Source organism: Rhamphochromis sp. 'chilingali' (genome assembly GCF_963969265.1).
Source record: "Rhamphochromis sp. 'chilingali' genome assembly, chromosome: 11".
Taxonomy (NCBI): Eukaryota; Metazoa; Chordata; class Actinopteri; order Cichliformes; family Cichlidae; genus Rhamphochromis; species Rhamphochromis sp. 'chilingali'.
Genome location: NC_137938.1, coordinates 34,829,256 through 34,951,151, shown reverse-complemented (window position 1 = coordinate 34,951,151; position 121,896 = coordinate 34,829,256). Strand labels below are relative to the sequence as shown.

At 40.3% G+C, this 121,896-nt stretch overlaps 2 protein-coding genes and 1 long non-coding RNA gene across 3 annotated transcripts; 2 read left to right on the top strand and 1 right to left on the bottom strand.

Annotated features, from left to right (window-relative positions):
- Positions 1-6,188: 6,188 nt before the first annotated feature.
- Positions 6,189-11,410, bottom strand: LOC308405113. The gene is made up of 5 exons (XR_013973273.1): positions 11,160-11,410; positions 8,879-8,930; positions 7,867-8,022; positions 7,528-7,633; positions 6,189-7,331 (listed from the first exon to the last, which is right to left on the bottom strand). It is a non-coding gene; the product is annotated as an uncharacterized lncRNA (long non-coding RNA).
- Positions 11,411-11,781: 371 nt separating this feature from the next.
- Positions 11,782-17,373, top strand: LOC308406060 (cysteine-rich venom protein; the record flags this gene model as incomplete). Its single annotated transcript, XM_080896862.1, has 8 exons — positions 11,782-11,848; positions 12,184-12,252; positions 13,098-13,198; positions 13,962-14,052; positions 14,947-15,089; positions 16,657-16,745; positions 17,062-17,144; positions 17,237-17,373. The coding sequence occupies 8 exons, from the start codon at positions 11,782-11,784 to the stop codon at positions 17,371-17,373; spliced, it is 780 nt and encodes a 259-aa protein (XP_080752988.1).
- A 4,713-nt stretch (positions 17,374-22,086) lies between these two features.
- On the top strand, positions 22,087-68,143 carry plcl2 (phospholipase C like 2). Its single transcript, XM_080896091.1, has 7 exons — positions 22,087-22,419; positions 22,822-23,295; positions 47,239-49,719; positions 51,171-51,374; positions 55,779-55,854; positions 62,393-62,502; positions 64,020-68,143. Exons 2-7 carry the CDS (start codon positions 23,044-23,046, stop codon positions 64,221-64,223), a joined length of 3,327 nt encoding a protein of 1,108 aa, XP_080752217.1. The 5' UTR covers positions 22,087-22,419; positions 22,822-23,043; the 3' UTR covers positions 64,224-68,143.
- Positions 68,144-121,896: the final 53,753 nt, after the last annotated feature.

Below are 121,896 nucleotides of genomic sequence, written 5' to 3'. Positions count from 1 at the left end.
CAAAACAAAGACAGTGCAACACCAAACCAAACAGAACAGTACAGACACAAGACCGTGCAGACACAACAGTGCAATAGAAATATGCAAAAGAAAAAGACTGAGCATTGTGCAAAAAGTAACTTGGTGTCAGAAGGTATGTGTGTGTGTGTGTGTGTGTGTCAGTCCAGTCACTGAGTGTTCAGCAGTCTGAACGTTATAAATCAGAACTTGCCATTTAAATTTCACTTTGAAAAGCCTGCATCCAAACAAAACTCGGATTACAGTTATCTGACCTTAATGAATGTACCAGATCTGAAGAAGTGGGATCCTGTTTACCACTGTTCTTTATGTTTTATTGCTGGCTGCAGAATTCCCTGTATGCTTCTGTCTCTGTGCTTGGAGATTTCATCTTGCATCACTTTGGTCAGTTGCTGTCGTGGTTAAATCTACTATATAAATTAACTTGACCTTCCACTGATTGAGTTTTAAATATAAAATAGACTGCAAAGCATGCAAACTTAAATTCAGTACATAAGATGAACACATGAGTTTTAAAGTTAATAGTTGGTATGAACTCCTGTCTTCTTCAACACAACCTGAAACAAGAAAGCTTACAAGAAAGCTTAGGCAAGGTCTAGGAATTTTTTGGTATTGCATGGTGATTAAAAATTTGATGTAAATTTTCTGCCATGATATGGTAAATGGTAAATGGCCTGCATTTGTATAGCACTTTTCTAGTCCATAGGACCCCAAAGCGCTTTACACTACATTCAGTCATTCACCCATTCACACACACATTCACACACTGGCGATAGCAAGCTACATATGCTAAGTTATGGGCTAAAAGCTCCCAAATGTACTGAGAGTAGTAGGCAAAGTAGTAGTAGAAAGTAAAAATGAGCTCCTTAAAGGAGTAATATACCATCTAGTTTTATGCAAAGGTGAGTAAATGTGCTATATTCATATAATGATAGAATTTGTAGATTATAAATGTTAATCAAATCTAAATTCAAATTCTAATGAATGTGCTTAGCTTGAATCTTTTATGTAGGACACAAACAGTGAAAGGTTTTTATATATATATATATATATATATATATATATATATATATATATATATATATATATATATATATATATATATATAGATATATATATATTTTCTGTTATCTAAATTGTAGACGGACTTTTCCAGGAAACAGGAAAATGAGTACAGTGAGGAGTGAAAGTGAGATCTGGTATGTGGGAGAACAGATTGTATTCTAGAGGCTCAGCATGAGGAACAGATTCACAACTCACAAATAGTTCTTTTTTTTCTAATGTGACCTTCAGTAGATTTTCTTAGTGTACAGGCTGTGATCAGCTGACCTGCTGCTCTTTGTGGCTCTACACAACTTAATTGAACAAGATGTCAGCAGTGTCAGGAGCTATCTTGGCTGACTTGCATTTGCTAAACTAACAGTATATCGTATATTGTCTTTATACTAGACTGTATACAGTTGGCATAAAGGTGGAATTTAGTGACTTAATCTAAGCATAATCATCTTAAATGCAAATTAGTCTACACATGATGTAACTGAACACTGACCATAGCCCCTGTGCACCAGTCCAACATACTGCTTTACTATAAATTCACCACAGGACAGCAAGCTAACCTCTTTATCCCAAACAAACTACAGAGTAGTTTCATGCAACATTTAAATGACAGAAATTTAGTATACTTTGTTCTGCAGGATGTTTCACAATATGAAAATACATAATTTATCAAAACACATCACACACTGATCCAATCTGTGATTAAAAAAACGCATTGCATGTACTCTTTAAATCTGCAGTATATCAAGTGTGTCTGAGCACTAACCTTTAAATATAATCTCTCCTCTTCCTCTTCCTCTCCTCTCCTGTCCTGTCTTTCTTTTTCTTTCTCCATCTCTTTTTGAATTTAGCTCTAACTCCTTTCTCTCCCTGTGAAATGCAGCAGCTGGACCTTTAGCTAGCAACACACTGTGCGACAAATGCACACAAACATTGACGAGCTAATACAAATACTGCATTTGAAATTACTTGACAGCTAAAAAAAAAAAATTGTGTAAAAAAGGGAGTAAAAGTAAAAAGTTATCAGAAAAAATAAAGGTAGTAAAGTGCAGATGCCTGAAAACTTAATACAGTAATAAAGTAATTGTACTTCGTTACTTACCTCCTCTGACCGTCAGTCTGAGCATGGGCTGGGTTTTTGTCTTGTTTTGTTTTTGTCATATCTGTATAAATGCACGTGTAACACAGTCAGTAGTATGGCCTTTGTTCTCACAATATTTTACATATGTTTGCCCCCAGAGTCAGAACAGTATTTTGGGAAAAGCCTGTAAATTATGCTGCCACTTATTCCACAGAAGAACCTGAAATCATTAGAACTGCCTCCTGTGCCGACAGTTTAAGTCAGTTTTAAAGGCACAAAAATGCTCTCTCTGTCAGAGTGATTGCTCTTGATGTGCATTTGTTCTTGATATATTATTGCACATAATCTGGGGGCTGTGTTCACCTGCTTGTACAGTGTGTCAGTTGTATTTCTGGGATTGTGTCTGTAGTCATTAAATATCTTCTGCCCTTTAGCTCAATAAAACTGTTAGCTCGATAAGTAAAGGATTTTGTGTCAATAGTGTAATTGTTCTTTTTGTATGCTTTTTCACAGCTATGTTTACAGACTGTTTTGCCATACACTTGACCTAATTTGTCAAAAGAGACAGCACACCAGCAACACACGTACAGACAAGCTTGACTCAAATTTGACCTTTTGTTTAATATAGATATGCAGACAACAATTTCATTTTCTTTGACTGCAAGACTCCTGAAGCCATATCATAAGACAAATGTACTAAATGACTAAATTATAACATGGTTTATGTGCTAAAGTATTGAAATGCTTAAGATTAGTGAAAAGGCATTAGCACTCTCACCAGAGATCTTTTTCAAAAACAAACATATTCATGTACATGGATGAAGCCTGCAGTAAGATATTCAGTCAGTGCACTGTGGGCTGTTGTAAGATATGTCAAAAATGTACAAATGTACATGTTACATGTTTTTCTTTTTTTTTTCTTACATGTTGGCTGTGCAGACTTTTCTGCAGAGTGAAAGCATTCAGCAGCCCTTTTTCTCCTTCTAAAATCAAGAAAGACTTGAGCCTTTCTTGCACATTTCCACAGAGCCACACCTCATTAGGCTGTCAGTTTTCTGCCCAGGGTGTCCATCTGCAGCTGCTTCTGTTCTGTAATGGCTACTATTACTTTAAATGGTGTGCTTTTATTCTTACTTCATGAGAAGACCGTATGTTTCAAGGATATATGCATTTCTGGATGTACACAATGCCAGTGGTACAGGAAGAACTACTCCCATTCAATCCATCATTGTATGAATACTTATCACCACTGACAGCAGAGAGCAAACTGAGTGAAGTTTGTATTTCTGACTGAACAATTGCTTTACAGTTTGTATAACTGGGTATCCATACGTCACATATCTCACTCTTTAAAGATAGCTTACATCATTGTTTGAACTTGCAGCAAACTTGATTTCATTACTTAAAGCGTAAAGCCACGTTGGTGTCACAGCTTTCAGAAGGGCACTGCTGAATTTTAGTCAGTCCACCACTTTGGTTCACACTGAAAAACATTAGAAACTATTAGATGTTAAATTAATTCACATTAATTCATGCTTTATACATTTACATCAGGTGGATTATCACAAAATGTATAAAAACCCACAGGACCGTGAAGGTAAAGAAGAATGATTTTGGCTTTTCCTTTCGAATCACCATGGAGTTGACATTTTGTATTTTTCAGTGAAAAATCTGGGTAGCTATTATGGAATCCTATGAAATGTAGTGGGGACCATCATTATATTAAATTACATTCATCCGGAAGACCCATTTGTCAAAAGTGACTTCAATAAGTGCACTCAAACTCAAAAGAACAAGAACTACATGTAATTGAAAAGTTAGAGAGCTATGTTGCTATAAGTGGGGTTTTTTTTGTTTTTTTTTTTAAGACCCTTTGTCTTCTTGTCTGTGTGAAATGTGTGGACAAGTCCTTAAGATGCTGCAGTGCCAGTGCCTCTTTACTGCTAATGCAGTGCCAGTTTTATCAAGAACTAGTTCCACACATCTCCACAGAAATAAAAGACTGGTGACTGTGCCGAAAAGCAAGTCGCTGCAAAACAACCGGGCTCAAAGGCAGTATTATACTGTGGGAGGTTCTACTTTTTTTTTTTCATCAAACAAAACATCTGTTATATAAGGCTATGTAACATTCAGTTTTCAAACCTGTCAAAATGACCTGTTTCTTAAAAGGTATCCAAAAGTTGGTACAAAATAAACAGTGATTTGAACTGATTATCTCAGGGCTCTAGCACCATCACCACACCAAACGGATGATTTACAGGACTGTAATGATGCTAAACACCCACATTTTCAGATTGTAGCACGTCAGCATTTATTAAACTAAAAATTTAATAAATGAGAGCAGCTTTTCTTGTGGAACACAAAAACACACCAGGACCAGGACTTATCCTGAATTGGATAAGTAGTTACAAAAATCAGTGAATGATTGGCTTATTTGATGTATATGCACATTTTAAACATCCTCCTTCCTTTTATTTAACTTCTATTTATCATAAAGTAAACCTCATAAGATTAATTATTACTTTTGCATGAGGAAAACATGCACAGACACCAGGGGAAGCCAGATGTTTAGCAGTAAGCTGTCATGCCACCTTAACCTTAATACATCTCATTGTCTTACATGCATATTCTCTTACTCAACTTAGGGTTGCAGGTGGCTGGATTTTATTCCATCTGACAATGGGGAAGGTTCACTCAGGAGGTTAACTGCTGATTCTAAAAGGCTGTAGGTGTGAATGTAAGTATGAATGATTGTCCGTCCAGGGTGTACCTTGGACAGGCTATTGACTTTAATAATGATAGGTTGCTAAAGACTGAAATAAAATCAACTAGAAAAATACATCCTGCCTGTCTTAATTAATCCCCTTAGGATGCTAACATCGTGTAGCATTTATGATGATATTAAAAGTCAAAAGGCCACTTGTTCTACCATACAGGACCTTGAATTTGGTAGGTTTGTCTTCTACCCATGCAACAGCCACTTAGTTTTACCCAATTGTTTAAAAAGCCTATTTTCTCTTACGCATTACACTTCATTTTGAAAAGTGCTCCCAGTTTCAGTGATAAAAGTAACCAGTGTTACTGAGTCCAGCAATTCGTTGTTCTGCATAACAAAGAGAAAAGTAATGCATTAAGCATAAGGGTGATAGCAGCATAATGCTTTTTGTACAGTCAAACATGCAATGAAGAACTGACAAAAAAGATTGTGCTATGCTGTAAGAAATGTTGCTCCAAGATAACATTTCTACTTTGCCTATGTATAGTCCCTAACAGTGTAAACAACAGTGTAAGCTACTCATTTCACACAGTTTATTTGCAGACAAACTGCAAAAAAAATTCTTGATTTCATCCCCAGAAAAATATTAGGAGAAAAAAAAAAAACATAATTAAAGAACTTTGCATGTTTCTGCATTTGCAAATGCTTTTTCTGTTTGACAAACTGATCTCATCTTAAATTGATTAGTGTAGCTTTTTAAACTTACTTACTTTTAGTTTAGAGAGGATTTTTTCAAACCCTCTCTAAACTAAAAGTACAAAAAGCAGTCTTTGTCACTTGTAGTTTTGGGTTAAAATAATATCATTGTGAATTGTACAACTGAATTTGCCTTAATGATCTGCTGGTTCCCACTCCTGCATGCCGTTGTGAATTAATCTTTTAATGTATTGCATTTTGTGCAAGTGCAAGTTATGCACTGAAAAAAATGTTTTGTTCAATTTACTCAATTTTTTTATGACAAGTGGTTGCACGAAATAAATTTGTTTGAATCCAGAAATATTTTTTAAGTACACTGAATTTAATTTAAGCGAGTAAAACCAACATATATTTTTAAGCTACTTTAACTTAACTGTTGTGGATACGTCTTAGTCAAATATTATTAGTAAGTCCAACTAAGGTCGTGTTAAATGTACCAGAATAATTTGTTTCCTTTACACTTATGTCCCAAACTTATATTCAAATCAAATTGTTAATTTCTCTCTATTTCAATTAAGTTAAGTTTACTTAAAAAATATTGCTTACCCTGATTTGTAGTTTTTAAAAACGTCAATAATGAAAACTACAACATTCTTTCACATCATTTATTAATGCAAAATTTGTTGCAAACAGAATAAGAATCCACATCTCTAAGGGAAATTGCTGCAATTTGTATAATACAAATTACAAAACTTTTGCCTATGAACTAGTAGCTTTAAAAAGCTGTATTCAAACAAAACAGAAACAACAGACAAGAGAAATGTTAACCAATGTTTCTCTTCCTCTAAAAAAGAAAAAAAAAACAAACTCCTTACATAAAAGAATAAAACACTACCAGCAGTATAATGTATCACAATTAGAAACTGATGCATCCACAAACTAACCAGTTTCAGACTTGCTGTTCTGCGATCCATATTTAGAAATTGCATTTTAATAAGGTAATTAGACTTAAAATTAAACTTGTGTTTTCCTTACTGCTTATTGACCACTGTCTTTCCATTCTAGTCCTTCCTTGAAGATTCTGAATGTTTTACATATTTTCTGACCTAACATACTCGCTTCAAAACAATTAATAGTCTTTAAAGTGTTACCAGTGTGCTGCAGTGTGGTAATCATGAATGGTTTTTTTTGTTTTTTTTATCCGGTTGAGTTAACACTGATTATACGCAGGGCAGCAGCTATAACTGAATAATTACAAAGTTGCTCTTCAAGCTACTCAAATGTACCACGCGTGAAACATTCATTATTGAAAGTTAAAATGTTCAATCGAAACATAACACAGAACAAATGATGGTTGTACAAGAGTTTCACTCCTATTCACAAGAGCACCAGTCATTGGTAATTTACATAACAGCATTCTCTTGATGTGTTATTTTAGAAATCTTCCTATCCAGTAGCAATTTTGTTCTTCAGCCCAAAGACTTTGGGGGAGAGCTTTTCACCATCGAATCCCATCAACACTTTCTAAATGAATTCATAATAGTCCTTCAATTCCTTGGGGAAGGCTAGGTTTAGTGCATAGATTACTCCAAGCATCAATGCACAAGCTTGGGCCAGAGATCCAATGTTGTCCATGACTATCTCCCCTTCAACAAATATTCCAATGTCATCATAATGTCCATTTTGTCCATCCTCCCTGTTGATGACATAAATGCCCATGGTGTGCTTCTTCAGGTCTCTCTGGATATCATCTCCTTCAATGTCCTAAACATTTAATAAAAAGGCAAAAGAAAAAACAATTAACTCTACAATTAAATTCCAATCTAGTCGTTTGTGTGTGTGTGTGTGTGTGTGTGTGTGTGTGTGTGTGTGTGTGTGTGTGTGTGTGTGTGTGTGTGTGTAATACACACACACACACAGATATCTATCTAAAAAGTGTGTGTATAGATGACTTGCTTACAATGACTTAAAAAGAACTCCCGAATAAGGCTTCCGTCCTCTTCACCAAGGTAGAGGCAAAGTGCCCTGAGAACTGCTTCCCTTTTCACTTTAACATCACTTTCAGCCTGTTTAAAGAGAGTTGCTGATTAAACCAATTTGGAAAAAAGAACAATGTCTGACATTCGCAATAAGTAAATTTTATCATATGTCAGTTCAAACATAGTAAATAAAATTTATATATGAAATTTCAAAATTTAGATTGCTTGGCTGGTCACCTAAAACGGCTTATTGGACTCACCAGTGACCTGCCACTTAAGACAAAAGAAATCCAAATAGAATTTGCAATATTCAGATTTACCTCTTGCATGATCTGCAAGTGGTGGGCAAGTTTCTGCCCAGAAACACCGCCCTTCTTCTGGAAAACTGTCATCAACTGAGGTGTAATTCTGTCTAACTGTGCCGCGAAGGTCATCTCCAGTTGAAGTGTTGTAATACACTGGAATTCAGCATTTACCTGTATCACACACACACACACACACACACACACACACACACACACACACACACACACACACACACACACAAAAAAAAGAAGACTGGTGCTTAATCATTGGTATGATTATTTTGTTATTTCTTCATTAAATGCTACAATGCAATTGCCATCACTTCATAAAGCATGATTATCATATGGGTTAGTATACAGTGCATGAAGGATGTTACTACTGTTAATCAAAGAAGAAATGAATGGCATCAGTCCATTTAACGGGTTTAAAGGGTTTTAAAAAGCAGATATTTGTCTGTTTCAGGTGGTTGGCAACACATTTTCCTGTGCTCTTTGTCCACTGGTGGGAGTGTCTCACCTGTGAGGTCAGCGGGGCAGAACTCTGCCATCAGCAACAGAGAGCAGAGAAAATTTAGATGTGCAACTAAAAACATGCTTGCCATGTAAGCCCCAAACATCTCTGAAATTGCTCTGCAAACTTCAGAGTACTTATACTTCAGGAGTCCTGTGGGTACCGTAAAGACTCATGTATGCAAACAAACCACATTTTTTTTTGCAATCTGATCCTTTTTCTCTTGGCTGTTTCCTTCAGGGATCACCACAGTGAATGATCCACCTCCATCTAACCCTATGCTCTGCATCCTCTTAACTCACAAGAACTAAATTCCTGTTTTTCATTTTACTTTCGCAAGTTTTTTTTTTCTTTTGTCCTGGATAAAAGAAATTTAATCATATATATTAATTGATATTAATTAATATCAATATTAATAATCACAAGAACCCTTAAGATGAGATAGATAAACTTGTCCCTGCAATACTGTGACAAATACTGTTGTGATAAATATGTAAGGAATTTGCATGTACTTACCAAAATAACACCATCTTCTTGAATAAACAGTAACACATAAGGGGAAGAAAATCTGCCAGAAAAGGAAGACAAATAAAAAAAAATAAACTTTAGAAAGACAAACAATTACCGTTTCCAAGCCATTAGTGCATTACTTCATGATACTCCCTTGTAACAAAACAAATCTTACTTGTGCCTCTGTGCAAACTACAGATGGCACGATACCACTTTTTTATGTCCGATACCGATATCATAAATTTGATTATCTGCCGATATGAATCCGATAGTGTATTTTATAATAAATAAAACTGTTTTTATAAATATTTTGCTGCATTTTGTATAAGTTCATACTCAGTTTTAAAAACAAAACATTAAAGCTATTCTGTTATACCTGTATGCAAAAAATACACTGCACCCAAAATATTTTATACTTCAGCAATACTGATCAACCTAAAAAACTTACACCATCCTCCTTATTCAGGTATTCTAAACAGTACATAGAAATATTAAACTAACTAATAGGACTGCCAACTCCCAGCAAAAATATTAGGAAACCACCCCGCACCCTTCGCCTGATAATGCTTAATTGACGTAATCTACTTTAATGCACAGAAATCAATTATTTTTCTATAATAATTTGATTCAACATTTTTCTTCAATACAGTTGCAGACAGCGCAGACAGCGTACCTTCCCAAAGGAAAAAGTGCTATATGTACTACTATTACTAGGGCATATATTAGACTTAATATTTACTACATACAATAATGGATCTCTATACATTTAACCAGATCACCACTTTGGTAGTAAGATTTAGAATAATTATTTATTAAAAGCTAGACATTTTAAATGAGAATAAGAAAGAAAATTATGTCTTTGTGTCTCCCTTTCCCTGTTAATGCCCTACCTGGCCCCCTGGCAAAACTTTGCTAGATCCGCCCCTGCACAGTTACCAGATGTCAGCTACATAGAAAAGGATCCTGGTGTTATTTGTCTCTCATAAACAGTTCATAACTTCCCTTCAACTCATTCATGTGACCTAAAATGTAAACCTGTTTCTTCATTACCTGTTCAGCTCTAATGATTAAGTAAAAACTTCTCCTGGTTTCACCTTCATGTTTCCTTCTCACCACATATCCAAACTATCATGACCAGCAGCTATTACGGCTGTGGCTCCAGAAAACATAAGCGGATACTAGAAGTAATATTAAAAAAATTCTAGCAACAGCTTATCAAGCTTAAACGTGCTGCTGTTGTTTATCTGCCGTTTTCCTCTTTCTAGCGCAAACTGGGTGACTAACAAATGAGAGAGACTAGCGACAGAAAAGCCGATCACCTGATAATCGATCAGTTTCATGATTGAAGTAGCAACAGGAGAGGGAGGGGGGAGAATGAGGGAAGAAGTTTTAGCTGTTCAGCATGAAGACACCGAATAACTCCAGCTTTGTGTCTTTTTTCATTCTAGCTGAAGTATAAAACAAATCGCTTCCTTTCCCCCACAATACAAAACTCCGACAGCCAGTCCAGCTGTGGCTCCATACATCGGTTGTTAAGCTCAACATGGAAATACTATGCAAACATAAAGAGATGAACTTACACACTTGCTTTACTTCTGTGTTAGTTTTCTCTGAGATTAAATGCAGCGGTTTGGAAGCACGTAGCGAGGCTTTAAATGCTAAACCAGACCGCTGACAGGTCTTGCACTCAACAGCTCTATCAAGTGAAGCAACTTCTTTTCTGAGTTAATTTCAGTTCTGACAAACATCACTCTCAGTGCCTTTTGATCTCACATTTTTGGCAACCACTGAGTTATTCTCCTCCACAGTTTACAACCATTATTTTTTTCTGCACAAAAGACGTTGTGCAACGCCAATCCTACTTATTTCCTACTGCACCCTGACTGTGCAGGTGCGTTCAGAAGCCCCCTCCCCCGCCCGACTATTCCTTAATGCCAATGTTGTGGCGGGAGGGACGATTTCTCCACTTAAAACTGCAGGCGACTGTACAGTGAACTTTACAGCTAACTACAGAGAAATTGCCTCGTTCCATAATTTGTTAGTACAAAGTGTGCCACAAGAACTAAGCTAAAAACATATGACATTTTAACGCATCAATACAATTACTCTTTTAATAGAGCAGTAGCTAATAGAGCACATAGCTAGCTTAAGTCAAATTCATGACAAAGTTCAGAGGTGTACAACTACTTAGACTTCTTTCTCCATGTGCACACGTCTTAAAGAGTCAACATGCTTTGACTGAGGTAAAAAAAAATAAAACAAAAACGACCGTAAAAAGTTTACTTACCGAAGCTAGACCACCTTTATATGAAGTTGTGCGATTAACTTGAGCCCGCTTGCAGCACACAAAGAGTCCGCTTCTTCAGTCCGCGTGCAAAATGGTGGCCTGTCCTAACGCATGCGCAAAATGGCCCAGCAGGAGGCTATGAAAAACATACTTAAGCATTTTGAGCTACATTTAATTAACTAAAATTAATTGGATTAAAACGCAGGGAATGTATTCTGGAGTTACTCGAATTATATATGTAGACAGGAATTACTCATTTGAATTGAAAAGATATACCAAAATATAATATGCTATATTTAAAAGGAGACAATATCACTTTTTTCAGTGTGGGCACCTCTTTAGCCCACCCAAGCTGTACAGCTTTAATCCTTTTTTATATAAAAGCATACAACTTTATCTTCTAATCCATCAGTATCAGTATTCCTTATTTGCTTTGACCTCAGAAACCGTTCCACTCTATGCTGTGTAAACACAGGCCAATACATCAGGTAGTCACTAAACCCTCGGGCTTAACAATTCCCCATTTACTCGCAGTCAGGTGTACTCTTATGAAGAAAGGGCCCCTTTAATGCAATGTGACAGACTTGTCTTTGTACAATATCCACTGTACTGAGCACTTGACATGGATCTATATAAGGAGGCAGAGGAAAGTGCCAACTCACCTCATCGTCCTGAGGACTTAGGAGCAGGTATGTAAGATCTAAGCATTTTTATAGTTTCTGTTATATATCATATAACCAAAGCTATAGCATAGATAGATAGATAGATAGATAGATAGATAGATAGATAGATAGATAGATAGATAGATAGATAGATAGATAGATAGATAGATAGATAGATAGATAGATAGATAGATAGATAGATAGATAAACACTCAGATTTGTTTTGGAAGAAATATCTTACTTATTTCATGGATGAATGGCAAGCTACAAAAACTACACAGAAATTAAAAATGGCAACAATGTTTAAAAGCATCATGGATAAAAAGAAAAAAATGATTTTTGTTTTGTTTTCTTGTTCTCAGAGAAAATGCTAGCATTCCTCATTTACATCGTGGCAGTGCATCAGGTGCACTCAGCATGTGTTTTGGTGAGTAGAAGTGCAAAGCTTTCTTCTCTACTACACAGTAATGTCACCTATGTTATCATATGCTGCAAGAATTTTGCATGGGCTGAAAAGTGTATATTTTAGAATTTAAAACCTCTTTTTTGTTCTGTGAGTCCTCAGCAGAGTTTAGACTAAAATATTCTTTATTTTCATTCACTTGGTACTGTTGAATTAAGTTTTTCATGCAAGACAAATGATGCACAAGGATACAGTTCTCCACTATTAGTCATATTTTGGGGGACAACTGGGACTCAAAGGTTTTATAGTGTTAATTGTCTATAAACTTCCCTGACAGAGCAGTGAATGAAACTGATAAAAAAGAAACAAATAACAGCATTAAAATAGCTACAACAAGTAGAATTAGCATTTTTAGTCTGTTTCATTTATGAGAAATTAACTTGAATTTTCTTTTCATTTTCAAATGCTACCTTCCATGGTGTGTCCACAGCCAGGTAAGCGCTGTGAAAAATGCATTAGGCATGTTTGCAAAAGTATTTTATTTTAATCATCATCTGAAACTGTGCCAGTAAGTCTCCCAGTAAGATTAATGCATTTGGCCCAGTTCTCTCTGTATACTCTTTTTGTATGTCGAGTCATTTTAGAGCAATTAAACCAGGATATGTTTGTGAGTCATATCATGGATATTAAACCACGGGAGTAAATACCACTCCTTATTATGTCTGTAATCCGGTGTTTACACATTGACTTTTAATGTCTGTGTGTGTGTGTGTCTGTGTGTGTGTGTGTGTGTGTGTGTGTGTGTGTGTGTGTGTGTGTGTGTGTGTGTGTGTGTGTGTGTGTGTGTGTGCGCGCGCGCACGCGCTCCTGCAGGCGTTTGCCCACAAAATGCAATGGTTCAGGCTGAGATCGTAGACGTGCACAATGCGTTCAGGAGAGCGGTTCAGCCTTCGGCGTCTGACATGCTGATAATGGTCAGTCGTGCTTTCAACTCTAACAGTAAATGTGGCTCCACAAGTGTTTACTCACAATCCTCAGCATTTGTTTTCCCTCCTTCCCTGTAGGAGGGAGAAAAATGATAAAGTGGGAGAGGTTTACTGCACCTCACCCACAGTCCTGTAAATCATAAAAGCCGGACTGTATAGTTTAATGATAAGGGGGTGACTCAATCCTAACTTCCAGTTTTTATCCAGTTCTTTCCAGTTCTATTCAAGCAACTCGGATTGTATGCAAATGTATTGAAGCTGTTTGACATATTCAAATACATTAGACAATTTTATTTCATGGATAGATTTAATCAGTCTAAAATATGATTTATATATTAATCACATGTGATGTTTCTTTTATTAAAGCATATTCAGTGTAGGAAATCAAGCCAGAAGTTCTGAAAGCAGGAGAATAAAGCTGTTTCATGTCCTTGCCAAACGAGCTGGGTGCAGAGGTGTGAGGCTTTAGCAGAGAAGTAAAAAGAAAAATTGCACGTTTGCGTTGGAACTTTTGGTAGAATAGCAAACTGGCTTGTGTCAAATAGCAAGGGCACTTCAGTTAAAGCCATTTCATATTTGAAGCATTAGAATAGGATGTATTTTCTAACTTTGCATTCTTAGTTCACCAATTTTTCCAGGCACAAATGGGCTGCTTTTCAGCACAAATCTAACCAGAGAATGACTTTTTTTTCTTAGGGATTGTTGGTGTATGTTCAAAATATAATGGTTTTTTTTTCTTTTTCTTTTATAGAGCTATAGTGAGGAGGTAGCAGCCAGTGCTCAGGCTTGGGTTGATCAGTGTACTCTGGATCATGGAGCACCCAGCACCCGCCTGCTCAATGGTATATGTCTCTTCCCTTTATTCCTTCTGTTTCTTTCTTTCTTTTTCTTTGTTACCTTGCACCACATCTCCATATCTGAATCTGGCTCAATTTAAAGGTTCCCTCTGAACTGAGCAAACCTGTGATTGATGGTCAGAATCACAGTGAACTTTATCTTATCTTCAGTCTTAATACCTTCTTTTAATAACAAATTACACAGAGTAGAATATATTATCTACGAGGAGATAATGATCTATAGGCTTTTAATGAACCCTGTTTTACTAAAAATTAAATCTACTGTCATGGTCCTGGGTCGGTGACCCAGCGCTTTGAGTTTATGATTATTATTTTCTAGTTTATTCTGATTTTGTATTAGTTCTTGGGGTTTGGTTGTCGTGTTTATTTTCCCTACCTGTGTCTCCCTCTGTGCTCTGTACGGGTCCCTGAGTTTTGTGTTGTAAAACAGTCTGTGTGTTTCCTGTTTTACTTTGTAGGTCTGTGTCTCGTTATGCCCATTAGTTCCAGCTGTGTCCCCTCCTGTGTGCCTTTTCCTGATTACCTGGTGTGCGTATTTATAGTTTGTGCCTGCCTGTGCTTCTTGTCGCGTCGTCTGTGTTTCTCTGTGAATCTTCTGTGTACTCAGCATTATTCCGTGTTTCACCGTGTCTCTCTGCTCCTCGCCCCGTGTCCTCCTTTTGTGTTAGTTTTCCCAGTTTAGGTTTATGTTTCGGTTCTGCCCGCTTCTTGGTTATTACTCACTTGCACCTCCACCTCTGGCTGCTATTTGGATCCTCCTTCTCACCTCCACACGACTGCCGCCCCAGCCGTGACATCTACTGTGACATGAAAACGAAAGCCTGCATTTGTAGATCCTAATAAATAATCAGTGCTGCCATGTTTCCCACTGTCAAAAAGGATATCACTTGGGCGAGAATCTGTTCTATTCATCTTCTCTTAAGTCGTGGACTGATGTCATCAATGCGTGGCATAGTGAGGTAGAACACTACAATTACCCCACTGGATCCACCAATGGAAAATCTATTGGTCACTATACACAGGTAACAACAGCTTATACAGAAAGGTTTCTGCTTTCTTTTACCTGTTTGATAGCTGCTTCTTTTTATTAACCCATTAAAGCCAAGTGCATCATAATTTGATTACATGACTCTTTGTGAGTTTTTAAGACTTCTTCATCATCAGTGTGATTTATTTCCTCCCCAAAAAACTGAAATAAGTTGCATGGTACATCGAAAGGAATAAATTGCAAAAAGAATGGCTGATGTAGCAAATATGATACAAATTAAAACTCATATATGCAAATTAATATCACGTATTTTTATTCACCAGACGCTTCCGTAAACACAACATTTTTAATGAGACCTTTTTTGGCAATGGATTAGTGATTGAGACTTTAATGGGTTAACTGTGGATCAAATGACAAATGAAACGACTTTGTTCATTTCATACAGCTTTTCAGCATCTTTGGGGTTGTTGTTTTCTCCATTTATTACTGTCTTGCTTCAGTCTTACAGATCTTTGCTCAGCAAAACATTCACACAATAACAAAGTGAATACATACCCAAAAGAGCGTGAATCTTAAGCTTGCAGTGATCAGGTGGCCAAACAACACAACTCCAACTGAGTGAACATATTATTCTTGAACTGAACTAATATAAGCTTATCTAAGAAAAGTTACTCCCGAAAGTACATCACAGAGCATTTTAACACCAGGGATGCCTTTTGTTCTCAAGTAGCCTCAGTTCTTGGTAGCTGCTTAATGATTTTGATCTACACTGACAATAGTATGCGGTAATAATATAGTGATATCTGCAGCTTTGTCAGAAAGACATTTATATTGTGAATCACCCACTAAGGTCGACACATTAATAAAGTCTGTCCGACACGTTTGCTGTTTGCCATGAAGCATTATCATGCTGCAAGAAACATTTTTGCACCACTTTGAGTAAACTACAGACAGTTATGATGAAAATCCCAAAGGTCAGCCCTTTCAGAAATGACGCACTTAACTACTGCCTAATGACTGGCTGATCGAAGCGCTACATGAGAACTCTGGCTCACATTATGCAAAATACATGAATTAAGTAGAAAGTGCAGACAGTGATAAGAGAAGTCCAAATGATTAAGTACAAAAATTCCTTCTAGTTTTATCGTTGTTGAATAAAAGTATAATGTTGCTATCTGAGCTGCAGGATGCTTTTGATGTCATGACGAAGGACTCTGTTTGTGTCTTTCTCATTACTAAGTATTCATTTTATGGTGGATTGTATGTTCAAGACGAGTAGCCCTTCCTGCTTTCAAAAAGAGAATCCAAACCTATTTAGAAAAATGAAATTTTTATATTTCAAAAAGCAGTTGTTTAATCACTTTTAAACAGGCACTGCGTTTTTAGGAAGATAAATTTGTCTCTTTTAACTAAAACAAATGTAGTGCTTTAAATACAAATTAACTTGCAGAGTGTAGTGCCCAAATGTTTCCAGGCAGTCAAGAATTAGCAATGTTAAAACAGGACAAACATAAATGACTTATGTTCATATTTGAGCAGTCAGTAGCTATTTCAACACTGGAGTATCTCTAAAACCAACGGCTTTATGTTTTTCTCATCAGGTCATATGGAACAGCTCATACAAAGTTGGCTGTGGAGCAACGCTGTGCCCTAACAACATCTATTACTATGGCTGCCATTATTATCGCGCGTAGGTGACACCTTTCACACCCGTAAAGCCTACAGTGGCTTTATTTTACATGTCACTTTGTTAGCAATCTTAACAGCAATGGAAATAAATTGAAGTTTGAGGGTGGAGCACACTTTGTATCTTTATCTTTATTTCAGACATATACAGAAAAAACGATATATGCAAGTACACATACTTGCATTTACATGTACAAATATCAATATATATGTAAATACAGACATATGTGCTCAGACAAAACGAAAAATAGAGTCTAAATTACATGAAATTACAATTATTAAGCCTGAAATAATTGTAATAAACTGTTTTTATTTAACAGAGGAAACTTCAGGCGATGGGCGCCTTACACACCGGGCTCTCCATGTGGCTCCTGTCCTAACAACTGTGTGGACAAACTCTGCAGTAAGTAAATGTGGTGTTTAATTACTGGGCAGGTAAAATGTGTTGCTGATAATGAAGACAATGAGCTAATCATTGCTTTACTTTATTTTTAGACAACCCCTGTCCATATATAGACCATTACATCAACTGTCCAATCTTGAAAAACACCACTGGATGCAGTAATGAGCTGGTGAAGGCTTGGTGCCCTGCTTCATGCACATGCACCACCGAGATCATTCCAATAGGCTAAAGGCTAAACTGTTGAGTCTGCAAACTGAGCTTCAGCCCAGTACTGTTCACATGTTCTTTGTTGGCTCTCTGTCTGTAACATGAGATAAGATACCAATGACATATGAAAGAGAACATGGAAAATAAATAAATACAGACAAATCTGTTCTATTGTCTGGAGACATTTCTTTAACACTTCACCTTTAATCAAAGACACTTTGCAGATTGTGGACAGACAGTCATAATGAATCGCAGTATTTTGTCGGAACAAACATTAAATAAAGTGTTATTGTTAATCCAATGATGCTGGCAGCACCAGATGGTGCATTTAAATATTGACTCAGCACATACTGATACAATAAGTATTAGTACATTAAAAATAGCATATTCTGCATATGCTGAAGTTCAACTGTCTTTAAATGACTGAATATGAACAGTCTTCAGTAAATTGATCCCATATGTAACAGTCATCAGAGCTTTATTATATTTACATACACATATTTATTGAGTTTACATTAATATGCAATATGCTCATGCCTTCACATTCATTTTTATTGTAAAATGTAATGAAAGTCAGCAGAGAATTTCCCACGGTTAAAGATGACACTGCAATATCAAGAAGTTTAAAAAGCTGCAAAAATGACATTTTTCTCATTAACTAGTGATGACCTAAAACAAACAATTAAACAAACAATCAATAAAGCAAAGAAACTAAATGAAATACTGAACACACACTCAATAATAAGGATACAGTAAAAATCAATTTCCAAATGTATGAATAAATATTAATTAAAAAAATACTGAATGTACCCGACTGTTTTGTTTCTTATACTAAGGAGAAAATTGGTTAAAAACAAATAGTTAACTACAAATAGTAGCTCTTGTCAAGGGGACAACGGTAGCATCTTACATGGTACCACAGAGAACTGTTTGGAGGCACCACCAAAAAAGCTTTAAGCCGAACCACAGCCGAAGGAAAATCACCGACAACTAAACTGTTTTACACACTTGTGCAAAAAGACCACGTTGAAAAAGGAAAATGCTCTTTTATATTTAAAACATAACAGCATGGGTAGACGTTTTGTTTTTATTATTATTATAAGTGTTTTGTAATGCAAACGCGAATGGTCACAGGACAAGTCAGAACAAACTTTGCCCTGCACAAAAAAAGACAGTGTACCATTATAAGTCAGCAGATGTCTCTGTTGTACAACTCACCCCACCTCCTGCTTTTGTATTTCACAACACTCGCTTTGGCTGCTTTCATCTGAGGCAGTGGACTATGAACAAAGCCTACTAAACCATTTAAAATAACATTAAGCCTCATCACTCACTCTGTGTGTCTTTTTGTAAAGGAGGGTATGAATTTAGGCTCTATGAATTACATTTAAGGTCTGTGTTGACTATGCATGACTAATATTTTAAATCGCTTAATCATCCCTCCTAAAACCCGATTACTTTCTTTCAAAGAGTAGTTACTGTGAGAATATTTTCACAAGAAATCTGACGCAATAGTGCAATGAGACTGTTATGTAGTAAGAGCCGTTACTTCACCTTTCAGATTAGTACATCTTCCGAGCACCGTCCGTATAAATACAAGGAAATTAGACATAATGTGAGCTGTTTTTGATTCATCATAAATACCACTCAGATGGACAACAACAACATTAGTCATTCAGAACATGTCCTACAGTCATGCAGAGAAAGCAGTTTATATTTCAAAGCATTAATCTGTTTACTTTCAAAAGTAAGTGTAGAGTCAACCCTGCCAGGTCATTGTTAGAAAACAGCATTCCCTGCTGTAGAAAGGCTTTCCATGGAACGTTGTCTTTGCTCTTCCTAAAAGCAGCTTGACAATATTTTGGTTATCCATCTATTTCCTGTATCTTCAAGGACTTCCTGTATGTGAAACTGATGAATAAAACTGTGAGATTAATGACATTTGCCCAAGAATCTTTTGTGTGCACTTGCTTCTTGCTGCTGTTGACTTTTATTTTGTTTCGTGTTGTTTACTTTCTTTTTATGCATTATTCACAGATGATGCTTGAAAAGAAGATAACATGATACAGAAATATATAATAAAATTAAAGAAAAAGAAAGCAGAACTACACCAGCAAGACTTATTTATGTTTTTTGGTGGGGTTTTTTGTATTATCCTTGTTAAATGTTGTAGGTAGAATGAATGGTGACTGGAACAGTATAACTACAGGGCTTATTTTCTCACTTGATAAGTGAAAATGAGCTCTAACTGTTAAACCACATTATCAAAATTGCATTTTCTCATTGCTCTGACATGACCTAAGCGACACAGCAGGTGTAAGCATGAAAAATGCATTTGACCCCAAAACACCTCTACAATTCACACTGAGCCCCTTCCCAGATGGTTGGACCTACTCTAGCACATAGTTCCCCGGGTATGACATAACACGAAACACTTGCCCAATGAAGGTGGCCGTTGTGCTATTACAATAATCAGCTACGTTCACTCACAAGGGAGTTTCTGTGAAAGTGAGGAAAACCAACTTTACATTGTCTTAATTCCCTGTGACGAAAATGAAAACACAAATGCACTGTGTCATCCACATTCCATGTAAGACACAAATTATTCGACATAATGATTATCGTGGCTGAAACGATGATAAAAGTTCTGTTCCAATCATCCAAATGTTACCATAAAAAGAGGATTTGGGTTGGTTTGCACTGCATGCATGGTATGTTGTGTCTCCTTGGAATACGTTGTAACCTTTATTTTAGCTCAGACAGATAGGTAACATCCAACATTTATATCCATTTATGGCTGAAAAGTTTATACAAACCTGGAATTGAAATGCTGTTCAGTCACCCTTAGTTTACTCTCTGTATGTTCTTGGTGACTTTGTGGTGCTGTTGGTTTTGTGGCCTTTTTGCACGTACTTTTGTTTTGACTTATGTGACATAAGTCAGCAAGAAAACACTTAAACTATGTGAGAGTAATGTGAAAGGCATGTGGGTATTTTACAGTGTGTGGCACGCAGCCTTGTTTGCTATGTAGAAAAGTGAAAGTAATTGATGTGTGTGTGTGGGTCTAATATTTCCTGGTAGTCTACAGGGGGAGGAGGTGGAGGTGGTCAACAAGTACAAGTACAAGTACCTCGGGCTGTGGGTGGACAATAAACTGGACTGGTCATGCAACACAGAGCACCTGTATAAAAAAGCCCAAAGCCGACTGTACTTCCTCAGGAGGCTGAGGTCTTTTAACATCTGCAGGAAGCTCCTGAGGATGTTTTACCAGTCGGTGGTTGCTGGAGTACTTTTCTATGCTGTGGTGTGCTGGGGGAGCAGCACAGCAAAGAGGGACTCATCCAGGCTGGAGAAACTGATCAGGAAGGCTAGCTCTGTGGTCGGCATGAAGCTGGACACTCTGGTGACAGTGGCAGAGAAAAGGACATTAAAGAAACTGATGGACATTATGAACAATGCTGGGCATCCTCTGCACACGGCCATAAACAATCAGAAGAGTCTGTTCAGTGACAGGTTGCTTCTCCCCAAGACAAGAACTAACAGACTTAAAAACTCCTTTGTCCCACACGCCATCAAACTGTTTAACTCCTCTCTGGAGGGGAGAGGGAGGGGAAACAGGAGGACAAAGGAGGGGGGAACAACTAAGCTGTAGTGCCTCTGCACCTCACTGTACAATACCTTGTGCAATACTTTTTGTAAATAGTCAACAGTGCAATAGACTCAATACTTGAAATGTGCAATTCACTTGTATTTTTATTTTTTATTCCTATTTATTCTATTTATCCCCTTTGTATATTTTATTTATATTTGTCTCTGTATTTATGTGTGTGTGTGTGTGTGTGTGTGTGTGTGTGTGTGTGTGTGTGTGTGTGTGTGTGTGTGTGTGTGTGTGTGTGTGTGTGTATATATATATAACAATTCTGTAACTGTAACTTCGGTCGTTGCTGTGCTTTTTGGAAGTCGAATTTCCCAGAGGAACCCACCCGAGGGATTAATAAAGTTCTATCTTATCTCTTATCTCTTACAGCACGGATTTCTAACTTATTTTAGTCAAAGTGCAACCTAATTTCAGCTTAAGTGGGTAAACTCAGTAAAAACATTCTGTAATTGTTTATATTTAATCATTTAATAAGTAAATGTTATTACACGTCCAAATATTCTCTTCTGGACATGAAGTAAAACTTTGAGAACTATTCAGCTCAGCCACAGGTAAGGTTTTTAAAAATTTTGCTCACATTTTTAAAAACCTTAAAAACCATTAAAAACCACATTTCTATAACTTTAAAACAAGGGGTATTACTTCGTACTTAATCATTTTTCTTATTTCCTGAGAGTAATTTATAACACTAATGATGAGCAGGTGAGGTCTTTTGAGATAAATAAGTGTGATTTCGTTGGCTGTACATGTACATTATATTTTACAGATCACACCGTAAAGTAATAAAACATTGAAAACATATTTGACACCTTTAAGAATTAAATCACTGGACTAGATCTATAAATACGTTCTGTATCTTTCAGTTTCAGCACCACCACAAAAGGACCGGTGGTACATGTTATTGATTAACAGGAGTAATTAAGGTTTATTCTGCAATTTTTACACTTTGCCAAACCATCAAGTGGACCAAACGGGACCCTGTGGCGGACCGGTACGAGCCCGCAGGCCGTATGTTTGGCAGCCCTTGTCTATGGGTTTGATTGACAGCTCGGCCTGTTTCTCCTGCTGCGCGTTCACGAGACATACACAACTTTGTTCCATGGAGACTACTGTATGCGCGTGATTTAACGGGAAATCAACGTTTTCGTTTCTTTCTCATTTTTCTTTTAAGAAAACGTAATAACCGCTGAAGTCTGACCTGAAAAAAAATTCAGGGGAAGCATTTCTCTCCTTCCTTTTTAGGGTTTTAGTTGGCTGGGAAAACTAACTTCAAACAGCTAGCAGGCGAGTGGAGTTAGCTGTAGCTAAGCTAAGCGCTGCTCGGCACACAGTAGTGAAAGACAGCCAAGGGTGCTGTGCTCAAAGAAGACGGGTCATTCATGGATAGTGTGGGACCAGGCGCTTTAAAAGGCAAGTACACAAAACCGACGAGCGTCACATGAAGCTAATCGTGACTTTAGTGGAGACGTTAATTGACCTGATAAGTTTCTGTTAACGTTATTTACCTTAACGACCACCGGTACGCTGGTGTGGGGGGGTTGTTATTATTGTTATTACAGTTAAATGGACCGTAATGGAGTCGCTGTGTGTGCGTACTTGTGCAGAAATGCACAAGAAAGCATGCACATAAATGGGGAAAAACCGGCTGTATTTGCTGCATTTGTGATGACAGCCTGTAGTGATTGCAAGTTAACATCCGCTTTCAGCGCACTGCTGAACGCCTTCTGTACAAAAGCTGCCACTGTTCACGTTGCTGTTGTTACTACTGTCATGCTGCCTAATTATGCTAATCGCTGTGGTTTCTCTCCACAGAGCACAATGCACGGAGAAAACCCCTCTCTCTGTAGGAACCTGTCAGCTATCTGCACCGAGAGATGATACGGCGTGATTTGGTGTAAATGTTACATCGAGGCAATAGGCCAGGCAGGAAATTGGGAGTACGGCTGAAACATACGGCTTTGTTACCCAGCAGCTCGTCAGCTTGTGTGTGTGTGTGAGAGAGAAAGGGAGCGTGTGTGTGTGCTCGAAGTGCCTATGGCGGAGTTTGAAGAGGACGGCAGCCTGCCTCCATTGAATCCCGACGATACTGCCGTGCCCAGCGACAACGCAGCTGGTAAGACGCATTGCGAAGTGTCGGTCTTGAATGGAGACTGTGGGATATCTGAAAATATGGTCGGCTCGGGATCCCTCGTCGCACCTGGCAGCCAAACCGGGGTGGACAACGCCAACACCTCTGCCGGTCTGGACACCAAATCTGAAATACCACGCAGGAGCAGCATTATCAAGGTAAACACTGAAGTTCAAGCCTCTGTGTTATACCATTCATTCTGGTGAGCCAGTGTGTTGCACATCTACGCAGGACACTGGATGTTGGAAGTTACTGTGCAGTCTCTTCTGTGTACATCTTTGGTTTTGTGCACCATGATTGCTGTGAAATTTTCACACAATATGAGCCAGTAATAGGAAGCACATCCTGTACTTTAAATATAATGTCTATAGCAGAGTGTATGTTGACTTTAGCTTGTATGTCAAGAAATTCTGGCTACTAAAGCACTTGTGCCTGAAGAGCCACGATACAGTTACCAGAAGGGAAGAAACAGACGTTTAGGTGAAGCATGTGGTTCAAAGTAATATGCTGTCTGTGCTAATTTAGGAGGGAAAACTAATGTGTGCAATAACAGAGATTAAATTGGAGAACAACAAATACCCGTAAATGAAAGCTGACTGAGGTAAAGTGGGGATGAGAGAGTGGAAGGGTAATGATAGTAGCTGGTGCTCTTAATAAAATGTTATGCACGACTAAAAATGTTTTATGTTTCCCTAGTGCTGTCTGATTATGGCAGATCAGACAGATTATTGTAATCATAGTAGTTACTCAGTGTCACTTACTGACTTTGGGAGCATCTTTCATTGCTTGAGGTTAAAAACATGTCTTTATAACAATGAACTATCTTGAACTTACTTCAACCAAACATGCCTCAGCTTGGCAGCTAGTGAATTTGGGCTTGCACCAAAGCGCTTCCAAACTTACCTGAAAATCACTAATTACTAATCCTGTTTTATTTTTCAGTACATCTGGTGGTACACAGCAACAACAACAAAAAAGTTGATAGTTAATTGACTGAACCTCATTTTCCAAAATATAAACAAATCGTTTTGCCTCAGTCTGCTGAGGCTGTCAATCAGAGAGGTCTTTTGTGTGTGACTGCTTTAACATTACGAATCATAAAACAGTCAGCTCCTCCAGTGTTGTCAGGATGCATGTCGAGCTACGCCTGACAAGAAGAACATTCCTGCATTGTTTGCGTGGCTTGTTGTAATCAAAAAGTTCTGCACTTCCACTCGTAGAAAACAAAAACCATACCCGATTTGAATTTCTTCATTCTATTCTTTATAGTCGTCTACTTGCGCACCTCTGGTCCACTTCCAACTACCAGCGCTGCCACCGTTTCCAACTGGAAGGAGTTGTAGAGCAGAAAATACCAAAGCCAATCTTCTCAAGCTGTGCAAAGAGCGGCTTGAGAAGGCTGGGTTTGCATTTTCAACCACTTCTCACATTTTATCTGTAAATTCATTTGTAAAGCAACCACTGAATTGTCTGATTAGAAATGATCTGCAACTTATGCACCATAAATCAAATTCATCATGCTGAATTTCTGTGTATGATCGACATGTTTTTGAACCCCCCACCCCCGCCAAAAAAAGAGAAACGTCACTGTTTCCTTAAGGCATGTTTTTTTGCCAGAAAAATCCTGCACCTATGCACCAATTTTAAGATTAGTCCTGCACACTGTTATCATAGTATTTATAATGTAGAAGGTAACACGAGAAAATGCTGCTGGGAGAGAGCCATGTGGTCAGCGAGAGTCTGCGAGCAAGACTTAACATGTTCCAGGTGCTGATTCTGAATACTAATATGGCTGCTGAAATGCACAAGTGTGCATGTTTCTGCGAGGTATGCAAATACTAAACATTTGACACATACAGAGGTCTAATCTGCTGGTTCGTAATTTGATTTTGGTTCTCAGTCTAAAGCTTTGTCTTTTGGTTTAGTCACCTCATGGGTGTAGATGTTGTGAATATTGCTTAAGGGTATCAAAGATGATGACACTTCCTCACGTTGCACATTATGTCGAAAGCCCCAAGACATTTTCTTTAGCTAATGTCAGCAGCTCTGTAATGTAAATTTCCCCACTGCTACTGTCGTTGTCACAATGTGAGTCACAAGACTGCACTGGAGATGCTGTCTAGACTGAACAAACTGCTCACTACTCTGTTCTTCACATTATTTATACTTTCTGCCTGGTAAACGTTAACCTAGCAGAGACTCAAAATGGCTCCCAAAAGATCTCAGAAATGTGTGCCTTTTTAATTAAAATGCGTGTTTACGTTTGGCTTCTAGAGGTCAGTAAATTAGCTGTTAGACCAGGGATTTTATTTCCTCAGGGGCCTGCCAGATTTAAAATGCATGAGCCATGTGAGGAATTTATTCAGAGGCACCTATCAGAGAGCAGCGTGCTTTTGAGTGAAGTCTGTGTCCTAATTATGCATTAACACAAAATGAGCACCCAGTTTTCGATCTGTGATGTTATACCTGAGGAAAGTTCCTCTGCTCTGGATGCAGGGCAGGGTTCAGGTGCTCACATTTTTGCCAACAGGTTCAGCAAGGAGGCAAATTCTTGGAAAATTGCAGCTGCTGAGCTTTGATGTTACCTGATGATTGACGGGGATAATATCGACATCAATCAATGGTGCAAAATTCCAAGTAATCTCTCACTATGCAAGAGTCCGTCTTAGTTCCCGAGAGATCTGAAGGCACGTGTTAAGAAATGCCCTGAATTCAGACACGTTTATTTAAATGTAATAGATATGAAAAGATTTCTGACTTTTTCTCTAAGATATTTTTGATTGAACTGAGAACATTTTGTCCAAGGAGAGGCAGAGATCGATGCTCTTCATGCAACTGTCCAATTTTAGTTAACTGGTCCAGCGATTTCCACATGATGGTGCAGTGCCAGGCTATCCATGCAGATGAGAAATCCTTCTTAAATGCTCAATGACCTAAATTCAATAACATATCAGATTGTATAACAGTAGCCTTCATGACAAAGCATAATGAAATATGTGAAATGTACCTCAGGTAGTTTGAAATGGTTTTGTGGCATTTCCTTCGCAACACAGTACGCAGATGGATAAATATCTAGTGAATCACAGCAGAGACAACTTACGACAAGTTGGAGACAAAACATATGTTACGGTAGGCCGCCATTAGGAGAAGTCAGTTGGGTAAAAAGATTTGTGTTCATACAGGAAGTGAAAATATTAATCAGCAATGGGTTAAAAAAAATTAAGAGAAAACCCCCACTAACAATAAAGCTAACTAAAGTGGAATTTATCTTCCAAATTTCCCCTTTTTAAAGCTGAAATTATTTAAAAAAACAATTTAAGTTGCATACGTAAATGTGTCTGTGAATGGAAAATAAAACTGCAACATGCTAATCATTCACTGTTCCACTTGCGTGATGACTAAACTCTCTCTGAATATCCTGAGGAATACATCCAGTAAATCAAGAATGCAGCAAGCTGTGCCCTTGACTACAAGGAAATCCTTTCTTGCAGGTATTTGTTTTTGTTCCTGATAGGTATGACTGATCAAGTAATGCACTGAGATGTTGGTGGCGAAGGAGTAGGCCAGCGTTTACGAGACGGCTTGTTTCACACAATCACTTCTTGTTAAACTCTTTCTCTGAAGCGATGGGAGGATGTGGTTGGAACATCACCCACCATGGTGTCATAGTAACAGCTTGTAGTACCTCTGTGCTTAACAACTTGACTTCTAGAAAGGTTTCTGTGTCACATAATTAGTGTGGGTGTGTATACATGTGTGTGGTTAAGAGTTACAAGCCAGTGCACATTTAAAGCTGCATGGTTGGGGCCGTTCTTCCTAAATTACATACTGAGTCAAGCCAAAGTCCTTGGGTGACAAAATTACACCATTTGTTGAGCTTTTAATTTGGTGGTTGCTGAATAATGCTATACTCCACCCCAAATCTACGCTCAGACTGTCGCTCATCATCCCAGTGACAGAAAACTTTCATGTGCCAGGACCTCTATGGCAGCGGTCCCCAACCTTTTTTGCGCCACGGACCGGTTTATGCCCGACATTATTTTCACGGACTGGCCTTTAAGGTGTCGCGGATAAATACAACAAAATAAAACTAGTACCGGTACCGAAAAAAAAGAAGATTTATTCATAACACACGTGAAAAGACCCAGGAAAACCGAGTTAACGATAAAAACGATAACAAAATAACGCTGAAAACCGATAAAAACCCTGAAAACCATACATTTCACACCTGAGCCTCAACTCTCGCGGCCCGGTACCAAACGACTCACGGACCGGTACCGGTCCGAGGCCCGGGGGTTGGGGACCGCTGCTCTAGAGAACCGGAGAGGGTTTGTGGAACCCTCGGAAGGTCTGTGATGGATTCGTTGACTAGACCAGGAGTCGGCAACCTTTAAGTTTATTGGACTAACAAAATTCCGTGTGGAGCCACAAAATATGTCTGAATCTTGTAATAAAAATAGAATGTTACCAAACCTGACTACTGTTCAGTGGGCTGTTTATGATTGTTGGTACCTCAACTTAGCATTGTCATTTTTATAGTTTTGTTCATTTAACTTTTTGCCTGTAGATGAATTGGGGGTTGCAGGCTGGCAGAGTTGTATGTGGGTTCAGAGTTACGAGTTCACAAGCTCTGAACTAAATTTTTCAACTCTGATACCATTAGTTAAACTGATCTTGCCTGTTTTTCATAATGCCAGTTAACATCTGCGTCTCAGATGTTATCCAGCTCCCTGTTACTAATCAGGGCTGCAGCATCCCTTACACTGTGATGAGAAGTTGCAAACAGTTCAGGTAAAAAGTAAGACGGATGACAGTCCTGCTAATGGTGCAGTTTTGCAGTGTGTTGCTCTAGAAAGACAGTAGTCATGTTTAAAATGATTGTTTTTTTTCTTCTTTTTTTTTTTTTTTAAATGGATAAAAGTTAAGACGTATGAAGCTAGATGGTAGGACCTTATTTTACATAATGTTGACAAAAGCTGATGCATCAATGAATTTATTGGTTAATCTGAACTAACACATTTTGTCATCAAAGTCAGAGAGTAGCACAAACTAACCCATTGAGGAACCTATAGATAAACATGTCTCATTTTTAGCAAAGTAAATTCCTGTTTTTTCCAGTGGAGCCTCATGCTGATGCAGGGAAAATATTCTACATATATTGTATACTTAAACTATATTATTTATTTCTTGTAGACCGCTTAAATTGGTTTTGCTGCCGTCCATGTCAACGCTCGATCATGCCTTCAGTTTCTGTGCAGGTCGGTGCTTCTTTCTGCTTGGGGCTGGCTTTCTACCTGGTAAGATCAGTGGATCTGTGCCTCACACAGCCCCAGAGTGGAAGGAAGAAAAAACTATCACAGACTGAAACGAGGTAGTTTACCCAGTCAAGGGTAAACTACCATTGTTCTACCACAAGTCTGTTCTAATACAGTTGTTAAAAATGGCAGCAATTGTTTAATAAAGAAACCAACTGTTTAAATATTATCTAGATATTTACCAGAGTTTTGTTTGTGACATTTCGCATAGTTGCTTTTGTTGAAAATACTGAAACATAAAATGTCAATATGAATTTGGTCTGTAAAGCCTAGCCGTAGCTGAACGCAATGGAAAAACATGAAAAGTCACTCGTGCAGTGGAAAATAATGCAGCAGGAGAGATTAGAGTTATTTTTAGGTTATAGGTTTTCTTAATAATTGGAAACAGTTTTTACTGTTATGATTTCATTGTCCGGTGGCCACATCCTCTTTATGAAAGATGAAGTTTCTTTTTATAGTGATGTTTCAAACCCTCTGAAGGTTTGAAGGGATTTGAGAAAAGAAACACTTTCAGATAAAATGTACTTACTTGTAGCTACATGTAATACTTGTAGTTATGTGTCTTTGTGCTATAAAAAACCTAAATAACTTGGAAAATGAAGCCAGTGAACCTTTTTTTTAAAGGTTAAAAATCCAGTAATCTGTAGCTGTCCTGGTTTACATATTGAAGTGGACGCAGTGACGTGGTGGTAGGTTTCATCTTTAAACGATTGCGACATAAAATCCACAATAGTGGTTTATATATAACAAAGAGTGAGGAGACCCTCAATGACACCAAAACAAAATGTTTGAGGGCATTTCATCTGCATTTTTTCCCCCTTTTTATTGGGCTTGAGTGCTGTAAAAACATTTAGGCACTGGTTCTTGTGATTGTAGTGAAAACACTCTGTATACCTGGTTTGGAAGGTTGTGTCTTCACAGATGTATGCGCACATTCAGTAACAACTCTTCTTTGACAGCTTGAAATTTAAAACAAAAAGTTTATTTCTGCTGCTCCCAGTTTATCTACTGGGATATGGCTACTACTTTGACCAGTCCATTTTCTTTTTTTTTTTCTTTTCTTTTTTAAGCATTCACCTGTGAAGCTTTTGGGTGGCAGTGCATCTCGTAGCTACACTTTTCTTACCCCTATGTCCCACCTCAGATCCTTTCGATTAAGTTGAATCACTCCATTACTTTGCTTTATAAACAACAGTTTTTTTCACAGCTCTGGTATGAGAAGAACACAAACTGTGATGTCCTTCTGTTAAAAGGGAAAACAATATGGCATTAATTATGGCGGACCAGCCGTGCTGTGAGTCCAAACAAGTTACGTCATGGTGATCTTCATCATTGTATCAGATTGCTGACTTAGTTTCAGTGGCAACTCATACAGCGGTGCTTTTCCATTTTTAAAGATCTACATTTACACAAACACTTTACATTACGTCGATGCAGAACACTGAATGTTTTCTAGCAGTGGTTGGGTGTGTAAAAGCAGACTGTTTGGAGAGAGTTTCCTCCTTATAGTGATGAGCACAGACTGTATATAAAAGATGAATGTAGCCACTGTGATGTCACCCATCAGTTTTGGTCTCTGCCATGTTGGTTTTTGGAGGCAAAAGGTAACATATTTGACCATGAGCTCAACATAATAGCTAAGGTTAGGTACCATAAAGCAGCAGTCCCCGAGCCCCAGGCCACGAGTCGCTTGGTATCGGGCGAGAGTTGAAGGTCAGGTGTGAAATGTATGGTTTTCAGGGTTTTTATCGTTATTTTTTTTTTTAATCGTTTTTATCGTTAACTCTGTTTCCCTGGGTCTTTTCCCGTGTGTTATGAATAAATCTTCTTTTTTGGGTACCAGTACTGGTTTTATTTTGTTGTATTTATCCGCAACACCTTAAAGGCATAAACCGGTCCGTAGCACAAAAAAGGTTGGGGACCGCTAGCATAAAGATAAGAGATAAGATAAGATAAAACTTTATTAATCCCTCGGGTGGGTTCCTCTGGGAAATTCGGTTTCCAAAAGCACAGCACCGACAGAAGTTACAGTTACAGAATATACACACACACACACACACACACACACACACACACACACACACACACACACACACACACATATATATATATATATATATATATATATATATATATATATATATATATATATATATATATATATATATATATATATATATATATATATATATATAAATACAGAGACATATATAAATAAAATATACGAAGGGGATAAATAGAATAAATAGGAATAAAATAAAAATACAAGTGAAGTGTACAGATGTAATGCACACACATAAATATCAGCTAATTAGTATTAAGTACCAGACTATTAAAATACTAGAATTTCACTTCACAAAACTGAAACACAACTTGTTGGATAATACTGGTGTTATCACACGCTATTTAACAAATAATACTAGCACTCTCCTGCTGTTTCTTCTCAGCTCCTGGTATGCAATGCACATGCTACATTATGCACACCTTTTAAGATTTCAAGATCAGGTTTTATACAACTTGAAGACTGAGGCATCATTCAATGTCAGTCTTAGCTGGTAAATTCTCTGAATACTTGGCTTGTAGTGTTGTGAAAGTATTTCCTTGAGTCGAATATCGATAGATATAGATTAAGGATGCTCTTATTATACCTGCTGTAACATACTGCAGTCATCAGTGTTTACCATGTTTATTAATAGCTTTTGAGCACTGGTGTTTCCCTTCTACACTCTAATTAACTGTGCTATATAATTACTGTTGAATGCACAGCCATACATTCTTCCATGTGAGTACTCACACTGGAATGTGTAAGTGTACAGTCACTGCTTGTCCTATTTTAAACGCCCAGAGAGAAATAAGTATGAAAATTAATTAGGGAAATGCAGTGTGAAAAAGAGTCTCAACAAACTTACTAGTCCCCGAGCAAGATACCAAGTGATATAATCCTTAAATTCTGTAGTTTAGAAAAAAAAGAAAGACAAAAGGTCTGAAGTCTTGTTTAGGGCATGATTGAGTAAAGCGGGTGGCGAAACGCTTTCCTTTTTAAATATGATGTTGCAAGTGGTGGTGTTATTGCTGTTGCATTGTCACTTTAATTATGCATGCTACTATGTACTACTGAAATGTTACGACAGACGGGCCCATCATCATTTAGCCTGAATCTGCCAAGAAGAGATTTTTCTCAAATGGAATCTGAATTTATTCTTCTTCTTCAAAAAGTTACTTGAATAATGTGGTGTGCGTGCTGGAGTCTTATCCATTTGTCTGAACTAGTGCCGCTGGCAGCTGATTGTATAATTTATTGATGGTTTTTTGACAGCTGTCCTTGATGTCCTGCTGTTCGTCACACATCTAGCCGTTGTGTTTACGTATGCAAGGCAACTTGCAGAAGCACTAACCGGAATCACTGCCTATTAATTTACCAGGTCGGGTGTCACTGATTTGCACAAATGCTGTTTGCTTCACCAAGTTATTTCAGGGGTAGCTCAAAAAACTTGGCATCAAATACATTTCTACCACATTAACGGCAGAAGTCCTTCTATGCCCTTGTAATGGATGGCATTAATTTTATACTTTAATATGCAGTCAAGCATATTTTTCACAAACACATTTACACAGGATGATAGGTAGTCCTGTGAAAATTAAGTACACCCCATGGCTCAGTAGCTTGTATAACCACGTTTGGCAGAACTAAACTGAAGTTTTGTGGACATTTGTTAATGCACAGCTCTCTTCATTTCAGTTGAGATGAGGTCTGGACTTGGCTCACATGCAACCTAAAGGCAAGCTAAGCTGTGCTGCTATGTTCTTTTTAGAGAGAAATACTTTCTCCTGGCAAAGGAGCCATATTTTCTGTCAGTCTTTTTCTAACTGTAACTGTTATTAACCTTAACATTTTACATGCATGCATGTGGCCTGTAGAGGCCCGAAGAGCTCTTGAGTTTGAACGTTCTGACCTTGAGGTGAATTTGCTCTGAGGTCTTCTTCTAGGAAGATTTTGGCAGCGTGTTAAAACACACCAGAATGCCCCAGACCAACAAACTGCCAAAACCCCTGGTCACTCTTGCTGTTGACTGATTGTATTTGATTAGCTGCACCTGGCTGCTACTTGGCTTCTTAATTTCTATGGAAGCGTAAGACGGCGCTTTTCATTAAAAAACAAAACAAAAAAAACACTTGCTATCTGAATTAACAGGACATCTTAAAATCCTAAAAGAGCTTATGTTGACTTTAAAGCTTGATTTCATTGTTAATGATGGCTCACATGATTTTTTTTTTTTTTTTGTAAATGTAGTTTTCTCTTGAAATATTGGGATATACTTGTGCCTTTGTCTCTTGAGTCAACATCATTGGACACCACGTAGACTCTGTGGATGAATTTTGAGTGAATTACCCCTAAGTGTAGGGCTGGGCCATATTATACCGTTCACGGTAATACCGGTATAATGTTAGGCAACGATAGGAAAATGAAATATCGCGATAGAATGGGAGTAAAACGCGCGTGCGCAGTGCCTTTGTTTTCATACGCACATGGCCGATTGTTGAGTGAAACAGATGAACCAGAATTGGTTTGTAAAAATGGTGCAACTTCCGTGATGTGGAACTGGTTTGGTGTTTGTCCGTCAGATACACAACAAAGCACATTTTTTGTCGGACTAAGATGCTCTTAAATCTGGGAGTAATCTGGGTCCTAAACTCCGTATGCTTCAGGTCAAACAACACTGCAGCATCACTTAGAGTTAAAAACTGTCTAAATTCTTTCATCTTTAATAAAACGATCAGCATTGCTGCTTTACCAGGTGTAACTATAAAGTTTAACTTCCAGGCATCCATGAAAACAAAAGTTATTACATTTAACGGAGTTAGAAGTTAGCAGGAAGCTAGCGGAAGTTAGCTCGCTAGTTTCGCTAGTTACCTAAGCATGATATAGCATGTTCTGACTGAGAGATTTCTGAAAAAATTCAAACGTACAGCTCTGCTATCACTTCCAACATAAATGAAGACAGGAAACTAAACAGCAGTGACGTTTGTAGGGTTACTGAAGTTGGGCTAGCTGGTATATAATGATGTGCTACGTGATCGCTAGCGACACAGCTATGTTAGCATAACATAAACAGTGAAGCTGGAGGACGAACACTAACACTTTTCCACTTATAAAAGTTAACGTGAAGGTTCTTCATGGTTAGAGACAAATGCAATCGCATGGCAGGATGCTGTAAACGGACCAAACTTCAGTCAGGAGAACAACTGAGATAATCCATCCACAATACGAGGTTAGTCATTAATATACTGCAACAACATGGGAATAGAGCAGCTGCCAGAGAATTCAACATTAATGAAACAATGGTACAGAAGTGGAGGAAGCAAGAAGAATGAGTTTAATAAAGTTTGATTTATCTGACTGCTTTGTTTCGCTTAATGTGCCTTATAATCCTGTGCACCTTATGGTCCGAAAAATACGTACTGCACACTGCAGTTTAATGTTGCAAAGCACCTCTTTTTAACTTCAGTGGATATTATACATGGTTATGCTCAGGATATGTCAGCCCATTTCTACTGGAAATGCCTTTTGGTTAAACTTTCAGCAAGGAATTTGCATTTGCACTGTTACATTTTTATAAAGCTTTAATGTACATAAAAACCAGCTTCTTAAGTGAAAATAAATGGAAGGTTGTCTTTTTGCGCTAGTAATGTTGTGGAGTTGTATTTTGTCTCGCATCAATTATATCGTTGGTTATATCGTTATTGCAAATTTTCAAATATATATCGTGATAAATATTTTTGGCCATATCGCCCTGCTCTACCTAAGTGTATTAAGGGTTTGCTCTTTATTGCTTATGAAATCAAGGTTTCAGGGCATTAGAGGCTTTCTGGGATTTTAACATGTCTTGTTCATTCAGAAAAAATGGAGTAATAAAATTTGAGTTTTGGAATTTTTGAGATAATTGTTTCATTAATTCAGGAAAACAAGGCTGCTTTTGTCAAGTGAAAGCACTGTCTCTGTAATATATTAATTTAATTTCAAATGATTCAATAATGAAAAAAATCCTCAGATAAATTGATTATGAATACCGTTTTTGCAGCACTGCTATAGACTTCATGCTTTATTTTCTGTTGTCCCATTAGTTCTTTTAACGTGGATCGCTTTGGGTAACTGTAACTTCTACACAGTAAATATTTAATACTCACATAAAAATAAACTGTGAGAAGATATTAATGTGTATATTATCTCCAGCTCTGTTTACACTGAGTCTTCTGTTATTGTAATTAGATCACATTTAGTGTTTATGTTGACTTTATAAACTGGGAAGCTTTGTGTGATTAAAATCACAAACTAATATCCTGACTGCAGGGACCTTTAACAGCTGTTCTCTGGGAGTGTTTATCAATAACATTGTTCTTGAGTTCTGATCACTTTCACTTTGAGTTATGTTACTGATGTTAGTATGACAATAACATTAATAGAAAAGTAGTGCATTAATATGTTGGATTGATTCTGCATATTAACCTTTTGTAGTCCTTTTAGAAATGAAACAAAGTTAGTCAGGTCTCTGTTTTTCTCAGTGCCTTCTGTTCAGCCTTAAGAGAGTCCACGGATGAATCAGTTCAGCTGTTGTGATGGTAATACGACTCCTGAAGGTGGAAATATGATGCAGTCTCCAGCTAACGGATGGTGTCAATTTTGCTTGCATCGCGCTGCCTCATCATGGACGCCTTATCAGATGCTGAGAATGTGCCACTGCTTTTCAGTCTTTTTTTTTTTTTTATACTGAACTCTGACATGACAGTTTTGCTTCATATTGCCTGGTGGAGTTCTTACCAAAATGTGAAATGCAGTGTTGACCTGCCATCAATAATGCGAGAATTTCTCGATGTTTCACAGTTTTACAGTCTACTTGGAGCTGTAACATTGCAAGACTTGTCTATAAGTGGTGTAAAGAGCCAAACAAAATTGCCAGTTTTTCAATCTAAAATCATAGTTAATCCCAGGCTTCACTGCACGTCTTTGCCCTGCTTTGCTTCGCCACATTTCCTGCTTCCTCTTCTGCTTGACCATCTCAGATTTGCCACAAAATGTATGGTCAAAAGTTTGGATATATAATGATATGTTGATAATGATAATATGGATAATTAATAATGATTGCTGTGAATTTTTAGCTTCATATATCAAATACTTTTAAAGATTTATTTATTCATTTTTTTTAAACGACCTGTCAACCCACTTCCAACATTTTTGTTGAGCTAGTTTTACTTGCTGCTATGCTGGACCTGACATGCAGTTCTGCAGTTGTGAATGGTTGTGTTGAAGTTATTCTACAGCTGGAGGAACTGACTGGAGAGTTCCTCACAGAGTATATAATGATATATTTATGGAGCCTCGTGTGGAGCTTCTTGTGAATTTTTCCCCTACAGCCAATACTATCACAGATAAAATTGCAGTGAACCCTCTGAAGGCTTACCTACCCAAACCTGACATATCCTGCAGAAAAGTCTAACTTTACGTTGTTTTTTATATTTGTCGGTTAAAATGTGTTTGTTTGTTTTTTCTTTTTGTCTTTTTCCCCAATTGCCAAGACTTCGGAGAACAAACAAACGGGTTGTCTGTGGTACTTAAAACAAAAAGGGGTACCGAGAAGGTCTGACATCCAACTTTGGCACCTAAAGGTTCAACGCAAATGCACTCATTTGCTCGCTAACTTTGTCTTACCTGCAATAAAATTTGCAGCAGATTAACTGAGTATTCTAGCAGACTTGTCGGTCTCCATGTACAATGTTTTCCCTGCATAGAAAAATATATGGTGCCTTCCAAAAAGGCCAAGTAATGACGGAGAAAAATCAGCTGCATGGTCGACTGAACAGTTAGTTAGTTACTTACAGTTAGTACAGTTAGTTACTAGTTCAGTTGTTCTTGGATGCCGTCTTAGCTTTTTAAAACAAACATCATGGACACTACTTGGCTAACAACTTGTCATTTCCAAGCTGTTGTCCAGTGAGCATTGCCTTCTCCTTTCTGACTATAGTGGGGACCTTAATTGACAAAATGAATTTTATGTTGTATAGAGTGAGACTTCAAACTTGTTATTGAGGCAACAAATGCGATTGGAAAATATTTAATTAATCAATTAATTTAATTTAGGGTGTCTTTTTTTCCCCAGTGTCTTCCTCGTGTGTCCTGTTCATCTAATCCACACTTAACCCATCCAGGAATCCAAAGGTCATAAACAAACAAAAACTAAATGTGATATTTATAAAGCAGCTATTCTATAGATGGTCACTGATATATGTTTTTAGAGCATTAATAACTAGGGATGGGTATCGTTTAGGTTTTATCCGATACCAGTACCAAACTGGTACTTTTGAAACTGTGCCGGTGCTTAAACGGTGCTCGAACCGGTGCTCGAACCGGTGCTTAAAGAATGGAGAACACAAAATTGGTCCAAAAACCTCTCATGTTCAGCTGTTTTTTTTGTAAAAAGACAACAATGTTAGCCTTTTCTGCAGCTATAGGGGATTTATGGCATCACGCTTGGCTGGAAGCAGTGCTTAAACAATGGAAAAAACATAAACTTTGTCCAAAAACCTCTCATGTTTAGCTGTTTTCCACTTCCTCTTTGGTCATTTTAGCCTTTTTGGCCAGGGTGAAGGGAGTATCTGCCATCAAACAAGAAGACAGCCGCATGTAACTACGACGGTGTTTGCTAGTTCACCTTGCATGCATTAATTTAATAACATGGTTAGCCTACTCAACGTAAATTATACACGAACAACATTAAGCTACTGACCCAGAGAAGAACGGCTGCTGCTGCCGTCATCATCTGTCATCATTTCTGCTACACTGGCAGGGCTAGGGGCCAGGACTCTACTTTTCGGGTTTTTGGGGGATGTTGCTAACTCCGGGTCCGATAACAGGCACCACACCCGCAGTAGATGTTCTTGATGTGAGGTCTCACAGCAAGCTATCAAATACGGTGCATTTCTCGGCTTTTAACAAAATGCTATACGTCGCCAGGTGTTTCATCAGATTCGAGGTGTTACCTCCTTTGCACAGTATCACCTTAAAGCACTTGTTGCAGGCTGCTGAGTTTGCATCTTTTGCTGTGAAGTACAGCCAGAATTTGACCGCTTCGCCTTGGGCGTTTTTAATCTGTAGCTCTGCTCTAAAAGAACATATGTACCTGGGCCCGCCTACTATCCTCGGAAAGGTAAAATGATTGGCTAGAATCCAAAGTGTATGACATCTTAGGGAAAAAAGCACCGAAATAAAGCACCGAAATGTGCGCTGCTTTTTGGTCTGGTTACTACCGTTTATGTCAGATGGCACCGGATACCGGTACCCATCCCTATTAATAACAGGGCTAGACTAGAGCTTTTTTTATAATATACTCTGGAATCATTATTTTAGTTGCAATCTGCCTATTGCAGTCAGAGGTTCAGGTTTCTTTTTGTGGCAATGAAAAATGTGTGTCAGTAAAGAAAATCAGTGTGGGCATCTCTTAACAGTTTAGGTTTTGCTTTGGAGTATTTGTCAAACCACCAGACTGGTTGTAGAAAAGATAATATGTGGGCATGTGGGCTGTTCTTCTGTCTTTATGTTACGTATGTGGGAGTGGTTTGATGTTATTGCTGCCTAATGTCTGAGGTGACCGACTGATGACTGTTTGTTTATTGGTCTCTGAATAAGACCCACTGAATTTGCAGGCAAATTAGCTTAACGTGGGAGAATATAGCATTGATCTGGTGTAAGCAGAGCCTTTTAACTGCTCTTCCAGTGAGATTGTTGTGCTTAAAGTAAGCGCAACAGTCCTAATCAGCTACTTGAATTAATTCAGTCAGATGTATAAAGTGACTCAGGGAAAACTGCAGAAAACACATGCATAAATGTTATGCATAGAACATTTTATATTAACCATAAATGAGACAATAACACAATACATTAAATGAATACAGAACATGAATGTCAGATGGCACCCTGACAATGAAAATTTAAAGCAGGTGTTTGAGCAACGTATGAATTCTTTTTTTTACTAGAAACAACTGCAATAAAATGGTAATAAATTCAGAATCATGTTGGAATGAAGGAAGCAACTGAACTTTCTAAAATTCACTAAGTCAGCAGACCGCATGTGGTGTTTATGTGTGCGTTCTTTGGAGTGGTTGCTGAGTCAGACAAAGTAAGGAGATGGGGAAGGAGCAGTTTGAGATGGGATCAGAGATTATTTATTTAACAAAGTAGAATCTCAGAAAGCAATATGTTATAACCCAAGATTTTACTCGTGAGGTCTAATGAGGTAGTCATACTTCTGCATCAAATCTACACTGTGAGTGAGCCATAACCACAAGCCCGACATCTGCAACTGCACACTACATCGATGCAACCTGCAGTGACTGTACCTTCAGGTACCTTTGTTTCCTCCTATGCATTTATGGCTACTTCTTCTTGCCACCATTTTTCATATTGACTGGAAGCAACTGAGATCTTGAAGCTTAGGTGATTGCATTGTAACAGTATCACATTTTTACATTTATAAACATTGTGAATTTGAAATGTAAATTAAAGAAACTTATGATTTTGCAATAAACAATACAGTGTAAAGGAGTAGCAAATGGCCCAGTCTTTATATTTGCCAAATAGAGGAGATCTGGAGGAAGGGTGAAAGGTCCACTTCTATGAAGGAATGTTTCTGAGCATGTGTCACTCCCACGCTCAGCTCCAGTTTATTTTTCCATCACTGGTCCTGTTGACTGTTTTACCAGAATTATTTTAGATCCTAGATTGTCAAATATGATAAACATGAGGTGTAAAGCTCTGTATTGAGTTTCCTTTGTGGCGTAAAGGGTGTTTGGAGGTGAAATTCTTTTCAAGGCAAGAGACATAACTTCTCTGCGGAAATCTGGAGAAGCCTCAAAGATGAAACCCTGAGTCATTATTTCCTTATGAGAATTAACCCGGCCTTCTCTTCCCTCCATAGGGTACTGATTGCCCTTTTGACTGTAAGCCATTATGTTGTTAACTCTCTGAAAGGAGGTCCAAATTCTAGTGAATTCCAGTTTACCACTGTAGAAAGGAAAAGAAATGCTGTGTTGTGGAAAGGGGGTCTTTGACCCTTTTTATTCGGAGTAGCATGAAAGGCCGCACGCAGTGTTCATGGATTAAAGAAATGTCCTACATATTGATGGAAAATATTGTGGTGACCTTGGAATGAGATCTATTACTGGTAATGAATCAAAACTCAATTATGTTTGGTTGATGGCTGACATTTCTCTCAAGGTCCAATAAATTCATACCAGCTATAAAGATAACAAGAAACCAGTTGCAGAAGGTTACATGGTCATGGGTAAAGGCTTAGAAAAAGGGCATTTGATGATAAGAAGAAGAAGAAATCTATTGCTTCTCGTTTCAAACAGCTCATATCTACAGGGCAGGTATCATTTACAGTATGATTTTCACTGGTTTAAATTCATTACTAGCTTATTGTCATCACTTTGATGAGCAATTAGGAAATTGACTAATTACTCAGTCTTGCATTTTTTTTCTTCCTTATCTCGTTTTGAAAAGAGCCATAACAAATTAACTTTTTGTGAGGGCCTTACAGGAAATTGAACAGAAGTTACCCCTGTGTTATGTCCTAGCGCTTGTTGTGTAATTCAATTGATTGCGCAGGCTGCCCTCACAATGTCACGAAAGATTGATCAGGGTATGAGATAAGGTGATCAGTATGCCCATTTAGGCATATTTGTTACTGTTGTTTTTAATGTTATTGCACTGCAGATAATGCTATCAACGGCTCTTTACAGTTCACACAGTTTAATAAAATGTGACAGCTTTTGTCTAAAACTTAGTAAAGAATCAACCCTGTGGAATATTAACTTTCTGTACTATTAATAAGTAAAGATTCTTATTAATATCACAGAATTAACAGATTCATTTATTGTAACTGTGACTAATGTCTCAATCTAATATTGAGAAGATGATAGGCTCGCTCTCTGCCTGGAGAGCTGATGATGTAAAGCCTGGAACAGCTCCATAGAGAACAGTTGGAAGAAAATGGTGGTAAGCAATTAACTCAGCCCACCCAAGGCAATTTTTTCCTTGTTAATTGTATCCTCTTCTTTTTCAGTGCTGAAAATGTTGCCATAAAAAGACTTAAGTGTCAAATTTGAGGAAACATTTTAACTGTGTGGATTTTGTTGCACATTTTGGTTGATTGTCAGGAGAGCAAGTCCTTTGGATTGTGGGCTGTAGAACATTACATTGTAACAAGATGAATATGCTTTTCACTTCACCTAACAGCTGTTTCTGATTGGTGTAGTTTGTGTTTAGCAGATAAGAAGGGTCTCTGCTACAGTGGGTGAATCTACATTATATGGACAAAAGTGAGGCTACACCTGTTAATCACTGAATTCATATGTTTCTTTCAGTCCCATTGCCACTGGTGTATAAAATCAAACACCGCCAAGTTCCAATGAGGAATGAGGAGTTGCAGTGCTCTGCTTGCTCATTAACTGCGGAGTTTCCTAACCTCCTCTGGTATTAACATCAGCATAAAAACTGTGCACTGGGAGCTTGATGGCGATGGGTTATCATGGCCAACAGGCACCGCCAAACATTTGACAGAGTGATGTAAGTCGCGCAGCCACTAGACACTTGAAAAGTGGAAACATGTTGTGTGAATTGACAAATCATGCAGTCTGCATTTGGTGAATGTTAGAAAAACATCATCTGCCTTACTGCAGCATTCCAAGTGTAAAGCTTGGAGCAGGAGGGATAGTGGTATGAGGTTGTTTTTCTGGGTTTGTGCTGGCCCTTTTGGTTCCAGTGAAGAGAGATCTTAATGCTTCAGTTTACCAGGACATTTTTGGACATTCCAGCATGACCCTGCATGTGTACAAAAACAAGGTTCACAAAACAATGGTTAGATGACTTTGGTATTTGGGAGAATGTGAGTAGCCCGCACAGTGCCCTGAACCCAACCCAAAATGTGCTGTCATAAAAGCCTATGTATGTTTATTTTGTGCAAGTGGCTGTATGTACCAAAACAGTCCTAAACGGTATCCAAATTCACTTTTTGACTCAGCAGCCAAGCAGACTAGTAGATGGAAAAAGTCCATTGGCCAAAAATATTTTTAATACTTTAAAATTATAAATTGCTTTTTGATGTTGCATATTGATTAGCCGCACTACATGTTATGACCTACACAGTATCCTGTGTTGAGATGCACCCACTGGATTGGCTGGTGACTAGAATTGGTGGGTTTTCAGCTGATTGGCCAGGACCAGCTGATGAGTATAACTGACTCTAAAGATCCACTGCCATGTGCCAATGACCCGTCCACATCGCTGTAATCGTAAAAATCAGGATGCACAGCAGCTGCTAATGTGCTAGAGCGGCATCTGTCCTTTACTTGTTTTCACAGCTCTGCCAATCCCTATATAAACTTAGTATGCTCAGAAGTCTTTTCTCTCATTGTGTGGCAGCAGTTTGGTAATGTTAACTGTTCAACATTTATTAAATCCAAGGCTGAGCTGATCTGCTCAGCTCACAGTAGATCTTTCATGCACTGAATCTACAGCAGTCACCCTCCTTTGGATGCTTTGAGCCCTGGTGTAGGGATGTGAGCTTAAACAAAATTTAAATCCATTTATAATTGCAGCATCCAACAACTATGAAGAAGAAGACAATTGAGATAAAACAATTTTCAAATTTAGTTTTTTTTGTAATCATGTGTTGTTTTGCTGCATCTTTTTATCTTTCTTTGACAGCTATGTGCCTTTGCTCTTCGTTAAACCTCAAACACATCCCCCTACAGGATGTGGCAGGTTTAGATCAGCTTTGATTACAAAGAGTAGTAAAAACCAGTTCAGCCCTTCGCACACACTTTGTTTTCGAGAAGCCCGGCAAGGACAAGCAAATAAAAAATGCCAGTTTTCCTTAAAAGTTCAACAAATGCACGATTGTGTCAAACACCCAGCTATGGTGTTAATTAATCTTGATCTCAGAACATGCCAATATAATTGCAAGTAGATATTTTTTCCATAATTGATCAGCCCCATCATATTCCTTGATTTGACTGGCTAGTAATCATGTCTTGGCTGGAGAAGCCATAAAGATGGAATAAAAGATGGAAATAAAATGTGTGTCAGATTGTGACCTAAATAAGTCGAGGGCATAACCAGAGTGCCCGTTAACAGGGTAGAGATTCTTAGTATAGTTCATTATGACTGTTTTGGTTAGCTTCTCACATGCTAGGTGGTGGACACCCTGTCCTGATTTACTCACACTTTGTGGGAGTTAAACATTACCCCTCTTGTATCCTAGGAAGGTCTGTTCTCTAACCCTGACCTTTTTCCTAATCATCTAACTTAAACTCTACTTAGTCTAAGAGATATCATTTGCCAATCTATAACTGTAGCAAATTAATATGTGATAGAAAATAGGTAATTCGCTATTTTAAATGAAAAGATATGCTTGGTTGGTGGATTTTAGATTTTCTTCTTCCACTAATCTCCTTGTCTGGTGAGTCAATCTTGGACAATGGCATGGATTATTATTTGCCCCTAAAAGAGTAGATAGTACAGTTATTGCAGGCTGCCATCTTTTGAGCAAACTGACAAAAAAGGCCACAGCTGATCAATCCGCTCCATGTCAGTTAGATTACACAACACAAAACCTCTTAGAGATTAAGAAATGGATGGTTGAAATACCCAACCAAAAAGTTCTTATTTTGAACCACTGCACAGAAAAACAAACAGAAGACAAACACCTGCATAAATGAAAGTTGAATCTGTTAAACTGTATGGGAAAGATACAGCAGGTTGGCCTTTTTAAATACATATTCCTTTTTTATTTCAGCATGGAAAACTCGTGTGAAAAACAAGTTTTAGTCACAAGTTTCATTTATATCCACTCAGGAAATGGCAGAGCTGTTAGATTTATCTTGTGTTACCTCTTTCACACTTCATGTGACCAACAGACTCTTACCATATGGTACATAAAAACAGCTGGGTCTGCACCAGGTCTGAACTCCCCTGGGATTTGACAGCAGTGCAGCTGGAGAACAAAAAGTCCCTATTTGCTAATTTTAATAAAACCGAATTCTCATTACTAGAAGATTGTGGTTGTTTGTTGTTGTATAGTGTATTAGTGAGCTAATATCAGTTTAACTGCAATATAATATCTCATGTTTCTTTTTCTTAGTTAAAATAATTTTTTACGTAATAAAACCCAGTGTATTGTTTTGTTTTTGGTGTTTGTGCACTTTGGTTTACGTTGCGTGCACAAGCAGGAACAAGTCTGTTCCAGTCGTCCAACAAGTTTTTAGCATTGCCCCCAGGTGGTAACAATGAGTTACATCAGGTAGTTTGTCAGGAAGCTCTGCAGCTCTTGTAGTCCCTTAGCGCTGCACAAGTCTTAGCTCAGCTAAAATATGCAAATATTTTTGTATTCAATATTTCTTTCTCTTGCTTTTACTGTTATCTGGTTATCTGGAAGCTGGCAAACAACTGAAACTGAAGAACGCATTTCGAGCTGCCAGGCACGAGAAGATTGTATAGAGGGGCGAGATTAGATGTTGCTATGCAAGCAGAGGACACATGGAAATCTGAAGACGACTACTAACAAAAATGTTAGTAGTTTTTTGGACCTCTGGACTAGACCTCATTTTATGTTTGGACAAAGTCTGCCACGTAACAAATCAGCCACAACTATTTGGGAATGCTTTGTGAAAGGAGGGCGATCTTCAAAAAACAGTTCCTCTTGAATTTCTTATTTATTTATTTGCAAGAAATGGGTAATTTTTCCTCATTGTTTATATTTGTTGCATATCTAAAGCGATATACCCTGATATGGCCATATCTGAGCGAGGCCAATATCAGCTGTCCAGTACATCAGTTTGGCTTTGTGTAAAGGTATATATATAATATACTGTTTTCTTTCTAAGACCCCTAACAGTTGAGACACTGTAGGAATTCTTGTTGACGACTGTGATTTTATAAATTAGCAGTAAATAAGGGCCATGCACCATCACAAAGGGGCACATTTGTGGCTGCTTGTTACATTTGTACTCAGATGAAATTCATTTCATTCACTTAATTTTTGTTACTGTATATTTAAGCCTGTCCTGGCACCGAGCTAAAAGGTGATTTATGCTGCAGTGAGACTGAGGTGATGGTTGTTGTGGAGGATTTAGGTAGAACAGTAGAGCAAAGAGTAATGGGTCCCATGTGATGTCTTCAGTTGCACAGACAGTTCATAACTGCTCGCTGAGCCAGAAAAAAAATGCAGTTTTCCGTCCGTTAGGGAATTCAGACTCCTATGGGATCTTTGAGCAGTTGGACATATGCAGTCTTACTTGGTTCTCTCCCCCACTATCTTGCTGTCGACACACACACACACACACACACACACACACACACACACACACACACACACACACACACACACACACACAGATATCGAACATACACTGAAACCATACATACAGGCTTAGAATTAACTTCTCTTTTCAGGGTGTCTGATGGTAATACCCAGGGTATTATCTTAGCATTGTGAAGCACAAACTAAACGTTTAATATCTCATTTGCGTTCTACTGTCGTGCCCTAACAATGCAGCACGGGTTTCCTTCTCTCAACAAAATTAATAAAGTAATAAAAGTAAAAAAACGAAACCATCTGTAATAAACATAATGAAATGAGGATCAATGCAGAATATTTCTCAAAACCGGAACCTCCATTGTCCTGCTGTGTATTGTTCTGTTGCAGAGGATTCAAAGAAGGGATGACTAATAGCGTGGCACGGTCATGTATTTTGGATGCTTACCCAAGAAAATAATGTTTCTGTGTTTGCTTACAGTCCTTGTTACCACACAGTGATGTTAAACAGACTGAGCGGGGGTTAGATAAGGTTGATAAGTACTGAATACAGCTTGTACTTACTGGTGCTATAATGTCTTGCTCATGATATATATTTACACCCATACTTTTCTAACATATGGTCCTGTGGAACTTTTCTACTCTAATGAAGTTACAGCCCTTAATTTTTGACCACGGATCCCAAATAAAGGTCCTTTAAATCTGACTAAAAGTCAGCAGGGAAAGAAAGATCACCATCTTTCTTGTAACTGCTAACATTACGGGGAAATTGTAGCTAGCTTGATCTGGTGCTGTGCTTTGACTTGGCAAAGAAACAGATGAACAGAGATAAGTGATGGAGATTAATATGTACCCTATAAAACAAATAAATGTAGCTATAAATAGCCCATCTGATCATGATCATGTTGTCTTTTGAAAACCATGTAAGGCTAAATGAAGCTGCACTTGCAGCTTGCAGTATTGTGGATCACCTGACTGAAAAAAAGACTGTTGCATAACAGTTTTTTTTTCTAAGGAAACATTAAATGGTAAGACAAGGGTGCTTTGGCAATCTATACCTATTGTAGTGCACTGGGTGTGTGCACTACAATAGGTACACACTGGGTGTGTGCAGTATTTTTATCTCCTTATACTGACTGTATTATGGTTACTGCCTACTGATGACTATCCTAAAATCCACCTTTTTGTCCAGATCAGAAGGATTATGTAAGGAATTCCCATTTTAGGTTAGGGCAAGAACTGACCTTAAGCAACAGACTGCAAAATAAGGTCCATCCATGATCATTACAGGGGCACAAGATAAGAGTCAGTGTCTGTTTTTTTTATACTCCAACACACAGATGCTGATGAATCAATTTGGAAAAAAAATTACATTATATAATTGTTTCGGTCTGTGTTTCATCTCAGAAGCGCCTACTGACAGATTTGCTTGATCATTTCTGTTATGTAAGATGTTTGTTACTACGCTTGGTTGTATAGATGGTTTTTATGTTAGAGAAGATTTTGTTTCAGCCTTCCATCCTCATCATTCCAGCTACTTAGACATCTTAATTGTACAAACTAATAAACAATCTCACTGAGAGTGGGCTGTCGGCAGCAGGGAGAACTATCAGGAGTGTCCATTGCTTTTGCTGCATCTTGACCTCTATATACATGATGTAATAATGAGTAGCCAATCCCTTTGTGCCTCTAAAAACAATAGCATTTCACTCATTCAGTCGTTAGATTAAAAGAAAATAAAGGTTGATGTTTCTACTGGAATGTATTGCAACGTAGTCTAGTTACATCATATAGCTGAACAATGCTGCCACAGGATGATTAATAAGGGTGTGGGTTTTTCTAAAATTGTGAAATGACTTCAATAATGTCAAGTGTAAAATGCTGTTGTACTGAAGGGAACTGCTGCGATGGAAAGAGCAGGGTTCACTGAAAATGTCAGACGTGTGACTGCTGTAGATGACTGGATTTGTGTGGGTGATGCTCTCCTAAGGGAGATTCCTTGTTGTATCTGTATAATACACAGCGACAGGTGCCTTAAGTCAACCAACAAGGTTGCTGCTGTTGGACCAAGAAGGAGGACTATCTGGGCAAACAGTATGTCAGAGTGGGCAGCATGCTGGGTGCTGTATTTAGATTTTTCTTGAGTTGGAAAGAAATAAAAAATGTGGAGATTGTGCTACAGGTCTGCTAGAGAGATTGATGACTCTAAAATTAACCTGGGGGAAAAAACAAAATAGTGATCCACACGGAACAGTACTTTTTTAGTATATGATTTAAGTAAGCCTAGACTGGCTTACCCCTTTAAAGTTAAACCTTGATTATAACTGCATACTGTCATATTTTCATTGTTGTTGTTGTTTCCTGTACTTTAAATGAAAAGATTTCTATTGATACACAGTGTTTTTCCTTTTCTCTGCAGGATGGAAAACAGCGGAAGGAAAGAAAGAAGACTGTCTCATTCAGCAGCATGCCCACTGAGAAGAAGATTAGTAGCGCAAGTGATTGCATCAGTGCCATGGTTGATGGGTCTGAGCTCAAAAAAGTGCGATCCAATTCGCGCATTTACCATCGCTACTTTCTCCTTGACGCCGACATGCAGTCTTTGAGATGGGAGCCTTCAAAGAAGGAAGTAGACAAGGCTAAAATCGATGTAAAATCTATCAAAGAGGTTCGGACAGGCAAAAACACAGATACTTTTAGAACTAATGGAACCTATGATCAGATTTCGGAGGACTGTGCTTTCTCTGTCATTTTTGGGGAGAACTATGAGTCCCTAGACTTGGTGGCGAACACTGCAGATGTAGCCAACACGTGGGTCACAGGGCTGAGGTACCTGATATCCTATGGGAAACATACCTTAAATATGATTGAGAGCAGTCAGAACAACATGCGCTCATCGTGGTTAGGTGAGCTTTTTGATGAGGAGGATACTACAAACAGCAAGCAACTTTCTATATGCACTGCTGTACAGTTAGTCAAAAAGTTGAATCCGGGACTCAAAAATGTGAAAATAGAACTGAAATTCAAGGAGCTGCATAAAGTTAAGGACAAATCAGGTTCGGATGTGGCAAAAGAGGAGTTCATTGAAGTCTTTCACGATCTTTGTACCAGACCAGAAATATATTTTCTCTTTGTTCAGTTTTCCAGTAATAAAGAATTTCTTGATACCAAGGACTTAATGATATTTCTGGAGGCAGAACAGGGAATGGCACAAGTCAGCGAAGAGACCAGCTTTGACGTAATTCAGAAATATGAGCCATCGAAAGAGGGCCAGCTCAAAGGTTGGCTGTCTTTGGACGGGTTCTCTAACTATCTTATGTCCTCAGAGTGCCATATATTTGACCCTGAACATAAATCAGTCTGCCAAGACGTGAACCAACCCTTGTCCCACTACTACATCAATGCATCACACAACACCTACCTGATAGAAGATCAGTTCAGAGGCCCCTCTGATGTGACAGGCTATATCCGTGCTCTCAAGATGGGCTGCCGCAGTGTAGAGCTGGATGTGTGGGACGGACCTGATAATGAACCTGTAATTTACACTGGTCACACAATGACCTCACAGATAGTTTTTCGCAGTGTCATTGACGTCATTAACAAATATGCCTTTGTTGCCTCTGAGTTTCCATTGATACTGTGCTTAGAAAACCACTGTTCCTTGAAGCAACAGAGAGTCATGTTCCAGCACCTAAAGAAAATCCTTGGAGACAAGCTCCACCTAGATCCTCCAAAACCTGAGGACTGTTACCTTCCATCTCCTAATGAACTGAAGGGGAAGATCCTACTGAAGGGTAAGAAGTTGGGCACAAATTGCACTGCTTCAGAAGGTGAGGTGACAGATGAGGATGAAGGGGCAGAGATGTCTCAAAGGATGAGCATTGAGACTGCTGAACAACAAACAGTTGCACTCAAGAAATTTCAGCTGTCCAAGGAGCTCTCTGATCTGGTGACTTTGTGCAAGTCTGTGGAGTTCAAAGACTTTCCAACATCTTTCCAAAAACAGAAGCATTGGGAGCTGTGCTCTTTCAATGAAGTCTTTGCCAGTCGCTGTGCCAGTGAATTCCCAGGTGACTTTGTTAACTATAACAAGAAGTTCCTAGCACGGGTTTACCCTAGTCCCATGCGGATTGACTCCAGCAACATGAATCCACAAGATTTCTGGAAGTGTGGCTGTCAGATTGTAGCAATGAACTACCAGACTCCTGGCCTGATGATGGATTTAAACATTGGCTGGTTCCGTCAGAATGGGAACTGTGGTTATGTGCTGCGTCCAGCGATCATGAGGGAGCAGGTTTCATATTTCAGTGCCAACACTAAAGATTCAGTGCCTGGTGTTTCTCCACAGCTCTTGCACATCAAGATTATCAGTGGACAAAACTTTCCAAAACCCAAAGGCTCAGGTGCCAAAGGAGACGTAGTAGATCCCTACGTGTATGTCGAAATACACGGCATTCCCGCCGACTGCGCTGAGCAAAGGACTAAAACGGTCAACCAAAACGGGGACAACCCTCTGTTTGACGAGAGCTTCGAGTTTCAGATAAACCTCCCCGAACTTGCAATGGTGCGCTTTGTGGTGCTGGATGACGACTATATTGGCGATGAGTTTATCGGTCAATACACAATCCCGTTTGAGTGTCTGCAGCCAGGTTTCCGCCATGTTCCGCTGCAGTCTCTGACAGGGGAAGTGCTGCCACATACCTTATTGTTTGTTCATGTGGCAATAACCAATCGAAGAGGAGGCGGCAAACCTCACAAAAGGGGGCTGTCTGTACGAAAAGGCAAGAGGAGTAGAGAGTATGCAAGCATGAGGGTGCTATTGATCAAAGCTCTGGATGATGTCTTCAAAACAGCCATTCAGCCACTGAGAGAGGCAACAGACCTCAGAGAAAACATGCAGGTAAGGCATGAAGTATTGATTTTTTTTTTTTTCCCACCCTTTTTTTGATTAACTAGAGTGGGTCTGAATTAACAGTGTCATCCAAGATATATTTTGTACTGCATGGATATGCATGGAAAGTTTATGTCTGAACACATCTGAACAGTAGACTGAACACAATCTATTAATTATAACTAGATTTAATACAAGACATCTAAAGTAATTTAAAACAGCGGTCCCCAACCTTTATTGCGCCACGGACCGGTTTATGCCCGACAATATTTTCACGGACCGGCCTTTAAGGTGTCGCGGATAAATACAACAAAATAAAACTAGTACCGGTACCGAAAAAAAGAAGATTTATTCATAACACAGGTGAAAAGACCCAGGAAAACCGAGTTAACGATAAAAACGAAAACAAAATAACGCTGAAAACCGATAAAAACCCTGAAAACCATACATTTCACACCTGAGCCTCTACTCTCGCGGCCCGGTACCAAATTACTCACGGACCGGTACCGGTCCGAGGCCCGGGGGTTGGGGACCGTTGATTTAAAAGACTTCATCTTTGGAAAGGAAACACAAAAACCACCACCCTGGACTGAATTAGATTTGACCAAGTCCTTATGTGTGTCAAGGAATGGAGAGAAACGAGCAAACATAATGGTGAGATCCATGTTTTAACGATCCATGTTATAGAAGTTATTCATAACTTCTATTGTGTAAACTGGACCACATTTTTTAATGGTACCAGTGATGGAAAAACAATATAAAGCTGTTTGTTTTAACTGCTTAGCTTTAACCCACAGTGTTTAATGGACTCCAGTCCAGACAGACTTACTGTGATCCCTCTTTTCAGAAAAAGAGGCATTTATGTCATTGTTCAAGCTTTCAAAGAAATGCAAAGGGCTGCATAGGAAATACACTGCTCGAGTGTCTCTGCACTGTGGATGGTCTCAGGTTGTGTTTCTTCAGGCGTTGTATTAGGTTTTATTTTGGTAGCGTTGTTTATATTGCGGTCGTTGTGTGATAACAAGCCACTGGCCTTGTGATTATAACACATCTTGGCCCTCCTGCCAGTTTTTCCCTCTGCTTGTTTATGTAGGATTTAAATTTGGCCTTTCACAGAAAGGTTAGGGTGTTTGTGTCTCTGTGTGTGTCTGTGTGTCTTTGTGAACCTGGTGTCAGTCCAAAAGGATTGAGTGTTTATGAGTGGCTTATAAGAGCCAAAATGAAAGTTCCCACAGGTAATGAATGAGCTTCCAGGCGTTTCCTTTGAGAAAGTGCTGTTCTGTGCGGTTGTGGGGCAGATGAAGGGCATATTTTCGAAAGCTGGAATATTAGGTTCCTTTCCTTTTAGACTTTTTGTAATGCTTATGCCATTTGATGCATGTTTTGCTTGGCATGCCAGTGTAAACCAGCATAAGTTCATGCAAGCCAGACTGTAATTACGCTTTCTCCATTCTCTGCAGAATGCCATAGCGTCCTTTAAAGAGCTGTGCGGCCTTTCAGCGGTGGCTAACCTGAAGCAGTGCATCTTGGCCCTTTCCCCTCGACTGACTGGGCCTGACAATAACCCCCTTCTGGTGTTCAACCTCAATGAGCAGTACCCCAACTTAGAGCCTCAAGGCCTGCTACCAGAGGTCCTAAAGAAAGTCGTTACCACATATGACATGGTGAGCAGTTTTTTGCATGATTCATTTACTTTATTTACACAGTAGTAACTCTAGTGAATATCAAAAATGACAGTAAATAAAAAGAGGAGAGAGACATTCAATTCCATGACCTGAAATAATGTCTAGAAACAAAGTAGCAGATATAATTTAATCTCTTGTCGTCTGGATCTAAGTGTGTTCTGTCTTTGTTGTCCAAACTCGTGGTTCTTTTGCAGTGCATAGAAAAGAAAACTTAATTTGTATTTGGCAGCAACCCATTCCACTCATGCATGCTTTTGCCATCAACAGGAAGGGATGATCTAACAAGGCAAACCAACGCCAATCAGATCAATACCTGGGCTTACTGACCTAATGGGGACACACAGAGATGGTTAGGTAACAGGGCTGAAGTTCTGTTAAGTAATAAAATCAATGTTTACAAGTTATGCAACATGCCATTGAGGCTATTCCCAGCTACACCATTAACCTTAAAACACGATGTTCTCTGACACTGATTCTTGGCACAACATGAACAAGGAGGCAAAAGCACAGCAACAAGAGAAACAATTTTGTCTCTGATTTGAAAACTTAATAAACACATAGATTAGGTATGAACATTCAAGAAAAGAAAGTCCAAAATCTTTTTTTAAACCAGGCTGTAAATATGATTTTTACTGCTGGAAAGATGGACGTGTTAATACAACACTGGCTTACCTACTAGTCCCATGTGGCCATTAGAGAAACTACAGTTCTTGGCTCTTTTGTCTTTAGGTTCAACTCTGGATTCAAAGAATACACCTGTGCATTTGCATTATTTGTTATCCAAATGATACATTATGCATTAAACTAAAAAAATGGAAATGGCAAAAGCTTCATACCTTGCAACTCAAGGACGAACATAGGAAAAGGACTCTGATGCAGACCGATTAAGGTGACCCCTCTGCTCTATTCAGACATGAGAACGGAAAGCTAGGTAATTGGCCCTGATGGAAGGAGCGCCAGGAAAATTGAGTTGGAGAGGAAGAAAGAAGAAAATGGCGGGTGTTTGGGGACTAAAATCAAATAAATTAAGATCAAGGGCTTAAGTGGTGTGAAGCTGCAGGCCTTGATCATCAGCAGAGTGCCAGAAGTGATGGCAAGCAGAAAGGTGTGGCGGCAAAAGATGAGCTGACAAGTGCATACGCGTAAGAAAAAGAGGGAGTGCAACCTTAAAATAATGTTAAATAATGTATGGATAAGTACAATTAGAAATTCTGGTAGTGTGTCAAAATCCACCGCAGGGAGTAGCCAGGCTTTCAGCTCCTGATTGGCAAAAATAGAATGTGGGTCTCAATGCTGCCCATTTGTGTGCTAAGAGAAAAAGCTGGAGAGACTCGGTAGTATGCCAGCTCGAGCTCTTAGGTAATATGGTCCGATTTCTGTTTGTACTCACAACAGATTAACTAAGGGCACAGAGTGTGGATGGAGAAAATACAAAGTCTTTGAAACACTGAACCGAGGGGACTTCAAAACCCATATGTTAGGCTTTTATTGGGGAATAAACTTTGTTCTAGAATGGTTCTGCTAAGATGTCTGTTATCTGCAGTTCAACCACATACATCAAACAAGACTCATTAACACAATATTTTTAATAACATTAAAGTTGTTGTTCACAATATATATTCTCTTTTTAGTTTTAGTTTGCAGAAATGTATCATTGAACTAACGTCACCTTGAAAATAAAAGACCATTTGTGTCTTTGTTAATGTGGGTGGTAATAATAATAATAACAACAACGGCCATAACATTTAGAGGATGCAGTTTAGTGTGCAAATAGGGAGCAGTCCACCCACTTACCTTACTAGAATATGCCTTTAAAGACGCTTGATTTGCTGTGTCTGCCACCAAGACAGTAATTTCTTTACCCATCAGGAAAGTAATCACAGTGTGTGAGGCAGCTCTAAGTGCCGCAACTGCAGCTGCAGAGTGAGACAAACAGCCACAGTCACTTAGTCATGACTGCCTGTAGAAGAACATGGTGAGTCACCATATGGGTTTGTGCAACGGTGTCTGTCCCCCATACTGAGCACAGTATCAGGCAATGACTCTGCATAGTCATGCTTCGGGGGGAAAAAGGCTGCACGTTCATATTTATCTTCAGAAAACGTCTGCTGTGTTCTCACTTATTTTCTTAGAGTGCGTTAGAAAGAATAGCAGCTCAGGCCGTGACAAGTCTGTCGACATGCTCATAAAGGATAAGGCTGGCATTATTTCATATTTTCCTTATTAACACATCTGAAAAGACCAAAACGGTAGGAACAAACAAAGCTCTCTAATTTCATGGATTATACACCCTCGATTCCTTTCCTTGTATCCTTCCCGTGCATCTTAGTCCCTCCTACCAGAGATGCGAGGAGAGAATAATCGAGGCAACGGGGATTCAACAAAATGAGACATCCTCGCCTCTCAGCCATCAAAGCTGGCACAGCAGCAACATAAATTTTGTTGTAGTCCAGCTACTGCTGTATTTTATTGATTCAGATATGTGATCACATGATGCAATTCACACCATGGTGCAATGTGACAAGGTAGGCTATCATGCAGGCGATTAACCAAATTGCAAATAACTGAAACAGCATGCGAGTGCAAAGATCTAGTTGTTTGTGGTGTCGTCGTGTCACCTGTGTTTGTATAGGTCAGCTGCGTGCCACGCCTTTTACATTCTGATGGTAAAATCGCTTCTGTGCATCCTCGAGTATTACTCCTCTCTCCTCTGTCCTTGAGAAGTATGTTAGAAATGAAGGCATCCTTCAATGTGGTGTCCAGTGATGGATTTTGGAGTCACAGGCAGGAGGACAGAGAAGATTGCGAGGCACCAAATAGAGAAATGAGAAAAGCCTAATGTGCTTCTGGAAGGAAGATATATGGTAGTAAAATGTACCATAGTTTTGATTTTGTTTAAAGAGACAGCTTTATTAAATACAAACCAGACCTGTCGCACTTTTTCAAATTCTCCCTACGTATCTTTTGTAACTCGGCAACAAAGTTCAGTTGCGGATAGAAATTTTGATGCCTGCTAAGTAACGTATGGTCGGCGTATGCTGAACATGACACGCGAAGCAGACACAAACAGAATACGTAATATTGCATTGCAGGATGATGATGAGATGAAGATAATATACATGAAAATCCAAAGAACTGTTAATCATCAGTGTATGTGTGATAATATTCGTGCAAAGTTTTGTTCAGATTAAGCACCAGTTAAGGACGAGGTGGGACTGCGTCATTACAGTAAGACTGTCAGAGCAGTGAAGTACAGCCTCTGTTGGATTAAGTACTATATATTTTCCCCTCTATCGCTCTCTATACGGGCCTCCCTGATTTCCCTCTTCTCTGGGATCTGGCTGGCAGGCTCCAAAGATTGATGTTGGGGCCACAGTGATGCTTGTTTTTGGCTTTGTCTCTCCGATCTCTGCAATAAAACATTGTTCATCATTCCTTAATTTCCATCTTGGCAGCTGAGCCGGGCCGCCTGGCTTCGCAGCACAACCTCTATATGCTTAAGTCACACCGGGAGTGAACAAGTCAATTACGACCGTGCCGCACCAGTAACCTACAGGCACTTAATTGAAATCAAAAGTGCAGTAACATTAGGGTATAAATAGCATCCCCATCAGATGAAAAAAATGAAGCTATTACTAAAATAATTGTGGCAAAAGATCCAGATGGTCTTCCAGGCACCCTGTTTACTCCATGCTTATTTACCCCCGTCTCTGACAGCCTACATATGCACCATTAACCTCCTGAAACAACATGCTGCTGCCGTCTTCCTTGTGTTAAAAAAATGTTTTCGTTATTTCTTTATTTTTTTTGTTTACTGTTAGGAAGAAGCAGCGCTGGCATTTAATATGTAAATGGATTGCCACAAGAGTTTCAACAGTCTGCAGGTCAGCAGAGTTTGTGCACTCAATTAGAGGTGCGCATAAGACCAGAGGAGCTAAACTTAGCATCTGTCGCAGCTGCAGCTTCACAGAGAACACAGTAATGGTGTTGCTGCTTGAGAATGACTGACATGTTTTTAATTGAAATGACCTTAATTATCAGCACTTCCTTTGAAAAAAATACTTTCCAACCAAAGTCAGATTTGCACATATATATTTTTCTCATTTAAAACAGGACACTGGTGGTGTTTCAGGGAAGAAAAGTAACTTTTAATAAACAACCTAATTGCTTGTGTCTCCTACCCTCTAATTTTGGCTTTCAAAAATGCAATTTAGCAGCCTGGCCCACTCACATCCCCTGTAATAACAACTTGTTTTCTAAGCACTCCCTGGATAGAAACTGCCTGCTAGCAGACAGACTGCTTCCTGCTTTGTTGTGGGATGCTAGTTTTGCTGATGTGGAAACTAAAGGCAAATGTGAGCAAATATGTTTGTGTGCTTTCAGGTAATCCAGACCAGCAAGACGCTGCTAGAGAGCTCAGAGGGGGTGTACGAGAGAATCCTACAAACCCAAAAAGCAGGTAAGATACAGTCACACAGGAGAGGAGGAAAACCCTTAAAAGGCAGAATTTCCTGACACCACTAATCAGCATCTGAGTGTTTGCCTGTGGCCGCATGTCTCCTCTGAAGCCACAGAAGTGACGTGGGATCAGTCAATATGAATTAATTAGAATTTTCTTATTTGCATAAGTGGAATTACCATTTGATTCATGTTCATTAATGTGATCCAGTCACTGTTTCTCTTTGAAAAGCTGCCATTCAAATAGAGGTGTTTAATTCACACCTGTAAGAGCCTCTGTCCTGTATTCTAATTACATGGTTCGAGACTGAGTGACGAGTGAAATGGGGGAAGACTGTGTGAAGTTAATAGATGGCAATCTATCCACACACACGCCATTCAGTACCAGTTAGAGCTCCATGCCTTTATGGAGCCTTGGCCTGCCAGCCGATTGTAACATTTTGACTTTGTGTCAATAAGGGAAAAGCAAATCCATTCAAGTTTGGTCATCCTCATAGGTCACTGGATTTAAGATGCAGCACACAGATGGGCTCTGGAGGCACCGTTTCTTCTTGAGTCTGTGTTAATGATTGAAGAGGACTGCCTTTTATTTTAGGGCCGTTCTTGTTTCATGAAGCAGCTACAGCAGTGAACCAAAAATATGGGTAAAACCTCTTAATTTTGAAGCTAATGTGATTCATATTGTAGCACTTTCTCGCAATGAATCCTGTCTAAGTAGTCTAGAGGGCTAATTTAACATTGAGCAAGCCTGCTGGAAACGCTTAGTGAGAATGGAAGGGCGCAGAGATGGACCATCATTACCACAGCTCAGCTTTATTGGCTTTCAGATGGGTGACTTATAAAATATTCATTGTCTATTGTCTTGCTGCATCAGAGAGGATGACGACTGTGCCTTTTTAAGCAATGTGAATCAAAGGCATTTTGGTGTTTTTCGTTTCAACCACCTTCCAGACCTTAACAATTACCAGCCAGTGGCTTTGGGCTAAAGATGTACTTGAACTTACTGACATCAGAAAGATCCCCCAAAGCCTTTGAATTTTTATTTAGAGCATTTTCTGTTTGGCTCCAAATTGGACTGTAGCATGCACAATTCAGAACAGCTTCTGTCCTAAATGCATGACCTGTTTGTGTCCCTCAGCCATAATAACACCCTGTGATCTGTACGGCCTTCATTGTACACATCAAAAGGCGTCCTTTTTTTTTCCTCTCTTTTGGCTTTTCTTTGTCTGCAGTTTGCAAATTTAGACTATGACGTTACTGTTACCGGCTTACCACAGTGAGATTACATGTGCCAGCTGTTGTGTTGCTTATCTTCCATGTAAAGTAGTTAAAAAGATAAAAGCCTGAAAAAGATGCCTGCCAGGCATTATTAGATCATTTTTACCTCACAAAATTGCATTTCATTATCAGTTCTGTTGTGTTCCGGGGCAGATGCTTGATCTTGATTTGTTACTGATTTAGAGGAGATTTAAAAAGTGGCTATTATCATATAATTGAATATGCTAGTATGCCTGCGCAGGTTACCAAACTGAGTTTTGAATTAACCACATTTTAGTGGTAAAGAACAGCGCATCACTCTTGTTGAGCTCTCACCTCTTTAGTGCAGCCTGGCTCATAGCAGATAACTAGCTATTATGATCCAGTTAAATTGTAAAGTGTTGTAGGCAGACACAGACTGAGTGTGGCATGTGAACAGTTCACTAGTCGATTAAATGTTATACGCTACAGTCAGTTAAACTCTTTAATTAAAGCTGGCACACCTCCACCTCCAGAATACCTTTAAAAAAAAAAAAAGGACCCTCAGAGTTGTTTGAGGGTGGAAAACTGTCTACAGTGGTCGACTGTAAACATGTTTTGGAGATTTTTTACGTGGGACTGTACAGATCAAAGATGCTTTTGTTTCCTTGCATTTTACAAATTTAGAGCATGACAAGAATTGACTGCTTTTCAAAGCCAGCCTCAAGTGGCCAAATCAAATCAAATCAAATCACTTTTATTGTCACATCACATGTGCAGGCACACTGGCACAGCACATGCGAGTGAAATTCTTGTGTGCGAGCCCCACAAGCAACAGAGATGTGCAAACACAATAACACAAACGAGCAAAATACAAGAATGGCCAACCTGAAACTAATAAATATATGTACAATATATAATAGTGTATGCATTTCTGGATGTGTATACTAAATATTTTCCTACGTGTGTGTGTGTGTGTGTGTGTGTGTGTGTGTGTGTGTGTGTGTGTGTGTGTATACACATTTTTACAAATTAAATAGTAAAAAAAATAATAATAATAATAATAAAATATATAAAATATACAGAGTTGAATATGTGCAAAACAAGTGGCATTTATATACAGTGTGGAGTGCATAATGTTGAAGTTCCAGTAGTGAAGCTGAGGTGTCTATGACGTGTTCAGCAGTCTGATGGCCTGGTGGAAGAAGCTGTCTCTCAGTCTGCTGGTACGGGACCGGATGCTGCAGAACCTCCTTCCTGATGGAAGCAGTCTGAACAGTTTATGGCTGGGGTGACTGGAGTCCTTGATGATCCTCCCCGCTTTCCTCAGGCAGCGCTTCCTGTAGATGTCTTGGAGGGAGGGAAGCTCACCTCCAATTATCCGTTCAGAGCACCGCACTACTCGCTGGAGAGCTTTGCAGTTGTAGGCGGTGCTGTTGCCATACCAGGTGGTGATGCATCCAGTGAGGATGCTCTCAATGGCACAGTGATAGAAGGTCCTGAGGATGCGGGGGCTCATGCCGAATCTTTTCAGTCTCCTGACAAAGAAGAGGCGCTGCTGCGCCTTCTTCACTGTTTTGTTTGTGTGTACTGACCACGTAAGATCCTCAGCCAGATGTACTCCAAGGAACCGGAAGCTGCTCACTCTCTCCACAGCAGCGCCGTTGATGGTGATGGGGGTGTGTACTTCTCTGCACCTCCGGAAGTCCACTATCAACTCCTTTGTCTTTGCGACGTTGAGGGTGAGATGGTTGTCTTGACACCAGTGGGTCAGGGCGCTGACCTCCTCCCTGTAAGCCGAGCAGATGAAGTCCCTGACCAGCTTCTCGAAGCATTTGCTTACGATGGGGGTCAGGGCACTAGGGGAACTGGAGGTATTGGCGCTGTTTTGGCTTCAGAAGTTGCTCCTCGGTCCGACCTGACAAATGCAGCCAATGCGAGCGTTTCCTGGTTCAGCTGCGTTGAACTGCATGGCCTGTGTGGAATACATTTCGACCAATAGAAACGCAGAACGACATGAAACAGCATATATTACACGTGAAAACCATGAGCTGCCTCAAAAATGTAGGCAGGGTGCAGCGGCCAACCTCCTGTATGGAAGGACATATTAGGACACTTTAAATGAAACCATAGTCCAACAAACGAGTAAGACGGGAGTAAAAATTTAAGAAGACAAGCATTTTTTTATTTTTATTTCAAAAGCTTCCAGAGAAGCATGATGGGGACTTAAATCTCAAAGCATATTTATATATGATTATCCAAAATCAACTGGAGAAAATTAAACAACCAACAATTGCAAACTAGGACACAACAGATGGCAAACTGATGAACTTGAACATTGATTTATTTTCCATCCCAAACTGACATAATTCTATCCCAGCGGTGCATGCAGCATGGTTTTGTGCATCTGTTGAGTAGAAACTGGGTCAGTATAAACCCAATTCCCCCTTTACAGAAAGCAGAATGTTTCAGCAGGAGCAGCTATTAAAGCTGTGAATAATCCATCACATCAGCTCAGACGAAGGAGGAGAGAGAGAGAAAAAAATGGACGTAGGTGGTGTCGGCGAACTCAGTCAGGTGTTTGCAGCTCAAACAGGGATGTCACCTCTCTCACCCGATACTCACTTAGGTTCCAATTAACATTTGGGGGAGCTGGATGGCCAAAGCTGCTGCAGACTAACATGATCAGCACAGAAGATGTTCTTTTAAATGCCAAGTTCAAAATTACAGTATTCAGTGCAAAGTGGAGCCACTGTGACATTTGGCAGAATACAAAGCAAAGAGCCAAAGTTTATTTTACAAGATAACATGACAGATTCTCAAAAATCAAATTGTCTAAAACAATCTTGTCCCTTTAAGCTTTCTTTAATCCGTTTGTAGAGCAGTGGATATTTTAAGGATATAATAACCATTACTTTGATTCTTTTCATTTTCTGGCTAATTATCTGCTTGTCAGCTTTTCTACTTTATGATGTAGATTTCTGAACATTTATACATAGAGTCAACAGTTTATCATCACTCCAGTTATACATACAGACACACGACTGTATACAAGTACAGTTGTGTGAGTTCTTAGCCAAAAGGCTTAATTTCAGCAATATTAAACAAACAGAAAAAAGTGCAATTGACCAAGAAGCTGTTGTATTGTTGCAGCATCTCTGGGGACTGGCCCATTGTGGTAAAGAATGAGTTGAGATTTACTGATCAATATACACTTTATCCTCACCCGTGGCCACGAGCTGGGAGTAGTGTACTCTGAAAGGGGTATGGGCACAGACACAGGCCGAAGAGCTCAGTGAGGGGGGGCTCAGAGCAGAGCCACTGCTCCTCCACACTGAAAGATGTAGTTCACGCCTCCCGGACACCACCTATGCAATGCGTTTCTGGCACGTCCTACCTAGAGCACTCCAGGACATCCTGGAGGCTCTGTGTCTCTTGGCAGGCTTGGGAACGTCTCAGTGTCCTGTGAAAGTGCTGTTGGATATAGTGGGAAGAGGGAGGTCAGGTGTCTCTGCTTAGACTGCTGCCCCTGTGACCCAGACCTGGATAATTGCTTAATCTGGATTTGTACTCCATGTCTGATAAAATTAGGTTTTAGTGGCATGTGTGGTATAAGTAGATATGATCCTGTCTTGCTGAAAGAATTATGAATTTAACCTATTGAAAAATTCAGGTCATGCTGCAATCCTTCACATTACGCCTCAGCCTTCTCGAAGCGGGCTTTACTGTACAGTTGCAGTCTTGCAGCATTACCTCAGAGATTAGAGTCTCAAATGCTTTGCTAAGAACGAGCTTTCCCCTTTCTTGCCTGCCAGACTCCATAAAACGTTGCTAGGCAACCTTCAGTGTAAGTTAAGTGTGTGTGTGCACCTTCTTCAGCACCGTCATGGTTCATGTGCGCAGCAGCAACAGCTCTGTAGTTACAGTAGTGACCTGGAATTAAACAGATGTCATTTCACATTCGATTATAGCAAAAAATGGTGGGGAAAATACAAAAAAACAACTTGGGAGCGGTGACGTGACATCTGCTACAAATATGATAAATGTGTCACAACTAACTGAGTCCCGTCAGCTTCCTGAGGTTGTATTCATGCCAGAAGTCTGGTGACAGACGCAAATCCTCAGTTGAGTGGCTCCAAAACAGCCCAGCACCACACACCTATAATGGAGATTTCACACAAATGGGGTTGGGGGGGGGGGGTTGTTGTCTCTCGCTCTCTCTCTCTCTCTCTCTCTCTCGTGCACACCATGTTTCCATGGCAACAGCACTGACAGGAACTACGACTGGCTCAAGCTGTTATCAGAGATTCAAGCGGAAATGTATGTGGAGTTTCCAGTGCAGAGATGTTACGCAGTCATGGAGTCTCTGCTCTGTCTGCCTTTGGTTTATGGTTCTCAGGCTGAAGTTTCCTGTTGCTGCCCTGCAAAGCAAAGTCAACTTTAAACATGTCCTTAGTCGGACTCAGTCATGCAGAGGAAGGAGGGGGAAAAATAGGAGAGGAGGGAAGAGGTGGGAAAGCTCCTCAGGAGACAAATCCCTCCTCTGTTGGAGGCCGTGATGCTAATCCACAGTGAAAGAGCGTCGTGTCCGTCTCCCACTCTCTCTGTTTCTGGGTCTCTTTTATCCCGCCTCACTGTTTCCTTCTCCTCATCTGTACTCCTGTCCCTTAGCATCCCTGTATTAGGAGGGTTTACCCAGGATTTGCACACTAGTCACTGCATGATATAGATTTCCCATTGATGATGCTGAAGAGAGGCATAAAACAGTCCCTCGCTGACAGGGACATCCCAGTGAAAATCTATGTATAAACACTGTGTGGATTCTAATAAAACAAAGCAGTCCCAAGAAAAGTCGGATACATTTTCCTTCCGCGGTCAATGAAAAGCTGAAAAACAGAGCACATTTTCCACCACGTCTGCTTTCCACACGACTTAATATTTTCATGGCAGGCGCTTGAGTTTGTGCTACAGGACAATCTCACCTGCTTTCCAGACCTGGTATGTATGTAACTGTGGCCACTGCGATCCATTATCACCTCGTATGCGTGCAGTGAGGAGACAGTAATGCTCTCCCACCTCCGGAGAGTCTCTGTACTTCCGCAGACTGAAGTTTTCTGCTGCTGGAGAAATGTGAATGTCGACAGTACATGCCAGGGTCTTTGCTTGCATGCGTTTCCTCACAGTGACAACAAGCCTAGCAAGCCTCGCATATCCCAGACTCCACTCTCGCAGCAGCTGTTCTTCTTTCCTAAACAAACACCGCACTGACTCGACACTCATTCTCGTCTGTTTCTCTCTCGCAGCTATGGAATTTCACGAGAACCTCCACGACCTGGCTGTGAAGGAAGGCTTGAAAGGCAGAAAGCTGCACAAGGCTGTGGAGAGCTTCACGTGGAACATCACCATTCTGAAGGTGAGATTTTCAGTCACATCACTTATAAGTCAAGCCAGTTTTATTAATGGAGGCCAATGCCACCACGTTGCTTAGAGGAGCTTTGCATAATAACCTTTATTTATCATACAATGGGCCCTGCTCGCTTCATCCTCTCACTTCGCTGTAAGCTACATTTCTTCTGATCCTTTTTGACATCATGACATTAGTTGGGAAAAAAAAAAGTGCCTTTCAGCAAGTGTTTAGAGGAGTCTTGAGATTTTCAGGACACAGGGATTGCTTGTATACGCTCAGCTTACTTAACCTTTATCCTGCTACAATGGCATGTAGACTGTATACAAACGAAACAAAGGAAAGGAATAAATAGATACACTACAGTGAGCTGCATGATTTATGGCTAAAAGCACCGAGTGTGTTCCCTGCCACAGCACCAGGACCAGAGCTGATCACTGTTAATCAATAAGGTGTTACAGTGCAGATCAAGTTTTGATCATAGTCAGCCTGACAAGTTGAACTAAAGTGCACGTTGATGACTGCAGCATCAGCTACTCTGACATTTAAAGGAAGTGACGACAGAGAAACGCTGCTGGGAGGAAATCTGATTGTTGGTCAGGAAAATGATCTAGTCGGCCGTAAATGCTGCTTTAACAGTGACGTGTTCCACAATGATAAAGGCTCTCACGTATAAAAGAAACCTCATGTAACTTGTGTTTTAACCAACTTAAAATGAACTATTTAAGCCTGCTGTGGACTTTCAGTGTTAGAACTGCACAGATGTTCAGGTAATGTTGAAGCAGTGAATACATGTTTAAGAAAAATAAAGTTACAGGTAGAACTAGGTGTGAAAAACATTTCAAATTTCATTAAAAACTCAACTGTATGTTGTGCTTATAAAACCAACTGCAGTGAAATTAAAGTATACAGGAGACGTGTTCAGCTCTGCGACCTGTTCAGGGTCTGACTCTCACCCAATGACAGCTGGGATAAGCTCCACCCTCTCTGTGACCTTGAATTAGACAAGCGTTTAAAAAGATGGACGGATGGATGATTCGTTACGTTTGTCACTACACAGCAGAGGCACGAGGACACTTTGTGGGACGTTAGTGAAACTGGAATGTTTATGGACTGTGAGTCAGTGACCTTCACAAAGCATTTGTAATAAACTTTTCGGAGCCAATAACATCTTAAATCTGACACTGACACAACTCTACAACACATTAATCTAAACACAGAGGTAAGAGCGATCAGCTCTGCAGCTTCCTCCCTGAGCCTGGTTCAACTAGAGGTCTTTAACCCCACTGTTCCCAAGTGCTGTTCATAGAGAATAGAAAATATATGCTAATAATATACCATCAAATATTTGGGGTGCTCTTTGATATTGTATGGTTTTCTTTATTTTACAGTGTAACACCCCTTGAGATGTTTGTGTAGTGAATTAGCGTTGCACAAATTAAACTGAAAGAAGTTTTACAAGCTACAGTTTTTCCTGACACCCAATTTGCTGCTGTCTGACTCTGTGATCTGTGTTTACCTCTCAGGGCCAGGCGGATCTACTGAAGCATGCCCGAAGCGAAGTCCAGGAGAACCTCAAGCAGATCCACTATGCCGCGCTCACCTGTAAACTGACTAAAGGTAGCGCGGTGAGCGGTTCCTTCGGCTCTGAGTCCAAGAGCAGATGCAGCCTTGAGGCCATCCCGGAGAAGGCCATCGCGGAGGAGGAGCTGACGGACGAGGACAACTAGACGCGCAGACCTGACGCCCACCTTCAGACCTCCACTCTGTTCTTGCCTCCTGAGCTCAAAACCCAAAGCTTTGCTCCTTCACCAGTCTGTGTCTTTACCCAGACATCACTGCTCCGTGCACGCTAGTGTTTCTTCACATTCCATCACAAACATTCCTGCATCCCAAGCGCAGCTTTAACCTCTCTAACTTCTGCCATCAGTAAAACGCTGCTTTTCCAGGCACGAGCTCAGTTCACCACACGGCTTCACTGCAAGTTAATTCAAGTCTAGATAACTGGCAAATTACTAATGGAGCATTTGCTGCACATGTGCCACCAAACCTTCCCAGTCATCAAGCTCAGATCTCTACATCCTCCACGCCACTGCACAAGTTTGCTGCCATTCGTCTAACCCCAACTCTTCTCCTGACTGAACCAGGAGAGATGAGTGAACTACCAGCCACCAGACTGTTTAAGACATTCAGCTGTTTGGAGACAGTGCACTTCTACTCAGCAGAACAGGTGTTAAGAAACGATATGAAGGAAAAAAAGCCGCGGATTGTTGTAAGAGATTTCCTAAAGCACAATTTTCTGGATTTACTGTATGAATGTAACGGGACAGGAGGAACAACAAGCCGACGGGAGAAGTCAATAAATGGTAGACGAACACATGTGAATGGGAGTAAAGAGCTGTTTACAATACTGAACTTGTCCATGTTTTTGTCTGCCAAAACAGTATACTGTGTGTATATATGGAGTTTTCTGTTACCTTTTTTTCTGCAGAGTGCATCATTTTATTATTGTACACTTGGAAATACAAGATTTATTTTATAAAAGATATATGAATATGTCTGTGGAAATACAAAGTTTTATTTGTCTGTGGACATCTGGTAACGAGGTTTATCACGAGGAAAAGTGACCCGAGTTTTCCCGGTGGAGTGCGCCAACACGTCGAGACAGAAGGACGAATAAGAGAATGTATTCATACAGTTTCTTTGGTGCAAACAACAACAAAGTCTCAAAATTCAGAACCAGCAACTGCACGGAAGAAACCGGTGACTGGACGTTAATGCACTCAACAGCTCGCAGTTTTAATCACATTAGCGTTTCATTGGGGAATATATGGGGCTTTTATTTTTGGAGCATGCTCCTCCCACACGAGAGTGCTGAAACCTGTAATAAATATTAAAAAGATTAGATTTCTTCCAAGAAAAAAAAAAAAAAAAAGCCAAACCAATTCCACAGATATTCAAAATAAACCAAATGAGAAATCTGTTCTGGCTGTGGAAAAAAAAGAAAACTCATCAGTCTGTTTTCTTGTAATTACTTGGTTTTGCTGAGCAGAATCATTGAATAGATCCTACAGGGACTCATCTCAAGGTTTCAAACACTGCCGCTCTCTAAGACACAGCTGAAGACACGCGTACAAGTTGACCTTTGGCCTCAGTGTCTTGGTGCAAAGGTCACAGCGATATTAAATGGACACAGTAGTACTCTTCAAAATTACAAATAGGTAATTTTGAAAAAGGTTTTGAAAACAACACCAAATAAAAATAATTAACAAAAGAACTGAATTAAATAGAACAAATTATTGACCCCCCCAAAAAAGTGCTGGATGAGCCTTCATCTTATTGCATCTACCATTTTTAACAGACTGAAACAACCACAAGTCAAAACCAGTGTTCAACAAACAGTGATAATCATCAACCATTACACAGTCCATAACAGCCGTCTTCATGACAATCACTGTAATGAAATCTATACGGACAAAGGTGACCTACATGCTTGAAATCACTAACCTCATGTGTTGGGAGCTTGTGAGACAGGACCTCACATTGTAGACTGGGTGCAGCCCCGTGACTTTGTCGCTGGTTAGTAAAATCCTGTTATGAAGCCGAGCGCTTTCCCCATTTGTTTAAGACAACCCAAAGCTAGCGATTGATCCCATCGTCATTAGAAGCGTTTACGTTATTAAGAAAGCGAAGAAGTCTGGGGTATTTTACCAGAGATTCCCCTACCATCAGAGGTTTTTTGTACCCAGAGTCATTGCTCCCCTGCTGGCCATGAAAGAACACAAGTTTAAAGCACATTAGCTTCGCCAAATCCATCTTTTATACTTTCCATGTTTGAGATGCTGAGATAAACTCAAGTGCCTGGGAGGTCTGGGTAGGAGAGAGTTATGTTTGGCCAAGGTGCAGGGAAGCCATTGTGAGTACACGTTAAGTCACAAGTTTTAGTTGCGTTCATTCAATACTAAATACTGACTGGCTATATTTAGAAAGCCCTGCACACTGAAAATGTAACCTGTGCATTTATTTGTAACACCATGTCCTCCACAAACCTTTAGTTGAAACCTGTCTTGCTATTGCAGTACTGCGGTGCACCATGGCAGAGGTGCCACAGGACTCCTTGTGTGTCTGAGACGTTAGCAGCTTTGATAAGAATGGCAGTATTTGACACCACGGGTATGAGAACATGCTGCACTCACTTTGTATGGGAAGAAACAAAAGGCTATGGATTCAGTTTACGCCACAAAGATGTTTCCCTGAAATGCCTCATTTTGCAGTTACCACAGCTCCACTTATCCACTTTTAAGTTCTCACCTGACGAAAAACTGTATCATACAGCTCAAGCAGATTCTGTCTGTGATTAACAGCACTTTGACAACCCTTTGTAAGAATATAAACTCAGGGCTGAAGAGATGGTAGAGAAGGACACCGACTTCAAAGTAATAAAAGCTTCATATCCATTCCTGGTGACAGAGCAGCAGTCGATCCACAGTTACCCTTTGATTAAACTGTGCCTCGCTACTGCTAACTAAAAGCAAGTGCAAGCAGGGACTGAGAAAAGGGCATTGTCTTTGAACATGACTTTACTGTGACGTTGCTCCATTGACACGCCGGCTTGCCTTTCATTTGTCCCTCCAATATTATCTCTATTTATAATCTCACAATAGTAAAGTAGATATTTTTAATTACTGGACAAAGGCGGCCTGAAATAATAAGTATATATAAAATAATTAACCCTAGAAAATGATGTAAAATGCACTTGACATTTCAGAGCCTTTAAAAGGAGGCCGGTTATGCTTGTCTTTTATGTATACACATTAAAAATAGTGGATGTTCATATTTAACATGGCCAGTTTCAAATATGGAGATCAGCCTTTGTGTGAGTGACCTCTGTGGGCCTCCTGTTATCCAACTGTGAGAGCGGATATCCCTAACGTGGTCACCTGAGGCGCACAGAAGCCTCACCCACCTATTTAAATGATTTGTTCATGAGGGGTAGCCAATGAAGAGAATCTGGTTAAGGTCAGACAGATGAGGGACAGTGCTGAGGATTATTCTGAAAGCTACTCTACACGAGTCCAACAATAATCTATTGGACCACAGAAGGTCTCGTTTTGAAAATTTTCAAAACAAGTATCTGATTTGTTGCCTTATGGGGAGAGCTTAATGATCTGAGGAGAGTACAAATTAAGTCAGTGCGACTTTGACGCTGGTGTTGCGATTTAGGAAGAGATAAAGCTGAAACCTTAAAAAGTTTAACTGTGTGACTCTGCTCACCAGCTGCCCGTCTTTTACACTCAACAAACATGACTTGGGTTGTGGCACGATTTTTCTTTTAAAACAGGGTGGTAGCCCTTTTCAAACAAGCTGAACATCAATATCTTTGTCCACAGAATAAAAATGATTTAACTGCTAGCTGTCAGTGTAGCCAAACACATCCATAAATGTCTGCATCCTTTTTCAAATTCTTCCTTGTTGCTCATGATAATGTGCATTTTTTTTTTCTTTTAAATGCTGTCCACACCTCCTGCAGATCATAAACCCACAACAAGACGTCAGTGCTGTGCCAGTTGGCGTATTTACAGTTGTTGTTGAGAGCATTTCAGCTGTATTTCAAGTCTCTTTACCTGTCAAATAAAAAAGAAAAAATAATGAACTCAATAAACATTGTTGGATAGATCATGTGTTTGTGTTTGACTTTACTCGATACTTTTTAACCTGGGGGCAGAGATGGCTTCCTCGTTCTTAGGCAGTGTTTACTTACTTCCCGTCATCTGCTCTCTCGCTGCACAGTGATCAGCTCGCCCGCCTCCCTGCAGCAACCGTCCTCCACTCTTCTTCAGGCTGCACCGTGTCAGACTGACCTTCCCACTCCAGTCAGCCCTGCTTCTGCCTATTTTTGCCAATGTAGGTTGCTCTGTTAGGTAATTTACATCCCAGCGTCATACTGAATCCCTATTTGCTCCTTCTCAAAGAATAAGAAAATCCCTCTTGCATTAAAGGAATATTCTACCTATTTTTCATCCCCTCCCTGCAGCTTTGACTCACGCAGGCCTCGCTAATGGTTTCTAATCCAGGAACCAAACCCAAGTCTCCTGCTGCTCTTATTCCAAGTCACATTACAGCCTTGGAATGTTAAATGCTAAATGTTCCCAAGGTTAGTTTCGCTTTTAATATTCACATCAATCATGCTCACAGTGCGTGAGTCCACAAAGATGCGACTATTTTCAAGGGCAGAGATGCCTCGTTCCAACTCCCCCAGCTGGTTTTTTTTTTTTGCACATGCATCAGTATCGATTAGCTCCCTGTGTGTTGAGCTGAGCAGAGCCAGCCTGGGGAAATAAAGCTTAGGCTTGCTTTGGATGGGTCTGTCGCCAGCATGCACGCTCACAAGTGCTCATGCACAGGTAGCAAGCAAAGGCAGACCCTATTTTATGGGTAAGACAGCTGTGCAGTTGCTACCAAACAAACTTTATTTATATAGTGAGTCACGAGTGTATTATGTTTGGAGTCCCTAACTGAGAAAACTGCAAAAACTGAGTAAAGAGCAAGTAACCAATACTCGATTTCACACATGGTCACTAAAAAAGATTTAATTTATTAATCAGCTGGGTTTTTTTTTTTTCCTTTTTTATTGGGGGTCAACCTCAATGATCTACCACACGTGGAGGCAGTGACAATCAGCTAAATGGGTGTAAAGAGCACTGAAACTGACCCGAATGGCCCTCTAATGCTTTCTGTAAAGAGCTTTTTAACGAGCGTTAGCATGTCACCCGAATGTTTATACAGCAAAATGTCTTTTATTAGCCATCAGAGAGTTCAAAACGAGGGTATCGGCACTTTCTGAGCCATGCTCTGCTGTCAGTGGGACTCATTAAATGTTGTTCTATAGTGTCAAGGCTGCAGGTTTTACAATCTTACTAGTAATTTCTATCTTTGTGCTAGATAACAAATCATAATTGAAACCCTAAAAAAAAAAAAAAAAGACATATTCAAGTACTCCTTTCTGGAAAAGAAAATAGCTTGATTTAGCAAACGTCACCTGAAACGTGGCGATGTGATAATCGAGGCTGTCCTGATGTATAAATTTTGTGTTCGAGTAAATCAACTTCCTAGGAGAGCTTTCTTACAATGAAGAGGGCTCTCAAACAATACAAGGGTGGAGGGTTATGACACTAAACATCGTCTGGAATTAATCAGCAGACGAAGCCTGGCTCACACTTTCCCAGAAGTTAAGCAACAGCACTGCGGTTAAGATGAACGGATAGACGGATGGGTCTTGAGTGCAACGTCTGAAGCTAAATCATCATCTGCATGTTTATAGCAGTGCGCTGGCACTCAAGCGAACTCTGTGGGAAGCTGTTTGGACAAGGCATAAAACAAAAGGCAGTGCAGGATAGGCTGTCAGCGAAGATGCGTCTGTTTGGGTTTTCCAAGCAGACGTCACTGAATCCTGTGCTAGCTCGACGCTGGCAGAACAGTGTGTGTCCCTCCTGCTTGCATTGGAGGAGTTTACTGCAGCCAAACAGCGTTGACGTGCTGTGATAGACTCCAGATACCTTTTGCAGATGAGGTCTGAGATGGAGTACAGGTCATCAGTTCATCAGACTCCATCCTTCTGTTTTTATACCACTCTGTATCATGATCTTCTTTTCCTCACTTGTTTCTTCAGCTTATTGATTCCTCCTCCATCCTCTCAACAGATCGAACTATTCTTATCTTTGACACCTCGTCAGTCAGCAGTCAGATGACATTTAAAACCCCACAGGAAGCCTGTGTGAATGTGAAGAGTGGTGTGAATGACCCCTAAGCCTGGAGCGTGGAGCTTAACTCTAAAAATGGGGAAAAGAAAAGACCGGCTAAATTCCCATGTTGTTATAAGCAGAGCCTGGTGGATACAGAATTTTCAGGAGTAAGAAAATTCAGAGATAATAGATAACACACAAAACATAACCACACAGTATGGTGAAAATATAATGACAAGAGAAAATGATGGGAGACATAATTTAACTGTGGAACGTCTTTTTATACACTATCCTATTGGGATTGGTTAGTTATTCTGAGGCAGCCGATAGGTACCGGACAGGCCAAGTGGAACATGGCTTGGTCAGTGGCGGAAGCTAAAAACTCAGGTGTGGGAAGAGTTTCAGAGAGGCCATGGAAAAAGACTTTCGGACTGCCTCAGGAGGGGAAAACTGTGCTCTACCTGCACTCTGTATAGTGCGGGTGGGGTGCTGCTGACTTCGGCTGAGAATGCTCTCAGGCGGTGGAAGGAATACTTCAAGGACCTCCTTAATCCCACTGGCACGTCTTCCATGGAAGAAGCAGAGTCTGGGGATGAGGGTGACGACTTGTCTATCTCTAGGGGTTAAACAACTCCGTGGTGGCAGGGCCCCTGGGGTGGACGAGGTTTGTTCTAGGGCTGTCTTGGCCTCTTGCCTCTACAATGTTGCATGGAGATGAGGGGCGGTACCTCTGGATTGGTGGTTCCCATCTTCAAGATGGGGGACCGGAGGGTGTTCCAACTATAGGAGATCACACCTCAGCCTCCCTGGGAAAGTCTATGCCAGGGTGCTGGGAAGGAGAGTTCGTCTGTTAGGTGAACCTCAGACGCAGGAGCAATAATGCACTTTTCGTCCTGGTCATGGAAAACTGGACCAGCTCTTTACCTTTTCAAGGATACTTGAGGGTGCATGGGAGTTTGCCCAACCGGTCTACGTGTGTTTTGTGGACCTAGAGAAGGCATTTGACCTTGTCCCTCGGAGTGTCCTGTGGGAGGCGCTTTGGGAGTATGGGGTGTCTGGCCCATTACTATGGGCCATTCAATCCTTGTTCAACCGTTGCAGGAGCTTGGTCTGCATAGCCGGCAATAAGTTGGACTAGTTGCCGGTGTGTGTTGGACTGGACACCGAAGGGTGGCTGGCCTCTCCCTCAGAGATGAGGTGGGGGTTTGCCCATCTGGGAGGAGCTCAGAGTAGAGCCGCTGCTCTTCCACATGAAAAGGAGCCAGTTGAGGATGTGGGGGCATCTGACAAGGATGCCACCTGGGCGCCTCCTGGGTAAGGTGTTATGGGAATGTCCCACCGGGAGGAGGCCCCGGGGCAGACCCAGGACACGCTGGAGAGATTATATCTCTCAGGTGGCCTGGGAATGCCTTGGTTTTCCCCTGGACAAGCTGAAGGAAGTAGCCGGGGAAAGGGAGGTCTGGGTTTCCCTGATTAGGCTCATGCCCCCGCGACCCGGCCCCAGATAAGTGGAAGAAGATGGATGGATGGAACTTTTAGTACACTCGGTAGCAGCTTGGTGAAGACAAAGACACTGCTTGACTCTGCACCACTGAAGCCAGGGAAAATCTCGCTAATATTTTAAATAAACCACCATGACGTTACTGATTAATTGGCACAGTCCTGTTTTGAAGATGCAAAATGTTTGGTGTCACCATCACCAGCTTCACCTTTTCAAACTGAATGTAACAAGTAAGACGCAGACAGGGACAATAAACTGTATGTTTAATGGCCACAAAGTGTCCTTGCTTTATCATCTAAAACTACCATAATTTACAACATCAGCATAATGTTGTACTCAATAACATTTGAAACAGCAAAGTATTTAATAAAGGCTTTGAGCAAGAAAGCCAAGCACTTACTTTGTCCCACAGACTTTCATACGACTGGATGGTTGAGGCAGTTCCACACTGGCTTTACTTTTTAGATCAAGAACTACTACTTCTGAGTGGTAATGTAGAATACTTAATCTGAAATTCATAGTCACAAAAATGAATAAATGCATTTTTAAAATAAAAACACATTTTATAACGGCTTGTTTTATTCAGCCAACAGACAAAAAAACAAACAAAAAAAAAACAAAACACAAAAAATACAAAAATGTTCACGACTCTAGTGGTGTAATGGTTCTAATGTATTACTCCTGGACTGTTTAATAAATGCCATTGGGTTCAGAACTCCCTGTGATCCAAACAGCTGCTGCCAGAAGTCTTTTTATGTTGATATATTTGTTTTCCTGGAACTTGGCAGCGAATAATTGCCAGTGTAAGAGTTATTGTCCAGCTCTTGCATACTAGCAGGATTAACCTTCAATGACGCATTTGCAGTGTGACTTTAATTGATTTTGATTTCACAACTTCATCAATCAAAAAGTCTCCATGTGGTAATTTCCATAAAGTTTATTTAAATGGCTCAGTCTGAAAAAATTAATCAATACAAAAACAAAGTGAAGTGGTTTTAAAGCTAAAACTGAACTACTGGGTTTAGTTGTTAATTTAGGATAAAGATGAATGTGGGTTTTTCTTTACATTTAAAGGTATCTGACATACAAAAGCGGATGATTATCACACTTGGCAGCTGAAACTGGATAATTTTGTGCCTACTTTAAATACTGGAAACAAAATTACCAAAAATGACCCTGATTAATTTTCTGTGGACCGCTTTATTAATTTACTGCATAGCTTCTGTTGGTTGACACTAACCACTAATATTTTAATAATAAATAATATCAAAAGTAATGGGTCACAGAAACCTTCCTTATCCCACGATGCATTGCTAAAATAAAACATGCTGCTATTGACAGAGTGCGTGCACTCTGGTCCTTTTATTGACCCGATATTGCGCGTGGCTCTGAAACGACCAGTCGTTTAATTGATTATTTGACTGACTCAAAATTATTCGAATGATTTTTTGCATCATTTATCAAGCGCAAACGGTTTTGTTTTGTTGTTTCTTTAGGACTTTAAACAATAGAATAAAGATTTGGGTTTGGAGCTATTGGCTGGAAAAGCCTTTAAAAGAGACCTGTTGTCAAACTCTGGCAAAAATAAAGAGTTCATTTAAAAACCTAATCGAAACAATCAAACTCATGGTTATTCCCATATCAACTGCTAGATATTATCACTGATGAATGCAGAAATTGTTTTACAGCTCAGGGTTGATTATTCTGTTTTCTGTAGCTAAGGGGGTATTACGAGTCGCACGCATGTGGTTTTCAGCAGCGGTTTATCATTTTTGGTTCCACACAGCAAACAGAGGACAAACTATCATGAGGATATTTTTCCATAGCATTAATTAAACCAAAAAACCCAAAAACTTCTGGTCTACTAAAATCTCTTCCTCTCTTCGGTCATTTGATTGGTCCCAAGGGGTAACTCGCATCTCCTAGTGTGTGGATTGCACTCTAACTGCTAGCCTTCCCAGCCTAAATGAAATACACTATATTGCCAAAAGTATTCACTCCATCCATCCAAATTATTGAATTCAGGTGTTCCAATCACTTCCATGGTCAGAGGTGTATAAAATCGAGCAACTAGGCGTGCAGACTGCTCTCAGGAGCTCGTACAGTGATAGGATGTCACCTGTGCCACAAGACCAATTGTAAAATTAAAAAATAGACTAGAATATAATAGCCCTTTATTATCATTGTACATCTACAATGAAATTCTGGGTGCTCCACACCAACTGTGCTGACTAAAATATAGGTAGTAGACAGCAGGAATAATTAGCAAACAAGAGAAATATATACAAAAATACGAGAAAGGCACGAATGAAAGTGATCAGTGTGTTGCAGGAAGACGCATGCTATATTACAGTCAAATGAATGATAAACATGGACTTTATGCTAAACCTATTTACTACAATGAATGCACTCATCCATCCATCCATCTGCAGTCTAACAGGAGATTCCCAAGCCTCCCTCTCACTAGCCACCCACTCCAACACTTCTGTGGGAACGCCGAGGTGTTTGTAAATCATCTGAGAGACACCATCTCTCTGGCTCCCTCTTTGCCTCACTCATGAATACGACAGTGATATAGCTGATTTCCTCAGCTCTGGTCACAAACTCATTCCAAAACGTTTTGGGGGAACGTTGGCTCACGGCACAGTGAATCACAGGAGCTCTGTTGTCTGGGGCAATATGCCCCCTGCAGGGTCTCCCAAGTCAAACTGGCCCTGGACTGGCCAGGTGGAGGCCTTGATGTTTCAATCCTTAGTGGTTCAAACTCGTTCTTTGGTTGTGGTACAGTGAAAAAACATAGTTTGTCTAAAGTGGTTCAGAGCCTTATCCTGACAATAAGTCAGGTTAAATAAAATAAACCAGAATTTTTATTTGCCTTTATAGGCCTTTATTTATTCAGGTAAAACAAATCTCATTGAGATTCAAAATCTCATTTCCAAGAGAGACCTTAACTTGTTTTTGTTTTTTTTCAACAGAACAGTTTGTCCATCTTTAATTAAACATTTTAAAATGAGATGCTTTTGGGTTTAAAAGCTCAATAAACTTATCAACTTCTGTTTATTGACCTGTATCGACCACCAGAAACACTTAATCAATAGACCCAAGCTTATTGAGATAAACAACAAAGGATAACCCAACACAAATTCCTGGTGAATATTCAATAATAGTGTGGCTTTGTCATGTAGCTATAAAAGATTAAAACTCCTTTAAAGACATTGTGTAGTTATTTTTAGGTCCAGAGAGCGACAGTCTTTCAAACGAGGACATCAGAGCATTCAAATGACCTGCGAATCACTGCAGACTCCCACTACATTTGTACTTCTGTCTGTGCTCACGAGTCTCCTCGCCTCAAGGCATCTAGACCTGGCACACACGAACGCCACACACTGTGGCAGTCACTTCTTCCATCCTTCACATCTTTTCTTAGTGAATATTTCATGCTCTGCTCGACACTAAACTGCCTGTCCCAGAGCGCCATCTTTCCCCTTTGTGGGAGGCAAGTGTTTGCTCTTCAGTAGCACTTAGTGCATTTTAGAGTAGATTAAGCATTGCCATGATCATGACCCAGTCATGAGCCCCATGGTGCAGTTAAAGGAGAGACCGTGGAGGCATATACAGGCCATGTTCAGGAAAGGTTCACTAAATGCAGACTCTCAGTGCTCATCTTAAGGCTGAAGCACAAGCCTTCTCTTTCAAAAGATGTGAGGAATGCACAAGAAACTGGGCAGATGCCATGGATAACGCAGCAGCCAATGACACCGTTTTTCTCCTCTGGAACGATGAGATACTGTTTGGCAGACTTATCTCAGGAGACACTTAATGGAAGGAAAATTTATATCACCAACAGCCATCAGGGCACTTAGTTTTACAGGGTGCCTTGTATAACCATGAAGCGTTTTATGCCCAAAGGCAAGGAGTTAAGTTTATTTATTGACACTGAAGGTTTAGCCTGACTAAACAATGTTTCATGCTATTAACATCAAAGCAGCACAGCAGGGCTTCATAATTATCTACATTTGGTGTTATTTGGGGGAATATTCAGTGTTTTTTCTGAAAAAAATAGTCTTTAAGTTATTGTGTTGCTTATAACGGAGATGATATTCTTATGTTAAAGACTTGAAACTAATGTTTCACATTTCTGCATGAAAAGAAGATCGACATGTTAGGCCTAAGGGATTCTGGGAAGCTTTTACACCGCATCCACACATAAAGAATTTCTGAAATGTTGTGAACACGATGGTGATTTGCTTTCTCTCACAGCTTCTTTCAGTGATACTGTCACTGTTGTTGTGTGCAATCTAACACTTGTCTGGAAACTTTTAGTATACTTATTAGGGTTGGGTGATATGTAGAAATTTTCCAACCGACAATCGTCAGTCCAATAATCGACGGTGGGCAATATATTCGCGCATGCGCAGACTTTTTGATGTGTGGAGCAATGTGATCATGCACAGACTACTTTGCGTGTTTACGACATAGAAATCCAAACATGGATGCACTAATTTCCCCAAAAAATTTAACGTTAAGGCATTAATGCGGCGTTGACCTGGTCATCACGATTAACACGATTAAAATTTTTAGCACACTCAACCCATCTGGAGCGCAGAATGAACAAACTTTGGACAAACTGCCCGAAATGGGTTGACAGAGACATTTCAGGGATTTTGACTCAGTCTGCGCTTCAGATGGGTTAATTGTTAAATTGCGTTAGTCGTGCTGATTGCGCATTAACTCTGACAATAATAAAAAAAACATATAAGGTCGCCACTTTGGGATCTCTTTGGCTTTAAACCAGATGAAAGAGGTAAACCTACGGATGTAACCAAAGCGGTGTGCCACTTGTGCAGACGTATAGTGCAAGCAAAGCACTCAAACTAACTTGCATAAGCATGAGCGTGTCCACCATCCGTCTAAGTATGCAAGGCTATCACCAGCTTCTGAAGCTCCATCAACAAACATCTGGGCGCACTCTGAGGAGGGTGCATTTGCTCACAGATGAAAAACGGTGCTCTTAAAACAGCGATATTATTATTTTTTCCCTGTTGACTGCTTCTATTACCTCCATCATTATTAGCAAAATTACTCATGGGCAAATTAATAAATAAATCGCCCGTGTAAAAATTTATTTACATGGATTTATTTATCCAATCGCCCAACTCTAATACTTATGGTGACATAACTCTAACCACACTTCCTTGTACTTAGAAATATATACAGCATATTAATTTAACACTGGTATCAGAGCAGTACTCTGGATGGACAGAACTCTGAAGCCAAGATCTCAATATCAGATTGGCACAAGAAAAAGTCAGCGTGGTGCACCCCTACTAATTTGGACCATTTTCGCTGCAAGTTGCTGGATTTCATCAGTATTTCCTGCTCTGTTGGTTGCCACGTGTTGCCCGTCTCACCTGTGTGGATGCCCTTTTGAGAAGTGTTAACATTTTTCAACCAGCTACTGTGATGTGGATTGTGTTGCTAAGAAAACTAGCTTACAAAGAATGGAATAGCTGTTCCGTGTCCAGATAACATATGCAACATCCGCATACAGTACTCAGGTTTGAGCCAAACGTCTACTAACATAATGCACAAGCAGGGTTAGGTAATCTGTTATAATTTTCCTACTGGCATTCATCAGTCCAAGAACCAACAGTTGTACAATTATTCATTAAGGTGTGTTTGCAAACCCCAATGCCTCATACACTGCGTCAAAGAACAAAAATACTTATTATAAATTATGCTAGAGTCAAAGCCCACAAGCTAATGACTACCACAGTCGCATGAAGGATGCCTTGAAGCCTCTAGATAAAGAAACGTCCACAAAGGCCACAACAACAGAGACATGGTTCTGTGAAAGGCCAGCTGCTGATTGCAAATATATTTAGCCCAACCCTAGCAAACTGTTTATACAAAACTGAACTAATCATCTTAAAGGATTAACTTCATTCACAGAGGTAAGACTGATCTGTTTCCCTTCTCACTTCTAAGCTTGATTTATAACCCTGCACTGAATCTGTACAGCGCCTATACTGTTGCCTACGCAAGTGGCCGTCGCAGTTGTTGTGAATTACTCTGCAAGCGGAGCGGATCCTGTTGGACTTGCAGTTAATAAATACTGAGCAACAGTTACTGCCTATAGAAACAATATGAATAAAAGAAACTGCATCTATAGAGTGATTGTCAGAGCAAAACAAAGAAAAAAACTACGGATATCCACAGAGTATCGGAGCAGTTGAGACGCATTTTTTCTAAACACCAGGTCTCTGTGGCGTTTAAACCCCAAAACACGCTGCGTCAAAAATTGGTCCACCCAATTTTATCCCACAACTTAGACATTCACATTACTCACACTCTCATTACACATACATATAGGATCTTGGGGGTAGGCACGATACACGGAGTCCAAAGTACCATCAGGGTGTACACCCCACCCCTGGCATCGTTGCCCACCTCTCAATTTTAAATACACGTAGACATTGAGGGCTAGCAGGAGGGACCATGCGCTTACCTGCTGCTCTCTGGTAGGTAGCTCCATGCCCTCCTGGGTTTTAAATGCACCTTAGAACACACATGCATCAACATTACAATGAGCGGGTGGAGGGAGGTTCGGAGTCTTCTCTCACCCCCGTTCTCTGCGACCTGCTGGAGCAGGGGGGCTAGGACTAGGAGGAGGAGTTGGCCGTCCGACTGCGGTCTGGAGTGTGGAGCCTTCCTGCTGCTGCGGAGTCGGGGCGGTCTGCCTCCCCCCACCGCAGGGAAAAGGGAAACACCACCTGGGTCTGGGTGCAGTTCCCCCCTCCAGGGGCGGGGGCACCTAGACCCGGTTTGTAGAGTACGCTTGGGGAGTGTGATCGTGTGTACAGCGTCTCTTTATGTCTGTCTCCAGGTTGGTTGAGTGTGGAGTAAGTGCATATGAGAGCATGAGGGGGGGGAATGGATGTTTGTATCTGTGTGTGCCTGTATGTCTGTGTCTATATGTCAGGTTGGGTGTCAGGCGCCACCTCTCTGGGGACATCTCAGGCCCTCCAAGGTTTGGAGGCCTATCTCCCCCTACCACCACTTCCCCTGCCAGTGGCGGACCCCCTCAGACATCGGTGCGTTGGTGGTTCTTTGTGTCCGGGGATGGGCGTCCAGGTACACACCGGCTCACTCCTTGGCGGCCGCTTATCGGGGCCTGGAGCCTGGGGCTCGCTCGGGCCACTTCGGAGGGGGGTGCCCCCGGCCTCTCGGCCTGGGGCTCGGTCACTCTGGCGCAGCTGGCTGCCGGTGGAGCTCACGGGCGCGTCACTGCAACTCCCCCTGGCTTCTGCTCCGCGGCTGCTGAGTGAGCCCTCATCTGGGACTCTCCTCAGCTCTTTCCGGGACAGTGGCGCAGCTGCCCCTCTGTTGGTCTTCCTTGGTCTCTTGTGTTCTGGGGGCCTCTGGATGTCTGGAGTTTTGATCTCCTCCACACCTGCTTCACGCCCTGGAGGACGGGGCTGTGGCCCCCCCACACCCTCTAGCAGATTATTACATGAAGGAACCTTTTAAAAAAAAAGCAAAAAACAAGCGCGTCCATGCTCACAGGTGTACACACGGGTGATCACACCCACAAACTACACCCTTTGTGGGGTGTTTAACATTTAGTATTTACTGTCATATTCCCATATATCATTGTGATGTTGTTTATTCTATTACTCTTGTTCTCTTCTGCTTGCTTTCTTTTTTCTTTCTCAGCAGGTGACCCAGGTGATTGATATATGCATTTTTTTTTCTCTGCCCGTTCTGTTGGTTTTTGTTTTTTGCCCTTCTCCCCCGTCCCTCTTCTCAGCTGTTTCTCTTTCCCTCTTTCTTTCTCCCCTTCTTTCCCCCAGTCAAGTCTGTCCCGTATTCAGTAAGTGAAAATAAAATAAACAATAAAAGGTGAATCAAATGGACCATTACGGCAAGGCTGGGATGGTCAGTTTGGTAAAGTAAATCCGTTGGGCATCTTTCTTTGCCTTTAGACAACAATTCTGATGGCAAAAGAGCCAAACGGGACAGGCCAAAAAAAACCAAAAAACAAATAGAAAAAAAAAAAAAAAAAAAAATTGGTCCACCCCAAGGATCGGGTGGGTCCCTCGACACAGAGTAACAGTGTACGCTGTTAAGTGCAGGAGGATTGCCAGGATTTATACATCGGGGAAACCAAACAACCTCTGGCGAAGCAGATGGCACAACACAGAAGAGCTACCTCGTCAGGCCAGGACTCTGCAGTCTATTTACACCTACAGGCCAGTGGACGCTCTTTCAAGGATGAGGATGTAACATCCTGGACAGGGAGGAACGCTGGTTTGAGCACGGAGTCAAGGAGGCCGTTTACTTGAAAAGGGAAAGACCATCTCTGAATCGAGGACGGGGGCCTAAGGGTACATCTTTCGGCATCTTGCTATGCTGCGATTGCAGCCATTCCCCAACTCTCTGTGAATGGTACTCATGGCCATTGATCAGTGGTCTTTGATCAGTGGGTTTTGGTCAGTGGTTGTTGATCAATGGTCATGAGAATTTGCATAATTATGATTAAGGCTAGGGCTGAACGATATATCGCATTTGTGATAATATCGCGACATGATCAAGTGCAATTTTCTAACCGCAAAGGCTGCGATTATACTCTGGACATGTCCAAATTCATGGGCTGCATCCTCCTGAGGCCGCATTTGTAGACCGATTACGTCACAGCGACGCGCCGAAGGCTGTCCAAATTACTACCATATCCCAGAATTCATAGCGCGGCCCAGCCAAACTCCAGTTTCCAACAATGGCGGCCGCTACTAAGTTTTAAAATTACTCATACTAATCTTTCTGGGTCACAAAATAAACTTTTAAAATATTTTCAGGCGAGAAAGTAGTTGTGTAAACATCAAATATCTGCTCGGTTTATCAAGATATCCCATATTTGCAAAAGTGCTTCGACGTTTTCAGAGGCGTCTGCTACCCACCAGCTCGACAGCTAGCCGGGAGCTCGAGGGTTACTGATGCGGCCGAGAACGGCACAACTCCCGGCACATCATTTTCAGATCACCGCGGAGTTTCGCTGCTCGGGTTAAACGTAATATATAAGTCACTTAGACAACCTAAAAATGTTATTGTTGGGCTTTTTTCAGTGTTTTGTTTGTTCGTGAGTAAATCGGTTTGGCTGAGATTAAAGTTATTAGATTAGATAAAATAAAACTTTATTAATCCCCCGGGTGGGTTCCTCCTTGGTTTTCACACAGCTGACTAAACGTCAAACAGAAAACTTATTAAACAGAAGTATGAGACAGTCGAGAATTTACACCAGTGTCTGGTTATATTTTAGATAGCAAGAAGCAGACGGCCGAGTTTATTAAACTCCACCGAGACAGCGGTGACGCTAATCAGAACTAGCCTTCTGATTCAGAAGGCTAGACCGTCCAATTTCACGCCTTTAAACTTTAAAGGCGTGTTTGTGTGTGTGTTTATACAATTGCTATTATGTTTGCACTTTATGTGTAATGTTACTGACTGCAGAGATCAGTAAGATGTGTGTATTTTTTATTTATTAGTTTTATTTATTTAATATTATTTTTTAATTGAATGACTGTCTAGTAGTTCACAGATGTCGAAAAACTGAGTGTGGTAAAGCCACTGATTTTGTTTATCTATATTTCTGCAATCTGCACATTGTACTGACTTTCATTTTAATGTTTACACCAGGGTTCCTTGTCAGCACTTTATGCTCAGATGTTTGTAAGCTAAAAATAAACTATTGTGTATGTTCAAATATACTGTTGTGATTGAAGAAGTTAAATAAAAATGTCAGTCATCAATTCATGCATCACCTCATGTCATCATAACAGAGGTCTGTCTTCCAGGAAAGAACAGTTTAAAATTAATGTAATATAGTATTGGCCATACTATATGATGTATTGCTTGTCTTTGTTTAATAATACAGAAGACAAAGACCTTAAAAAATAATCGCATATCGCATCGCAATCGCAATATTGGGGCAAAAAATCGCAATTAGATTATTTTCCATAATCGTTCAGCCCTAATTAAGGCACTGACCTCCCAGCCCTTTGTTCCTTCAGTGGGCTGGTTTCAGTCATTATGCAAATGTACTGTTTATAAGATTGGGGAAACCTGCAGTCAGCTGAGACTGAAGAAGTCACTTGGATGAGTGATGAAACGTTTCTCCCACAAAACGCTACGTCCAGATGAACAGAATCAACTTTTTGAAGAATTACTTTCCTGGATGATTGAGAATGCATTAAGACGTAATCAAGATAATGTGTTTACATGACATATTACCACCAAAAGGACTGATCACAGATATGGTCAACATGTAGTTAAATTTCTTGGTGGAAAAACACCAAGTATCAACACAAATATCATTTTTTAAAACGTTGTGCAGCTTTTCTTTAACAGAAACCTTCAGAGGCTTTGGTTCAAAGTACATCCAACAAATTGTAATGTATGTGATCAGTGCTGCTGCTAAAAAAAGTGAGAATGATAAGTTGGCCGAGGTTTCAGGAAGGAAGTGGAGTTGAATGACCCGTTCTTGGGGACAATGTCACAGTGCAGCCTACAGTATTTCTCAGAGTGTGACACAATAACGACTTGTTCTTGCCATTGAACAGTGTAGCTCTGTTTGGACTAATGCCATAACTGCTCTGTCAGAATTCTGCTTCCCCTCGCCAGCTCTCCAAACAAACTCCGACTATACTATACCACATAATGGCTCCTTCTTCTCACACAAAGCAGCAGCCAGAATACGTGGAGTGAAAGTAGCTGATGTAATGGTGCGGTCACTGGCACGTGCGTCTCGCCTGACTTGCTCAGAGGCACACTGGCAGGATATGAGCTCGGCCGCTCTTCTCCGGCACTGCTCGGGGCTGATACCATAACTCACGCTCACATCGCCTGGATGTAATGGTTAAGAGGAACACTGCACGCTACAGCACTAACGGCAGAGGAATGACATCCATTCTCAATCAAAGCAGATTGAGGGTGAACTTTCTGTTACGAAGAGGGATAGCCTAGTTCCCTTTGACTTGATTAGAGTGGCTGGCAAGCCAATAAAGTCTGGGACAGATATTAATGTAATTGCTGAAGCAGCTGGTTCCTGTCTGAGTTATGATCCATTGTTGGAGGGGAAAAACCAGAGAGAGGGGAATCAGAGAAAGAGGGGAAACAAACATGGTACAATAACCACTTGTTAAAGAGCAAGAAAAAGAGGAAGTGCGTGAAATTGTGTTTGCACAACTGACAAACAGTGTGTCTGATCGCTAAGTCCCATCAGCTTTTATCTCAACAACTGAAGTCCATGTTATACTTTTTAAAATATTCCCATTCATCGATGAGGGAGACCGTCACTGCATCTCATACCTGGCAGGAGCTCCTGTTCTTGCCCATAAAAGGCCGCTCATGTTCCTTCATGTTTGATATTTTAATGTCATGTTCACAAACACTTACTGCTGTTGGAAACGTGCGTCACCATTTGTGAATGCTGGTGGCCAAAGAGGTTTTTTGGATTTGAAATTGCGGTCCTGAAGCAGCCAAGAGTGATCATTAACTGTGCTCGATGTTAGTTAGCTGCTGAGCAGCCAGCTGAGCAGCGAATATTGGAATATCAGCACAGGTCAGCCAACCACTGCTGCAAAGCGCCACATTATTATCTGACTTTATAAAGCAAATCTTTTCCTCTCAATGTACAGCTACACCTGACCTTTAACCTCTCATTAGGCCCCAGTCACACAGGCCTAGAGACTGGTTGGCACCCCCCTGGAAACCTCGGGTCATTAAAGATCAAAACACAGCCTAGTGTGGGGTTCCACCTTTTTTTCATGAAAAAAAGAGGAAGATTCATAAATGTTTGTTAACTTAATGAATAATCATGTTAAGTAACTGAGATTAGAATTACTGCTGTAATCGAGGAGCCTTAATCAGGAGTTTATTGTCTGACAATGAGTCACTTGGTAGGTTCATACAGTACAATGTTGAACTAGTGAAGCAACTATCCCTTTTAGAAATTTCTAAAGAAAGTTTTTACCACAAGCAGCCACATTGCTACACCTCGAGGCGCAATATCTTCAAGCATTATCTATATTATTGCGAATTTCAACAGCCACCTTGACATAAAACTAAATACAGAATCATAAAAGTCAAAACGGATAAATAACCTTGCACCAAAATAAAAAGTTTCAAAAAGCTCCAGAATTTATATTTCTACTAAAAGATCTTTGCTGTTGCCAAATTCTCCCTTTAGTTTCAATCCATGAGTCTTCTAGTACGATATCTATTTCTTAATATAATAAACAATGATAATAAAAGAAGGCCTAACATGTGTCCTGTGCTTCTTACCAAAGCTGCTTCACACACGTCAGTTGTCAGTCGTCCTCCAGTAAAAGCAGAGAGCCATCATTGACTGTGTTTATCCAGACCAAAACACAGCTTCTCAGAGGCATTCATGTTGGATGCTGGCCAGCTGTCATCACTGAGTAAACACCTACATTATGTTATTTAAATTTACTCTTCAGGCACAAGAGGTCATGGGATATAGGAGGAGTATTCATTTCAAATATGTGCCGAGTAAAAAAACAAACAAACAAAGGAAAAAAAACCAAGCTTAGGGTGCAACAGGTTTAATATATACCATCTGCAAGGAGATGGATGTGAATTATGACCTCAGTGACTTTCTATAATTGCTATTAAGTCACTGGACTCGTAATTGAATCCTATTTAATTATCTCTTACTTTGTCAGAAGCCTCAGTTTTTCTTCTTTGTTTCTTTTTATAAATCAAAGTAAATGGTCTAATCAGCATCATGACCTTCTAATATATATCCAGTCTTTTGATTCATTCACAAAGACCACACACACACACAGGTTGGGATGCTTCCTCCTTGCTTGCAGCTAGAATTCTTAACCAGTGTAACTCAGTCACGAGGGACGATGAAGACAGCAAAAACCAGCCTAGTGTTAAACAAGATGGAGCTGCATCGGTCACGTAGACACACACATTAGCTTCAGTAAGCAAAAATATAGAACACAGCCGAGCTGTACTGCAATAAGAAGTAGCTGCTCTGTAAGAAAACATGACAGCAAACCTTAAAGACAAGTAGGTCATAGAATATGCTGAGCAACTGTCCAAGAAAAGGGTAACAGCAGCACCAGACAATCCTGAGGAGCTTTGGAGACCACTTTTGGACAAATAAATATGACATAAAACGTTCTAAGTGATTTAATCTGCTCATATCTTTTTCTAACAAAATCAATGGTGTCAGTTAGGACATAACATGACTACAGTAAAGAGCCAAAGAACCAAACCACTGAAAATATTTAATAAAAACAACTATAAAACTGTTCTAACATAAGATAAATGATCCTCTGTGTCCAAAATCCACAATTTTCTGTGTATTGTGCCAAAAAAACTACTCGTGACAATGAGATGTGAATATAGACACTGTGGCTAACCCGTAACAGCTGCATAGTTCTGACATTTGCCCTTATAGTTACAGTTGGCCATGAATCTTTGGTCACTAATAATTCAGAACTGGAGCATAAAATGTGTCAAATAACGCAGTTATGATCATAATAAAGATTGCAGTCAAACTAAAGCTGGTATTTTCTCACTGAAAAGAAAAAGAAAAAACAGAATTGCAATCCTTAACTGTCTGGAACGTCTCCTGTGATGCAGACTGAGACAGGAAACTGATGTCTGGGGAAGAAGAGTCTGACGTGGTTATCTGCTGCCACCTGGTGGTAAGAGGAGAGCATTGTAGTGTAAATCATGTGCAGTCACAGGGGAGTCAGACACTTAACGCACAGCTGCGCACATCAACTGCACCCTGTCCACACAGCACTTCCTACTCTAAATAAAGACATGACCTGTTTTAATTTTTCATGTTTGCCGTTTCCAGGTGAGAACAGGCCAGCGTCAGCACATTCCAGCCAACGCTCTGCAGCACGGCAAGGCACAAGACCTTTTGTATTAGAAATCAAAGCAGAGTTGTCTTTACGTACAGCTTACTCCTGGTAATAAAAAAAGAATGCTGGCTTGCTCTCATGATTGTAGTTTTTATAAATTTATATGGAAGAAGAAGAAAAAAATAATGTGTGGTTTATTTCTGTTTGCACATAAATCTCATTTCCACTAGATGGCAGGTGGAGCTCAGAATTGCCGCCTGTTTCTCCGTCCCCTGAAGATGCTCCTGAGTTTTCCATCTAATCATGTTTTATTCTGCTGGGAACTGCCTCCCAGAGTATCACACCTGCCCACTTCCTTTCTGCCTACATGCCGGGGGAATGCAGTAACCCGCTCCCACAATGCAGCGCAGATGCCCTCCGTGAGGAAACACTGCTGTGGCACTGTGAGCATATGGCACTTTCTTTAAAAAAGAAAAATAACAAAATAAGTCAGAACTTAACCTTTACTATGGCATGCTGTATATAAAAGCTGACAGGCTTGGAAGCTCACAGGGTGTGAAGGATGCTGAAGCCTTTTTTTTTTTTTTAAATATAAATTTTGCATATGAATACAAGCTTCCCCCGTCTCCTCAAAGGCAAGATATATGAAGTGAGACTTGTAACTTTTGATGGTAACCGTGTGAAACTCTTACCATCGATCCTGAGAGACTGACTGTTGCTACAACCTGCAATTCATCAAAGCTCAGCGTAATCAAGTTTCATATGAATAAAACAGAAAATACGGGACTTTTTTGCATCTTTATTCACAAGATAGCTGAATTATATTCATCTGGGTGAGACAGTTAACAGTGAGTGGCTCTAACTGAACAGCTAGAATAGCAATGACGCTGGACTGATATCTGTAAGACAGTTTTCTTACAAATTTGACACAATCAGGAACATGTGCCGTCACTAAATCTGTGGCCTCTTACAACCACACTTAAGTAAGCTACTGAAATTCAATTCTAAAAATAGCCTATAGATATCTGAAAAGATGTAACGTCTTTTGCATCTTTGTCTGCACAGAATTGTGTGTTAGTATCTCTGTCCTTTTTTTTACTTCACACCCAGAGCCCTTTGTTTACTGCTAACCGCACTGCACTGCATTGTTTGTCAGGCAGGTTTGATGGAATCAGAGTCCATTAACATGGAAGGCAGCGTCGAGGTGACTTTAGCTCCTAATTAAAAACAGATGTGTCCATTTAATAGTCTTAATACTTTGTGGGAGAGCGAGACAATCACCGCAGAAATATCTATTTGCCTCATTAAATCGGGAGGCTTGATCATGATGAGAAGCAGGGTAATGAATGAAGACAGACATGTTTACCGGGTTGTTTAAATAGTGTTTGCTGGAAGGAGACAGGGTGGAATCTAGATGGACTGCTGTTTGGTGGTGGCGTGAGGAGGAGGGAGTCCTCGGCTAAGTGAAGACTTGTGGGATAAATGGCATTTGAAGTCAGGTTTATTAAAGAAAGAAAACAAACCCCAATGAGCCATTGTTTTGTAGATACTTATCTTTTAAATCTTACAATTGTTCCAAAGCTTCACATTCTCACTGGCAATAATTTCAGATCCATTTAGCACATAGTAAACATAGTTGCTTTCATTTGAAACGAAACATTTTAAAGAGAAAGACAAAGAAAGACGGTGACTGAGGGTGCAGTCACACTCCACTTTTTGCAGGGATGATGTCAAATGTCCATGTCCAGTAGTGGTTGATATTTTGAGAGCAATGGTTTTCTGTTACTTTTGTTCTACTAATTTCTGGTTTACCTCCTTGAGATTTCAGTTTGGTTAAAAAAAATAAAATAAAAAATTACAAATCTTCTAAATGGCAATTTTTAAATACTAGCACGAGGTAGGGGCTCCTTTTTGATTTGTTAACACTGAAAAGGGTTATTGTGTATGATTTTGGAGTGACGTGCAGTGAAGACATGGCTTTATCTGATTGCACACAGAAATCAACAACCTTCTGAGCTAACAAGCTATCCTGGAAATCATGCTAGCTAAGCTAACTGCATGTTAGTTTTTTGTGTTTTGTTTTTTTTAAAGCAAATGCATCTACAGTCTCCAGTTTTGTAGGTGACCTTGTCTTGTTAGAGTATTTTAATACAGTGCCCAACATTACTAGTTAGCACACCTAACACACTTTGAACCAAATTCCACAATTAAATAATTAAGTGTAAAGAGTGGGCGTGGTACAATCACTGCCCAGGTTCACTCAAATGGAAGAGGTGGAAATGGTTCCAGGATACACTGGAATTCAGCCGTTTTCCATTTGACATCCTTTGATGACAGATGGAGTCTGACAGTGTCGGCTGTCTATGTCTGTGCACTAAAAACAAAAGCTGCAATAAAGCAGTGAATAGAATACAGAACAATATGCAATTTTCTTTTCCTTTTGTTCTGGTAAAGCAGACATACAGCCTAAACACCATATTTACGTGAAGTCAGTGGTGCCTGTTGGCAAGTTTTATCCATATATGTTCCAGCAGCTTTGTGCTGCCTAAAAAACAAAACAAAAAAAACCAAACTATTCTTACTAAATATTAAAGTTGCTTTGTCACTGGTGGTTACTAGAAGCTTTGCTTCAAGACGAACATCTGATCTTGTGAAGTGTTGAACATGTCCGTGAATATGAGCCAACCCAGTTTAAGCCTGATCTTAAATTTTATAAATGAAAATGTATATGCTGCAGTTCACAATGATATAATAAGGATAGACCAATAAATTGTCTAATATCATTGTTAACTATGTCTATGTTATTTGTTGGTTAGATCCATTATAAGGCCTCAAACTAAGTGTTTTGCACTGTGACCATCTTGGTGTTTTGAAACTGGGTGTGATCATAAAAACGTGGCTGTAAATCACCTACAATACACTCTAACCAGCACGCAACTTCTGTCTAACAAGATAATTCTCCTCTCTGACTGTAACAAAATGAGCTTTGTTGCCAATTAAAGTTCTTTCATCAAAGTCATCAAAAGTCCAATTAGCAAAGTCCCAAAAACCAATATGTGACCATCTGGCAACCACTAGTTGTAACGGAGAAATATATGTTCCCCACTGATTTCTGATAGTCACTGCCAAATAGGCTGCAGGCCTGTAGGCTGGTCAATAATACCCTGGTTACTATATAATATACTAATACTAATACTAATATACTGGTTACTAGGGAAAACTGTGTATTCCGCAACCGTCTGGCAAATAGTTGATGAAGGTTGCAGGTAGTTGCTAGGTGAAACTGGAAACAATGAGGTATATGGCGCTGCACCGAAAACCTCCTTGCAATTGCTTTGGTTGCTAGCAGGTTCCAAACAAAAACAAAGAAACGAGATGCGTTTGCAGAGAAGTCCGCATCTTTCATCCAAAATATGAGCGATTTTAGCAATCTGCTAGCAAGCAAATCACAAGGTTTTTCGGTGAAGCACTCTCTTTCACACCAATTTCGTGGCAACACCCAGTAATCACATAAACTGAATCAGAATCAGAATCAGAATACTTTATTGATCCCTGGGGGAAATTATTTTTTGTTACAGTGCTCCATTTTAAACCTGGTTGTAGAATACACATTTGTTTCTTGCGACCAGTTTGTCAAGGTTCATCAACCAGTCTCAAGGCCTGTGTGACTGCATCTTAAATCATTTACATACAGTTGGAAAGATACACCATGTCAGGTATTTGAGAATTGCTCTGATATTAGCACGCAACACATGCCAAGTTCATTTAATCCTAAAAACCTCAAGCGTTTAGTAAGGCACACAAGCAAAGATACAGTATAAGCATGAACAAAAGCAGCAATGTGAGCCCAGTGGTGCAGTGTGGCTGCATTTTTATGCGTATGACAGGGATAAAGATGTGTGTGGACACTTCAGGCTTGCTCAGGGATCTGCTGTCACATCCCATCATCGAAGTGGTGCATTCACACCAGCCACGGCTCCAGGACGGCTCACTAAGTGGGTGGTGAACCTTCTCTGGGTTGACAGCGGCGATCATGTAAGGATCAGTGTCAGCGTCACTGTTACAGTCTCTGCATAGTGAAAAAAATCCTGCATCATTTAATAAACTGAAAATGGAAATCGTTTCTGAATTACTGTCAGCTCTGTCAGATTATTTACAACAGCGAGAGTGTGACCGACGGAAGTAGAGCCTGTTAAACAACGAGGACAAGCAGACTGGGAGTAGAGTTGTTAGTTGGCGCCTTGACAAGTAAGGAGCAAGCACTTCCGGCCTTCTGGGTCTTCAAAGGACCCGGCCCACATAGACCCAGAAAGCCAGGTCCTCTGAAGGATGCGGCCTACGAATTGGGACAGAGCTAATGACCCACACCCTTTTTCACACCTTGGATCATGTGATGAGGCACATGATCAATAGTAGGTCAGTGACCCTCTTAAGGAAAAACTCCTGCTAGGGTTTAAATACCTGGGACTCTCCACTGAACTGAAGGAGCTCCTCAGATGTGAAGTAAAGGGTCTTTAAGAAACTTAAATAAGTCTAGTTGCTTTTCTTTCTCCTTCGCGTACTCAACAGTCATTTCCAGCCATGGACCAGCTCCTAAATATATCCCACACATATTACAGTATGAGTCCACAAAAAATACAAAGACATCAGAATTTCACTCTGCAAAGTCACTGATTTTACTGCTCAAATGCAAAAACCCTGCGATATATTCATCCCGCTCTCGTCACTCCTTCCCCTTTAGAGCTTCATTTTTATTTTTTTGCTTTGGCTTACAAAACATAATTTATAATGCAGCTGTACAGACAAACTACTCTAAAACACTCACTGAAAAACAAATGATTGCATTCTTAATGTCAACAGTTAGGCACACATTTTCTACAAATTACAGAGAAGAAGATCAGGAAGTGAAAGTAACATATTACACAGCAAACTTCCTGCCATTGGAACTTTACTACTTTTAAAATCAATGGAGTGCAAAATAATTGAGGGAATATTTGGGTCTAAAATTCAATTCACAGGGAAAACATATAAAGCATAAACAAAGTCAAACTTTGTAACCCAAAGTAAAGTCACGACTCAAACATATAGTATAGAATTCTGTACCTTGCATCCTTGCCACTTTTTGTAGAGTTACCTGAATAAATGGGAACAAACTGTTTTTCCGAAACGCTGTCAGTAACAAACAGCCTGAAGACACCATTTAAAATGGGTTCTTTGCCAAGTTGAAAATGAGTGAAAAAGCAACCAATGTCAAAATGAAAGACCTTCAGAAAGCCTGGAGAACTACCTCAAGCCCATTAAAAACACAGTTAATAATAATAATAATAAATAAATAAATGCAAGACACTCTGGCTCCTTGGAAACCAAATATGAAAAGCAGCTCAAGACTATTGCAAAATACTGTAAATACATAAACTACATGTTTTTTTTTTCCAAGACAGCATTTTGGCCAATGTAGCTCATTCATGGAGTATAAGCATGAACTGCTCACAAACACAGACAACAGGATACTGATGCGGCTCACTTATTGGTCGTGAGTCTTATAAATAAAGTTTTAGACCGATTAGGCAGAAAACCTTTCATCTTTACATCTCTACCTCAGTTTCTACTTAATTTCAAGCCTCAAGAAAACCACAGGGGAACATATGTCCTTAGATTTGAAATAAAAAGTGTGAAGGCACAGAGATTATTATTAATAGGCCATGCTCGAAAGACGTAATTTAATCAACTGGGACAATTTTTATTCTCTCCACTTGATTTCACTGTAAAAACAAAGCTTGGCAGCTTGTCAATCAGTCACCCAGTGTACAGGTTGTTGGTGAAGTTGTTAGCGTTGATAAAAAGCTAATTGGCACTGGACAGATCTGCTGTGTGCGCTGGAAAATAAAAAGATCTCCAGAGATCGCAAGTCACCTCCAACTGGGAGCTGGCAGGGTGTGTGTGTGTGTGTGTGTGTGTGTGTGTGTGTGTGTGTGTGTGTGTGTGTGTGTGTGTGTGTGTAAGAGATGAAATGTGGAGCGAAAGCCATGTGAAACAGACACATTAGCAAAGGTCAAAAGGGAGAGTGCGAGTTAACGAACTGAGGAGACGGAAAGAGAAATGTGACGATGAAGATTTCGTTTTTGTAATTTTTAAGGGTTATGAACATGAACACCACTGACCGCATTTAAAATTCAGAAACGCTTTATTTTAAACTTAAGAAGCAGCAGCAGAAGAAATTATTTGCATAGACAGCCAGTGGAGTATCTCATGTGGGTGATCTGGAACTTCAATTTCATCAAATAATGTTTAATATTTGGTCTTAATCACAGATTTGACTTTATATACTTTTTAGGGCTGAGTGAGCTCATGGAGAGGAGCGAGCAGATGGTAAAAGGAGAGTAACAGAGGAGGAGCTCAGAGTGCAGGTAGGAGTGGCAACGTGAAGGTGAGCGATTAATGAGAGGTGCAGAACGTTAATATTAAGGTAGTAAACATGTTAAATTGAGCTACCGCCATTGTTGGAAACTAAGCTGGGCCGCGCTATGAATTCTGGGACACAGCTGCTTCTTCTTCTTCGGGGTTTAACGGCAGCTGGCATCCTTGTACATGCTGTGCTGCCATCTTCTGTTTCAGTCCGTTATTACACTCTTAAATCCTGCTATTATTCCTGCGTCTTTTGCGATCTTACAAAGCTTCAAACGACACGTCGACTATTAAATCAGTCGTCGACGATTTTGATAGTCGACGTAATCGTGACTAGTCGACAAATCGTGGCAGCCCTAAACAAAATGTATAGTTTTTATACAGGTGCAGACATCCCCACAGTTAAAGACACAATAAAAATATTCTTGGTATACCTCGGAAAAAATTCAAGCCTTTTCAACCACTATATGAGTTCCAACAGGGGTTCATGTTTGATATGGCTTTGAGTAAAGGGCATTTCTTTTTGAAAGTTTAATTTACTTTTGAAAAAAGAAAGAAAGAAAAAAAAATGTGTGGTAAAACATTTCGTCGATGAACTCTGTCCGTCACAGAGTCTGCTAAGATTAAGAGAATGCATCAGGGAGACAGGACTCTGGTAATTTCACACACATATGATTTTTAGTTTTCACAACATCAGTGTTTCCTCACCTTAATCGGCATGGGATAACTTCGACTGTCATTATTTAGTTTTACAGGCCAACATCGGTGCATAGATCAGGACTTACTCACAATAAATCCCCTGAGCAAAGCCTTATAAGTGCTCACAGACCCAGATGGAGTTGACTGTAAACATGGCTGCACGGGCAGGGACCCAACAGTCTTCAGAGGGGTAATTATTATTATTAGCGCTCCAAGCTGCAGTAAATCCCCCCGAGGTCTAAAGAACAATGAACATGCACGTGGGTGCTGTGACAGGCACTTATCTAGGTATCACAGTGAGTCAGCTAGACGTTAATACCCAGGCTAATAATGGCTGCCAAGTGGAGCTAACAGTAAGCTAATAGAAGCAATGAGGGACAGGCAGGTGAAACCATGGGGACACGCCTCACTCAGACTTGGCCATCCAGAGGCATAGTCCTCAGGCTGTAATTAGTAGCCAGTGACAACAAAGCTCTACAGAGAAAAAGCAGCATGCCAAGCAGGTACACAGGGACTGTGCAGCAATATTAAATAAATAATCAGTCCCCAGAGCTAAATATCTATTACATGCAGGTGAAGTTTACCAAAGTACGAATACAAAAATGTAAAAGTAAAACGAAGCCCGAAATTAGATTAAAACAACTTTGGAAATTTTAAAATGTTGTTACGGCCGAGAGGGCCCGGCTGTGGGTGTGGACTCAAATGCAGACACAGAGGGAGGCAAACGGGCGTGAACACAGTGCTTTATTTACAAGTGTCTAGTGAAATTACACAACAGGAGACTATGAATGCTATGAATTATGAAATGCTATGAACTGTGAACTGTGAGGCCAAACTGTGAACATGAAACTGAGTGCTATGGCTAGGTGCTGGATTTCACAGATGGAAAAAAGGGGCAGCGGCTTGGATGGAGGTACGCAGTCACTATAATGAGAAGAGACAAGTAGTCAGTGGCAGTCCAGTGAATCACAGCTGCAGGATTAGGCTATGGAGGTTAGGGCTTACGCGTTGCAGGTTTAAAGTGTCATGCGAGGAAGGGGTGTCCAGGGGGTTCCGGGTGAGGAGTGTCCAGAGAGGATCCAGAATATGCGTGGAGTGAGGGACTTGGCAGGGAGGCAGGCAGGTGTAGTCCGATGGTGGAGAGGAAGAAACCAGATGACAGAACCAGCATCCAGGCGGAGATGAGAGTAGTTCGGGAAACGTGACTGCCAGGTGGGTCCTATGACAAAGAAAAACACGGTGAGGGAAAAGCAGTAGTTGAGGGTTCTCACAAGGGGTTCGCAGCCTAGCACTGACATGGGTTAGCAGAAGATCTGGCAGAGGTCTGTTGTGAATGCTGGTCTTATATGCAGGTGACTTGATTGGAACCAGGTGTGGAAGCTGATTGGAGTCTCTGCCTGAAGGTAGAACCCAGCGGAGTGGAAAAACCCCGTGCTCACCCGGACCATGACAAATGTACCAATATGAGTAATAACAACAGAGCTGTGGAACCTATAAACCTCTCATCTTTACATCCTTTAAACATGTTTTACTCCACACCCAAACAGCTGCATCAAGTTCCCGTTTCTAAAGACCAAGAAGAAGACACACTGACACAAGCAAGGTAGGGAAGTGAAAAAGTATCAGAGTTCTGATCTTTTCATCGGATTTGTTGCCACTTAAAATTAATTCACAGTAGCATTAGAATAGCCCTCAAACACAAGATATAGCGTAAATAAATAAATGAATGCAATGTAATTATGCAGCACAATAAACAACAGCTTTAACCTTTTCTCAGCTTAGAAATGATCTCAGTTTAAGTGTCAAACAAACATCAGGCCTCTGATTCTAACAGCACTGTCCATTAAAGCTATTGGCTTGTATTCAACACATTTGAACCCAAAGCCAATGGACCACAAAAATAATTTGGTATGACTTATAAAAGTACACTGTGCCCATTATTCCCACACACATATTTTAAATGGGCCTACAGAACCCTATATGATTGTCACGTGTATGTTTGAAGGATTTAGGCTGAGGAGTTATAGAATTTTTTTTAAAAAAAGGAAAAAATAAATGGTATTAAGTATATGCTTAATCAATGTTAAAATTAATACGGCATCCTTTGAAAATTCTCTCACCTGTAATAAATACCTGTGCCTTGAAAAGGCACAAGTTCAGTAACATCTTGATGAAGTGGACACTAAGGTTTGTATATGACTCACATGCGAGACTTGACCACAGGTCCACAAAACAGCTGTTCAACTATCCGTCTACACTCTGTGTATAGCTGGGAAAGTGGAGTTGCTAACAGGGGTCAATTATTTAAGTCAGCCACTTAAATCTGACATTTTCAACCGTGCTTACTAGCAGCATGTTTCCTGCCTTTATGGAAACACAGTTTGCAGTGCATGCTACTCTGTTGTTGGACTTTAAAGAGCCAAAATCCACGCAACAGAATTCCTCCGACTCTTCTTTTCAGGAACGCAATCATTTGTTTCCATTGGAGTGCCATGTTTGGCAACACCGTCGCTCAGATTTCGCTCAGTACATCAGTATGATTTCTGTTGACTTACTGATGTGTATGGTTGCAGAGCACGTTTTATGGATTTTACCAAACCAGCACGCGCACACACAGAGTATACTGCAAATGACATGTTATCTTTGCCCAAGAGCTCAAACGGGAAGGAGGCCAGCAGGAGTAACAGTTTCAATGCACATGAAGTACAAGTTTATTTTTATTATTATTATTATTATTTTATTTTTCGTAATTATGGTCCAGGACTCTCTCGTTTCAATTGTGCAAATTGTGTCCTGCCCTGCTGAAATAATCTAACAAAACATAAACAAAATGGAGAAAAGCAAGAGATCAAATTTTTGTGGCTCTGATTTCACAAAGAAATTATGCATCTAACCCGCTCAGTGTTTATTCATTTTGCACCAAATAGTCTTTTTTTCCCCGTGATGAGTGTAGAAATGAGTGCATAGCAAGTGCAAATGTTTTCGTTAGGAATCTAACAAAAATGAGGCAGAAGCCCATTATCCTTCCTCAAAATACATATCAGGCCTTCACCAAGACACAATTTGTGTCCTCACTGATGGCCCAAGATGCAATTACCACATCCAATAAAACAGCACACATTTTCATATTTCATTGTCCCCAGTGAGTACATGACTCAGTTGTGGAATTACTGACCTGCTCAGCTCAACTGGCTGAGTGTAGTTTTAAATATGAATGCCACACATTTAGCATGCATCACATAAGCATCCTCTCTGTCTTGTACTGTGGAAGTAAATGTGGTCTTAAGGACGTCAAACATGTCTCAAGCTTAAGTAGACAGGGCGAGGATGTGACCCTGATTCTCTTTGTCACTCATGCTCTCGTCCCACTAAAGTAGTTTGACTTAACATTCAAGCAGCAGCACTTTAGAAATCAAATAAGTGAAAAATCGAAAGCGATAACATGATCTGAAATTCAACCTGAATAAGACCAGGAACACTTCACACGCTCTGCTATTTTGTTATTCTGAATCTAAAACCCCAACCCAGCCCACCAAAATATTCTGCAAAATCTGCAAAAACGGTCTGATTAGGATACCTTTCTTGATCATTTATTAATTAAATAAGGAAAAAATGCACTAAGGTTACTGTAATATATACAATAATATATATGTGCACAGTAATATTCAGACTGTTAGAAAAGGAAGTGCTAGTTCACAAAGCCCTCTGTTAGGAGACTTCCCAATGCGGCTGTTGCTGCTACACAGTATCTAAAGCCGACCCCTCGCTGCACCGAGCCCAGGGGCTGATGGGAGTTCTCGGGGGAACCATTAGTGAGCGGATCGGCAATGTGGTGCGCAGGGAGCGAGTGCAATTCATGGGAGAGCGCCGAAAGAACTCACAACACTCTAACAACACCTGTCACCCCTGCGCCTAATGAGAAACACAATTAGCAATTAACAGTGCGATCTGTCAGGGCTAATACCTGCCGCCCTGCACACACGCATGCACGCACGCACACACGCAGCCAGGGGGGAGAAACCAGACCCCCTTCATCAGCACTTCCATGCAGGTATGAAATGAGCTCAAGCAAGCGGATCAATTAGACAGGTGATGTAATGTTGTGAAACTTAAGCTGATGCCTCGGTGGCAGATTTTCTTAACGGCGTCCTCGCCGATGCTCCACAGTGACTTTTAAGACAGGAATTAAGCGTGGTTTTTATCACTCAGCAGGGAACTGAACTCAGGAGTTGGACGAGCAGCATGCTGGATATAGATCATCTAGCGTCAGCTATTAAACTGTGTGCGCAATGGGAGGTTTGTCAAAATGCACTTTGCTGGTAGATTTGGTTCTCTATTCTCCTGTAAACCAATTGCCACCATGGGGATTAACAGGAGATGAACTGAACAGAGTATAAACAGCAGAGACTATAAAGTCCCCTAAATCAGCACATTCTCTGTGTGTGTTTTTCTTGTAATCCCTGTTAGCTGTTGTCTCATGACTAGGGCTGAACGATATATCGCATTTGCGATAATATCGCGACATGATCAAGTGCAATTTTCTAACCGCAAAGGCTGCGATTATATTATACAATTCATGGGCTGCATCCTCCTGAGGCCGCATTTGTAGACCGATTACGTCACAGCGACGCGCCGAAGGCTGTCCAAATTACTACCATATCCCAGAATTCATAGCGCGGCCCAGCCAAACTCCAGTTTCCAACAATGGCGGCCGCTACTAAGTTTTAAAATTACTCATACTAATCTTTCTGGGTCACAAAATAAACTTTTAAAATATTTTCAGGCGAGAAAGTAGTTGTGTAAACATCAAATATCTGCTCGGTTTATCAAGATATCCCATATTTGCAAAAGTGCTTCGACGTTTTCAGAGGCGTCTGCTACCCACCAGCTCGACAGCTAGCCGGGAGCTCGAGGGTTACTGATGCGGCCGAGAACGGCACAACTCCCGGCACATCATTTTCAGATCACCGCGGAGTTTCGCTGCTCGGGTTAAACGTAATATATAAGTCACTTAGACAACCTAAAAATGTTATTGTTGGGCTTTTTTCAGTGTTTTGTTTGTTCGTGAGTAAATCGGTTTGGCTGAGATTAAAGTTATTAGATTAGATAAAATAAAACTTTATTAATCCCCCGGGTGGGTTCCTCCTTGGTTTTCACACAGCTGACTAAACGTCAAACAGAAAACTTATTAAACAGAAGTATGAGACAGTCGAGAATTTACGCCAGTGTCTGGTTATATTTTAGATAGCAAGAAGCAGACGGCCGAGTTTATTAAACTCCACCGAGACAGCGGTGACGCTAATCAGAACTAGACCGTCCAATTTCACGCCTTTAAATTTTAAAGGCGTGTTTGTGTGTGTGTTTATACAATTGCTATTATGTTTGCACTTTATGTGTAATGTTACTGACTGCAGAGATCAGTAAGATGTGTGTATTTTTTATTTATTAGTTTTATTTATTTAATATTATTTTTTAATTGAATGACTGTCTAGTAGTTCGCAGATGTCGAAAAACTGAGTGTGGTAAAGCCACTGATTTTTTTTTAATGTATATTTCTGCAATCTGCACATTGTACTGACTTTCATTTTAATGTTTACACCAGGGTTCCTTGTCAGCACTTTATGCTCAGATGTTTGTAAGCTAAAAATAAACTATTGTGTATGTTCAAATATACTGTTGTGATTGAAGAAGTTAAATAAAAATGTCAGTCATCAATTCATGCATCACCTCATGTCATCATAACAGAGGTCTGTCTTCCAGGAAAGAACAGTTTAAAATTAATGTAATATAGTATTGGCCATACTATATGATGTATTGCTTGTCTTTGTTTAATAATACAGAAGACAAAGACCTTAAAAAATAATCGCATATCGCATCGCAATCGCAATATTGGGGCAAAAAATCGCAATTAGATTATTTTCCATAATCGTTCAGCCCTACTCATGACCTTAACTTCCAAAGATCAACTCAAAGACAATATTGACCCTCCCATCGATAACCTGTGAGGGGATATCTGAGAGCGTGGCTGTGTTTTCAGAGGTGAAGAACAGCAGATTTCTTCATCAGAGAAGTCTATTTGATATTCATAAAACTATGTTATCTTCCACATTTTTTTGCTCACTTGTGAGTTATTACACTATAATATTGAGGAAGATTTTTCTTCAACTCAAAAACTAAATATACCAAGTATAACACACCTAGAATATTATATTTTGGAGAAAACTGGAGTATGAAAGCACTGGATGTTACACTGGCTTAAATATCCCACAATGCAATGCAACTAGGTATTGTTGGAGAGCACTAAAGGTTGAGCTCTAATGTCAGCAACTACTGAAATGCATCGCTACCCTTTGGTACACGGTGTGTGTTGAAATGAGTGTACTCTCAAACAAGAGCAGCTTACGATTGCTAAAGCATCTTCTGTGGGCCACGTAAACATGTTGAACAATATCACTGCGCACAATTTGGGATTTGGTATGCAACACTAGTTATACAGTTAATATTAAATGAAGATGCCTACATGAATCCTCATTCATACCACTTAAACATGAACCACCAGTCTTCAGGTTCACAGCATAACTACAGTAAAGAATGGTCAAGTCACACAGAGTGTTTTTAAAAAGTTTTTTGGGAATGAAGAAAAGGCAGAATGACATAAATGACTTATATTACCATATATTCTCAGGTATCAAAACAACACATTTTCATTCTGGGAGATCACATAATTTAACTTTGTCAGACATCACCCCTGAGCCTTGATGCGCTGGCTGATTGAACTACCATGTCTGCAATGGGAGGAAAGGGGTGGTGGTGGTATAAGTCACAGGTTTATTAGCCAATAGACTAACAAAACTGTGACGCCTGCATCCAGTTCTGACTTCTGTGTTTTGTACATGCTTTTCCCCACTTACTGATTTATTTCATTTCTATTCACTTTTTACTTTGAACATCATTTGCTGGTTAGATTTAAGGGACTAAATCAGGGGTGGGGAACTCCAGGCCTCAAAGGCCGGTGTCCTGCAGGTTTTAGATCTCACCCTGGATCAACACACCTGAATCAAATGATTAGTTCATTACCAGGCCTCTGGAGAACCTCAAGACATGTTGAGGAGGTAATTTAGCCCTTTAAATTAGCTGTGTTGGATCAAGGACACATCTAAAACCTGCAGGACACTGGCCCTTGAGACCTGGGGTTGGACACCCTTGTCCTAAATACTATGCCTCTTCCCAACACATGTAACAAGGACATTTTATGGATTTTACCACACCAGGACACACACCCCAACACGAGTTGGAAGCGACAGACATGTCCCGCTAATGCCATAAAACCAGAGAGCAACACATCAGGACAACTTGTAACTGAGAAACAGCAGAAATTTGACAATTTAAAACTTTATTAGGCTATTAGGTCATGGAAAATGATACGGCGGACTAAACATGAGTGCAAATGATTGTCTTTTTGTGCTAGCCCTGCGATAGACCAGCCAATTGCTCATCACCAGTGTGACTTATCTCTCGCCCTATGACAACCGGGATAGACTCTAGGACCCCCCACAGTCCATGACCTTGAATTAGGATGGATGGATGAGGTGAGAGGCTGATCAAACATAAAATATTTGATCCGTTTCACTTTTTAATATTTATATGCAAGCGAGAGAAAGGTCAGAGGTCAGATTTGGGTCCTCGTACCTGACCCTGCAACCAGCAGGCAGTCTTGCTCAGTGATACTTCAGCAGTTCAAATTGCTGAAAAGCAGAAATGAATCACCTAATGATTCAATTTCGTAAGAATATCATGTTCAAGCCTAATTAAAATTTCTTGTATTTATAACACAGACATCACAAAAACTTTTGCAATATGAATTTCTAGCAAACCGGCTTTCTCACACATCCCGCAGCTCACACACCAGTACAAACACTGCTGTGTTCTAATTGGATTACACCCCTCTGTGTGTGTTTGCAAGTGAGTGAGTGTGTGTGTGTGTGTGTGTGTGTGTGTGTGTGTGTGTGTGTGTGTGTGTGTGGCATCTCCAGCATAGTAATTGTGTCAGCCTTGCTGGTCAGTGGGGAATTGAAGTGTTAAATCCAATTCTGAATTTGTATCTCTTGTACAGAGGAGGGGGAGATGTAGCGCGAGTACCAACCATATGTCACCATCCCCAATTCAGAGGGATTGAATATGGATGAGAAACAACTCGGGTTCCTGGCGTCGCCACCGGTAGCAGGTTTAGACTGTGACGGTGTGTGCTCATTTGTTATCGGGGAGGAAGTGGAGTTGTAGACACCACCAGCAAGATTTCCGTTAATGAAGATAAAACTGATTCAGTGGCTTTGGCCTCCGTGCTTCTTTGCCAGTGTAATGCCCAGTAACGGACTGCTCCAGACAATATAATGAACAAAAGGGAAGGAATTTTAAATATTTTGCATGAACCGGATTGTTAGTTCTAGTAAAAATGTGTAATCTAACACTATCCTAGCTGAAAAACGTCATATTCATCTCATGTTTACTGATAAAACCTGGTAAATATAAACTGAAACTAAACTGTAGGAGTGTTTCATGTCGTTTATTACCTCAAAAAAATTAAATAACTTAAATGCTGGACATCTGTTTCCTGCCAAAGTTGCCTACTGCAATCAACAGCTTTAGTATAAAGAGCAGCACTAGCAAACACAGGACTGCTGCCTCTCCAAGGTCTCCAAGTCTTCCTCTTCCCCTGAACATTCACTCAGCAGATTCTGTGACACATTTAGGTTAGAGATATTGAAACAAATCTGTTGAGGTTTCTTTCATTCTGTATCCTCACAATATTTGATTCTATACTGCAGAGTCCAATTTGTGTCCATATGAGAAATGCAGCTGCTTTTGCGTGCATCTGCAGTTCCTTGTGTCTGCTTCTGTTTGTCCAACATGAGAACTGTTTTAGATGTCCTTTGTGTCACTCAGCTGAATAGTCTGCACAGCCAGGCTCTCCTACTGTCTCACTATAAATGCACCAGACAATTATCAGTACTATATTCACATGGGTAAAATCAACCATTATATGAACTTCGTACAGGGGAGCTGACAGGATAAAGTCCTTTAATGTGCAATCCAGCTGCGTCTGACATTTCCAATCTTGCAGCCCTGTCTGGCAATCTCTAGCAAGGTTCCGTGTGTCATATTTATGTGTCTGAAACATCTTTATTTGATCATCATCAATTACAGCATTTGCTGTAGCTAAAAGGGCGCATGGCAACTACATGACAAAGCAGCAGAGACTTTTTTTGGTTGGGGTAAATGACCCAAAATAAAGTCCACACTGGAGGAAATGCAGGAAAGGCATTAGAGTCTAACTTCTGTGGGATGGGTGTCATCCACAACCACTGTGTGAAAAGATGCCTCTGATATTTCTTCAACAGTTTCCAAAGTGACAAAGACATTAGCTCACTAGGGCTGAAAGTGAACTGACACAAATGGTCCAATCATGCACAATCAAACCTTTGACAGTTTCTATAAGGCTGCAGATCTGCACTGTAAGGCAGATCTGCACTGTAAGGCAAAACTATTTCGAATCATGGGCCATGGACACAGATCTGCACCACTAGAGGACTAAATCATTAAACACTGTCACCCTTACCAATCAGTATTAGAAATGCTAGATGTTTTTAAGTAATTATTTATACTTTATTAAATGTTAATGTGCAACAAAAATTTGCGAATTTGTCAAAGCCCTCAAATATCTAACCTAAACTTTTTCCACTCACTGAAATCGGCAGAGCATCCACAGACCCGAACTACCTGTGCTGTGTAATTCTAATTTTTACTGCTTGTGCTGCAGCAAGTTAACAGAATAGTCATCTTTTTCAGCTGTTTACTTTCCTTGTTTTCTGATCAGAGGACTAGAACATCACACACACGCCAGCACATGTCACAAAGCATATCATACTACTTGACCTGCTAGTCTATCGCAGGGCGAGCAAAAAAAGACAATCATTCTCACTCAGATTTAACTGCAGTGCAGAAAAATGGCAGCAATCAAAACTAGTATGTAGTTACACAAGCCTAAACAAAACAATCTTGTGGGTTACCGCTGTTGTTGAGGTGACAACATGAGGCGATAATAAGGTGTAACAGTAAATTTACTAGTAGTTGTTTTCTTTATGGTTTGACGTGAATGATGAACACAGTCCCATGGTGCATTAATTACCGTTAACAGGCAAGTATAGTGGGAAAGGCAGGATAAAAAATTGTGAAGAGAACAAGATATTTACCAAAAGATCCAGATAGTTTATTTTTACTGAGCTAAAAGGGGGGAAAAGGTAATGAATAAAGTATTGGCTCCAAAGCTTGTTAGCAGCTTTGCTTCAGGAAATGTATGCATATAATCTATAATGTCTCCTGGGTTTCATGGCAGTATCCCAATCTGTTTCCCCTGCAGCTTCAGAGTTCTTTGACTTATTCTGCTCATCTCTACTTCAGAGACAATCGTATAAGCTGCATGCATATACAGTAACCAGTGCTGCTGTTCCTTTTGCAGAAACTGCAATTCCAAAGAGGTTCTGTTCTTACAATTATGTAGTGTTCCCATTTCGGTTGATCTGTAAGTCCCTCTGGTTTTCTCAACCACCATCAAAAAGTACCACATCTACTGAAAATGCCAGGCTAACCTTAGTGGTGTCAACTTGCAAAGTGAGACTACCCCACTGTGTATAATGACACCTATTAAAAAGGCAAAATTGAGCCTTTATTTTCAGTCAATTAAAATTTTAAAAGAAGGTGACACTGCTGAAAGTAGTAAGGAGTACGTACTTGACCTGGTAGTTACTGTGGTTTTATATAAAACAGTCTTACTGGAATCCTATTTAATCAATTAATTAGCTAAAACATAATGATTGTAATCAAAGTCCACTTTAAGTCTTAAGCGTTCTACAGGGGAAAATAAGATGAATATTTCGTTAAACCACAAACTGTACATGAAAGATGGACATAGTTTCAGGGTTCTTACTAAAGACCAGGAGGTGGTGACTCATCTGGTTACATAAGACCTAAAGATGTACATGAAAAAAATGACCTCTCTGCTCTATTGAACCATGACCTCAGTAAACAGTATGCTGCAGTTTAATCACTAAATTTATGCATCAATTAAGATAACATGATGTTCTTATGGTTCCAATTAGTGTCGAAATAGAACAAAATCTTTTAGGGTGAGCTTACCTAGTGATTGTCAAATCAGTGGTGTCCCTCAGCCTGATCCCACCTCTCATTAGTCAAATCTGATTTCAAAGGACCAAGATGGTGATGGACAACTAGACATAAAAAATATACAGAGGCAGTGAATTGGAAAAACAACATAACTCCACGTCTACTGTCTTAAAATGGATACTTTGTACAGTCCCTGCTCTTCTAAACCTTCATGTCTCAAGTTTAACATTGTGACCACCTATATCGCTGAAGTCCTGGTGCAACTCTCCTGGTGTATTTTTATTTACCTTCATCCACAACTACTAATGCAGTTTTTAGCATACATAAAAAAACAGCTACCATTAATATTTACTGCACAGCTGTGGCTTCTGTGTCATTTAGACTTGTGGGAAATGGGTTGTGTAAACAGGAGCTAAAAACAGAAACATTGAATAAGCAATGCTTTTTTTAAAACCACCATTACTCATGTACATAAATATATGACTAGAACAGCAGGACAAAATGCCCAGTAAGGCCCCATTCCAATGCGGTTGTGTTATTTGAATTATTACCAGTTGGTGAAATTTTAAAATGCGGTTCTCTTACTGAAACAGGACCCAAAAGTTCTGATTTAACTTCAGGGCTTTGGAAACAGGCAGCTGTCGAGAGCCCTCCAATATGGCAGACAATGGGTTCATTAAATCCAACAAAAGCATTATATATAGCACATGTGTGCAGTTTACATGCTGTTGGGTTTGGGGGGGGGGGTATATTCTCAGTGCAACACAGCAGTCCCAACATGTGCTCTAACGCAAACATATTTATATGTTGCAACACATGTAAGGAGCACCAACTGTCGACATGCACTAGTTGTTCATAAACAGGAGTTTGTGGCGATTCGTCTTTTTATCATGGAAAAAAGGTGAAAATGGGATATGCCCCCTCTGGTGGTTGAGAATGGCAAAGCTAAGAACCTGTGAGACTTCCAGATCCAGATGGACAAGCTGGTGTTGACTAACCAACCGGACATAGTAGTGGTGGACAAAGAAGAAGAAACACAGAGAAGCTCTAGGAATACCAGGGGCTGAGAGAGTAGCTAGAGAAGATATGAAACTGGGCAAGTGGGTCCAGCAGATCCCAGGAACTCCAGAACTCTGTCCCAGGAGCAGCAAAGATACTGTGCAGGGCCCTCAAGTTGCCAAAGGACAAAAGACCACCCCACAGCGGCGAGTGGGACACACACACACACACACACACACACTCACCAGTACTCTTCCTCTAAGAGTACTGGTAACAGTAAGCAGGGAGTCACACATGCACATTCTTTGGTACACTGACAACTGTATGATAATGTTGCATTAAATTTAAGCTGAGCATACAAATATCTAGAACCTCCTGGGTCACGTTTTTATGTAACAGCAAGGAGACTTGAGTCAGAGCATCAGCAGTTTGTGCATAAATGTATGTATCTACAGAAGACACACACACACACACACACACACACACACACACACACACACACACACACACACACACACACACACACACACACACACACACACACACACACACACACACACACCTTTTTCATTAAGAGCCAGGAGTGTGAGTAAAGTTTGCTTTTGTAATTGCACTGCTCTTACACCGTTTGACAGGCAAACAGTGGTGTGGCTCTTTAATGTGCCAGAAACTCCTTAACAAGCAGTGATTAACCAGAGGCAAGGCTATGTCAAATCACAAGTTTACAGTTGGGAGTGAAGCACATGTAAAAGCTTCCTTTTTTAGCAGAAAACAACACTGTGCTCTGTGCTGTAGCCCAATTATGTGATTTACACAGGTAAGACAGGCGGATTACTTACGAACAAATGTTGCTTTGAGCACAGTTGGCCTTTCCTGACCAGTAAAGACTAGCATTTTTAGAGATGCCAATGGGAGCTGCCCAGTACAACCACAGTTCTCTGCTGCTGGCCACTCAACTCCTCCACTGAAGTAAGTGGAGCCTTGAGCTTTTGTGTAAGTGCCTTGAACAAGGGCACATGTGCGATAATTGCTGAGGGAGTGTGGAGAGTTGCTCATTTACTTTCTCTGCTCAGATATTTGAAACTGGTCAGGGGATCTGAACAAGCGGGCTACTAATCACATATTTTAGGGCTACTCAAACGCAAAAGCACTTCACTGAGGTTTTTTCCCAATAGTTTAAAAAGGCAGAAATTAATCCTTGTAGGGCCTCGGGGTTCATGGACAAAGACTTTCATGCTTCATCTGCATCATTTCACTCACTACTGACTCAAAAGAAGATTGTTACTTTCATATGCAGTGTTCTGCCAATATGGCTCTCTTCTGGGATTTGAGAGCAGTAACAAGACCCCAGCAAAGAACAGCGCAGGCATCAGCAACTTTCTACCACTTATCTGGATCCAGGTCATAGGACGGCAGTCTAAGAGGGGCTGCACAGACCTCACTGTACCTGCTCACTGACTCCAGCTCTTCAACAGGGGATTATTGTGGCATTCCCAAGGTATCTCAGAGAAATGTCCAAACCAACCACCCCTCAATGAATCAGGTTTTTATCATGGCATATTTCCTAGTAGGGTTCCTTGATACAAAATGGTCCCAGGACAGGGCTTAAAAAGACCCATATGATGACGAAATCAAGGAATCTAGTAACCTCACCCAGGCTGCAGAGTAGGGCCCTGTTGTCCCCACAGCTTAGTGTAATGTTTTGTGAACTGGGCAGTAGCCAAATGTGGAGGCTTTTAAGTCCAAAACGTGTCCACCCACACTGGTTTAAGAACTACACAACTGAGTAATTAAAAATAGAATTCCATCTCATCATCTTTTCCAGTGGAAAGAAAAAAGGCCGATAACATTAGGAAATGTAAGGTATGATGCCAAGAACTCATGTGTTAGGGCTTACAGTACTGATAAAGGGCAGCGTGGAAGTTCCTACAGTGATGACAAGCAGAGTAACTACACTATATCAGGAAGCACAGTTTCCCATCATTATCTCTCATCTCTTGGCAAACTTGGGCTATATCTATCAAGTCCACAGCAACTCTATACCATCAACACTTGTCTCTACCCTTCTCCCCTTCCACTCCCGCCCCTTTCAAAGCTCCTCTTTTTCTAGCCCAAGAGAGGAGACACGGCCATAAATCTCAGAGTAGCTAATGAACTGCATTTAACAATAAAATGCACTGGAAATGGAACATTTCATTTACAAGAAGATCAATGGCAGTGACAAACACCCTTCTTGGAGCGACTAGTTAGCGGGATGATGTTCCGCAGGCAATCCAATCAATCACCGCACACCGACACGAAGATCAATCAAAAGAGGAAAAAGAGGAAGGAGGGGGAAAAAAAAAAGGACTTGAAGCTTTTCTCTTTATAGTGTATTCATGGCCTTTATTTAAAGAAGGCCACTAATCACTTAGTGCAGAAGTCCACCTTCTTGTCCTCTTATTTCTTTCACTCTGTGGATATTCTTGCCGTCTCTTTTTGTTTCTCCCTCTTACACTCATGAGGAAGGCAGCTGAGAGGCAGGAGGAGAGTGAGTGATAACCATCCGGGGAGTCAAGTGCTCCATCACCGCCATCCCCATCTGCGACCCGACAAGTTCATAATGCCAAGCATCTGCTTTCATTTATAAAGGCCTCACTTAGCCCTCGCACACACACTTACAGTCTCTCCAGCTATTTTGCTACGCCCTCGCCTCCTCCTCCTGCCTTCTCTCTCGTCACTCTTTTTCTCCCCATCCGGCTGGCTGAGAGGGAGAGCGCTCTTGTCCTCTTCCTCACCTAATCCTCCTCATCTCCTCCTCTTCTTCTGCTCAAGACCTCTCTGGTCCCCTGCTCCCCCCTTTATCCTCCACAGTTGTACCCATTGCTTTGCTTCCAGCTCTACAGACCCCTCAAAGTCTACCAATTTTCATTTTATTTTCATTGTAAAGAGACATAATATTTGCATTAACACCAAAAAAGTGACGGCATACAAAACAAAACTTTGAATTTATTCAATTTAAACTTAGTTAAGTGTAGAAAACAGAACGATTTTGAGAATACCCTTTTAAAATGATGGCGTTTGCTTTATGAACAATTAGTAAAAGCTGCGTTCTTCAATAAAGAAATTATTCTGCAGCTGCTTTCATGACAAAAACATGTGCAATGCTATTTTGAGCTTTTAAATATTGAAGCATTGAAACAATGAATTGATCTGCTGAAATTATTCTGACGCCGTCTCACAATTAATGAATCATTCAATTCTCTATGCTGGAATGTGCAAGTTTGGCAAAAGAGACATTTGCAGCCATTAGGTGGTGCACTTCCCTCACTGTTAATAGGAGGGACCTCAAGAGAAGATAAAAATATGAGAGGGAGAGGGAGAGAGAAAAACTTGCTTTGCCCATTATGAAGTAAATTTTCTGAAATGGGTTTTTATCATGAAAAATAAAATGCAACATCTGTTGTAAATATATTTGGATACATTAGTGTGTCCTCTGAGGGCCACATGGAAATCACTGGCAGCCTGTGTGTGTGCGCGTGTGCACGTACGTGTGCGTGCGCGTGCGCATGCCTGCATCATTGATGTGCTGAAGTGGCCGCACACACTTTTAAGCAAAAGGCAGAACAGAGCTTTGGACTGAGCAGTGGACTTCTTTTTGCCAGAAGCCTTTTGTTAAATACCTCATGAAGTACCATTGATGGAGTACTTCAGCATTAAACTTCTGTCTGGAGCAGTAAGAAAGGACAAATGCAGTAATAAGGCAGACAGATCATGAATGTAAACAAAGTAGAAAGTGCCTTATTACAATAATTACATTTTCACAAAAAACACAAAAGGCTCAAGGCTTTAAAAAAAAAAGATAAGTGTCCTAGAAAGATTTTTCAAGCGACTCTCATGTGTAAAGTAGTTATGTTTAGGCGTGACTTGTTGTTTAAATAAGCAAAAATAAAAAAATATAACCCGTTGAAGATATTAACTACTGAAATGCTCCAAAATGGACACTGCTGTATCTGATTTGATCGACAGGGCAGCAAATGATCCTCACACACTGCCAGCAAACATATAATACACATAACATTACTGCAAGAAGTTACTATTAGAATTATTATAATCTTTTAAGTAAGACAGTGGTGGGATGCACCGTCAAGCTCAGCTGTCAATAACTAGAAGGCTGCTCAAATGTTGTGCTTCTCCACCGAGACCCATGCCATATCTCACACTATACCTCAAGTCACTCAAAAATGTTTTTAGCTCTTCCTTGGCCTTCCCCCTAAATTTCCTAACACATGGACTAGTAAATAATTCTGTTCACTGGCTGAGAGCCCATAAAAGTCAACTGTACATAATATCAAAATTAATCCAGAGAGAGCGACTGGTTATCCGAATCTGGTCCAGTTTTTCACAATTATCAGATTTATCACTGACATCCTGTTTTGTTTTAGTTCCTGTTTCGAGCTTCAGTTTGACCAGTTGATTGTGTGAAACCTCATGGATGAATGTACTGGACCACCTACACCTACAGGAGCTGATCAACCACGCAAACCTATGCCATGAAGCTCCCAGCATAGTCTTTGTGCTGATGTTAATGCCAGAGGAGATTTGGAGCTCTCCAGTTACTGAGTCAGCTGAGCGTTGGCGACCCTTACACACCACGTCGCTCAGTAACTTCTCGTCTGTGGCATCCTATTATAGTAAAATGCAAAAAAATCAGTGATTTCTTGAGAACTATTCATTCCTCAAAACTAGAGACTACATGGCTAGGTGCTTGATTTTATACATTTGTAGTGAACTTTGAAGATGTGGTCCAATACTTTTATCATGTATTGCATCCGCAAAAAATTTGGGGTTAAACACACTAGTTTTGCAATAAACTTTGTCTTAGGTTTATTATCAGTCATCAGTATTTTGTCTGATTGGCTGGTTGTCACAAGTTATTTTAGAGGACCGTGGGAAAGACATCAATATATCGGACAAATAGCAACTTGTATTGGTTGACAGAAGGTGCTATTATTGCTAAAGCTTCTATAAATATCAGTCTTTATGTTGTCTTATGATATAGCCCAAGAAAAAGACTACATTTGTTAGGTTGGTATGCTGCTGTAAGTGTATTTTTTTTATACAGTTGAGAAAAAGCAAACATTGCAAAGGACGTGATTGAACAAAGGCAAAAATCAAAGCTTTTCCGATTGCTCACTTGTCTCGTCTGACTGAGTCCCTGTTACAATGTTCTGTATTCACCAAGTTTGTTTTTGCAGCTATATTTTTGCTCAACATCAGTGCTAATGCAATTAGTCAATGTTTGTCGTACTGCAGCGATGAATATTTAACAGATTATGTACCTGTGTGAGTTGATGTTTTTTAGCTGATTGTGGTAGTAATGGAGCTAGCTAACATTAAGAGGTTTAGTGAACATGACGGCAGAAAAAAAAGAGCTCTTTTGTTAATCTGGAAAAAAGATACCCGGGTTTACAGCTCACGTCGCCTTACTGTTTGATGGGGGTGTTCTTTAAAGCATCGTGCAAAACATACTCTGGTAATTAGTACCCCTTTAATTAAATATATGCTTGTACAAAACACTTGTACTAAACTTATATAACTATAATTAGTACCTTGCATGCCAGTCAATTTAGATACAACACAACCGTCGTGCATATCTTCAACCACATAGCACATTTGATCACTACAATTCAGAGGTGGGCACCAAAGATTTGTGTTTGCTCAATACAGTCTGAAAACTTCCAGTCTAAATCTTTACAAAGTGCGCTTTGGGTAAACATTCCAAGATCATACAACCATGTGGGTTGTATGATCCTGATCCTAAATCAAGTTAAAAACCATATTCTTTTTACCGGTACTTTAATTTCAGGCTCAGCGTCTAGCCAGAATTCACAGATGTTATCTGTAAAACATCCAGAGTAACACGTAGTGCTTGATTATGTTACGCATCACATGCCAGTGAGGTTTTGCTGTTGAAATTATAACATATCTCATCGTTGTTAGTTATGGAAAACAACCTGGGTTTAAATTATAAAAAAAACAAACACTTATTCCAGTTTTACCAGCATTTAAATGCATTTTTCAGCCTTGAAAATTACCAGCTTTAAACTTAACATAGCGACTCTGTATCTGTAGGAGGCCTTTGGTTCAACCCTGCTCCAAATTACAAGCACAAATTACAAGCACTTCAATCAAGAATGCCACATTGGCAAAATTCACATTTTCTTTAACTGTAGCTTTATGCATCCCCCAACTTTCAGCATCATCTAAAGACTTCTCAGTGTTTCAGCATCGTTCACAGACTCTGCTGCAGCCATTTACTGAAGCCAACACGTCCTTGTGACACTGGTGTTGACAGTTGACAGCTCCCTCCCTCCGTGCCACTGTCTCCCCCCAGCTGGCTGGCTCTAACGCTAATGGTCGCCCTCAGTAGGAGCTGACGGGTCGTGGGCGCCTTTGCCGTCATCATTAAGCACCATTGGTTTAATGAACGCAGCGTTTAGGATTGCTTGGACCTTCACGCTCCACTGCCTCATTAAGTGGGAAGCAAACTAATATGTGGAGCAACCTAGAGCTCACCTCTAGAGATGAGAGGGAGGAACACACAGATGCACAGTGACTCGGTATCTGGAGGAGGCCTCTGGTGCACAAGGCTTGAACCAAGGTGTAAGATATAAATGCGCAGTAGTGGACTGAACATGGAGCTGCAGTCTGAACTGCAGTAACACCATCACTGACAGAAAATCCTCTGATAGTGTACCGATGTCTTTTATTTTTTGTGATTAACCACAAGTCAGAGCATAGTGTGCTTTTTCGAGAACAGGAGAGAGGAGTAGGCAGAATATAGATTAGTTGTAATTCAATGACTGATTTTTGATAGCGACTTATCTTTTTAAGGAAAAAAATACAATCACTAAACAACTTCTGGTTTCAGTTTCTCAGATGAGAAGATAATTTTCTTTTCCGTTTCATCCCACCGCAGATTGTTTTTAAGAAAGTCGAGAGCAACGGCACTGAGCAAAAAGAGAGGCATATGGCATATATAATAAACCATACAGATGAAACGCGCACAAAACACGGTGCGCAATTCACCACAAGCTTAACTGTAACAGTCAATGCACTCAAATGCTGCACCGTGGCTCCTCTTTTAGTCACAACATACTGAGTGGTTTACACTCACGAATGATAGAAATATGATCTTAAAAAAGTCCAGCGAGACCACAGATTGAATACAAAGAGCAGCAGCAGCCAACATGACGTTACCTATTGGTTTGCAAAGTCGCATCTTTGAAACCTCAAGTAATTTTTGTCATCACCGTCACAGCTTTTTATAAACTGACTCATGAGCGAGGGGTGGATTATAACTTGAACAAAGTAGGCCCACATGTTACAGTTAAAGCTAAAAGTCATGTTGTATTCAACAAGACTTGAAACTAGTGACTGAGCCTGCAAATGCAAAAGAGAAATGTTTAATGAGGGCATGTATCAAGGGAGGTAACGGCTTGCTGTGTCATAGAAAATGAACCAGAGGAGTCATCTCCGTCTGGTCATTAGAAAGAATGAAGGTTTAAGGCAGTTTTGCATTGGCTTCACTTCTCGAACCTGGAAGGTATGTCCCTCATATAGAATTAGCACAACATATTCATAGCTTAAATTACTAAGTACAGCTGAATTCTCAGATATGAAAGACAGAAATATTGTACTGCTTATACAACCATCTTGTGCGATGCTGATCGAATTACTGCTACCGATGTACAAATCTTTGCATCAAAATAAAACTGGTCCTCCTTATTCACCTAAATTCAATGAATCTGAAAAACAGAAAAATCTAAATTGTCGTAAAGTCTTAGCCAATCACCGTCTTTACAGGACGCTCATCTTTGACCAAACGTAATGAGACCGCCTCGGTGATCTCAGCGTGTCTGTGAGCTTGACGGACACGTTGACGTGTTCCACCGGCGCTCTTGCACGCATGTCTGAGCTGATGTTGGGCTGTTCACGTCAGCAGCCACTGCACTGTTTCGCAGCCTTGATGCAATCATTATACACGCAGTCTGTTGCGTTTTCATGTGGCTGAATAAGTCGCTATCTTGCTTTGCGGCGCAGACACAACTCAACTTTGCACATGATTTCTTCTTGGTTAACATTACTTGGCTTAAATCCAAAGTAATTCTAAACAACAGATGATGATCCGCTTCAAGAGACAAGCTCTTCGCCTTCTGCTGTCCCAGACATTTGATTTTTGTTTTTGACAGTCTGTTATTGGTTTTATAGCCGTCTTTTGATTTAGAAGAAACTTCAAGCTGCGCGGTGCAGGAACACCTGTGCTACCTGACCACATGTGGGCACGTGGTCAGGTGGTTAATTAGGGAGCATTTGATTCTGCTTTGGATTCTATTGGCATATTCAGTATCAGTCAATCATATTCATTTAATTGTTGTCATTAAACTGTCATTAAGATTAAAACTTGATTAATTGCACAGCCATAAATTAAAGCCACCAAGTGACCTTTCCAATCTCTCTTTCTTAACAAACTACGACTGCTCGGGAAGGAACACATCATACGTGTTCATTAAACTCGAACAGCATCTGCTCAGCTTTAAAGCTAACCCTGCTAGCATGCTATGGGTGATAAGACACTGTACCGACTAGCGACTGTGTCTACCTCCCAGCAGATGGCCACCTCTCCCCGAGCCTGGTTCTGACAGAAGCTTCTTCCTGTTAAAATTGAGTTTTTCCTTGCCACTGTTGCCAAAGTGCTTGCTCATAGTGGGTCATCTAATTGTTGGAGTTTTCTCTGTTTTCTCTGTATCAATGAGTGTTTACCTTACAACATCAAGCACCTTGACACAACTGTTGTTATTTGGTGATATATAAATAAAGGATTGAAGTGAGTCGGAAAATAGTAAGTGTGCAGCTTTTATGTTGTATCAAACAAATAAAATTATTACATCTTTAATAAGCAGGATAGGTTCAGACTTCTCAAGTCCATTCTAATCCAACACAGAGCAAGAATTATTGCACAGACAAGTAACTCTTTCAGAATAAAAATAGCAATGTATTAAGAACCTATAATGTACCTTGTAATTAGGTTAGCATTAGTGGTGTATCATGAAATTAATTTGTTTAAAGTGTCATGTTATAAAACCTGTGAACCATTTGAAACATTTTTACCTGGCCAATAGCGGAGCTATTCTAGGCCAGGGAGACTCATCTATATCTCAGTGGCACTGTACTGAATAAACTGTTTCTTTTTTAAATATAAAAACATGCAGCTGAAAAGTAGCAGCCTACATGCAACATTCAAAATCCATATACAGCACCCCAATTTCAGTCATGACCCAGTTTCAGTCTCAAGTCTTTAGGTTTTTGTAGGAGCTGTGAAAGAGGAAGACTTCTCAACCTGCCACCCACACCTTCAGATGGCTGTGCCAAAATCTGCCCACACCTTGCCATCAATACTGCCATTTTGTCCATCCCTCACATCCCCTCCTGCCCCCCTCCCACCGTACTGTCTCCTCTTCTTTCCTCATCTCCTGTTCCCAAGGGTGGGCCAGGGTGGAAATAATTCCCTGTGCGAGCGGGAACAATTAAGGGCTCGGCTCGGGGCTTTATGGTCAGAGGAGCAGCTGCTTTTTGCCATTCTTGGGTCCATAACTGTCTGAATGACAACACAGGGGGTAGAAATGCAACACCCCCCCTCCTAATTCTATATAAGAACCATAATTCTCTTCTGCCTATTCAGCATATATCACACACAACTATAAACACATAACACCAGATAGTATTCGATGTCTCTGTGACAGATTGGAGTTTGCTGGCAGGCTATAAACATTTCTTGCAGGCAGATGCTGAAGAGGCCAAATAATTAGGATGGTTCAGTTAACCTGAGTGGGTGGCGCTGAAGAGCCATAATTTTTCTAAACAACTCAAGTCCAGAGAAGAAGGCAACAGGTTTTGTGTTTTTTTCTTTCTTTCTTTTTTTAAAGGAGCTAAAACTGTGCCTGAAGAGAAGGATGTATACAAAGAATCTTCAGTTATTTAACAAACACTGTTAAAAACTGAGGACTGGCCAGAATATACCCCACTAACAAACGCCAATCCTCCTTTTAATGCTGTCTGCTTATCAGCTAAAATCTATACAGTTTTATTTATCCCAACAGTAACTTTGAGCTTTTAAACAGACCCTAGTCACACTAACCTCAAGATATATCAGTATTCAAGTGGCTTAGGTGACTTCCTGCCTTTCTTATTTCAGTTACAATTAGTTTCAAAAGTTAAAAAAGATCAGCAAGTACAGTACAGATATATGGTGCTTTCATCTGAATCAAAAAGAGTAAGTCTGTGTAAATACGTTTATGCTCAAAGTAGAGATACATGAACACAGCAAGACACAAACTAACCCTGGATATTTTTTGAAGTGTTGCAGGGTATTTTATCCTTCTGCAATGAAACTGCCGTAAAGCAGTATTATTACCTAAACGCTATTGCAGAACAAGTAAAAATCGGTCGGTCGGTCGGTCGGTCGGTCACACACACACACACACACACACACACACACACACACACACACACACACACACACACACACACACACACACCTTTTCAAAGAAAGCTTGGTTCATCAGCTCAGGCTGCCTTCTTTCATTGCTCTATAATCAAGTTCTGGGGTAATGTGCCAATCATAGGCATGATTAAAAGGTGAGTTACATGTGGAAAAGGACAACGGGGGAAATATCTCCACCTAATTCTCCCTAACTTATTGAAAGTTCACATGTGAGGATAATTTTTGACTTAAACCCCTTGACAAGCTATGCTCAAGGGCAGGTGGTCAGTGAATGAAACCATGAACACAACAGCAGCTGAAGTTTGTGGAAGGCACCAGTGGAGGAGCCAGGGCTAGAGTTGGTTTTAGAGACGCACAGACCTTCACTGTTATGTAGGGCTTCCTCTTGCTGATACACCACTAACTTCACTATGTGCGTAAACGTATTAGGCCACACCTCTTAAAGTTAGAATTCAGGTGCTTTCAGTCCTGTTGCCACAGGTAAAATCCAGCATGTAGCAATGAAGTCTGTTTTTACAAATAGGTGAACATGTGGAAGAATGGGCTGTTCTAGAAAGCTCACAGAATTTGAGCACAGTACTGTAATACAATCTCACCACTGCAACAAGTCCGTTTGTGAAATGTCAGTCCTCTTAGATATTCCATGATCAACTATAAGTGGTATTATTGCAAAGTGAAAGCATAGGAACCACAGCAAGGTGGCAGGTGGCAGACCACATGAATTTACAGGATGGGGTGACTGAGTGCTGAAGAGCATGGTGGGTAGAAGTCACCAACTCTCTGCTGACTCAACAATAGTTCCAAACTTCCTCTGGTGTTAACACATCAGGTGATGCTGAGGCCTGGTCTCCCAACCAAGACAAAGTTGTGTAGCTCATCAATCAGCTCGTCATGTTGGCTTGGATTTATATGCTGTTGCAGTGTCTGCAACGTATGAATTAAAGTCAGTTGGACTAAAATAGGACCATTTAAACACTTACAACATGAGCGACCTCATCCACACAAAAGGTACAACCAACTGCTACAGTGGCTTTTCTATGGGACTCCATGAGCCGGCTTTCACTCTCCACATGCATCGACTTAGGTACCCGCAGCCCTGTCACTAGTTCAACATTTATTCTTCCCTGGGCCACTTTTGGTAGGTACCAGACCTACAGCATACCAAGAACTCTCCATAACACCTGCCATTTTGGAGATGACCCACTCAATCTACTCATCTAACCATCACAATTGGACTTGTCAAAGTCATTTCAGATCCTGGAGGTTGCTGATTTTTTCTGCTTCCCATCAACCTCGAGAACTGAGTGTTCACTCGGTGCTTAATATATCCCACCTTTTGACAGCTGCCACTGTAATTATATAATGAATGTTATTAACTCGGCCTGTCAGTGGTTTTAATGTTTCTAATTGTGTATCTCATGAGTATAACTCCAGTATTACAGCCTCATTAAAATTTGAGTTGATAATTACTAGTAAGAAAAAATAACATTTTTACTTTCAGATATTTTAGGGTACAATTCTCTAGCCGAGGACACACGTTGGCATAAAAGCATGCTGACCTTGGGACAGCAGCACTTTTTAAAATCTGTGCTTTTTAAACTTGACCCACTGAGGTTTAACTTAACCACAATTATTATCTGTATTTGCACAACACCGATGAGGTGTGGGGATCTGTGCCTTTGTAAGAGTGTAGACTACATGTCTTTGGATGACAGAGTGAGAGGATGATGGAGCAAGAAATAGAGAGAGTTGTGAAAAAGAGAAGTGAATGAGTGGGAAGTGTGGCAAGGAAAAAATAGCTTGGTCTTCGGCTGTGTCATCTGAAGTGTTGATAAGTGATACTGAGGGAGGTGTGAATGGTGTTAACAGGGTGCCCGCGAGAGGCTAATTGCTTAAATAGAGAGTCTAGTCATTATGGAGACCCTCAGAGTGATTAGAGAAAACAGTGAAATTATAAAATACAACAAGTGATTCTCTAAACCTCATTCCACTTTTCCCCCCAAATATTTCAAGGCCTTGCTCAAGGTGTTCCACAAAAAAAATAGGATCTACAGGCAAAAACAAAACCTACCCGAAACTACCTATATGAAATGATTGCGATACATAAAAGACATCTTATATTTCAAAGCTTTAATCCTCATAAATGCATAAGCACACCCTTTGTTATTGGAGTGAAACTATGTGAGGCATAAAAAAAAAAAAACAAATCCTGAACGTATTAACACATGGGGAAAGTAATTTACAGATGAAATGTAATTCAGATTTCCCTTTAGAAATAGGCGTAGTTACAGTTTGCTGTAGTGACGCCGTGCCTAACGGCATTAATAAACCGATTGATTCGTTTCCACATGTCAGGGCAAGACATTTGGAACCAACAGGAGGCATCGAAGAAACCTACAGTGAAAACCGTTACAGCAACGCCGTCTCAAGTACCTCAGCAGTGCTTCTCCAATAAACAGGAAACAACAGCCACAACAGGAGCTGCTTCTGTTTATAGATCATTACTATAATCGATGTCCTGACTCCATATTTCTACCCTATTTACTCTGATCGCTTTTCTATGATTACTTCTCCCTGTCCCACTGATGACCTCCATCTTTGTATCTCCTTCAATCCACCCATTATTTTTCTGATGGAGGTCACGCAGCTCAAGGAATGGCATCTTTAATACTGGCTGCACAGAAAAGTTGGATTCTTCTCTTGGACTGTTTCGGCAGAGGAAAAACAAGCAACCGGAATTCCCTGTAATGCTACAGATGTCCTATTGATTGACTTGCTGTCAGAATCAATAGAGTTAGGTTCTCAAAATGCACGGGCTATCACCGAGGCATTAAGGTTGCTTCCGGATAAACGGGGAAATTTATGGGCCAAACTGCAGAGCAGCTTGCTGAATAGTAAATCATAGCCCACAGGATGCTATAAAGTGCTCGAGGAGTACCTATTGAATTGTGAAGGTCTGAAAACCCTGCACAACCAGTATGATTCTGAATAATGTATTAAACATTTATCAGTTGCAGCACAACCATGCAGCTATGACTCACTGACCTCTTCCCCCCTACACACACACACACATTATTGCAGACCAAATTAAAATATGGCAACCTGCACTACTGTAAAAAAAAAAAATTAATTAATAAAAAATAAATAAAATAAACAAATAAGTGAGAAAGCAATGGCCTAACCCATAAAGAGTTAACCCCTTGCAATAGTCATTGTTCAGACTCAGTAGTGCATGTGGCCTCATTCAGCTACCTGAAATGCCCCCAACACACCCCAGAACGACTCATAGCCAAAGTCCCCACGATAGGCACGATAAGTCACTGTATTCATTAATTATCAACTCCATTTTTCACTGCAAAACTGTAAACAAGATGGGGAAATGGGGAGCAAGAGAGTGATTAGCAAGCTAAAGGAAGCTCAGGGATTGAACAGGGGAGGAAACTGTAGGCAAAAGAAAGGGGAAGAAGGTGAGTGAGAATACTTGCAGGCACAAGGGAGGATCAAACGTGGAGGACAGAGAAAGGAAAGTGTCACATTTTTTGCAAGGTTTCTCATTTTTTCCAAGCAAGGGATGTTGCAGAGGCGTCCCAGTGCCTGTTCCCCTCCTAATTATTCCAATTATCATGGCACACTATGAAAACGTGATTAATAACACAGAGGATATTGTTGTGGCAATTAGCCATATGGTGGTGGGACTCTGCTCTGTCACGATTTTGCCATTAGCATCTACTTATGTTTGTCAGAGGCGTGCAGCCATGACAAGCTCAAGTTCTGCTCACCTTGCACTCCCCACTGAGATGCACGCGCTGGGGGAAGGGGGGAGCTGGGTATTCCTCCTGGCTTCTCGCCTGAGTGAATTTTTTATGTGGCATCCGGTCGGACTGGGGACAAAATGTCAACTGGCGTCTGGGACGGCCCATCAAACTACGGTGCTCCTGGGAAACGGAAGGGAAGGAGGGGGAGGTGGGAGGCACAGCGCGAGAAGATTATTTGCTGAAACGCACAAAGTCTTGATGCATACATATACAGTAGGCACTTTCAGTCTGGTCCTCCTGTATAGTTTCATTCAACAAAAGTGTGAACCCAATCACAGTGAACTTTGTTCACGACACCATTGATGTCTATTTGTGTAGTTCTCTGGCAACACACAGAGAAATATTATGGACATTTAATGCAGAGGATACAGAGACCCACTTGTATGCAGTCCTTCAAAAAGCCAACCGTATGGCAGTCGTGTTACTGAATGTGATTAACAGTTCCAGCTGGCACCTACAATGTTTACAATGTTAAACATTGTAATGTTTGACAATGTTTAACCTCATTTATGATTTTTGTTTATTTTGTTTATTTTTTCCTCCTAATAAATAAGACTGGTAAATTAGCCTTCTGCACATTCACATTTTAAATGAGGATTGGTTGAAAAGTTGGCTTAACTACAGGCAAGTTGGGGTTTGCAGCCTCGACGTTGGTTTGAATCCCCGTAATTCTTCACTTGATGTATCCGGTGAGCCAAGCACACCGTTTTAGTCAACTCTAGCTTAATATAAATGGCTCAACATCAGCTAGCGGTACACAGGCATAATGGGGCGTGGGGCGATCGTGGCTCAAGAGTTGGGAGTTCGCCTTGTAATCGGAAGGTTGCCGGTTCGAGCGCCGGCTCGGACAGTCTCAGTCATTGTGTCCTTGGGCACGACACTTCACCCGTTGCCTACTGGTGGTGGTCAGAGGGCCCGGCGGCGCCAGTGTCCGGCAGCCTCGCCTCTGTCAGTGCGCCCCAGGGTGGCTGTGGCTACAATGTAGCTGCCATCACCAGTGTGTGAATGTGTGTGTAAATGGGTGGATGACTGGATATGTAAAGCGCTTTGGGGTCCTTAGGGACTAGTAAAGCGCTATATAAATACAGGCCATTTACCATAATATTTTTCTACTTCTTTACAGTTTTACTAACACTTCTGAGCCTTTACTGTATGTGTAAAACCCGCTGATAGAAACTGAACAATAGCTACCTTAACAATCTAGCAGGTATCCAAGAAAACAATACAATTATAGCATACTTTCATGTTCCCCCATGCTTAGGCCAGATGCAAACACACACGCACTAGGTCATGGGCAGCCAAATTAGTCAAGTTGACTTTGAGTTGGTCTCCACAGTAAGCAGTTTTTTCAGCAAGAGCCCCATTGTTAAGACCTGTTGTATTCTCCAGATGGCAATAAAAATGTATGAGGTCTGCTGGAGATGTGGAGAGCAGCTCAGCCACTTAAGGAGGAAAAACAAAACCTCAGAGAGAAAGGAAAGCAGGTAGAGTGTCGCCAAGCTGATACTCCGAGGACCGGGGAGAGAGCTTCAGATGTGTGCAGCGCCACTACGACTGCTAGCGAGCACTTCCGAGAACTGAGGATGTGCATCTTGTTATCTCCCTTATCAACCTCAGATGTGTCATCTTGTTATGCCATGCAAGCTGCCATTTGACTGTCAAGAGTAATGCTCTGTGGATGTTTTGAATATCATTTCAAAGAAGTGAGAATGATGAACAGGATGCAGTGTTACAAACTTTGGAAAGACGTGAATGAGCTGTGCCTCCAAACAAGTTGGCCCCTGTTTGAAAGAAGTGGCAGCCTTAATTGAAGCAAAATGACAGAAAAAAAACAAACAAAAAAAAACTGCCACTTTACAAAGTTTAGAGATTAAAATGACGGCAAGTATTTGTAGGACAAAAAAAGAAAAAAAATGTAAACACTACAAACTACTCCAAACTTTGACTAATCATAAATGAAATTAATCTGACGTGACGAAAAATTATGTTTGCAAAGAAATTAGTTTTTTTTTTACCTGTATACTATTTTTGAAGAATAATATTGCTACATTTAACCTCTTAAAACCACAAGGTTGCTGGCAACTGTTAAGGACAAGGTTAGAGATACAATGTTTTCATCAGTGTATCAGGGAGTCTTTGTAGCAATTTCACACACATAAAAACAGCTCCAAAAACTTTAAAGAAGGTAGACAGAAAAAACAAACAAACAAACAAAAAAAACAAGGCAAAGTTTATGACTTATGAACTCTTCAGTCAGTATCTGATTAATTATTTCTACTCATTAAAAATCGACTAGGCTAAATCATTTAACGTTTATTTGGACAAAGTTAACCACTGCCCAGCGCTCTGCTGAGGGTGGAGGTTGACAAATTTTTTGGTGTTACAACCTGGCCTTCTTTGTTCTAAATATAAAAGCTTATAACAGCAGAACTTTAAGGCATCTACTTTCTAAAAAACCCTAACACTTCCCTCAATCACATAACATCCGTCAAGTCAACAGAAATGTGATTGTGATTAAAAATAAAAAAAGCTTTGACATTTTGGAAAAGGCTTCTTATCACTAAGTGGACTATTTTCCTTATGTAGGTAAATAAGAGCCACACCTAAATTG

Bases quoted from the DNA above. Each gene is read 5' to 3' on its own strand.
- plcl2 (XM_080896091.1), top strand. From the start codon at position 23,044: ATGGCGGAGTTTGAAGAGGACGGCAGCCTGCCTCCATTGAATCCCGAC. The intron at 55,855-62,392 runs GTAAGATACAGT...TCTCTCTCGCAG, and splicing joins CCTACAAACCCAAAAAGCAG to CTATGGAATTTCACGAGAAC. The intron at 62,503-64,019 runs GTGAGATTTTCA...TTTACCTCTCAG, and splicing joins GGAACATCACCATTCTGAAG to GGCCAGGCGGATCTACTGAA.